Below are 121,896 nucleotides of genomic sequence, written 5' to 3'. Positions count from 1 at the left end.
CACTGCAGGGTAGGGGGAAAGGGTATTATGGGTAGAGAGTAATACAAGGAAATGACCTGAGCTTGCTCTGTCTATGATCGTAACAATAAAATAACGAGGCCAAGTGAGTTGTCAATATAAAAGTGGGTGACTGAATATGAGTAGGAGGGTTTATATAGAAGGCAAGGTTTAGGGAAGATAAGGAGGGCATTGAACTCAGAGGGGAGAGGAGAAGAATGGTTGAGGTGGAGATTGAAATCACCAAGGATTAGAAGTCACTCAATGCAGAGGCTAATGGAGCAAAACAAAGAAGCTATCTTAGTGAGAAAGTTGAACTGATATTTGGGTGGGTGGTTAGGAACAAGGATTTTAAACAAGAGGTATGAAGAGTGGAACAAAATGAGATGCTGAAAGGATATGAAGTTGCTAAATGACTAGGGAGACATACCAAGTGAAGTTTGGAGATAAGGATTACATCATCATCATGATGGTTTGAGTGGAGCAAATGGTGGAATGTTCCCCAGTTGTGGAAGTTGCATTAAGGGGAAAGGTATCATCTTCCTTTAGACATGTCTCTGCCAAGGTCATGATGTCAATGTGATCATTGATGGTTTTATTCATAATAAGTGAACGTACATTCTGGAGGGAGATGTGAAGAGTAGCAATGAACGTTGATCAAATGGCAGAGTTCACAGGGACAGAACTTGGAAAATGAGAGGAATGGGAAGGAGGTTAGCAACATTAGCCCCCAGCAGGTACACTGGATGGGCAGAGGAAGGAGACAACAGAGTGGAGCAAGTGGGGGTTTCTGCTCATAAGGAGGCAGCAACAAATTCCTTGGTGAGGCTTTTGGAGGAAATCAAGACAGGCAAAGAGGGAAGCTGTTGGGTTATTTAAGAGGGGGTCAAGCCTGTGACAGTGGCTTGAGAACAGGAAAGATGATGAGTACTGAAGAACTGGGATTTGTGAAGGCAAGTTATCTGAGACAGAGAAAAGAAACGAGACAAAAACAGAATTACCTGGAATTACCTGCTGCCAGACCTGCTGAGTTTTTCCAGGTAATTCTGTTTTTGTTTTTGATTTCCAGCATCCACAGTTTTTTTGTTTTTAAATGAAAGGAGACACAATGTCACGAGGAGTAAAGGGAAAAAGGGGAAATAGAAGTTTTAAACTTGGATGTGGAGTGACAACCAAAATGTGCATGTGAATGGACACAGGGAAAGTAAGCTACATGGGCAGTGTGGTTCAAAGCTAGGTTAGGATAGTTATGCTTTGAAGTGCCTAGGGAGTAGAGAATGACATGTGGGTAAAACTGGATTTGAAGTCTGTGACTGGTAAAGTTGATGTAGGGAATTATTAACCAGCTGCCAGGACAGGTGAATGAGATCAGGGGCTAAATGCAGAACATTGAATGGTTTTTTTTCCCAAAAAAGTAAATATTCTCTGTGGCCTTATTGAAACAATTGTTGCAGGGGTCAGGACTATTGCATTAAGTCAAGACAGGCACTGGTGCTTGTGTTTGGATCCCCTGGGAATCTCTGCTGATAAATGTAACAGTGGTAACAATGAGGTGCACCATTTCTCCAACTGTTAAAATGGGAGATCAAAAGCCATTGTTCAAACCACCAGCTGTGTCTTAATAGAGAATCTATTTCTTTAATGATAGTTGCTGCTGTTTGAATTTGACTGGAACTGTAGGGTGAATCCATGCCGATGTTCATATTGTTATTAAAACCAGCTCTGAGAAGGGTCGTACAGACTCGAAATGTTAAAAACAAAAAAGCTGCGGATGCTGGAAATCCAAAACAAAAACAGAATTACCTGGAAAAACTCAGCAGGTCTGGCAGCATCGGCGGAGAAGAAAAGAGTTGATGTTTCGAGTCCTCGTGACCCTTCGACAGAACTTGAGTTCGAGTCCAAGAAAGAGTTGAAATATAAGCTGGTTTAAGGTGTTTGGGGGGAGGGGGGGAGAGAGAGAGAGAGAGAAGTGGAGGGGGTTGGTGTGGTTGTAGGGACAAACAAGCAGTGATAGAAGCAGATCATCAAAAGATGTCACCAACAATAGAACAAAAGAACACATAGGTGTTAAAGTTGATGATATTATCTAAACGAATGTGCTAATTAAGAATGGATGGTAGGGCACTCAAGGTATAGCTTTAGTGGGGGTGGGGAGAGCATAAAAGATTTTAAAATATTTAAAAATAATGGAAATAGGTGGGAAAAGAAAAATCTATATAATTTATTGGAAAAAAACAAAAGGAAGGGGGAAGCAGAAAGGGGGTGGGGATGGGGGAGGGAGCTCAAGACCTAAAGTTGTTGAATTCAATATTCAGTCCGGAAGGCTGTAAAGTGCCTAGTCGGAAGATGAGGTGTTGTTCCTCCAGTTTGCATTGGGCTTCACTGGAACAATGCAGCAAGCCAAGGACAGACATGTGGGCAAGAGAGCAGGGTGGAGTGTTAAAATGGCAAGCGACAGGGAGGTTTGGGTCATTCTTGCGGACAGACCACTTGCTGCATTGTTCCAGTGAAGCCCAACGCAAACTGGAGGAACAACACCTCATCTTCCGACTAGGCACTTTACAGCCTTCCGGACTGAATATTGAATTCAACAACTTTAGGTCTTGAGCTCCCTCCCCCATCCCCACCCCCTTTCTGCTTCCCCCTTCCTTTTGTTTTTTTTCAATAAATTATATAGATTTTTCTTTTCCCACCTATTTCCATTATTTTTAAATATTTTAAAATCTTTTATGCTCTCCCCACCCCCACTAGAGCTATACTTTGAGTGCCCTACCATCCATTCTTAATTAGCACATTCGTTTAGATAATATCATCAACTTTAAGACCTATGTGTTCTTTTGTTCTATTGTTGGTGACATCTTTTGATGATCTGCTTCTATCACTGCTTGTTTGTCCCTACAACCACATCAACCCCCTCCACTTCTCTCTCTCTCTCCGCCCCACCCACACACCTTAAACCAGCTTATATTTCAACTCTTTCTTGGACTCGAACTCAAGTTCTGTCGAAGGGTCATGAGGACTCAAACGTCAACTCTTTTCTTCTCCACTGATGCTGCCAGACCTGCTGAGTTTTTCCTCGAAATGTTAACTCTGTTTCTCTCTCCACAGATGCTGTCAGACCTGCTGAGCTTTTCCAGCATTTTCTGTTTTTATTTCAGATTTCCAGCATCCGCAGTATTTTGCTTTTATCAATATTGTTAGTTTTAATTTCAGTCACTGTATCGGTTGAAGTGATTAATAAAAAGCAGCGTAACAGCCAGTGGACGGATCTGGTCCCACAAGTTCTTATTAGTGATGATCATCTTATTAGATACCCCAGGCCCCAGTGACATGAGATACCAGGTCCCTCTTTAAACAAACCTCAGTTCAGCAGAAGAGATCCAGGATCTCGCCTTGTGATGATAGCCGAGGAACACCTCTATAGGTTGTGACTACAGTGGTATTTTATATACCAATTTTAACACAATAAAACAAGAGGGTTATTAAATAAAATGTACATTAAACCATGTAAAGAGATTAGAACAGGTAAAAATGGCAATTTTGAGGAGAGAGAGACAGAGAAGCAAAGAAATTTAGGGAAGGAATTCCAAAACTTGGGGCATTGGCAGCAGAAGGGATCATGACCAGTGGTGGGGCAATGATCCTGGAGGATGGTAGGGCTGAAGAGGTTACAGAAAGAGACTATGAAGGACCCAAAAACACGATGTGAATTTAAAAATCAAGACGTAACAAACACATAAACTGAAGGTTCATATTACAGTAATAAATATAGGGAGTCATGGTCATCATGGTATAGGAGGTGGTTAATGGCCCATCGAGTCAATGCCAGCAATGTCAATTTAATTTTTAAATGAGTAAGTAAAACTCATCACTTAGTATTTTATTTCCAACCCTTGGTATTTCCAGAAATGTTCCAATATAGCCACTTAATGCACTGACACTGGACTGGGCAACATTCTTATTATTACACAAAACAGCTATAACTAATTTTCAAGAAAATATCTTAACATAAGATTCCAGCCAGACATTCGAGCCCCAAAAAATCCATTTGAGCAAAACTTTTTTAACTGCCGTTTAACAATAATGTAAGATTTCTGAAAGGGTAAACAGTAAATCTAATCTCAGAAACCATCAGCTCATCTTCAAATATTTCTGACTCTCACATTCATGCACAATCGTTGGCAGGAGAAAGTAACAAGTTATAGTGCTATAGTGCTGTCCCCAACTGACTGATTGCTCATATTGATAAACTCCAGTACTAGTGAAAACATAATTTAGGAAACACATAAGTTATTTTTGGCTGAAACTATGACTTTCAATTTTAAAAATTAATGGCTGACATACACGTATACATTTTGTTTGAGTGAGCATAATAACCACTATTTTTAAATAGGCTCCTGTTACATTTTAAACAATAATTGTTACAAATGAACCATTCTTTACATTTTAATCATTTTGTTTTTTTATAAGTTAGACATATTCTCCAAAAGGACCAACTGATTTCTGATCTTAAAATGCAATAACACCCAACCATGCATGATTTCAATGAGAAAGGGGTCAAATGACTGAACATGACAACAAAGTTGAAACGTGGGGCGGCCACAGTGCTGCCTCCTCGCACTCTGGACGTTTGAGTCCTTCTACTTCCGTCCCTAGAACCGATTGAAAGCAGACCCTCTCCAAAAGAACTACAACTCCCGAGAGGCTGTCCAAGCTGATGGCTCGACTGTACGTGATGTAGTCAATGACGTTGCCGACCCTCCCCCCGCTCCGAGCCACTCAGCGACTCTGTTGTTCAGCGAGGCGGATTCTGAATGGTTGTAGTAACCAAAAGACTAAGCACCACCCCCCACCTCCGGTTTCGGTTGCACGGCGAAACGCTGCCGCCATGTTGACGTACGGCCGTGCGATGGGACGCTGGCTTCAGAAATAATAATAATAATGGCGTTAATAACAAGGAAAGAATGAGGCCGTGCGATCCGCGGCGCAGTTTAGCCAGGGCTTTTTAAAAAATTTATATCTTTCTTTTTGAGAGTGACTCGAATTTGCCGTTATTTTGAATGTGTTGTCGGCCGGAGCGTTGTTCGCCATGAGCCGACCATCGTCAGCCGGCGGCGGGAAAACGGGCAAGCACACGGCGACGACGGCGGCCGTGGCGGCGGCAGCGAGTGGTGGTGGTGGAGGTGGAGGAGGAGGGAGCGGCAATCCAGCCATTGCAGCGGCGGCGGCAGCGGCGGCTGCAGCAGCGGCAGCGGCGGCCGCAGCGGCAGGAGGAGGAGGAGGATCCACCCCGCCTCAGCCCGAACTCACTTCTCTCTTCGAGTGCCCGGTCTGTTTTGATTATGTACTGCCGCCCATCCTGCAGTGCCAGGCCGGCCACCTGGTGTGTAACCAGTGCCGGCAGAAACTTTCCTGCTGTCCGACCTGCAGGGGCCCCCTCACCCCCAGCATCAGGAACCTGGCCATGGAGAAGGTGGCTTCCACTATCCCTTTCCCATGCAAGGTGAGTCCGAGAAAACGCTCAGGATCGTCCGGCAACTTTCAGTGTAGTTTTGTTAAAGTTGGGCAGTGTAAATTGCCCTGCATCAGGTGTGTTTTTCTAGCTTCCTGATGTTTGCAAATAGGTAATACCCCTAAATGTTTTAATGATGTAATTCTCTTTCTAGCCAGCTGTGAGTGCTTATTACAGGTTCATATATGATACCGGTTTTGTAGTTTAATGTATTAAGAGACTCGATTCCATGAAATCTTGTTACATATTTGTTACGGTGATAAATGTACAGTCTGCAGAAGATTTATTAAGATTTTGACTTTATCAAGTTGAAATTTCCCTTTTTCTGATTTTTTTTATGGGAAATTTATGTTAACACTTGTGAAAGTGCACTTCCTGGCGTTTATATGGCATCAGTTATTATGATTGTGGATGGAGCTAATGGTTGCCTGTTCTGAAATTGTTTAAAGCTAGATATACTTACAAAATGAATCTAGTGTTTTCCATTCCTTAAGATTTGATAGTTTTGATGCTGCAATAAATTCATTATTGTCAATTAGGAAACCTTTGTCACAGCTTGTGTAATTGAGCTCTTTCATGTCCTTTGTTCCGCACAGCCTGCTTCCACTGTTCCTTTCCTGGTTTTTGCTCTCCACTGATTTGCTGAACTAAGTTTCTACTAGATAAAAGCAAAGAACTGCGGATGCTGGAAATCCAGAACAAAAACAGAAATACCTGGAAAAACTCAGCAGGAGAAGAGCACATTTGACATTTCGAGTCCTCATGACCCTTCAACAGAACTAAGTAAAAATAAGAAAGTGGTGAAATATAAGCTGATTTAAGGGGGGGGGGGGGTGGGGTGTTGGGACAAGAAGCCAGTAATAGGTGGAGATAACCAAAAGATGTCACAGACAAAAGGATAGAGGTGTTGAAGGTGGTGATATTATCTAAAGGAATGTGCTAATTAAGGGTAGAAAACAGGACAAACAAGGTACAGATAGCGCTAGTGGGGGTGGGATGGGGTGAAGGAGTACTAAAAAGGCTAAAAAGTAGAGATAAAACAATGGGTGGAAATACATTTAAAAATAATGGAAATAGGTGGGAAAAGAAAAATCTAGATAAATTATTGGTAAAAACTGTTTCTTCCCCCCTCTTTGTTTTTTCCAATAATTATATATTTTTCTTTTCCCACCTATTTCCATTATTTTTAAAGTATTTCCACCTATTGTTTTATCTCTACCTTTTAGCTTTTTTAGTACTCCTTCACCCCACCCCATCCCCACTAGAGCTATCTGTACCTTGTTTGTCCTGCTTTCTGCCCTTAATTAGCACATTCCTTTAGATAATTTCACCACCTTCAACACCTCATTGTCCTTTTGTCTGTGACATCTTTTGGTTATCTCCACCTATTACTGGCTTCTTGTCCCAACAAACCCCCCCCCCCCCCCCACCCACTCTTAAACCAGCTTATATTTCACCCCTTTCCTATTTTTACTTAGTTCTGTTGAAGGGTTATGAGGACTCGAAACGTCAACTGTGCTCTCCTCCACCGATGCTGCCAGACCTTCTGAGTTTTTCCAGGTATTTCTGTTTCTGTTTTTGTTTAAGTTTCTACAAGTGTTGCTATCCCAGGCTCCTGTCTGTCCTGTTCATTCAGTTAACCTCCCCATTTACATTATTGGTGTCTTTGTTGCACCATGTGGTGCGAGTTGCTTCATTCTCTTCCTAACTTTAACCATCCTTTAACCTACCCTCCCGTTATCACTATGCAGAATATCTTGTAAGTATGCCACTCCCCATACACAATGTCATTGTCTGAATTGTTCCCACTCGTAAAAGAATCAAGAATGAAAGATCACAGATTTAAAGTGATCTGCAAAAGAAGCAGATGTGATGTGAGAAATTTTTTTTGAACTCAGTTCGGGTCTGGAGGTGTGGTGAAGGCAGGTTCAATCGAGGCATTCAAGAGGGCATTAGATGATAATTTGAATAGAAAAGATGTGCAAGGCATGGGGAAAAGACAGGAGAATGGCACTAAATCATAATGCTCTTTTGAAGAGCCTGTGCAGACACAATGGGCCAAATGGCCTCGTACACTAACAATTCTTGTGATTCTGAATATTGCTTGCTTTAACAATATTACAGTTAGGGAGGTGGAAATAGCAGTTGAAATTGCAGTGTTATTCTAGCACTGTTATATAGAATTCTTTAATGTAAAGAAAGTCTGAGGGTTGCGTATGGATAAAGTTAAGAAATAAGAGGGGAATGGTACAGTTCTTGATAGGCATTAGAGACCACCAAAGAACGAAGATGAGAGAGATCTGCAGACAGTTTCAGGAGATCTAAGAATAGCTTGACAATAATGGATGATTTGAACTCTCCCAAGAGAAACTGGAATAAAGATAATACAATTGGCGAATACATTCGTTTCAAGTTCAACATGTACAGGATACAGGTCCCTAGAAAACAAAGGGAAAGTAACAGATTGTTCATCTTTCAATTTTAAAAAAAGGTTCCTGAGTAAAAGCTAAAGACTCTGGACTGAAAAATAACAAAGTTAAGGGATCTGACCCAAATTAACTGGAAAAGAAAGTTGGGAACAAGATGACAAATCAACAGTGGTTGGTTCAAGTATAGAATTATATTTCCCTAAGGTGAAAATGGGAAATATTGAAGAGTTAAGTTTGTGGATTAAGAAGTAATTAAAAGCTATTAAAATTGGCTAATATGAAAATAGTGAGATGTGTACGACGTGTAGTGTGGTTGAGAAAAGGGGGATTAAAAATGTACTAAATATTAAAGACTTACAGATAATGTAAGTCTAATGAGGGCTTCAATAAGCATGTCAAAATAGAGAACAGAATGACTGAAAGATGGAAGAAAAGATTTACTTGAGGATGAAAGTGTAGTAAAATATTAAACATGGTGTGTCTGTTTTTACAATAACAGTAGAAGTGAGAAGTATTTGAGAGGTATATAGAACAATTGTTAGAGATAACTAAAAAAAATGCTGAAGAAATCTGCAGAACTAGAAGTGGATCAGTCACAACCATGTTGGCATGGACCTTGTTGAAAGGAGTTAATGGATATAGAAGAGGCATAGGCTGTAATTTTCCAGTTTTTTTATTAGCTATGCAAATTGTGCTGTGGGACTGGGAGTAGCTGATGCAACACCTTTATTAATTACAGATCAGTTAGTTTAATGTCTGTTGTGAGCCACATTTTAGAATCAGTTTTCAAGATAAAATTAGTGAGCATTTAGAAATGTGTGGCTTAACTAGACAGCTAACATGGATTTGCTAATGTCACGTTTGACATTTTTAAATTGAGAATGTAGCTTGGTGGAAAAAGGAGTTCAGGTGGATGTATGGATTTTCAGAAGGCATTCGTTAAGTGTCACAAGGCTTGTTTGAAGAATTCAGGCCTATTGTCTATGAGGAAATGTAGCAGCATGGATAGGAAGTTGGTTGACAGTAATTGGATGTTGCTTGGTTATAAGAAGTGTTCGGAGTGGTGTACTCTGCGAGTGTCCTGGATCCACAGTTGTACTTGGTTGATGTATTGATGATTTGGGTTTAGAGAGCACGTCTTCAAAGTTTGCTAATGTGTAAATAAGGGGTTTTGGCAAACGGTGAGGAAAGCTTTAACAAACTTCAGGGAGACAGATTGGGTCAGCAGGATGACATGGCAATTTAATTTGAATGTGAGGTAATGCATCTTATGAGGAAGAACAAGGAATGGGAGTATATACTCAACAGAGACTGAAGGATGTGGTTGATGCAGAGATCTGGGGGGTCGTATTCTTGAAAGTGTAAGTACAAATAGATAAAACCGTTAAAAAGGCCAACAGCATGTTGGATTTTACAAATTGGGGGCACCAATAGACACAAGTTATAAAATAAGTAATAAATTGGAAGAATACACTAGTACTCCAACACTAGTCCAACCAATGTACAGTTATGGACACCTTGTTATAGGGGGGTAGTGGGTTGTGATGATCAATCTAAAATCCTTACTGAGATGAAGAGAGCTTGTGAGGCACTTCTTTATGCAGAGGATTGTTGGAGCATAGGTTGTTTTGTCATAGAAAGTGGTTAAAATAGATCCATTACATAATTTAAGGGGACAACGAATACATTTTTTGGAACTGAAATATACAGGGCTGTAGGGAGAGAGCAGGGCAGTGGGATTAGTCTTCAAATGTTCCTGCAACGAACCACAGCATATGTGATGGGATGAAATGGCCTCTTCCTGCCTTGGCCACTAATGATGTCCTGGTGACTGCAGTTCAGTATCCCTTCTTCCCATGCACGATTTCTTCAATATTGTAGGCAAACTGTGCTGCCCTACTTCTACTATTCAACTTTGGCGTCAGTTTTTGGTAGTTCTACTCCTAGCTGTCCCATCATGACCCCACATCTTCCCAAATACTTTATGCTGTGACTGAGCAGTCATATGCAGTGCTCCCTTGAGATTCCCTTCTCCGTTATATGTTTATTTAGCTTTCCCTTAAATGCATCCATACTGTTTGTCTCAACCACCCCCTATGGTAACAAGTTCCACTTTTGCACCGCTCTCTGGGTAAAGAAGTATCTTCTGAATTCTGTATTTTTATCGGTGACTGAAAGAAAGCTGGTACAGCCCATGGCCTGGCCCCATTGCAACCCTGAGGAGAGTCTCAATCTTTGAGATGAAGAAAGATAGTGGAGCACAAGACTTAAGCTTTATCCTAGAACAAAATGTGATGGTGTAATTGTATGGGCAGATAAGGAGAAAGGAAATCAGGAAGTGATTAGAGAAAACCCAATCTTTGCCATGTCCCTATTTCTGACTTCTTCCACCTTGCCTCCCATCCTAACCGCCATCCAGCTGAATGACTTGCATTTCTCCTTGCTCCCTGACCAACTTGTTGCTATTTCCTTGCTATACCTCATTCTTCTGCTACCCCAGACTCTCATCTCTCCTCCGTTTTTGTTGAAGATCTTATTAAAGGGTGACTGGAGCAGAGGCTAGCTAGCTGTTGCCCCTTACCTCGACATCTCACTCACTTCTCCAGAGTCAGAAAGTTGTTGGCTCCAGCTGACAACTCAGTTGACTAGTGGGGAATTCTGCATTGTTGGAGGTGTTGCCTTTTGGATGAAATATTTAACCAAGGCCTCATATGTTTTCTCTGATGTTATATCCTATGAAATACCTGAAGAGGCATGGGGTATTTTCTATAGTTTGGTAACCAAATTTCTTTCCTCAACCAACACTACTAAAAATAGCTGTCTGGTCATTTATTTGCTGTGTCCAAATTGGTTTTCACATTTGTCAACTTAACAATATTGACTGCACTTATAAAGAGACCACTTTGTGATGGGTGTTAATGTAAATGAAGGCAATGTAAATTAATCTCCATTTATTTCCCCCTTCCCCCAAATAATCTGTTGTTGCCCATGGACTCATCTTGGAGGGATGCCTCAACATCCCGAGCTAAGAAGAAACCCAGGACCACTGATGGTGGGTGACTCCTTCTCAGTAGGACTGCTCTGCCTGACTTTATGCTAACCATATTCTGATCCCAACAATTCTCGGTGTAGCACTCCTCTCTAAATACCACATTTTTTTTTCCCTGCCCTCTTGCTGTACAGACGAAAATCTCATCTGCCATTCATCATGTTCACTTTTGTCTCCTTTGCCCCCTCTCACAGGCAGACATACACTGACACCAATGACCATGTTATGTATGATATTGCGATCCCTAATGTCCTCCTTTGATTGGGTTTTCCCTAAACACTACTTCATTTCCTTTCTGCTTAACTGCCTATAACCCTTCCACCATCACTTTTTGTGCTGAGACACAGCATATTTCTCCCTGACTTGTGCTCCACTATCATTTCAAAGATTGAAATTGTCCTCAGAGCTGTGATGGGGCCAATGCATGGATTGAACTCCTGTAATTTGATATCTTGAGCTGCACAGTGCGACTAGTGAAGGTGGAGCTGGGAGAAGCCTCATTGAGGTACTTACAGCACCACCACTGGTTGGAAGGTGTAATTACAAATTTGGTGAGTTTACATTGGATGTTTCCATTGCAAGGATGGACATAGGAATTTATTGTTCAAAAAGTTGATAGTGTCTAGAAAAATAACAGGAAGTAACGCTTAACAGGAATTGTGTTTGGACATTAAACTTTTAATGAGATACAGATCTATTTATGTTGAAATCATCAACCCTGCATACTTGCCCATTGCTAATTATCTAAAGCTGGCAAGCAAAGCAAGTATGATCTTCCATTTATAGAGTGCTTTTCATGCTTTCAGGATTTCCTACCGTACTTCAAAGTTGATGATTCTTATTTGGACAGACAAGTCTGACAGCCAATTTTGTGCATAGCACAGTCCCACACACTGCAGAGATAGATGATCAGCTAATCTAATGTTGGTATTATTTGATGGATTGGTTAGGTTGTGGGGAGAACTCCCATGGTTGTCTTCAAATAATGCCTTGGGCTCCTAATGTTCACCTGAACAAGCAGATGGGAGCTTGGTTTAACATCTCATCTGAAAAACTGAACAACGAGACACTCCCTCATTGTTGTATTGAAGTTTCGACATAGATTTTGTCTCTACCCCAGAATGGGGCTTGAATTCAACCGATTGACTTATAGGTGTGAATGTTACCACTGAGCCATGCTGAGACCCAGTCCATAGAAACCATGTTCCTACCCTCTCTGCTACTCATTGATAACATTTTGTTGCTCATCAGGAATCACAGAATGGTTACAGCACAAAAGGAGGCCATTCACCCTTTCGGATTTGTGCTGGCTCTGCAAGAATGATTCAGCTACTCCCAGTCCCGTACTATCCCTGTAACCCTGCAAAATGTTTCTTTTCAGGTGCATATTCAATTCCCTTTTGAAAGCCACAATTGAATCTCCCCTCACCCCCCACCGCCCTCTCAGGCACTGAATTCAACACCCTAACCACTTGCTGTGTAAAAGAGGTTTTCTTATGTCACCTTTGGTCCATTTACCAATGACCTCAAATCTTTATCCTCTGGTTCTCGACTCTTCTTCCAATGGGAACAGTATCTTTCTTTCTATTCTGTCTAGACCCCTCTATAGAACATCTCTATTAAATTTCTTCTCACCCTTCTTTGCTTGCTGGCTGCTGTTAAAGTGATGCTTGTGTAATTAGCAGCCTTTTTTGATCCCACACTTAGGCTGCCGTAAACCAACTCCACGCCCAACCCCTTGCTCTCAGCCTAACCCCAATCCTTTGGGGAAGTGTATAGTTTGACATAACAGCTCACTAAAATCAGGGAGGGGAATGACTTATTGATATGTAACATGGTCTTATCCTTTTGAAGTGTTTCCTTAGCAGCAGTCTTGGAATCAAAGCTTGTAGCCCAAGTCAGAAGAGAACTTGTCAAGATTCAAATTAAATCTTTTCTTAGTGCCACACTACTTGAAAGATGGATTGGAGACTTTCTGAAGAAAATCTCAATTGAAGGAGTTTGGATAATCCCCATTTTAATATATGGGGTCTCAGGAATTTGTATTAATAAAGCAGAAATTCTGCTTGTGGCACAAAAAAGATTGAACAGTGATGTTCACAAATCTTTCTTAAAAGAACCATTGGCGAATTATGTACCATGACAGCACGTAGAAATAAAATTCATGCTCTGTGTAATATGTAACATCTCGTATCTGTACTTAATCCTATTCATGCAAAGCATCGTGCTGTTGTGGCTTTGCTGTTTGACAACTTGTTGCCAAAGTGCACTGATGATTCTGACTCCCGATACTGAATGATGAAGCACTTCACTGTATAAATATTGGGATGCTTGTAACTTCAAAGTATTTTTGCGTTTTCAAAATGATTTTAAAGTGCTTCAGTAATTTGTAAACAAGCCTTAACAAGCGACTACTAAATTAATTTTTATTAAGGATCTTGTAATTACAATGTCAACTCCAATACCTTGAGCATAAACTGGATTGCGTGTTGTCGTCCCATGTACTATTCGCATGCTGTTTGTTGCATTGTTTCCAGTTTATACTCAAACTCGGGGTACTCCAATATATTCAGGATTTCATAGCATTGCACAAAGCATTTTAAAAGCAAAATTCTTCCAAGCCAATTAACAGACCTGGTTAAGTTGGGTGTACAAAAAGTACACTGAATTTAGTTTGAGTTTTTTTTAAAAAGCAAATTCAAAAATTTTTTAAATATAATTGAGGACAGGTTAATTTTTTTTGAAACAATGAAGTAAAGCTATGTGGGTTTAATGGAGTCAAAGTAAGTGCTGTTTTCCCCTGGGAATTTTCTATCATCGTTCGATTGCATCTGAGTGGAACTGAGTTTACAAATTCAATCTCAACAATTTGAGATTCAAATCTCAGGTTTTGTTAGCTACATGTCTGACATGTGCAGAAACTGTCACTATGTTTTTGTCTCTAAAACAAGTTGTAGAGTCATGCTTTTGTTCATTTGTTGTGGATTACCTGTGAGCTGCCTGTAGGGACACATCTCAAGTCCAGAGTGTTGAGGCACGGGATGGCACAGCCAAGTCTTTGGTCACGCCTGCGATTTTGCACCTGGCTGAAATAAATGTAGAGAATCGAAACAAGTCACAATTCAGCAGTAAGCTGCCTGCCAGTAAACAAACAGAGCAAAAGTAATTAATCTCAGTAGTTTGATTTTGTTTGCGTAGGGAATGGCCAGCTTGTGCATGTTAATAGCAGAGTAATACATTGTGTTACATGGTCTGATGCTCTTTTTGTTCCAGCATGCTATGAGTAATGCCATGAGTGTGCCACTAGCAAATTGCAATAATATTTATTTCTGCTTTTGTAGGAGTTGTTCATTATAATTATCAAGCCAATTTGGAAGCTGCTATTGTGAAACTGAGCCTTGCAAGCCAGGACAATTTCAGATTTGATGCCCAACTTTGAGTCAAGCTGGCTTTAGGAATGCCGTTGTAACTAACGTCAACATTCCTGAGCTTGAAAACAGAAACAGATTCTTCCTTCTGATTGCAGTGTTGTGACTTCTTCTTAAGATTGATGTAAAGAATGTTTCCTCTTTATGGGACCAGAGGTTGGATTATACAGAAACATACCCTAGAACATTACTTGTCAGATTATTAAAATGGAGGATCGAAATTACAATTGTGATGCTGCTGAAGGGTTATTGTGGGGCAGGGCTACATTTCCAAACAGAGTATATTAAAATCAAAGTACTCGAGTTTGAGAGTTGGTTAGCTAGAGTTTTTTTACTTTGATTAGAATTTGTGCCAGCTTTGAAATTTTTTGTGAAACAATTTTTAAACTTGTCATGTGAAAATTATTCTAAATACATTTGGAACAGTTCTCTTTTTTGCTTTAGCCAATAAAACATTGTTAAGGAAGAAGCAGGCAAGGAAGGCTTGAAAAGCAACCATCCAATAAAGAATGTCACCAAGCCAATGATCTTTTTGTAACCCTTTCCTCTTTTTGCTCTTCCCATTGATAATTCTTATTTTCTCAAAGACTTGCATTTATTAAACCCAACCAGACAGTTTTACAGAGATGGGCAGTTTGTGTTTGAAGCAATTGGATGTAGGGCTGCTTAAAAGTGTCTTCAAATAAATTAAAATAGTCCAGCTAAACCTGTTTTGATTTAAATAGTGTAAACAGTGCTGAGGCTCAGGATGTAAGTTTCATAGGATATTGTGCAAATTACTATAATTTTATACTGTTATAGTTCTGTTTTGATTCAAATTGTCTTGTTTGGCACTGCAGCAAATGTGCTTGTGCCTGTGGCATTTGGTACAAAAGAATGAGTGTGGTTTCTTGGCAGTATAAATGGCATATTACATAACCAAGTTTTTGTCATATTTATCATGCTTCTTTCAGTGAAATTCAGTGAGATGAATAACAGTTCCTTTACAAAATCCACATTTCTGACTTTACAGTTTAGAACTGTCACTTTCCTTGGAGGAAACATCTATGTAGAACAGCAATGCATTTATGCAAATGTTATGACTTGGATGGGAGGAGTGCATGAACTATCAAGCCCAACTACTCCACAGGCCACACCATTAATTTAAATGTTTAATTTTCTCACCGAAATGGTCAACTGTGTATGTATACTTCTAATACCCAGAAGAAAAGAGGCTCTGACCAGGCTTATTTCAAAAAACTCAATGATTAATTTATTTTTAAACAAAACCTCTTTTAACGATTTGCAAGTACTGGTTAACACACAGTTGTAATCAGGAAGTATAACTACCTATCTCTTCCTAAAGAATTGCCCCATTAAAAACACTGACACACGCATACACAGGCAAATGAAGGACAAACAGCTGGAGTTTCTCTGCAGATGTGGGCTTTGGAGGATGGGCATTATAAAATAAAGGATAAAGTCTGCAAAGTCTCAACACTGTCGACCCGGACTTCCCTCGTGTGAAGATGGGCCGCTGGTCCCCAATGGATACCTGGAAGTTCTCACCAACTGGTCTCAGCTTAGCAGGCCCAAATTCAAGCTAGTTACACTCGGATGAGGGTTCTCTGGCTGTAGATTGATGGCCACACACAATTGCAGACAAGACAGCGAGAGGGAGCCAATTAGGGTAGCCTTCCTTCCTCAGCTTTTTCCCCAACAAGACTGCCTTGAAAACAAGCAGATTCACAACTTAAGTTTCTTTCCATTCACCCATGTGATTTCCAGTAAGTACTGACTTTCCTTTGCAGATTTTTAAAATCAATTAAAGTGATTGCAGTTTAAAACAAACAAGCAGATCTTTCTCAACTACCATAAAGGTCAGGTGATTTCTTTTGAAGAGGCCTGCTTGCTGACAGTTCCTAGTCAGTTCCAGTTACCTAAAAAAAGCCTCAGATTAGCATTCAAATGTCCAGATCATGCTATGTCTTTCCACTTTGTAAAAGAAAAATTCAATTTGAGAGATATGATTCTAACACAGATAGGAAAACATGCATTTTGTACTACTGATGCCAACTATTTATACTTGAGGTATTGTGAATAGCTGATTCATGATTCATATGATTTAGAATATAGCTTTTAATTTTAAGATTTAAAGTTTTGACTGTAGATAAAATAGGGGCATCTGACTGAGAAACTGATGAGCAACCCTGAAGTAAATGCAATTTAAGCAAGGAGGGTGTAAAAAGTATAATTGAGTTTATAGCATAAGTCCTTATAAGCTATACTGTTAAGTTAGTGGTGCTTACTTTGTTTAATTCTTTCTGATCAACATGACATCTGTTTTTGTTAGAAAACCTGAAATCTTGTGTAGTTCTGTTAGTTAATTGCTGGCTGTTCGTGTATGATCTTTAAATGTTAACAGTCCCTAACAAGATCATAACAGGTTATTCACCCTATTTATAATTGTGATTGGAAACACTGGCGCAAACTCCTCTCGTCGTGAACCTGGTGTTTTCAATGTCACAAGTGTTGCCTGGATTGCCTCTAGTAGTCCTCTTGTCATCAGAGATGATCCTGTAAGTTAAGTCATTTTTGATGTATGAATGTAAAGTTCAGATTTCAGTGATAACAATGTTATTTTCAGATACCTTATCTGAATAGTATATCTCACAATGTATTATCTCTCTTACTGCCCATAATCAATATATTTTGTATGGGAAGGGGTGTGCCTTTTCTTATTTGGAGAGAGTATTCCAATTAAATAATTCAGCAAGTTTTCATGAGTTTAAAAATAAAGTTATTTATTCTCACACTTACCCTGATTTAATGCAATGTCACACACTCAGTCTCGTGCACACACACGCGAACATTGGATCTGGATAGAAAGTGCACTTCTACAGATTTCAGTTAATTCAGTCTCTGATTTATGATTTCCGGTTTCCCACGTGGCAGACCTGTGGTTTCTTGGAACAGTTTTGATGAGTTAAAGTTGTGAGGGTCTTGTAAAGTGAAAGGTTCACAGCAGGTTACAATTTTATTTGTGATTTGATATCTAGGAGATTGTTTCTCAGGTGAACTTTGAAACTGAAACAGGTTAAGTGCTTGGCTCCTTGTTGAATTGTAGTTAGTTCAGAATCTGGTTCTCAGATTGACTTGAGAACTGGTTCTGATGGACCTTTTGGGTCCTGAAGTATTAAGGGTAAAGTCCCTGAAACCAGCTTTGATTACATGACTACTAGGTTAACGCTTCTGAGGCCCACCCTGTCTAGTTTGGTTGGGGAGGCCATTATGAAACAATGGGAAGTTGATTGTGGCTGCTAAGTTTTGACTATCCCTTTTGTCCAGTGTGAAGTGCAGAGACAGGCAGTCTGGAAACTCCATAGTGTTTTAGGTGTTGACTCATCCTTAGACAATGAGGTGTGTGAGTTGCACAAATAGTTGTGAGGTACATTCACTTATTTCCATATTTAATTAGATATTCACTGGAGAATTGATACTGTCCTTGGTACATATGCCAGAAGTCACATGATTTGTGGCAGCTATCTTTAAAAGCTTGTTTGTGTCCAATTTTTAAAAGTATTGACTGAAAGTTCATGATATGACATGCCTGTCCTGGGCTGTCACTTGAATGTGCAGGAAAACTGCTTTAAACAGTGATATTGAGGAAATTACCTAAAATTTACAGCACAGAAATAGGCTACTTGAGGCTGATGATATGTTAATGGAGACCATAATCTTAAATATGAGGTTGTGAAACTACTTCACCATCTTTTTTGGTACATTATCTCTTCCCAGTGTCTTTCCCCCACCACATTATTGTTGTTTCAATTGCAGGGGAGGAGAAGCAGCAGTCAGGAAAACTTACTTTTGGCTCGTGTGCCTTATGACCAGCCTCTAAATACACATTTATGATTATGATTCGCTTGCTCACATGGTCAATTGCATGATCTGACCACTGTGTGGCACTGTCACCCACATCACTCAAAATGCTTTCTGAAAATGTCTGTTGAAAATATTTGACTTGCAATTTTCCAAAATAAAAATAGTTCAAGGCTTCATATTTCACAATAAATGCAGGTACATTTTCTGCCATTGACCACCTCATACCTGATGATGAGCGTACAATAACCTTTAAGACCGCCTTTAGAATATTGTATGCAATACTGTGCTACATACTGTCGGGAAATATAGAGGGGTTAGAGTTAGTATAAAGTAGATTCACTAGGATGCTACCTGGCAAATAAATATTAAAACCTGGTTCTTTTTTCATCAGACAAATTCAAATTATGAGGCTATATGATAGAAAATGTTTAAAATTTCAAAAGGATGGGTTGTGGCTGATAATCCAGGCTGTTTTCAGTCGTTGGGGGGGGGGGGGGGGGGGGGGGGGGGGGGGGGGGGGGGGGGGGGGGGGGGTGGTTAAGAATGAGACACCAAGGATATAAGATTAAGTTTAAGAAATTCAGAATAAACAGACTTCACAAAGGAGGTTGAGGAAGTGAATTAACTATCAGGGTTAATGGTTGAGTCAAGGTTAAAGGAGAAGGTCACAGTACTATATCAGAGCAATTATAGATGGACAAAAAGTTTGTCTTGCTGGAAACGTTTTTTTGAAAGGCCATATTCACACAACAATAGGCATCAACTAAAATCCAAGATCCCCACATTACCACCCCTTTGCCATCAACAGAATAAATCCATTTTATTCTCTTTCAAGCAGCCAGCAAATTCTCCTCTATTCTTTCGACAACGGGTGCCCTGACTAACCGAACTAAGTTTTTGCACGATTTAAACATCACTCCCTGTTTTTTTTATTCTGTCCTTCTAGATTCAAAACCAAGGATATTAAACTTTCTGCCATCTTTTATTGTCCTAATATATGTGGCACTAAGGCTCCACTTCCCTTCTATTTCATTTAAAATGTTACGATTTGAAATTTATTTATTTTCCCTGCTCCTATTCCCAGAATGTATTTCATAATTTTTAACTTTGAACTTCATCTGCCACCTGTCTGCCCATCCTGCTGTCTTATCTAGGGTACTGCAATTAGTCACAATTCTCATTGCGATCCCCAAAGTGGTGCCATTGGCAAACTTGGAGATTTTCTTTTATTATTCATTTACAGGATGTGGGCTTCGCTGGCTAGGCCAGCATTTATTGCCCATCCCTAATTGCCCTTGAGAAAGAGGTGGTGAGCTGCCTTCTTGAACTGCTGTAGTTGCTTTGGGGTAGGTACACCCACAGCACTGTTAGGAAGGGAGTTCCTGCAATTCTTAAACCTAGAACAATTATGAGCATATAAGCAATAGTTTGGCTCAGTGGGAGCACTCATGATTGAGCCAGAGGTTGTAGATTCAAGCACACTGCAGGATTGAGAACATAATCTAGATTGACATGTTTAGAAACGAGAGAGTGCTACCTTGTCAGTGGTGCCTTCTTTTACATACAGTGTTAAGCTGAGGCCCTGTTTGCAAACGAGGTGTGTCCATTGTGCTTATAGCTTGTTCAACATTCTTTCTTTGGTCAGCATCACCAAAAACAAATCATCTGGTCATTAATGTATTTGTTCTTTATGACATACTGCTCTTGGACAATGACTGCCATATTTGTCTACATAAAAGACTTGTATTTATGGAGCAGAAACATTTGTGACATTGAGTTATGTTGAATAAATGTTCTCTTTTTTTGCCTCCATGTTTTCAGTTTCACTTGTACATTCATGTATGTTCACTGATACTCATTTGAGACATCAAATATCAGTATAATCCTTATAATTATGTTTCCGCTGTCTGACCTTTGCTACAAGTTCTGGTCATTCTGATTTACTGAGAAGGTGTATTACTGTGCACTGATAAAACTGTCTAATTTTATTGTAATATATTTTGTTTTATTTTATGTTTTAGAAGACTGGTGTTTCCAGTGGAACAAAAGGCAGTAAGAGTATGGGCAGGTTTGCAAGTATATATTCATGGGTAGATTCTTATTCAAAGCAGCTGATTATAAAATTAACAAATGTATCATTGTGCACATAGTTGCACCTTTGACTGTTAGCTGGAAAGCTAGAACAATGTCAGTATTTCTTCTCTTTATGATTATGTAATGACGAATGGAATGTTAAAATTGAGAAGGATTGTTATTCAGGAAAACCTTGGTTTTCGCTGATGTTTGGTAGTTTTATTAGCGTGGCGTTTCAACTTTATTTCCTGAAAAGCTAAATATTTAACTGCATGCTGTTACCTAAATAGTTTGTAATGTAAGAATACATCATTAATCAGTTTATGGATAAAACTAGGTGCATGCAAGCTAAACATTTGTTCTTATTTCAGGATTTTTGATGTAAATAGGGGCATTGCTTAAAGTTTTTGTCTCATTTGAAACCATGGTTTTGTTTTGTCTGTTTTAAAAGTTTGTCCAATGATGCTGTAAAATATATTTGCTATTTCAAGATTTGATTAAGATTCATGTTTCATTCTCTTATAGCTTCTGAAACAAGCTGAGTGTACCAAGGTAGAGCAAACAGCACATAATCAAATTGTAAATTTGCTGTTGGACATTTGCCACATTTACATGGAATGACTGTTGAACATCTTCAGATCTATTAAAATTCACCAACCTATACAGTGCATTTATGTGCAGGTTGAGATTAAATTCTCTTAGTAGGAACAATATTGTTACGATATTAACAAAAATACCTGGAAAAACTCAGCAGGTCTGACAGTATCTGTGGAGAGGGATACAGTTGACGTTTTGAGTCCGTATAACCCTTCATCCAGAACTAAGACATATAGAAATGAGATGAAATATATGCTGGTAGAAGGGGATGGGACAGGAGAGCTCGATAGGGGGCCAATGATAGGTGGAGGCCAAGAAGAGACTGCCAAAGATGTCATAGACAAAAGGACAAAGGGGTGTTGACGGTGGTGATATTATCTAAAGGATGTGCTAATGGGGACATTAAGGGAAGCAAGCTAGTGGCAGAGGCCCTAGTGCGGGTGGGGTGCGGGGGAAGGGATCGAAATGGGCTAAAAGGTGGAGATGAAACAATAGATCAAAATAAGTTTAAAAATAGGAGGGGAAAGAAAAAATATACTTGTAAAAAAAATTATAAATTATTGGAAAAAGGGGGATCAGAAAGCGGGTGGGGATGGAGGAGAGAGTTCATGATCCGAAATTGTTGAACTCAGTATTAAGTCTGGAAGGCTGTAAAGTGCCTAGTCGGAAGATGAGGTGCTGTTCCTCCAGTTTGCGTTGAGCTTCACTGGAACATTGCAGCAGGCCAAGGACGGACATGTGGGCATGAGAGCAGGGTGGTGTGTTGAAATGACAAGTGACAGGAAGGTCTGGATCATGCTTGCGGACAGACCGAAGGTGTTCCGCAAAGCGGTCACCCAATCTGCGTTTGGTCTCTCCAATGTAGAGGAAACCGCATTGGGAGCAGCGAATGCAGTAGACTAAATTGAGGGAAGTGCAAGTGAAATGCTGCTTCACTTGAAAGTAGTGTTTGGGCCCTTGGACGGTGAGGAGGGGGAGGTACGATGTATTTGGTGGTGGCATCATGCTGGAGTTGGTGGAAATGGCGGAGGATGATCCTTTGAACGCAGAGGCTGGTGGGGTGATAAGTGAGGACAAGGGGGACCCTATCATGGTTCTGGCAGGGAGAGGAAGGTGTGAGGGTGGATGCGCGGGAGATGGGCTGGACACAGTTGAGCGCCCTGTCCACCGTGGGTGGAAAACCTCAGTTAAGGAAGAAGGAAGACATGTCAGAGGAACTGTTTTTGAAAGTGGTATCATCCGAACAGATGCGACGGAGGCAAAGGAACTGAGAGAATGGGATGGGGTCCTTGAAGGTATGTTAAGATATTGCTGGGGTTACAGAGTTGGTATTGTCTTGGAGCTAATTAACTGACTTTAGGAAATTAAAATGGGGTAGCATTTTACATTGTATGACGCAACCTCTTCAGTCTAGATTGTAGAACTGGCCCAGAATGGCATTTTTGTCTTGTTACTAATGTTTTTAATGTAGATTTATTGATTTAAAGCTGTAAAACTTTTAGTAACTTCTAGCCTAATCTTTTATATTTTCAAAGATAATGGTCTACATGAAAGACAGGTTTACATTAATGGAGCAGAAGTACAAACCAGTTTGTTGTTAAGCATTTTGGAACATTCCAGGAGGTGTGCGCTGTTTAAATGCATTTTCCTTATTTTTCTGTTGCTATCTGGTCATGCTTCTATGACTACTCACTGATACCAAATGACAACATAATCCATAAAATGGTGTTTCCACTAATCTGGTCAATTAATCCTCATAGCAGCCCATTTCTGCTGATCTCCCTTCACAAAATATTTTTATTTGGAAGTGAATTTTCCATCGGTTAGCAAATACTTGCAATTCAACAATTAAGTTAATTTGTCACTGAAGCTGGCGCATGTTTAGCTATCAACCTGAAACATACTGGAGCATTTGTTCTCACTTAGCTTGACAGTATGTGGTATTCACCAGTATTAATGATGCAGTGATTTGATTCCATTTTAATTTCTTAATTCTCAGCTCATGGTTGTGCACACACATTGTGATGTGAGCCAGGGCAAGAATCTATGGCTAATTGCTGATTTTAAGCGTTCTCCCAATATGCAAACTTTACTGGAGATGGCAACATAGTGGTTATGTTATGGAACGAGTGATCCTGGGTTAGCCTGGGCTAACAATCTAGAGGCAAGTTCAAATCCCATTAAGGTAGCTGGAGAATTTAGATTCAGTTAAGTAAATAATTCCGGAATTTTGGAAATATCAGCAATAGTGATCATGTGGCTACCAGATTGCAGTAAAACCTACATGGTTCATTAATACCTTTTTAGGGGAGGAAATCTGGTGTCCTTACCCAGCCTAGCGCATATGTGACTCCAGCCACACAGTAATGTGCTTGACTCTTAATTGCCCTCTTAAAATGGCATGGCATTTGGTTGTCAAGAAGGTGTTTTACCACCACTTTTTCAAAAGGGCAGTTAAGAATGGACAATAAATAATGCCTTCATTAGTGATGCCTGCTTTATGAATGCATAATTTTTAAAAGTGCTTATGCAAAAAGCAGGCCTATGAAGGCCTGTTGTGAATGGGATGCAGCATGTTTCTCTTTTAAAGCTGGGCTGTTACTGGAAGTAGTATGGGTTCTTCACCATACACTTGTCCTCTGTAATAGTCAGGGAAACATGCTAACAGACTGTGTAACATGGTTGTGGTTCGAATAGGACAGTACGATGTTGTACATGGCCTGAGGAAGTGGTGTGGGGGTAGCCTGGTCAGATGTGCACATGCTAGTCTTCCCGGCACAGGCTTTTGAAAAGCTGAAAAACAACCTTGAAACTGAGTTTAAGCAGAGGAGAAATGTAGGGTTTTCTTAAAATTTGCTTTAATCTTTCAAATGGATATGGGAGCTGAATGAGGTGAAAGCTGCGTAATTGCGTAAAATTCTATGAAAATTTAGTAAAGATAGCAATGGATTAATTGGATAAGGAAAATGTTTCAATGCAATAGGGTGGGTGGGGTAGAAGGAAGCAAAAGGGTGAGCGGATTTAAGTAATACAGAGTTAACATTTATGATTGTTTGTACTTGTGTATGCCAATGTGTTTAGTATTACACTTGTCAAAGTTGTTGTGGCATTTTTGTTTGTGGACCTCCAAAGTCTGCCATTTGAATCTTGGGCTCAAGCAAAGTTTAAAAAATATTTCTCATTAATTTGCATATATTTCAACTTTCTGATACTAACAGTTGGTCATTTGATTAGAATTTATCCACCAATAAACCAACTGTGCTACTTTTTCCCAAACCTCTCAGGCCACAGAATTCAAATGGGGCAAAATTAGAATAATGCTTTAAACTTTGGCTTTCATTAAAAATAATGGTTTACCACTGAGTTTGTTTTTATTGTACAAATGATAAAATTGAAAGGAACTTTATAAAATGAAATATATGCTACTATCAATGAAGAAACAGTGAAGGATTTAAGGTCCATTGTCTTGTCACGGAGAGAAAATAGAAACTCCTTAACTACCAGTGAGGTACTGGTGTACCAAAGCTCTAAGGACAGCAATTCATGATTTCTGTATTCAACCATGCATTTGCAGATTCTGAAAGTTGTTATCTAGTTTACTCTTTGATAACTTTATGAGCTGATAGCCTTACCTAATTTCGATTGCAAATCCAAACCATTGTTACATATGCTATGTAATTCATTAAAAAGATGCTCGTAAGCAAGGCAAGTGCTGTTGTCAGAGGTCAACTGCGATTTATTAAACTCCATTTCTGACCAAAGTTGCGATGTGATCTGTGAATTACATCACAGAAAACTGATATTTATATTAAATTTAATTACTTAGAATCCCTTTTTGCATGCAGAGCAGAGGTTAAATTTTCTGAATTCACTGCTTGATTGACAAGTGTCAGAAAGGTCACTTAATAGTAAGACCTCTTTCGCAAGTCTCCTGAGGAAATGTATGATTGCTACAGTTCTTTGTGTGCACCAGTATTTCATCAAGCTTACCTATCTGTTCTTGTATTTATCTTACAGATACATTTGGAAGGAGAAAATGTTACTTACAAACTTGTTTACAATTTGAGATGTCAAAGCTTCTTAGTTTTCGTGATGTTTATCAGATACAAGTTTATGGAATCATATTTCTGATTATTTAATTGAAGACTGGAGTCTGATTTTCTTGTGGCAGTGCTATTTGACCCTGTTTCAGTGCTGCATTTGCTGGCAATTTCATGATTTCTATTACCTTGCAGCAGACAGATTTAATTTATTTTATGCGGGCTTTAAATTTAGTTCTTTTGGCAGACTTTCAATATGGGATGTAGCTTAGTCTAACAATTTGTGAAAGGAAAGGAAAATACAATTGAACATCATAAAAGTGTCCAACAGCAAAATGGGTATGAAAATAGTTTCTGACTGACTTGCATTTTACTGTAATCCAAAAGTATTTCATTTTAATTTTTGTAAGAGATTGAAGAAAGATGGGGTGATATAGCATGACTGCGTTCTAACAATCTAAACTGCAAAGTAAGTTGTGAAGAGGACATAAGGAGCCTGCAAAAGGATAAAGATCGGTTAAGTGAATGGGCAAAAAAATTGGCAGATGGAGTATAATGTAGGAAAATGTGAACTTGGCCACAAGGAAGAATAAAAATGCATCAAATTATTCAAATAGGAAGGGATAGCAGAACTGAGGTACGGAGGGATCTGGGTGTCCTGGTACATGAATCACAAAAAGTAAGTTGCAGATACAGCAAGTGATTAGGAAGTCAGATGGAATGTTGTCGTTTATTGCAAGTGGAATGGAGTACAAAAGTAGAGAGGTTTTACTGCAGCTATACAGGGCTTTGATAAGACCATGTCTAGAATACTGTGTATAGTTTTGGTCTCCGTATTTAAGAAAGGATATAAATGCATTAAAAGCGGTTCAGAGCAGGTTCATGCAACTGATTCCTGGGAAGAGGGGGTTATCTTAAAAGGAAATGTTGGACACATGGGCCTGTGTCCATTGGCGTTTAGAAGAATGAGAAGCAATCTTATTGAAACATATGAGATCTTGAGGGGATTTGACATGGTGGATGCTGAAAGGATGTTTCTCCCTTGTGGGAGAGACTCAAAATAGGGAACAGAGTTTAAAAATGAGGGGTTACCTGTTTAAGACAGAGATGAGGAGAAACCTTTACTCTCAGAAGGTAGTGAGTCTGTGGAAATCTCTTCTCCAGAGAGCAGTGGAGTTAGGGCCATTGAATATTTTTAAGACTAAGTTAGATAGTGCTATGGGCATGAAGAGTTTAATTTAAACAGCCCTGATTTTTCCTCTCTCCACAGCTCTAAACAGAAAGGTCTTTTAATTTGCTTCCCCTTTTATAAGTGGTGGCATGCTTCCCAACCCCTCAATTTTGGTGAGATCCAATTTTCTATTCATAACCCCACAGCAAACTTGAGTTAGGATAAATTCAAAGGATTAGTATATTTTGCACACACTCAAATGTGGGAGGGGGTCGTAACATAGCCTCCTGTGCATTTGTACAATAAAAGAGGGATAGAGAAGGAAAGATTTACAGGGCAAAGACCACAGAGAAAAGAATTATTGTTTCACACAAGTCCAGAATCAAAGTCCAATGGTATAACCCTTCAGAAGTTGGCAGGCTGAACCGCTGCTGGATAGTTCACTTTTCCAGTGGAGTTGACTTCCGTGATGAGAGAGGCATGCAGAGATGAATCAGTCTTGTAGGCGATGGTGCAGAAGTTCCAGTTGAAACAGTGTAGATGGGGCCAGGCACTCAAATCTGGACAGAGCCCCTTTTCGTGCTGCTGCTAAGTAGATGGAAAGATGGCAAACTGAGCATTGCCCCTCTACAAGGCAATATTACTGATTCCACCAGCTAAGTGGGGTCATGTCACATGACTCCCACCTTTCCACTAGGGCTTTGACAAAGGGCCTGTTGTATCCCTTTGTCTGGGTTCCTGAGATTGTTAATGCTCCAACCATTAAGCCTTGAATGAGAGGTTGCAGGGTCCTTTGTCCTAGCAGATAAATCAGCTCCGGTTGGCCAGGCCTGGCTTATGAAATGTAGATGGTCTTTTTATAGTTCCCTTTGAATTTGGTCTCTGCAGCCCAGAGGGAGTCGTTAGGGTCATTTCAGAAATAATGAGGTGCAAATTTTGCTGATACTGCTAGGTTAACCCCTATTGTTTGAAGTTCACAGACACATATAGTTTGAGCCATTTTTTTGAAAAGGCCTTTATTCAGTTTTTAAAATTTTAGAAATTAGCCATGAGGATAAAAATATACAGTGTGATCTCTTAGCCCCCTGGCAATAGATTCTTGATTGACAAGGGAGTCAAAAGGTGTAAGGGGTAGAAAGGAAAGTGGAGTTGAGGCCACAATCAGATCAGCCATGATCTTATTAAATGGAGGAACAGGCTCAAGGGACCAAATGGTCATCTACTGTTCCTTATTTGTATTTTGCAACATCTGAAAGCAGTTGCAAAAGTGAAGAACGAAAAACACCTAACATTTCTCTTTATTTTCACCCCACCCCTTTTGGCTGCAGAGAGGAAGAGAACTGAATTTGCAGTGTTTTCTTTCTTGTACTTAAAATGTATTTCATTATACTGTGCTACAATAGGAACTTTTAAAAATGATGGCTTGGCTACATGGAAAAATATTTAAATATTTTTCCTTTTGCCAATTTTCTTATTTCCTCCCTCAGCTACTTGGGCTTCACCTGTACTGTATATAAGTGACCTGAAATTACAGCCTCAATTTCACTGTTGGGACCAAAGAAGGGGAGAATGAAACTTGGGATCAGGAGGCTGCCAAGGTCTGTAAGACCTCGACTGAGTTTAGGAAACATAGAAACAGGATTAGGCCACTTACCCTTGAGCCTGTTCTGCCATTCAATCAGATCATGGCTGATCAGTAGTGAACTAAATTTAATTTAGACAAATATATGCAGCATATATTGGATGGGATCATCAGGTGAGGTAAACTTGTAGAGGTTGAATTTTGAGAGATCCAGAACAAATAGTTAAATCCTAACTCATCATGTTGGCACAGCGTAATGCGACAATAAGTAAAGCAACTAGAATGCTGCATCTGGATAGGTGGGGCTGTATATTCAAGATGTGAAAGGAAAATCTAGGACAGATGTCAGGATGTATATATCAACTAGAGTGGGTTGTGAGGACACTAGACTTGCTTCAGAAACCATTAGATTCTGGCCATAAATGTACAACAACGGCAACATGTATTTATATCGCATTGTAACATAATGAAACGTCCCAAGGTGGTTCACAGGAGCAAGTCAAAACAAAGACTGACACCGAGCAACATAAGGAGATATTTGGTCAGTTAACCAAAAGCTTGGTCAAAGATGTTTTTATGAAGTGTCTTTGAGGAGGCAAGCTAGGTTTAGAGGTTGGAGAGGTGTAAGGGGGGGAATGCCAGAGCTTGGGGCCTAGGCAACTGAAGGCACAGCCACCAATAGTGGAATAGTTACAATTGAGAATGTGCAAGAGGCCAGAATTAGAGGAGCACAGATACCATGGAGGGATGTGGGGTTGGAGGAGATTAGAGATGGAGAGAGGGAAGGTTGTGGAACGATTTGAAAACAGGTATGAAAATGTTAAAATCAATATGTTGCCTGACTGGGAGCCAATCTAGGCCAGTGAGCACAGGGGTGATGGGGAAGACACGAGGTAGCAGAGACTGGGATGACCTCAAGCTTACGGAGGGTGGAATATGAGAGACCAGTCAGGTGTATGTTGGAATAGTCAAGTCCAGACTTAAAAAAAGCATGAACGAGGTACCAGCAACAGATGAGCTGAGAGGGGTGAAATCGAGTGATATTACAGAGATGGGCGATCTTAGAAATGACACGAATAAGAGGTCAGGAGCTCATCTCTGGATCAAATGTGACACCAAGGGTTGTGAACAGAGTGGCTAAATCTCAGATTGTTGCCAGGGAACGGGAAGGAGTTGGTCATTGGAGAACAGGGAGTGGAAACAATAGCTTCAGCTTTCCTAATGTTTAATTGGAAATTTCTGCTCATCCTGCACTGGATTTTGGATAAGCAGTCTGATAGTTTAGTAACAATGAAGGTGGCTTGTCGCAAGGTGTTCTGGGTGTCATCAGTGTACCTGTGAAGGTTAATGGATGATAGTTGCTGAGGGTCAGCATGTGGATGGGAAATGGTGGGGGGGATGGGGGCCAAGGATTGACCCTTGGAGACGCCAGAAGTAATGATAAAATAAACGTAAAACAATAATGTTGGTATTCTGGTAAGGGTGTAATCAAATGGGTTGGATGGATGCCTTTGTCTTATCATATCTTGGATTTTTCATAATGGCTTGTCTCATTCTGGATTACATTTGCCTTTCTCTGGCATGTCATCCAAGTTATACCCTGTATTCTGATGTCGGATTTTCAACTCCGCTACAGGAAAACCTGTATCCCAACAATGCAGTTGTTTCCTTCTGCTTCCCTGTTTGATGGTGTTGCTTTCCAATTTGAAAAGCTTTTTAAACAGGTACAGTGGGTGGTTTATTGCCAACCAGATGCAACACATCCAACAGACGGGTAAAACTTTTACCAATCTAGGCAAATGAGATGATTTGCTCCCTCATTGAAACTCTGGCTCATTCGCTGACCTGCTTTAAGGAATCAGTCATGTATGTGATTGGTTTGAATTTATATCAATAGATTTTATTGTATTGTGGAATCTAAGCACTCATTTTCTAAGTGGGGCTTACGTAATGAGCATTGCTTGAAATAAATGCTGTATGAAGATACTTGCCAATTGCAAAGCCCTATAATCTTTTTTTGCTAAAATGGAATGGACAATGAAGAGCAGCTGCTTTAAATAAATTTTGATGTGAATCATTCAAATGTCACAGTTCATTTTGAAGACTATCAGCCAAACCTTGATGGTGAGGGCTAAATATATTCTGACAATGAAGTGCCCAGTTTATTGCCTAATTTCTGTGGATGTCCTTGTGGGCAAGCCTAAGACAATCTTTGCACTGCTTCAATAACTTGGCCCCCTTGAAACAGGGTGCTTTGTCTCCTGGAGCAAAGATTGAAAGCATAGTTGAAGCTTAAAGATGGAAAACCAATACCTCTGTCATTTGTTGTAAAATGCTCAATAAATCCTGAGGCTTTGTATTATATGATATTGATCCTCAGCATCTCTCTGGGGTATTGCAATTTCCTCTTTAAATGTTCACTGGCAGACCTTGCGGGAGTGGAATTGTATTTTTAGATAAAGTTTAGAGGTATGTTGGATGGAGACCAAGGGTAAATATTACAATCGTGAGTTGATCAGTATTATGGAAGTTTAAGTTCTTTACTATATTGTGCATGGGACCAAGCATTCTGGATTTTGGATTTTTCTGGATTTTAGAATTACGTTAAAATGTTTAACCACAAGTGTGTGAACAGGAAAACTCTTAAGATATACATATTTATCTGAAGCATAAAGCAGTGATAAAACATTATAAAGCATAATAAAAAATGTTTTAAGTGAACCAAGTACTGTTTCTTCCATATTTCTGCCCTGCAAGCCAGAGAGAGAGAGAGACTAACAGACAGAGATATGGAGAAATAGACCAGCGAGCGAAGGGGAACCAGCAGGCGCAGGGAGGCAAACGGCATAGAGAGAGAAATTGATTGTTTTTGTAATCTCGCGCTGCATTTTCCTGTGCTACATAGTCACTGTTTCCCTCCATCACTTGCCATTTTATACCATCATTCCAAAGATCAGGTAAACCCATGCCGTCCCAATTTGTTGCAGTGCCCAAACAGTCATGTGTCGAGTCTGAGAGTTGCTTGAGTCGGTTGAAAACATTTCCAGACTGGAGAGGCTATAGCACAATAAAAGAAAACATATGCATGGATGGTGCATTATATCCAATATAGAACATTCAAGTAACTATTGCATCAAGGAGGTAGAATTTATTTAAAAAAATCAATTTAAAAAGCGGTTGTATTTTAGTTAATTTTGGCAAAAGGGAACCCTGATCTTAAGAGAGAAGCTTGTACCAAATGAGTGTGCCGCTAAAAGAGATTCCAGTGTCGTTCCTGGAGTTCTATAACTTTTGGTCATGAGGGAGAATGAGAGAAACTTGCTTTGACTACCCCATAGCTTTTGAACCACCATGTTCATTGGATTCAATTATATTTTGCTGGGAATCTTCATTTAAAGATGAACAATCAAACATGGTTATTTAAAAATTGGGGTCTGACATAGTTACTTCCTAATTCGGTGATATTAGTGATCTGAGCATCTTAATTTTAATCAAAGTTTACTACACTGCACTATGCTTAGTTGCATAGTAGTGTACTCCAAGATTGTAATGGTAGCATCCCTTTTGTGATATGGGTGGTATTTGTGTCTTTCATTCGAATGCTTCCTCAGTCTCTGGCTTGCACCTGTCCAACAAGTTTGAGGTTCTTGCAGCCGGCGTGGACAAGAGTAGGGATTGCAGGAAGGATGTACAGACTTACCTCAGCACCGTAGCACAACAGAGGGTCATTCAATTGGGGGAGAGTAAAATGAATGTGGTAGTACTATGGGACAACTATAGTTAGGGGGACAGATTTTGTTCTTTGCATCAGAGAGCATGGGCCCTGAAGGCTGTGTTGCCTGCTTGCCCAGTGCCAGGGTTGCAGACATCTCTTCATGACTGGAGAGGAACTTGAAGTGAGAGGAAGGATCCAGTTGTCATGGTCCACACGAGTATCAACGTCATAGGTTAGGACTAAGGAAGAGGTTCTGCTAAGAGAGTACGAGCAGCTAGGGCTACATTTAAAATCAGAACACAAAGGTTCTCTGGATTACTACCTGATCCAAGAGCAAATTGGCATAGGATAAGTAAGGTCAGACAGTTGAATGCATAGCTCAAAGATTGGAGTAGGAGAAATAGGTTTCAATTCATGGGGCACTGGCACCAGTACTAGGGAAGGAGGGAGCTGTACCATTGGGATGGGCTTGACTTGAATTGTGCTCTGTACTGGTGCATTGAATAGCTAGGACTGTAGAGTTCACATGAGGGGAGATTTAGAAAGTTAATGAGAAAGGAAAAGACAGGGTAGCAATACAGGTGTGACAGAGACAGCGCACAAACGTAAGAGTACACCAAAAAGGGTCAGAGGAGGCGAAAATGGTAAAAACACAGAATTAAAGGCTCTTCATCTGAATACTCATAGCATCTGTAACAAGATGGATGAATTGATAGACAAATAGAAATGAATGGGTATTATTTGATAGCCCTGACAGAGATATGGTTGCAAAGTAACCAAGTCTAGGAACTGAATATTCAAGGGTATTTCACAGTTGGAAGTATAGGAAGAAAGGAATAGGAGGTAGGGTAGATCTGTTAATAAAGGATGAGATCAGTACAGTAGTGAGATAAGATCTTGTCTCTGAAGACCAAAGTGTAGAATCAGTTTGGGTGGCAATATGAAATAGCAGGGGAAAGAAGTCACTAGTAGAAATAGTTTATAAGCACTAACAGTACCTATACCTTAGGACAGAATATAAACCTAGAAATGGCTTGTAAGGAAGGTACTGCTATAATCAAGGGTGATTTTAACCTTCATAATCGATTGGATGAATTAAATTGGCAAAGGTAGCCTGAAAGGAGTTCATAGAATGTATTCAGGACAGTTTCTGAGAACAATATGTTCTGGAGCCAACCAGGGAAGAGACTATTTTAGATCCAGTAACATGTAATGATGCAGGAATAATTAATGATATCCTAGTAAAGGATTGTCTAGACAAGAGTGATCAACATCATAGAATCTCACTTCAGTTTGATGTTGAGAAACTTGTGTCTGAAGCTAGTGCTTTAAACTTAAAGACTGTTACAAAGGTATTAAGACAGTTGGCTAGAGTGGACTGGCAAAGTAGGTTAAAAGGTAAGATTGTAGAGAAACAGTGGCAGACATTTAAGGAGATATTTCATAACTCTCAGCAAAGATATGTTTCATTGAAAAAGAGAGACCCTACAAGAAGGATGCACCATCTGTGCCTAATAAGAAAGTTAAGGATGATATCAAATTGAAAGAAAAGGTCTACAATAACTGTGAATATTAGTGTTAGGCCAGAAGATTTGGAAATTTTTTTAAAAAACTGCAAGGATGACTAAAAAATTAATAGAGAAAGTAATTACAATATGAGAGTAAACTAGCAAGAAAGAGCTTCGACAGGTATATAAAAAAGAAGAGATAGTAAACATTGGCCCCTTACAGGATACGACAGGGTAATTAATGGGTAACCAGGAAATGGCAGAGACTTTGAACAAGTATTTTTTCCCTGTCTTTTTTTTAATTCATTCACGGGATGTGGGCTTCGCTGGCTGGGCCAACATTTATTGCCCATCCCTCATTGCCCTTGAGAAGGTGGTGGTGAGCTGCCTCCTTGAACTGCTGCAGACCATGTGATGTTGGTACACCCACAGTGCTGTTACGAAGGGAGTTCCAGGATTTTGACCCAGCGAGAGGGAAGGAACGGCGATATGTTTCTAAGTCAGGATGGTGAGTGACTTGGAGGGGAACTTCCAGGTGGTGGTGTTCCCATGCATCTGCTGCCCTTGTCCTTCTAGATGGCAATGGCCGTGGATTTGGAAGGTGCTGTCAAAGGAGCCTGAGTGAATTCCTGCAGTGCACCTTGTAGCTGGTACACACTGCTGCTACTTGGTGGTGGAGGGAATGAATGTTTGTGGTTGTGGTGCCAGTTAAGCGGGCTGCTTTGTCCTTCCTGGATGGTGTCAAACTGCTTGAGTGTTGTGGGAGCTGCACTCACCTAGGCAAGTGGGGAGTATTCCATCACACTCCTGACTTGTGTCTTGTAGATGGTGGACAGCCTTTGGGGAGTCAGGAGGTGAGTCAACAGTTGCTTGATTCCTTGCCCCTGACCTGCTCTTGTTGCCACGGTATTTATATGGCTAGTCCAGTTCAGTTTCTCGTCAATGGTAACCTCCAGGGTGTTGATAGTGGGAGATTCAATGATGGTAATGCCATTGAATGTCAAAGAGCAATGGTTAGATTCTTGTTGGAGACACTGACACTTGTGTGGTGCGAATGTTACTTGTCATTTGTCAGCCCAAGCCTAGATTTTGTTCAGGTCTTGCTGCATTTGGACACGGACTGCTTCAGTATTTGAGGAGTCACGAATAGTGTTGAACGTTGTGCAACAGCGAACATCCCTACTCCCGACCTTATGATGGAAGGGAGGTCATTGATGCAGCTGAAGATGGTAGGGCCGAGGACACTAGCTTGAGGAACTCCTGCAGCAATGTCCTGGAGCTGAGATAACTGATCTTCAACAACCACAGCCATCTTCCTTTGTGCTAGGTATGTATCCAACCAGTGGAAAGTGCCCCCCCCGATTCCCATTGACTCCAGTTTTGGTAGGGCTCCTTGATGCCACACTTGGTCAAATGCGGCCTTGATGTCGTCTTAGTAGAAGACACAAAAAGCATCCCTAGAATAGTAGGAAATTGAGGGGAGAAAGGAACTTAAAATAGTCACTATCATGAGAGGAAAACGTACTAGGTAAACCACTGGTAATGGCGCTAGATGCTGATGTCCATTGACCTGATGGCTTGCATCCTAGGGTCTTAAAAGAAATAACTGCAGAGATAATGGATATGTTGGTTGTAATTTTCCAAAATTTCCTGGATTGTGAAAGGTCCCAGGGGATTGGGACATTGCAAATATATGGACCTGTGTTCAAGAAAGGAGGAAGACAGAAAGCAAGGAACTATGTTATGATCCTTGACCAGACCTCTTGAGTTTTTGGTATGATCTGGTTAGGGACCAATAACGTTTTGTTTAAAGTAGGTAAAGTTTGAGATTAAAGAAACTTTCTAAGAGAATAAAGCCCCAAGATTCCACGGGTTTTGAAAAAAAAATGTTACTATACAAATTCAGAAAAGTAAAACTTTACTTGTACTCTAATATTAAGAATTAACAGATCCCATGGATTTCTCAGCAACGCACCCAAATGTCAGTAAACGCTGAGTCAACCAATTTTGTTGAAGCTCTGTCTCCCTCATGAGGGACTCCAAACTTTTCACTTTCGAAGATTAAGCCCCTGAATTCCTTCAAAGTCGCTCCACTCAGACTGCTTCAATGACTGCACATCTGAGTTTCAATTTCATCTCCCGAAATTTTGTTCCCTTAGATTTCTCCAGCCTCTACTTACTCAAGTTCAGCTCTTTAATAGCTGGTTGGCTTCACTGGGCTGGCATTGCCCTGGATTTCACCAGGCTCTAATCTCTCCAACTACACCAAGCTCGGCACAATACTGAACTCTTCTTCCGCCACCTTTGTCTCTGTGCTCACTTCTTTGGGCAGGAGTCCTCTCCCCGTTCAGTGGATCCTTTTACCCACCTCCAATATTCCCACTCCACCTGGACCCCTCCTTCTGGATTCTTACCTTCTCTTGATCTTTTCATTGAGAACTGTCGGCGTGACATCAGTCATCTCAATTTCTCTGCTCCTCTCACCCACTCTAACCTGTCTCCCTCTGAACTTGCTGCACTCAGTTCTCTCAGGTCCAACCCTGACATTGTCATCAAATCTGCTGACAAGGTTGGTGCTGTTGTTGTCTGGTGCACTGACCTCTACCTCGCAGATGCTGAGCTTCAACTCGCAGGCCCTCCTATCTCCCCCTGGACCATGACCCCACCACTGAACATCAAGCCATTGTTTCCAGGACTGTTACTGACCTCACCTCCTCTGGAGATCTTCCTTCCACAGCTTCCAACCTCATAGTCTCCCAACCTCAGACGGCCCGTTTCTACCTCCTACCCAAAATCCACAAACAGAACTGTCCTGACAGAATGATCATGTCAGCCTGTTCATGCCCTACGGAACTCATTTCTTGCTATCTTGACTCCATTCTCTCTCCCCTTGTCCAGTCCCTTCCCACCTACATCCGTGTTTCCTCTGACACCCTACATCATATCAACAATTTCCAATTCCCTGGCCCCAACCGCTTCCTCTTCACCATTACTCGAACAGAGGCCCGAACAATCCCCATCCATCATTACTCCTCTGTCTGGCTGAACTTGTTTTCACACTGAACATTTTCTCCTTAAACTCCTCTTTCTTCCTTCAAATAAAAGGTGTGGCTATGGGTACCTGCATGGGTCCCAGCTACGCCTGTCTCTTTATGGGGTATGTGGAACATTCCTTGTTCCAGTCCTACTCCGGCCCCCTCCCACAACTCTTTCTCCGGTACATCGATGATTGCTTCGGTGCTGCTTCATGCTCTCATCTGGACCTGGAAAAATTTATTAATTTTGCTTTCAATTTCCACCCCTCCATTGTTTTCACACGGTCCATCTCTGACACTTCCCTTCCCTTCCTTGACCTCTCTACCTCAATTTCTGATGATAGACTGTCCACCAATATTCATTACAAGCCTACCGACTCCCACAGCTACCTTGATGTAGGAGCTGTAGGCTCCTCACACCCCGCTTCCTGTAATGACTCCATCCCATTCTCTCAGTTCCTTCACCTCCGTTGCATCTGTTCTGATGATGCCACTTTCAAAAACAGTTCCTCTGACATGTCTTCCTTCTTCCTTAACTGAGGTTTTCCACCCACGGTGGTTGACAGGGCGCTCAACTATGTCCAGCCCATCTCCCGCGTATCTGCCCTCACATCTTCCTCTCCCCGCCAGAACCATGATAGGGTCCCCCTTGTCCTCACTTATCACCCCACCAGCCTCTGCATTCAAAGGATCATCCTCCGCCATTTCCACCAACTCCAGTATGATGCCACCACCAAACACATCTTCCCTTCACCCCTGGCGGCATTCTGCAGGGATCGTTCCCTCCGGAACACCCTGGCCCACTCCTCCATCACCCCCTACAACTCAACCCCTTCCCACGGCACCTTCCCATGCAACCCCTTTACTCCCTCTCCACCCCCCCCCCCCCCCCCCCCCCCCCACCCCCTGTAAATATCCAAGGGCTCAAACACTCCTTTCAAGTGAAACAGCATTTCCTTGCACTTCCCTCAATTTAGTCTATTGCATTCGCTGCTCCCAATGCGGTTTCCTCTACTTTGGAGAGACCAAACGCAGACTGGGTGACCGCTTTGCAGAACACCTTCGGTCTGTCCGCAAGCATGACCCAGACCTCCCTGTCGCTTGCTATTTCAACACTCCACCCTGCTGTCGTGCCCACATGTTTGTTCCAGTGAAGCTCAACGCAAACTGGAGGAACAGCACCTCATCTTCCGACTAGGCACTTTACAGCCTTCCGGACTGAATATTGAGTTCAACAATTTTAGATCATGAGCTCTCTCCTCCATCCCCACTCCCTTTCCGATCCCCATTTTTTCTAATAATTTATATAGATTTTTTCCCCACCTATTTTCATTATTTTTAAATGTATTTCCATCCATTGTTTTATCTCTACCTTTTAGCCTATTTCGATCCCTTCCCCCCACCCCACCCTCACTAGAGCTATCTGTACCTTGCTCGTCCTGCTTTCTACCCTTAATGTCAGCTATTATCACATTCCTTAGATAATATCACCACCTTCAACACGTCTTTGTCCTTTTGTCTGTGACATCTTTTAGCTATCTCCACCTATCACTGGCCCTCTATCCAGCTCTACCCATCCCCACCCCTTAAACCAGCTTATATTTCACCTCTTTTCTATTTTTCCTTAGTTCTGTTGAAGAGTCATACGAACTCGAAACGTTAACTGTGTTCCTCTCCGCAGATATTGTCAGACCTGCTGAATTTTTCCAGGTATTTTTGTTTTTGTTTCGGATTTCCAGCATCTGTAGTTTTTTGCTTTTACACCAAGTTATAAATTCTTCGAGGGCTTCTGAACCTTAACCCTTTCCAGTACAGAGTCAGTGACCTTCTGCCACCTTCTCAGCTCCCCAGGACTTCCCCTGAGCCCTAACTGCACAGAGCCAGCTAACGGCAACACTTTTGCTGTCTGGAGTCCGCTAACAGCAGCACTTCTCGGTATAGCTTTTTCCCCTGCTGCAGAACACTCACCCGTTCCCCCAGCAAACACACACATAAATTGAAACCTTGGAACCTTCTTAAGCTCCACCCATCTCCATGGTGACGTAGCCCTTCATGGCTCACTGAATGCTTTGAAATTAACTGTAGCTTTAACTCCCTAACCAAGACAACTCTATAAGCTGCATTTCTTTGCAAGCAGTGTCGACACCATGTCGCCAGTTCTCCAGCTAAGTAAGCCCACCTACTGTTTTGTGATCTTAACCTTTCCAGCTGTTAACCCCTTAAGTCAACATGGTATCAAACTTTTAAGTGTGACAACCTTCAAGCTTTAGTTGCATTTATCCCATTTTCTACAGTTTAATCTCCCCAGAACTAAAAAATTGCCTCTCAAATATTACTATGAACTAGGTATTTATAACAACTATGTTAGTTAGTCTAACATCTGTCATTGTGAAAATGCTAGCATCCATTATTAAGAAAGTAGTAGGATGTTTAAGAAACCATAATACAGTCACGCAGAATGGGTATGGTTTAATGAAAGGGAAATTGTGTTTGATAAATTTATTCAAATTTTTTTGAAGTAACAGTAGGGTTAATGAAGAGGAATCAGTAGGCATAGTGTGTTTGGATTTCTAAAAGGCATTTGATAAGGTGCTACACAAGGTAATGACTCATGGTGTTGGGGGTGGTATATTAGCATGGGGAGATGGTGGCACGGTGGTGATACCACTGGATCAGTAATCTAGAGGCTGAGGCTGCTCTGGGGATTTGGATTCAAAACCCACCTCGGCAGCTGATGGAATTTAAATTTTATTAAAATAACCTGAAATTGAAAGCTAGACTCAGCAATGGTAACCTTGTAACAATCGTTGATTGTTGCTAAAAATCCATCTAGTTCACTAATGTAGTTTAGGGAAGGAAATCTGCCCTTACATGGCTTACGTGACCCCCAGACCCACACCCATATGGTTGACTCTTGAGTGCTCTCGAGGACAATTAGGAATGGATAACAAACACTGGCCTTCCCATCAATGCTCACGTTCCATGAACAAGTAGAAAAAAAATAGGAGATTGGTTAACTAAGAGGATTAAAATTGGTGATAAATGGGACAATTTCAGGATGAAAAACTGTAACTAGTGGAGTGCCACAGGAATCAGTGCTGGGGCCTCTGCTATTTACCATCTGTAGTAATGACTTGGATGGTTGACTGTCTTGTAGCCAAATTTGCTGATGATACAAAGATAGATGGGAAAGCAAGTTGTGCGGAGGAACACAATCTGCAAAGGAACATAGGTTGGTTAGGTGAGTCGGAAAAATTTTGATGAGTATAATGTGGGGAAATGAGAGAGTGCCCGTTTTGTCAAGAAGAATTAAAAAACAGAATATTAAATGGAGAGAGACTGCAGATGTAGTGGTATTGAGGAATCTTGGTACCCTCACACATGAATCACACAAGTTAGTGTGCAGGTACAGCTAGTAATTAGGAAGACAAATGGGCTTTATTGGCATTGGTCTTTATTTTATGGGGATTGGAGTACAAGAATAAAGAAGTCTTACCATAACTGTAGAGGGCTTTAGTGAGACCACGCCCTGGAATACTGTGCATAATTTTGATCTCCATATTTAAGGAAGAATATACTTGCATTGGGGCAGTACAGTGAAGGTCTTTGGGATAAGAGAAGAATTGAAAAGTGATCTCAGTGAAACGTAACAAGATTCTGAAGATCAAACAAGTTCAACACAGAGGTTGTTTCCTCTGGCAGGGGAATCTGGAACATGGAGGCATAGGATTGATGGCTCATTGATTTCTCACTGCTGGTCATTTAGGATTGAGATGAGAAATTTCTTCACTTTTCTTTCGAGAGATGTAAGGCCAGCATTCATTGCCCATCTCCAGTTGTTCTTGGACTGAATGCCTTGCCACATTATTTCAGAGTTAAGAGTTAACCACATTACTGTTGTTCTGGAGTCACATCGACAAGACCAGGTAAGGATGACAGGCATTTACAACAATCGAGAATGGTTTCATGGGCACCATTACTGAGACTGGCTTTTCAATTCCAGATTATTAATTGAATTTAAATTCCACCAGCTGTGATGGTGGGATTTGAACCCATGCCTCAGAACATTAGCCTGGGCCTCTGGATTACCAGTCCAGTGACATTACCACTATGCCACGATCTCCCCTTGGATATGATTAGATTTATTTAGTTCAACAATACAACTCAACTGTGCATGGTGATACAAAATGAAGACCACATATATCTCTTCTACATATGTGTGAAGACTCAAATGCTGGAGGAACAGTGAGGAATTATCCTGATTTGAATGGGTTGACTTCTAACTCTTCCTCCTGCATTTCTGACCTCTTATGTCATGGCATAGCTTTTCTTTTTGGCGGATAAAACCTGACTGTCTACACATCATCCTATTTGATAAAAACCTCTCTGTCAGCCTATATTCAAGCCTTGATCTTGTATTTCTATTCATAACTGTAAAAGAATCAAAGACTATCCAATACAATAACTGGTATGTTTTTTGATTGTCGGGACTGGGCAATGAATTGTTTGCAGTTCAAAGGAAGCTACATTAAAGCTATCTTATTTGCATCTTAACTATTGCCCCAGCCTTGTTTTTCCAACAACAAAAGTATTTATTTAAACACACTGCAATAATGCAAAAATGACAGTAACTTTTTCCCCAAATCCTTTATGTAGAAAAAAATATTGAAAAATTCCAAACCTTTCTAGCTGTTGAATCCTCTGAAACCATTGCCACTGTCAATTATGAAATCAACTGCCAGCTTGTGGGGAGTAGGCAAGAGGGAAGGTCATGGTTGCACAATCCAATTTTGGTAGACTGTTCTAACATTCATAATTAGAATCTTGGAACATAGGCTATTCAGCACCTCAATTTCATCATTTAGTTAGATCATGGCTGATACTCCATTTATCTGCTTAGAGGATTAGGGGAGGCAGTGGCATAGTGGTATTGTCACTGGGCTAGTATTCCAGAGACCTGGGGTAATGCCCTGGGGAACCAGGTTTGAATCAGATGGTGAAATTTGAATCCAATAAAAATCTGGAATTAAAAGTTTGGTGATGGCCACAGAACCATTGCCGATTGTTATAGAAATCTGTCTGGTTCACTAAGGTCCTTTAGGAAAGGAAATCTGCTGTCCTTACCTGATCTGGTCAACATGTAACTCTTAACTGCTCTCTGAACAAAGGTAATTAGGGATGGGCAATAAATGCTAGCCTAGCCAGTGATACCCACATCCCATGAACAAATTAAAAGAAGGATTACACAGTTTTTGAGGGATACACCCTGGCATTGCACTTTTTGTGTTCAGAAAGATGAACAAAAAACCATAACTAGATAAACAAAATTAGGTTCCTCTGAAATTTCCAAACATGTTGATCAGATATTATTGACCACCTGTGAGGAAAAAATGGGCCCTTTTTTTTGTGCATAGCTTGCTGGGTTGAACCAAATCTTTTGTACCTTTTGGATTCCGACAAAGTCCATGACCTTTTTTCCACAGATGCTGTCTGACCTGAGTATTTCCAGCATTTTCTGTTTACATTATGCTTATATTTTGTCTAGTTTCTTCAGTCCCACTCTGATGGATTTTGCAAGTTAAGTTGTCATAATGATTTTCCTAATATTTTGCCAGGTTTACAACACTCTGAATTTGCCCCTATGAGGAAACATTTGAATCAGTTTGAAAGCCCCAATACATGAATTACTTGAGTTTTGAGTCTCCTCAGCTCTAATGTGTTCTCACCTGATTTGTTATATGGCACTTACATATGTTTTACTTGTACATTAGAGTTGATTTAGTTTGTTCACTCTATGTAGAAATATGATATTACTACAATCCTCGAGGGTAGGAATAGAGAGGGGGAGGAGAACAGAAAACTTCCATTAAGGAACTTGCACTTATTCGATCAGGCAGTCTACCCTTAGTTCCCTATTTTAAGGAGTTCTTGTCTGTTTTCTTGATTTATTTTGCTTAGCACCAGCTCCATCCCATCATTGAGATGAATGGAGACTAAGGATTTCCTTTATTTTAGCCTGACAGTTCCCCTCTAGCCATTCACCCTTTTTCAAAAACAGAAGGAAATTGAATGCTGTATCTTTTTTCTCTTAAATGTACCATTTAAGTCAAAGCCTGTGTCTGGATTTTTCAATGAATATAGCCCAATTTTCTTTTTTTGTTGGGGGTGGGGTATTGAATCCTGCCATGCTGCATCGCTGTCCACAAGCAATCATTCAATTTTCTACTGGCAATTCTGGCAGATGCTCTAAGTGCTTGCCCTAAAATGGCTAGGTAAATTTACGAGGCAGTAATGACATAATGTTGTAGGTCCTGTTTTCTACGGTCACCACCTCAGCCACCTAATTCAGCAAATCTGGCTTTGACTTCTTTTGCTGCTGACAACAGCTTTACCTTTGTGTCTTTTGCTGACCTACACCCCACCTTCATCGCAGACACTAGCTCGGTTTCTTTAATATTTCTGTATAACTTGGATTCTTGTTATCCATGGATGTCACATGAGTTTTAATCGCCATACTAGTTTCATTCTAGAAAAACCTAGTCCCAGGTTATGCCTTTACCAGTAACCAGATATAAATCCTTAAAATAATTCTCAAATTTGCCTTCAGTCAATTTTTAGATCACAGTTACCATTTTTTTAAAATGTCAAATTTAGATTAGGGCTAATATTTTAAAAAAAGTCTATTTTTGAAGCATCAATTTAGAGATGGTACTGTGAACTGAGTACAGTCTGGATAAGTACCCCTAATTCCCACGTTGAATAAATTATGCAAGTGACAACACTGAGTAATAAATTTATTTAATAGTCTATACTCATATATATATATATATATATATATATATATATAAAAGCATAGTGGTAAGCTTCAGTAAAACATCTTAACAGTTGGTCCTTCTTTCTACTCATCAGCAGGGGAGTAATTAATTTGACCTGCTGTTGATAAATTAAAGCTAAAAGGCTTTTGGAAGATGGGCAATGCAAAATTCATAAGATAATGGAATTTATAATCTCTCACATTTGCCATAGGGAAAGGTGATATTAATGTTCAAAATCATTTCAGAACAGTCTGTCTTCTTTACTACGGTTTATTGTAAAATGAACTCTGAAGTGCCTCTAGTACAGATAGCAGTGGCGGTTATCTCTATGCATTGGTGTGCATTGCTAACTAAATGTTCTGCCATACAGGGAAGCCTACAACGCAGAGTAGCTGGCGGTATTCACAATTCTGCAAAGTAATCTAATCCACATCTTAAAATTTATTTAGTGGTGGCAGATCAGTGTTTGCGTAATTGAGGTAGTGGGTTGACCGTTGTCACTGATGCATAAAAATGTCATGAAATAAGACAGAGAAGGAAAAAACATCTGAGTGGCACTTTGAATAGTCTCTGGACCATATGTTACAATTAACAATGATGTACTGAGCATGCCTTAAAAGCTACTAGTCAGTGTAACTAAATAGAACAGTTTTTTAAAAAGTTTTTGTCCTGACAATACCTTGAGAGTTGAAGTTTAGTCTGCAATGGATGGAAGATGTGATTATGATAAAGCACCATGAGCAGAAAGGCTGTTATTTTGACGTAATCCTTCCCTTTTCAAACTTCACCCTGTCTAACTGCTTACTATTTCCTTAGATTCTTCCTTCTCCAGAAGTCCACCACTGACCTCTTTCCCCACGTAGGATTTTTCTTTTTTTAACCACATAATGTTTCCTAAATATTTCCCTTGCTAATCCTGACTTAAGTTTAACTTTTGTTTTGTTACAGTAAATAATTTAATATATAAAATCAGGTTAATATATTTTTAAAAAACTTCAGTTAAACCCCAGAAGCTCTTTTGCCAAATAAACTAAACAAAATAAATAAACTAAATAACCTTTCCTAATAACTTGGGTTCTTGCTGTCTAAGATGAAATTGTGAAATCTTTCAAAAGTGATATGCCTTGTGTGATTAAATGATCAGAAATGCACACACCAGTGCATTTGAGATTTGAATTGCTAAATTATTTACTTATAAATCAACCGTATAACCCCCTTTTGGTTTGTTCCTTACTAATACTGTCCATATTTTTTATTCACTTTTTTTACTACAACAGAACAGAAGATTAATTTCACAGATTTATTTGTAGTAATCCTTACACATCTTCCCTCATTGGGTCATAGTCTCATTTAAATCATATTTTCTCTTTTGATCCCATAATTACTTTACCTGTTGAAACATGTTGCACAGTTGGTTCAGTTACTTAATGCATTCAGACTCTTCTGACTGTGGTTGGATTATTTGCCATTTCTATTTCAAATCCGCTGCTTTTGTAGACTTGCTTATAGTATTCTTGCACTATTTGTACACCTTAAGTGAACAGAGTTCCAAGCAACTTCTTTCCAACTTGGAAAGTCTCATCCTACCCTCTATGCTGTGCTGAAACTAATCTGTTGAGCATCATATTTGACCCTGAACTACATACAGCTGGTAATTACTGATTAACCGAAGTCTTAAACAAATGCAACTGGACGGACCACCTGGCATCGACCTAGGCACCGGAAACGACAACAGCAAACCTAATCCTGTCGACCCTGCAAAGTCGTCCTTACTAACTGCTGGGGGAGAGCTATTTCACAGACTAGTTAAGCAACAGCTTGACAGTCATATTCATGGAAACATACCTTACAGACAATGTCCCAGAGGCCACCATCAACATCTCTGGGTATGCCCTGCCCCACCAGCAGAACAGATCTAGCAGAGGAAGTGGCACAAAGTTGGGAGGGAGTTGCCCTTGGAGTCCTCAACATCAACTCCGGACCCCATGAAGCCTCATGGCATTAGGGCAGATGTGGGCAAGGAAACCTCTGACTGATTACCACTTACTATTCTCCCTCAGCTGGTGAATCAGTACTCCCCCATGTTGAACACCACTTGGAGGGAGCACTGAGGGTGGCAAGGGTGCAGAATGTACTCTGGGTGGGGGACTTCAATGTCCATCAATAAGATTGGCTTGGTAGCACCAAGACTGACTGAGCTGGCCAATTCCTAAAGGATATAGCTGTTAGACTGGGCCTGTGGCAGGTGTTGAGGGAACCAACAAGAGGGAAAAACATTCTTGACCTCATCTTCACCAACCTGTCTGCTGCAGATGCATCTGTCCCTGACAGTATTGGGAGGAGTGACCACCGCATAGTCCTTGTGGAGACAAAGTTCTGTTTTCACGTTGAGGATGCCCTCCTTCATGTTGTGTGGCACTACCACCATGCTATATGGGATAGATTTTGAACAGATCTAGCAGCTCAAGACTGGGTAACCATGAGGCTTTGTGAGCAATCAGCAGCTGCAGAATTGTACTCAACCACAATCTGCAACCTCATGGCCCAGCATATCTCCCACTCTGCCATTACCACCAAGCCAGGGGATCAATCCTGGTTCAATGAACAGTGCAGGAGCACATGTCAGGAACAGCACCAGGCATACCTAAAAATTAGGTGTCAACCTGGTGAAGCTATAACACAGGACTATTTGCATGCCAAATTGCATAAACAGCAAATGATAGACAGAGCTAAGTGATTCCACAACCAGTGGATCAGAACAAAGCTCTGCAGTCCTGCCACAGTCGTGAATGGTGGTGGATGATTAAGCAACTTACTGAAGGAGGAGGCTCCACAAATATCCCTATCCTCAATGATGGGGGAGCCCAGCACATCAGTGCAAAAGATAAGGCTGAAGCATTTGCAACAATCTTCAGTCAGAAGTACCAAGTGAATGATCTATCTCAGCCTCCTCCAGAGGTCCCCAGCATCACAGATGCCAGTCTTCAGCCAATTTGATTCACTCCATGTGATATCAAGAAACTGCTAAAGACATTGGATAATGGAAAGACTATGGGCCCTGACAACGTTCTGGCAATAGTTCTGAAGACTTGTGGTCCAGAACTTGTCGCATCCCTAGCCAAACCATCCCAGTGTGTATACAACACTGGCATCTACCCAGCAATGTGAAAAATTGCACAGGTATGTCCAGTGTACACATAGCAGGAGAAATCCAACCTGGCCGATTACTGCCCCATCAGTCTATTCTTGATCACCAGTAAAATGATGGAAGTGGTCATCAGCAGTGCTATTAAGTGCCACTTACTTAGCAATGGCCTGCTCACTGACATTCAGTTTGGGTTCTGCCAGGGCCATTCAGCTTCTGACCTCATTACAACCTTGGTTCAAACATGGACAAAAGAGCTAAATTCGGTGAGGTGAGAATGACTGTCCTTGACATCAAGGCAGCATTTGACTGAGTGTGGCATCAAGGAGCCCTAACAGAACTGGACTAAATGGGAATCAGGGGAAGCTCTTTGCTGGTTGGAGCCATACCTAGCAGAAAGGAAGACGGCTGTAGTTGTTGGAGGATAATCATCTTAGTTCCAGGCCATCACTGCAGGAGTTCCTCAGTGTAGTGTCCTAGGCCCAACCATCCTAAGCTGCTTCAATAATCTTTCCTCCTTCATTAGACCAGAAGTGAAGATGAACACTGATAATTGCAGTGTTCAGTTCAATTTGTAGTTATTCGGATAATGAAGCTGACAGTGCCCACGCCTGGGCAACATTCAGGCTTAGGCTGATGAATGCTACTTGACACTTATGCCACACAAATACCAACCAATGACCATTTTCATCAGGAAAGAATCTTACCAGCTTTCTACACTCAATGCCATTGCTGTCGTCACAATCCTCTCTATCAACATCCTGGGTTAATCATGGCCCAGAAACCTACTAGGCCTAGCCACAAAAATATTATGCGGATGAGTAGGAGTCTGACGTAATTCTTTCCTGGATGAGTGCAGCTTCAACAACACAAAAAGCTCAACACGTCCAGGACATAATAGCCTGCTTGATTGGCTTCCCTTTCACCACCTTTAAACTTCCACTCCCTCCACTACCAGTGCACTGGCTACAGTTCGTACCATCTACAAGATGCATTACTATAACTCGCCAAGGCACCTTCAACACTCTTCTCCATCACCTAGAAGAATAATGGCAGCAGACACATGGGAACACCACCATCTGCAGTTTCCTTCCATGTTGCTCATAATCCTGACTTGGAACTATATCACTGTTCCTTTGTCGTCTTTGGGTCAAAATTCTTAATAACGCAGACTTCAACAGTTTAAGAAGGTGATTCACCACCACCTCGTCAAGGGTAATTAGAGATGAACCTCCTTTCATCCCTTTTGCTGCCTGATTCATGTTATGTTTACAGACTCCTATGAAAATAATTGGTTGCATTCAAGTTCTCTAACAGTTGTCTCCTGGGAGAACTTGATCCTCTTTAGACATTTCTCGTCCATGAGTGTTTGGCAACTGATTCTATAAACTTTGTTGCAGATTGGGCGACCTATGTATAATTTCCTCCCTTCCCCAATATTACCTGCTGCTGCTCCAGCATGCTTTCTTTGTCGTTCCACTTACTACTCCTCATTGCCTGCTTACAGTTAGATTGCTAGAATCGTTCTCGTTCCACCTTTCCTCATTCATTCTCCCTGAAGACAAAGAACTATTCTTCCATCAATTTTCAACACAATCTAATCAATACTGAAGTTGCAAATCTTAGCACTCAACTTAAGCTTCAGCAGTATTGGTCACTGCTTTTGTCTACAGGAGCTTGCCCCTTTTATGTTTTTGATACTGATTCTAGCCTTTACCATTACAGATTGCTGGATAGTCTTACCCTCCACCTCTCCCACCCTCACACCCCCATGTTAGTTCTGTTTTAGCCACCAAATATACTATTAGGGCCACCTTTTCACCACATTATGCCAATTTGCATAACTTTATTAGATTACCACTGTGTTCAAGTAGATGTCCAGGCCATTTTAAGGAGAGGAAGTTGGCAAAATGGCATTGGCGGCAATGGAAACAATTTTTTCCCTGAATTCTGGGGTGCTACTGGTCCATTTCTGATAGATGGGAGGCCTCAAAAATGTTTGTTACACCATCAGCAACAAATGTTCAAAATGTTATACAACCAACCTTATAGATACATTTTAATTGCATTCTGTTTTCTAAACTCTGCCAAGATGGCTTCATCCCGAGAAATTTACCCACCATTTCATCTGAACAAATTGCTTATCTGAATCTCCTTAGAAACACAAGAGCACTCTCATTTGAGACAGTAATAAAAAAGCATTGCTATTACAATTTGGGTATTCTTTATCTAAAATCCTCGGGGCCGATTGCGTTTCAGATTTCCAATAATTTAGGTTTTCAGATACCCAGATAGGCCTCGGCCTACTTGCATTACAATGGCTGAAACTGAGGCTAACTATAGTCTAAAGTAAATAAAATGGCTCAAAGTAAGATGTACCACGGAATAATAAGTAGAGGGTACTTGTAATAAATTCCCACCCATGGCACCATCTGCGATTCTGCTTGTCGGAGTGGGTTCACAGGGTAAACAGTGCAGACAAACAACTAGACTTCCCACACTACAGGTTGGATGCATTCGGCAACGTTTGTGTTGGCTCAGGTCACAGACTCCCTGTGCTAAAGGTCAATGAGGTTCAAAAAAAAAGTGTGGTTTTAGGATGTGTTTGGTTTTTGCATTTACAGATAAAGGTCACTTTACCTGTATATACATTGAAGTCAGAGCCACCTTTTTGTAACTTTAATAACTACCTTTGTGCTAGGCATTAATGTCCTTTGTATGATTTGCATTCCCTGATGGCACATAGCACAATGATAAATTGCTAACTTATTTCTGCCTCGTGATCTACTGAGTCCCTTGGGTGACAAAGGGAACAGTGGTGTTGCAAAAATTGAACGTTGGGCTGCATAACTTAGAATCAGGAGAGCAAGCAAGGTGATCATTTCTTAGCGTACTATCTGTATGCATTCTGTCACTGTTTGCTTAGATAAAAGCTACAATTGCCATATTCTGATGAATATAAATAGCACTGGAGAATGAAAACATCATTTTAAACTTTGGGAGCTCGGTCATTTTTTTTCATGCTTTGGATGTGGCAACTTGGACATTACTTTTCGGGTAAAAGAAGCGTTTTTTCCCCCTTTAAGGTGACACTAAAATCCAAAGCTGCTGTATGTTTGTTTAGCAGTAATGTTGTTTTTGGTTTTGATGCTCTTGTGTGTGTATATGTATGTGTGTGTGTGTGTGTGTATATATATATATATATATATATATATATATATATGGACATACTTTTGTTGCAGCAACTGGTAAATCAAAAAAATAATTGTTTTGTTGTGGTTTTCTCATCATCCTCCCCATCAAATGTACAAATGCTGGAGAACAGTATAAAAGTGTGTGCTCCCACATAACAATTTTGAAATGATTTGAAGGTAGTTGTGCGATATCTTCCTAACTTGTTGGACAAGTTGTATGTGTTGACTGTTTTATTTAATTTTGGTATGCTGAATGCATTGAATGTGCTTTCATTGAAGCATGCTTTAGAATATATTCAGCATTACTCATTTGGACCTTATATGCAATTGAAATGCTTGTTAAAATGCAGTGTGCATTATGCTGCAAGTGTTATACTGATTAGCACACATCTGTACTGCTAAGCTGTTTTAAAAATCCTTAAGGAGTTCAGATTCAGTAAAGCTTTTAATTGACTTTATTATAGTAGTAAATACATTTTGCCTTCAGGTTAACTCCCTAGTCAACAAAAAGACAGTGCTTTAAACCAAGGTAATAGTATATCTGCTTTATCTCTGTCCTTTTTTCTTCCACATGTGTCACACTATGTTAGAACATCTTGCACTTTCACCGATGGAAGGTAATTCAGCACTTCCACCCACTGAAAGTTATCCCTAGCATCAGTCCTTTTGTACCAGTGATATATCAGTAGAAATCCACCTGAATTGGAAGCAGTTCAGTGGTGTGTTTAGTCCCAGAGGTCAGGATTCAACAGCGAATTCTCCAGGGTACTCTGAGCATCACATTTAAGATGGGAGGTCTAATTAGATGGTTTTTCTCTTGAAGGGTTGATCACATGACTACATTATGTTGTACTCCCGATTGATTGCCTTGATGCTGCGGATATACTCCTACCTCTACTTTAAGTACAGAGAGAGAAAGCAAAAGTATGATAATGCTGTCAGAAAAGGAACTGAATCTTTTATTTAAGAAGTAGGGTATTGAATTTTTTTTTAGGTTTTAATACTTAGATGGTTGTGATGTTTTGCTTTGCTCAGTGTTTCAATCTTGTGCTGGATTTTATGCATTTGCAATGTCAGTTCAACAAAACAAGGCGATCACTATCGTCTTCGGCACGGCATGTATGTAGAGTGCATCCAGAGCACAGGCATATGGTAAGTCCTTGGGCAAACCTGCAATTGAACCTTTTTTTTTGATTGATTGTTCTGCTACAATATTGAGCTCTCTTGTGTTAAATTGTTGCCAGTAGTTTAGTCAATGAAATGCGTCCCTGCCTTTACCTCTGTTGTATGCTGCATTTGCTGATGAAGTTGCATTAACTGAAAAGTCATAACTAATGTACTTTGTCAAGCTAACCTTGTGTGCACATCTGAGCTGATTTGAGGGAGGCACCAGGTTAACCAATCTTATGTTGGCAAGTTTTATTAATAAAAGGGAATTTATTGTAATCACTAGCTTAATTTTTGTTATTACACATTAGTAATGTTTAAAGTTAAGAGTTCAGTTGAAGCAGTGGCTGAATAGAACTAATATATTCAGCTCATTGAAAAGAGCTATCAGATAAACTGGGAGTAAACATAATTTTAAAAGCATTTAAAAGCTTTTCCTCCTGAGACTTGTTCATCTTGCAGAATCACTTAGGACTATGTTTCCAGGGAATTTTTATGTAATCCAGTACACCAGATAGTAAGCAAACAAGAAAAATAGGCAATATCTCCCTGTATGGAAGTATGATAAGTATTAGAACTGTTCCGATTTTTAAAGAATGAGGTCCTTAAAAAGCATTGTGAAAAATTCCAGGTAACAAGATGTTATGTTTACAAATGCTTGGCATATTTTTGTAGAATTTGAGTAACATACATTTTTATAATGTCAATTTTTGAAACGTGAAGAAGTACGAGAAACAACTTGGCCTTGTTAGTATTTTTCCTTCCAAGCTTATTGCAGTCTGTGGGCATGACAGCTTTGGAGGAAACAATCTGGTTTTCTTCTTCTACAGTTGTTAGGGGCAGGATATTGCATGTCGAGTATATGTTGCATCAGTTCTCTTGCCAGCACCAAGAGTTGTAGCGCTGCTTTTGTGTAAAGCTGGTTTTACAAGCAAATAAGAATATTAAATCTTAATACCTTGGTAGGTAAGATAGTATTGGCTCACAATGCTATACCTTATTGGGGCATCATTGCTGCCTTGTTCAAAAGGTAAGAGTGATATGTGGAAATTAAATGGCTTGGGTGCATTATTATCTATGAAAGCACTTTTTGTTAGCACAATAATTGATGGAAATCATTTGTCCTTTTCTGCACAGTTTTCGTGTCTTCAATTTAGAAAGGTATTGAAGCAAGGGCAGCCTCCATTTTGACTGTATGTTGCGCGTTGGTGAAGCTGTATGTGATATCACACACCCGCATTGTATATTTAAAAAAAACAGGATTTGTAACAATGCCTGGGTTAATTTGTGAAAATTTCTTGCACCTCAGATTGAACTTTTTTTATATATCACCAAACATATTGTGACAAATTTCCAGTCTCTACAAGAACAGGATTAGATTACTCTGTAATCCATTTTGTCTGGGCTTTTGTGTTCTCTGTATTCCCAGGAGTCTAAGATGGTGAAGATGGCTCCTCCTAAAGATATTGTAATAGGTTGTGTTTTAAAGACTAGCATATACAATAGGAGTAAATTAATTGGAAACTGTGCCTACTGGTAGTTAGGCCCTTTTTGGGTCCATTTGGGTCCTTAATTCAATTCATGTAAGTAGTGTATCCATCAGTTGAATCTTGTCAGGCATGTGATGGAAGTTCTTATGTGAAAAATTGCACTGTTAGCTTCCAAATAGATTGCATAAAATGGCACATCAACATGAGGGACTGAACTAGTAGGCTGTTATTGCAAATAGCATATTCCTGAAGGATGGCCTTAAAACTGAGGTTTTAACTTAGTTGTTGCCTAGTTGGATCAAGAAATTGTTGCCATGATTTTAACTGCTTCCACATATATATCAGAATTAAAGCATAATTTCTAATGTGATGTATATAGAAACTTGAGTTAGTTTGTCTTGCATATAGTGTAATTTTGGGTTCAGTTTACAATTTTTCTATGGCTTAAAGATCCATGGTGGCATTGTTATTAAACTGTGAGTGGCCAAATAACTGGTTGAGTGCTTTATTGCCACCTTACAGGACTCGCGGTGTTTCTTGCCACCTTATAGGGCTGAAGGTGTTTTGCAATTAATTCTCAACAAAACACAAACATATTCCAATTGATGACATATGCAAGGCAGACACATGAAGCAGAGCTCACAGAGTTACTTTCTAAACTTAGCTGCAACACAGAGCAACAGCTTTTGGTAGCTTGACCATGACAGCTAACATTACGGCATCCAAACAGAGGCCTTCCATTCCCAAACTTACACAGTGGTATGTTTCTGTGGAGTGTGTAGGATGCAGAATGACTTCAATTGATCCACTCTGTAGGTGTATAATTTTGTGTATTAAATAGTTATGATGGAGGAATAGAATGATGTACAGAGATGAGATTTTCATGTGTGTGCTTAACAGTACTGTCAAGCTAGGCTTTACTGGTGAAGTGTGCAGAGGGTGCATACTACTGGAAGAAGAAACATTCTACCAAATACCAGTAGGTAATTATTTTTTATGAATATTAACTCATTATTAAAATGCCTTCCTGTGTGCCAAGAACTATCTTGTGCATCAGATTTCTGACCTGACCATAGGCAATGTTTGTTGATGTTTCTATTTGTAGTGTCCTTGTTGATAAAATAGTAAAAGAGAGTTTTTTAGAAGTCATTCATGGGATGTGGGCTTCACTAGCTGGACCAGCATTTATTACCCTTGAGAGGGCGGTGGTGAACCGCTGCAATTTATGTGGTGTAGGTACATCCACAGCGCTGTTAGGAAGGGAGTTCCAAGATTTTGACTCAGCGACAGTGAAGGAACGGTGATATATTTCCAAGTCAGGATGGCAAGTGACTTGGAGGGGAACTTCCAGGCTGCTGCCCTTGTCCTTCTAGATGGCAGTGTTCATGGGTTTGCAAGGTGCTGTCGAAAGAGCCTTGATAAATTTTTGCAGTGCATCTTATAGATGGTACACACTGCCACCACTGTGTGTCAGCAGTGGAGGGAGTAAATGTTTGTGGGTGTGGTGCCAGTCAAGTGGGCTACTTTGTGCTGGACAATGTCAAGCATCTTGAGTGTTGTGGGAGCTGCACTCATCCAGGCAAGTGGGAAGCATTCCATCACACTCCTGATTTGTGCCTTGTAGATGGTGAACAGGCTTTGGGGAGTCAGGAGGTAAGTTAATCATCGCAGGATTCCTAGCTTCTGACCTGCTCTTGTAGCCACAGTATTTATGTGGCTAGCCCAGTTCAGTTTCTGGTCAATGATCACCCCCAGGATGTTGATAGTGGAGGATTCAGTGATGGTAATGCCATTGAACATCAGGGGGGCGATGGTTGAATTCTCTCTTGTTGGAGATGGTCATTGCCTGACACTTGTGTGGCGTGACTGTTACTTGCCACTTGTCAACCCAAGCCTGGATATTGCCCAGGCCTTGCTGCATTCGGACATGGACTGCTTCTGTGCCTGAGGAATCGCGAATGGTGCTGAACGTTGTGCAATCATCAAGCATCCCCACTTCTGACCTTATGATGGAAGGGAGGTCATTGATGAAGCAGCTGATGATGGTTGGGCTGAGGGCACTAGCCTGAAGAACTCCTGTGGTGATGCCATGCAACTGAGTTGACTGACCTCCAAGAACCAAAACCATATTCCTTTGTGCTAGGTATGACTCCAGCCAGTGGAGAGTTTTCCCCCGATTCCCATTGACCCCAGTTTTGCTAGGGCTCCTTGATACCACACTCAGTCAAATGCTGCCTTGATGTCAAGGGCAGTCACTCTCACCTCAACTCAGGAGTTTAGCTCATTTGTCCATGTTTGATCCAAGGCTGTATTGCGGTCAGGAGCTGAGGGGTCCTGGCAGAACCCAAACTGGGCAGTGGTGAGTAGGATATTGCTAAGTAAGTGCTGCTTGATAGCACTGTTGATGACTCAATCCATTACTGATGATCAAGAGTGGATTGATGGGGTGGTAATTGGCAGGTTTGGCTTTCCCCTGCTTTTTGTGTATAGGATGTAGCTGGGCAATTTTCCACATAACTGGGTAAATGCCAGCATTGTGACTGTACATGAACAGCTTGGCTAGGGGCGCAGCAAGTTCTGGCGCACAAGCCTTCAGTACTATTGCCTGAACATTGTCAGGGCCCAGAGCCTTTGGAGTATCCAGCGGCTTCAGCTATTTCTTGATATCATGTGGAGTGAATCGAATTGTCTAAAGACTGGCATCTGTGTTGCTGGGAGCTTCTGGAGGAGGCCAAGATGGATCATCCTTTTGGCACTTCGGCTGAAGATTGTAGCAAATGCTTCAGCCTTATCTTTTATGCTGATGTGCTGGGGTCCTCCATCATTGAGGATGGGGTTATTTGTGTGGCCCCCTCCTCCAGTGAGTTGTATAATTGTCTGCCACCATTCACGACTGGATGTGGCAGTGCTGCAGAGCTTAGATTTGATCCGTTGGTTGTGAGATTGCTCAGTTCTGTCTATCACTTGCTGCTTATGCTGTTTGGCATGCAAGTATTCCAACAGTGGGCAGTAGTGAGAAGTGACTGAGAAGTATTCTGGGAGAAGTCAGCACAGTCACCACAACTCAGAAGGGGGTCGATGAGGACCCACTGTCAAAGAACGGAATAGCCCCAAACATTACATTGCTGTGATGGTTCCGTCCCTCTCTCCTCCTCAAACCAAAAAAAGAGAGGGAGAGGCAGTACTTTCAGGAGTGTACCAGAACTGCGAGGGACACTTACTAAAAGTGAATTTTTAAAAAAGCAGCTGATTGGTGAGTAAATCCTGGTGAGTTTTTTTTTCAATCTATTAAAGTAATTCAATGCTTAATACTGAGGTAGGAGCTAAAAAAAAGCATAGAGTAATACTGTACAAGTATAATTAGTCAAGAAACAAGGTTCCTAGCTAACATAAATAAGGCCGCAAACTAGCGTATTTTTAAGGGCGTAACTAGCTTAATCGAGAGTGATGTCATCGCAAGAGAACTCGGACCTGTGATATGCTCCTCCTGCAGAATGTGAGAAATGAGGGACACTTCCAGCGTCCCTGGTGACCATGTGTGCGGAAGGTGTGTCCAAATGCAGCTTCCAGCGAACCGGATTTCGGAGCTGGAGCTGCGGGTAGACTCATTGTGGAGCATCAGCGATGCTGAGCGAGTCGTGGATAGCACATTTAGCGAGGTGGTCACACTGCAGATGAAGATTACACAGGCAGAAAGGGAATAGGTGACCATCAGGAACAGTGAAAGACTCAGGAAGATAGTGCAGGAGCCCCCTGTTGTCATCCCCCTCTCTAACAGATATACCGCTTTGGATACTGTTGGGGGGCACGGGGGATGGCCTCTCAGGGGAAATTTGCAACAGCCAAGTTCACGGCACCGTGGGTGGTTCTGCTGCTCAGAGGGGCAGGAGGAAAACAAGTGGCAGGGCTATAGTGATAGGGGATTCAATAGTTAGGGGCACAGACAGAGGGTTCTGTGGCCGTAAACGTGAATCAAGGATGCTATGTTGCCTCCTGGTGCCAGGATGTCAGGGAAAGGCTGCAGGACATTCTGGGGAGGGAAGGTAAGCAGCTCGTGGTCGTGGTACCAACGACATAAGTAAACTAAGGGATGAGGACCTGAAAGCTCAGTACAGGAAGTTAGGAGATAAATTAAAATGCAGGACCTCAAATGTAGTAACCTCAGGATTACTCCCAGTTCCATGTGCTAGCGAGAACAGGAATAAGAGGATAGACCGAATGAACACGTGGCTGGAGAGATGGTGTAGCTAGGAGGGATTCAGATTCTTGAGGCACTGGGACCGGTTCTGGGGAAGGTGGGACCTATACAAACCGGACAGGCTGCACCCAGGCAGAGCTGGAACCAGTGTCTTTGCGGGGGCTTTTGCTAGTTCTGTTGGGGAGTATTTAAACTAGTGTGGCAGGGGGGTGGGATCCCAGGAGTAGGATCAGATAAGTCAGATTCAGATCAGAAAAATGGAGGTAGAACATTAGCTAGGGACATTGTGAAAGATGTGGCATTACAGGAGAAGCAAAGTTTACAAAGTGTCCAGCAAGGGAAATTGACGGGGTTAAGCTGTTTATACTTCAATGCAATGAGTATTACAAACAAGGTAGATGAGTTAAGCGCACAGGTAGACACATGGCAGCAGGATGGCATTGCTATAACGGAGACCTGACTAAAGGAGGGACAAAACTGGCAGCTTTATATCCATGATTATAGAGTCTTCAGACACGATAGAGTAGGAGATAAAAAAGGAGGGGGTGTAGCAATAATGGTTAAAGAATCAATTCCAGTTGTGAGAAGGGATGATTTACTAAGTGGGTCAACAAATGAGGCTTATGGATTGAGCTTAGAAATAAAAAAGGGGCAATCACACTGCTGGGAGTATACTACAGACCCCCAAATAATGAAAAGGAGATAGAAGAACAAATATGTAGGCAAATTTCTGCTTGTAAGAACAAGAGGGCAATAATAGTAGGAGACTTCAACTATCCTAATATCAACTGGGATTCAAACAATATAAGGGGCATTGAAGAAGAAAAGTTCATGCAGTATGTCCAGGAAAATGTTTTCAACCAATTAGTGACAAACCCAACAAGAGGAGATGGAATTCTGAACCTAGTCTTGGGGAACGAAGAAGGGCAAGTGGGGTGAAGTGACAGTTGGCGACCAGATCGGGGACAGTGATCACAATTCAGTTAGATTTAGCATTACCATGGAAAAGGACAGAGAAAAGGCAGGAGTAAAAGTCTTGAACTGGGGAAGGCAAATTTTGCAGAAATGAGAAGGGACTTGGCTGAGGTGGACTGGACAGCACTGCTGGAGGATAAAACAGTGGAAAACCAGTGGGAAGCACTAAAAAGCGAGATCCTAATTGTACAAAGTAGACATGTCCCCTACAAAAATAAGAGTGGTACTGCCAAATCTAGACCTCCCTGGTTGTCTCGAGGAATACAGGGGAAGATCAAACAGAAAAAGAAAATGTACGATAGGCACAAAGAACTAAGCACTGCAGATAGCCTAGACAAATATAGGAAGTGCAGGGACAAAATAAAAAAGGAAATAAGGAAATCAAAGAGAGGGCATGAAAAAAGATTAGCAAGTAAAGTTAAAGATAACCCAAAGATGTTTTACCAATATATTAATGCTAAAAGGTTAGTTAAGGAAAAAGTGGGACTTACCAGAGATGAAGATGGGAACTTGTGTGTAGATGCAGAGGTTGTGAGAAGGGTTTTGAATGAATATTTTGTCTCTGTGTTTACAAAGGAAAGGGTGGATGTAGATATAGTAGTCCAGGAGGAACACAGCGAGATATTGGACGGGATAGTCATAAAGAGAGAGGAAGCAATAGAAGGGTTGAAATCCGTGAAAGTTGATAAGTCACCGAGGCTGCTGAAGGAAGTCAGGGAGGAGATAGCAGATGCTCTGAGGATGATTTTCCAATCTTCACTAGATACAGGGGAGGTACCGGAGGACTGGTGAAATATAAATGTAGTTCCATTGTTTAAAAAGGGGTCAAAGGAAATGCCAAACAATTATAGACCAGTTGCCCTTATATTGGTGGTGAGCAAATTAGTAGAATCAATCCTGAGAGATAGGATTAACTGTCATGTGGAAAGGCATGGACTAGTCAGCGATGGTCAGCATGGATTTGTTAAAGGAAGGTCTTGCCTCAAATTTGATTGAATTCTTTGAGGAAGTGACAAGAAGGGTTGATGAAGGTAGTGCAGTGGATGTTGTGGCATGGATTTTAGCAATGCATTTGACAAGGTCCCACATGGCAGATTGATCAAGAAAGTAAAAGCCCATGGGATTCAGGGTAAGGTGGCAAACTGGACAAAAGGTTGGCTTTGTAACAGAAAACAAAGGGTAATAGTTGATGGATGCCTTTGCGAATGGAAAGTTGTCTCAAATGTTGTTCCACAGGGACCCTTGCTGTTTGCGTTATATATTAATGATTTGGAGGTGAATGTGGAGGGCACGATTGGGAAATTTGCAGATGACACAAAGATTGGCCGAGTAGTGGATAGTGTAGAGTATAGCCATAATCTCCAAAATGATATAGATGGGATGGTGGAGTGGGTGGTAAATTGGCAGATGGATTTTAACATAGAGAAGTGTGAGGTCAAACAGTTACAGGAATTACAAAATAAATGGGAATATACAAAGAGGGGTAGATGAAGTGAGAGATCTTGGCATACACGTACACAGGTCCCTGAAGACAGCAGTTCAGGTAGACAAGGTTGTAAACAAGGCATATGGAATGCTCTCCTTCATTGGCAGAGGTATAGAATATAAAAGTTAGGATATAATGTTGGAATTGTATAAAACACTAGTGAGGCTACAACTGGAGTATTGTGTGCAGTTCTGGTCACCACATTACAGAAAGGATGTAATAGCTCTGAAGAGAGTGCAGAGGAGGTTTACAGGAATGTTGCCAGGGTTAGAAAAGTGTAGCTATGAGGAGAGATTGGATAGTTTGGGGTTATTTTCCTTAGAACAAAGAGGGCTGAGAGATGACTTGACTGAGGTGTACAAAATTATGAGGGGAATAGATAGAGTGGACAGGATAAAATTGTTTGCCATGGCGGTGAATTCTAGAACCAGGGGACATAGATTCAAGATAAGTGGCAGAAGGTGTAGGGAAGACATGAGGAAGAACTTTTTTTACGCAGAGGGTAGTGGGTGTCTGGAATTCACTGCCCATGTTGGTGGTAGAGGCAGAAACTCTAAACTCTTTTAAAAAATACCTGGACCTGCACCTTAAGTGCTGTAAGCTGCAGGGCTATGGGCCGGGTGCAGGAAGGTGGGATTAGAAAGGGCACCTGGGTGTCCTCGGGCTGGCATGGACAAGATGAGCCTTCTTCTGTAACTTTTCTATGGTTTCTATGGTGTTGTAGCTTCACCAGGTTAACAACTCATTTTTAGGTATGCCTGGTGCTGCTCCTGGCATGCCTTCCACTCTTCATTGAATCATGGTTGATCTCCTGGCTTGATGGTAATGGCAGAGTGGGGGATATGCCAGGCCATGAGGTTACAGATTGTGCTCGAGTAGAATTCTGCTGTTGCTGATGTCCCACAGCATCTCATGAATACCTAGCCACCTAGCCTTGAGTTGCTAGATCTGTTTGAAATCTATCCCATCTGGCACGTTGATAGTGCCACATAACATGATGGGGGGCATTCTCAATGTGAGGGTGGGACTTCATTTCCACTGTGTGGTGGACATTTCTACTGATCCTGTCATGGGCAGATGCATCTGTGGCAGGCTGGTGAGGATGAGGTCGTATGTTTTTCCCTCTTATTGGTTCCCTCCCCACCTACCGCAGACCAAGCCTAGCAGCTGTGTCATTTAGGAATCAGCCAGCTCTGTCTGCAGTGGTGCTATCGAGCCACTCTCGGTGATGGACATTGAAGTTCCCCACCCTCCCTACTTCCTCCAAGTGGTGTTCAACATGGAGGAGCACTGATTCATCAGCTGAGGGAGGGTGGTATATGGTAATCAGCAGGAGGTTTCCTTGTCCATGTTTGACCTGATGCCATGAAAGTTCATGGAGTCCGGAGTCGATGTTGAAGACTCCCAGGGCAACTCCCTTCGACTGTATACCATTGTGCCACTACCTCTGCCAGATATGTCCTACCGGTGGTACAGGACATACCCAGTGATGGTGGTGTCTGGAACATTATCTGTAAGATATGATTCCTTGAGGATGACTACGTCAGGCTGTTGCTTGACTAGCCTTTGAGACAGATTTCGCAATTTTGACACTAGACCCCAGGTGTTAGTCAGGAGGACTTTGCAGGGTCGACAGGGTTGAGATTGCCATTGTTGTTTCCAGTGCCTAGATTAACGCTGGGTGGTCTGTCCGGTTTCGTTCCTCTTTTGAGACTTTGTAGCAGTTTGTGTTCCTTTTTCCCATTTTACTTTTGGTGGTTTGAAAAAAAATGAGAAGTGCTAGGCCATTTCAAAGGGCATTTAAGAGCCAACCGCATTGCTGTGGGTCTGGAGTCACATGTGGGCCAGACCAGGTAAGGACGACAGATTTCCTTCCCTATAAAGGGCATTTGTGTACCAGTTGGGATTTTACAACAATAAACAGTGGTTTCATGGCCATCATTAGGCTTTTAATTCCAGATTTTTATTGAATATAGGATTTGAACCCTGGGTCTCTGGATTACTTGTTGGGTGGCAATACCACTACGCCATCACCCCCCCTTGGTTGTCAAAGTCTTGTTTTGTTTATTTATTTGTTCATGGGATGCTGGTGTTGCTGGCTGGACCACCATTCATTGCCCATCTCTAATTGCCTCTGAGAAGGTGCTGGTTAGTTGCCTTGAGCCGTTGCAGTGCATGTGGTGTAGGGACATCCAGAATGCTATGAGGAAGGGAGTTCCAGGATTTTGACCCAGCAACAGTTGAGGAATAGCATTATAGTTCCAAGCCAGGGTGGCCTATGGCTTGGAGCGGAACTTGCAAGTGGTGGTGCTCCCCTGCATCTACTGCCCTTGTCCTTCTCGGTGGTAGAGATTGAGGGTTTAGAAAGTGTTGCTGAAGGAGCGTTGGTGAGTTCCTGCTGTGTACCTTGTAGATGCTACACACTACTACTGTGTGATGGTGGCGGAGGGAGTAGATGTTGCAGGTGGTGGATGGGGTGCCCGTCTAGTGGGTTGCTTTGTCCTGGCGGGTGTCAAACTTCCTGTGTTGTTGGAGCTGCACTCGTTGAGGTTGGGGACAAATGCTTCGAAGTTTCTGATGAATCCTGGCTTGGAAATTGGCTTGAGCTTCCCTATTGGTAGTAGCAATTATCTCTTTACTACTTAATTTCTTTTAATTTCCTGAAGTTAATTTACATATTTTACATTATTTTATTTGATTATTACTTTAATGATGTCGCAATTCTTTGCTTTTAGTACATAATTAATATCAATCCTTTTCCCATTATGCATAAATATTTTCAATTGTACTAAATCACTTTTTGAAGTATGACTTGAAATTTTTTTTTCAAAAAAATTAATATCACTTCTCTTTTTTAAACCACCAAAATTAAAATGAGAAAAAGGAACACGAGAAACAAGTTGTCTTTGCCTGCTGGTTACCTTTTCCTCCCCTTTCAGAGAATAATTATTGCATTTGTAAGATTTTTGGATTTGGGGCCACAGATACCCAAGATAGGTAATCGACTTCATAAGTAATTTTAAGATGGTTATTAAGAAGCAACAGTTTTGATATGATGCATTAAAAATATACGGCCCATGACAATTGAGAGAGGTTTACCAATCCTGAGAGGATGAACAGACAGTTGGCACTGTGTGTAGTGATCTCAGTAGCTTGTGATAGCAGCATTTTGCTCTCTAGTCAGTGTTTGTGAACTCTTCCCTTGGTCTTCCTCTTCCATCTGAAGAAATTGGCTGCTTGATGAGCACTGTCATCTCACCAGCACTGCCTCCATTCCTGAGCACTTGTTAATATACCCTTTTTCTGGGACTGGTAGCCTACCCAGTGTCAATCATCTATTCAAACCCTTCTGACCAATGGACACAGGACAGGTCCCCAAAATGTCAGGATGGTTATCTCCACACCTGTTCGTCACCCTGCTCGAGGTCAGCTTTTTAGTTTACATCATCCTGGCCCTTTCTAAACACTTGCATTGGTAAGGGGGTAAACAAAATGCCATCCTACCACCTTATGAATGTCAACATGGCAGCCTGAACCAAGTGACCTTGCCGTTTCCAGGGACTGTTTACGAGTCCAAGTGTTTAGAAATAGCTTTTCCAGAGAGAATCAATGTTGCTTAGCTAATCTCATAAGTTCTGGGTTATGTGGAAAATATCAGTTTAAAGGCCCTAATTGCTTACACATTTACTGAACCAAAAGTAATTTTTCTCTCTGCATTCTGGTCGTTGTCACTATACCACCAAAGTTCATGTGAAATACATGGAGAGGTTTTTTTGGCTTAATTCTGGGAGGTTGCATCAGTACATGTATTTGAGAATGATTTTTTTATTCTTCGAAATGCTGATTAAACAGCAAAAAGTCCAGGTCGCCCTTGAAGTAATTGGTGAACCAGCATCCATCACTTGAAAGGGTAGCCAGTTCTAGACGTCCAGTATTCTCTTGGAAAAGAACCTTCTCTTTCTCACATCAAACCTAGCTTATGCCTTGCACAACTTAAATTGTGGCCTTGCCAATCTATTTAATTGAAACAAATTGTCAACTGGAACAGAATTTATTCCCTTCATCATCTTATAAGTTTCAATCAGATGACTCCTAATTTGTTGCTTCTCGATGTAGATATCAACTTTTTTAGCCTATCTTGACAACTGAGGTGTTTTATCCTGGGAATTAAACTAGTGACTCTCGTTTGCATCCTTTCCAAAACCTTAGTATCATTGCCTTGTGAGGAGACCAAAACTTCATACAGTATCCCAGTGAGACCTGACCACAATCTTGTACAAGGACAAAATAGTATGTGTTGTCATAGACTCAGTTGACCTATCCTTGTTCTAGCTTTCATTTCACAGCATTGTTTATGTACCTGTAGAGATATGTGCACTAGAATACCCGGATCTATCTTTCTCCAGCTTCTTTAATGCTTTTCCTGAAGGATGTATGAATATTGAGCATTCACCCTGCACACGTGCATAGTTTCATACTTAAGTTAAACTTTGTTTGCCAGTCATGAGTCCAAATCTTCCAACATATCAGGATCCACCTGAAGCATATGAGCAGATGTGTTTTAAAAACCCATCAATATAACTAAAAATCTTGCACTAAATCTGTTTAAGAAAAACAAGTCGTGTCACACTCCTCTGACTCAACTATACTGAATTCACGCATCAGCAGAGATTCCGTAGTTGACCAATCACATTTTTGTCTCAGTTGCTCCTTTTATTTGTAGCCCACCTAAAAATCAGAAGTTTAACTTCAACTGTGAAGAGGAAATTCTTTCTACCTTGAAGATTTTTTTTGAAGAATATGACAACAGTAATTCATGATGTAAATGTTAAAAATGAATCTGAGTTGAATGAACCATTTGAGCACAGAATCGAGGCTAAAATTCAAGTGCAGTACATCAAGGGAGTGGTATTCTGTTAGAGGTTGGCCTTTTGAATGGCATGTTAAATCATGTTAGATGTTTGCCCTTATAGATGGATGTAAAGGCTTCCAAGGCACTATTTCAGAGCAGGGTGTGGCAGGTTCCTCCTGCCCCCATCCCCTACACTAACCAGTGTCCTGACCAATATTTATCCATCTCTGAATCAACATCAGTAACTGTTGACTAAGAACTGAACTGGACTAGCCATATAAATACTGTAGCTACAAGAGCAGGTCAGAGGCTAGGAATAGAGTGACGAGTAATTTACCTCCTGACTCCCCAAAGCCTGTCCACCCTCTACAAGGCACAAGTCAGCTCCCATAACACTCAAGAAGCTTGACCCCGTCCAGGACAAAGCAGCCCGCTTGATTGGCACCGCATCCACAAAAATTCACTCCCTCCACCACTGACGCACAGTGTGTACCATCTACAAGATGCATTGCAGGAATTCACCAAGGCTCTTTCCAAACCCATGACCACTACCATCTAGAAGGACAAGGGCAGGAGAAAGATGGGAACACCACCACCTGGAAGTTCCCCTCCAAGTCACTCACCATCCTGACTTGGAAATATATTGCTGTCCCTTCACTGTAGCTGGGTCAAAATCCTGGAACTCTCATCCTAACAGCACTGTGGGTGTACCTACATCACATGGACTGCAGTGGTTCAAGAAGGCAGCTGCTCACCATCTTCTCAAGGGCACTAGAGATGGATAATAAATGCTGGCCCAGCCACTGAAGCTCTTTTCCCATGAATGAATAAAAATAAAGTAAAACAGATTACCTGGCCATTAGTTTATTACTGTTTGTGGGACCTTGATCTACACAAACTGACTTCCATGTTTCCTGCATTTCAACAGTGACTACATTGCAACTATTACATTGCCTGTAATTAACTTTGAGATGTCATGAATTTGTCAAAGGTACCATATGAATGCAAATTCTTCCTTTAGAAAAGCCTTGTGTTGGATCCCTGGTTTGTCCTGAGTAACGTTGGAGAAAAGTTGACAACACCTGTCACAGTTCCTGCTCCTGTTCAATATTATTGACTTCTGCTGTAACTGCATATTTACGAGGGTTAGATTGTGCTTGGCACAAATGGGCTGCCATATTTGCTATATTGCAAAAGGGACTAGACTTCAAAAGCACTTCTTTTATTTGTCCTTTGGACGGGAGAGTGATTGGCAAGGCCAGTATTTTTGCCCATCCCTAATTCTCAAGGTAGTGGTGAGTGAGCTTCTTGTACTGCTTGCTGCAGCCTGTATTGTTACAATCCCAGCTGCTGTTAATACTGGACAAGTCAGATTCCAGAGGGAAACCTAGCTTGATTGATCCTAATGTTTTTAAACCGTGGAGGAAAGTTACTGAACAAATTCATAGCAGTTTGCCGATTAAACTTTTAATACAGAGAAAATATTTATTAAAACGAGAAAAGTGGACTATATTACACTAGACAAAAAAGATTTTGGAAAGATCTCAGTATAACACATGTTGATTCAAATTCCCGCTATTCCTTTACCCTAGCAATAGCTTTACAGACACACAAACCAATGAAGATTTACCACTATCTTGACACAAAAGGCTTCTTGCTTGAAACTGGCAGAGTTGCAAATAGTTTTCTGCCGGTGAATTCCTCAACATTGACTTGATGCTTCTCACCCAACTTGTATCTCTCCCTGAGACGCCCAAAAACTGCACTCTAAACCCAGTTTCGTAAACTGCAGAGCAAACAAATGAGTTCCTCAAACTCAGTCTTCCAGTAGCATCTTTCCTAAACTGATCAGTTTACTGAGTCCTATAAGTGATTATTCGTTTGATGACACTCAAACTAACCTTATAGTTTTTTTTCTTCTCAGAGAGCTTAAAATCTCTGTCTTCTCTCTCTGCCCCACACTGAACACACCTCTCTCAATTCCTGCCTTTTCTGTGTCTGTGTCACTGGCTCACTGTTGCTAGGCTATTTGTTTTTTTTTCAGAATCACTGAACTTTCACCCCCTTTTAACCCATCTCTTTAACTTCAGGGGTTGTAAGACCTCATTAAAAATGTATATATGCAAACAAACCCAAAAGACTTGAAACCTTTTAATCACAAGCCTATCCAGACTCCCAAAACCTAAACAAAACCTAAATGAAACAGAAACCATTTTACCTTTCTTAACACAAATATATAAATTCAACTTAAAGTTATGCATTGTTCATAAAAATATTCTCTAGGTACACCCACAGAAGGAGTTCCAGGTTTTTGACCCAGCAACAATCAAGGAGTGGTCATATAGCTCCAAGTCAGGATGGTATGTGGTTTGGAGGGAACTTACAGGTGGTGGTGTTCCCATGCATCTGCTGCCCTTGTCCTGCTAGGTGGTAAAGGTCACAGGCTTGGAAGGTACTGTTGTAGAAGCCTTGGTGAATTGCTGCAGTGCACATTGCTGCTGCTGTGCATTGGTGGTGGAGGGAATGAATGTTTAAAGGTGATGGATGGAATCAAGCCGAGCTTCTTGAGTGTTGTTGGAGCTGCACTCATCCAGGCAAGTTGAGATTATTCCATCACACTCCTGACTTGTGCCTTGTAATTGGTGGACAGACTCTGCGGAGTTGGGAGGTGAGTTACTCTGCGTAGAATTCCAGCCTCTAACCTGCTTTATAGTTGCATTTATATAATAGTCCAGTTAGGTTTCTGGTCAATGATAAGCCCTCAGGATGTTGCTGGCAGAGGATTCAACAATAATGATGCCATTGAATGTTGTGGGGAGATGGTTAGATTTGCTCTTTTTGGAGATGGTCATTACTTATCACTGTTTGGCTAGAAACTTAGGAAAATAGTAGCAAAAATAGATCATTTGACCCTTCGAGCCTGCTCCACCATTCAATATGATCATGGCTGATCCTCTATCTCAACCCCGTACCACTGCTCTCTCCCAATACCCCTTGCTGTTTCCTTCTTAAATATATTCAGTGACTTGACTATCAGAGCCCTCTGTGGTAGAGAACCCCACAGGTTCATCACCCTCTTGAGTGAAGAAGTTTCTCCTCATCTCAGTTCTAAATGGCCTACCCCATATCCTGAGATTGTGACCCCTTGTTCTAGACCCCCCCAGCCAGAGGAAACATCATTCCTGCATCCACTCTGTCCAGCCCTGTCAGAATTTTATACATTTCAATTACATCTTCACTCATTATTCTAAACTCTTGTGAATACAGACCAAGTCAGTTCAATTTCTCCTTATATGACAATCCTGCCATCCCAGGAATCAGTCTGGTGAGATTTTGCTGCTCTCCCTCTATGCCAAGTATATCCTTTCTTGGGAGACCAAAACTGCACACAATACTCCAGGTGTGGTCTCACCAAGGCCCTGGACAGCTGCAGTAAGACATCCTTGCTCCTATACTCCAGTCCTCTTGCAATGAAGGCCAACATGCCATTTGCTTTCTTAACTGCTTGCTGCACCTGCATGCTTGTTTTCAGGGATTAGTGTATAAGAACACCCAGGTCCTTTTTGTACATCAACATTTCCCAATCTAACACCATTTAAATAATACTTAACCATTCTGTTTTTTCTGCCAAAGTGGATAACTTCACATTATACAGCACCTGCCATATATTTGCCCACTAACTCAACTTGTCTAAATTGCCTTGAAGCTTCTTAACATCCTCCTCACCACTCACATTCCCACCTAGTTTTGTGTCGTCGGCAAACTTGGAAATGTTATATTTTGTTTCCTCATCCAAATCATTGATATGTATTGTGAATAGCTGGGGCCCAAGCACTGATCCCTGCGGTACCCCACTAGTCACTACCTGCCATTCCGAAAAAGACCCATTTATTCCTACTCCATTTCCTATCTGCTAACTAATTCTCAACCCATGCCAGTGTATTACCCCCAATCCTATGTGCTTTAATTTTCACACTGACCTCTCAAGTGGGACTTTATTGAAAGCTTTTTGAAAATCCAAATACTGCACATCAGCTGATTCTCCTTTATCAATTCTGCTAGTTACATCTGCAAAAAGCTCCAGTAGGTTGTCAAAAATGATTTCCCTTTCATAAATCCATGTTGACTTTGTCTAATCCTGTTGATATTTTCTTAAGTGCTCTGTTATCACGTCCTTTATAATAGACTCTAGCATTTTTCCCACCGCTGATGTTAGGCTAACCGGTCTGTAGTTCCCTGGTTTTTTTTCCCTCCTTTGTTAAATAGTAGGGTTACATTTGCCACCTTTCAATCTTCCAGGACTGTTCCAGAATCTACGGAATTTTGGAAGATGACAACCAACACATCCACTATTTCAAAGGCCACCTCCTGTAGTACCCTGGCATGTAGATTGTCAGGCCCTGCGGATTTATCGGCTTTCAGTCCCATTTATTTCTCCCTGCTTTTTTTTTTAAGTGATGCTATTTTTTTTCAATTTCTCCTTCTCACTAGACCTTTGGATCCCTAGTATTTCTGGAAAGTTATTTGTCTTCCTCTGTGAAGACAGAGCTAAAGTAGTTGTTCAATTGCTCTGTCATATCCTTGTATCTATTATAAATTCTCCTGTTTCAGACTGTAAGGGACTTACATTTGTCTTCACTGTCAGTTGCCACAATTTCATCTCTCATCACAAAAGATGAATGTGAAAAATAACACACAAGCTATTTGTTTTATGAATATTGATTATTTTAAAAATAAAAGCTAAACCATGTGATTTTTCTATGCATAACATATGTAATGAACATAGTTCAAGAAATTGTAACCTTTCTCACTGAAAATATATTTTTAATTAGAAATGCAGGTGTGCCATTTTACTCATGGACACAAGGTGGCCGTTTGACTCTTCATTCATTCATTCATAAAGACCCATATTTTAACCTCCCCACCTCCTCCATCTAATTGTTACTTAAACAACTTCAGAATTTTTTCCTCCACTGCCTTAATTTGAGCTCAATTTTATATATTGATCAATTTGTGCGATAAACTTCCTGTTATTTGTCCTAACTAAATTTATCTTGTACTGGTTTGAACACCTCCACCTGCAATTTATTTTAAAACACTATTCCTTATTTGCCATTTCCGTTTTTCTTTACTATCTTATGTACCTTTTTAAGGCCCTACAGTTATCCATACTGTTGTTCTACTTTTGATTTTCATTTGTATATGAACATTGAACAAATAAACTTGAAGGTTTAGCAGATGAAAATATTAGATTACCATCTGCAATTTTATTTCTCCTTGTCCTTTGAATGTAGTACAACCCCCTGGTTACAAGCCGCTCTTCCCTTCCCTTCAACCCTTCATGGTCTTTTTTGCCTGATTTAAAAAAAGAGTTGTTTTTGTTTTTGCTTCGTTTTTCTGCTATTCTGCTATCTCCATTGTCAATACTAATTACATCTGAGAGATGGTCTATAATGAAGACCCCGTGCACTTTGGGGTTCATGACAAGGATTGGAGACTTCAGGGTACAGCAAGCAGCTTTGGTGCCTTCCAGCTTTTTTTTAACCAAAGTGTTTGAATGTAGATTGAGACTGTACCCGTATCAATAGTTAGGCTACATGGTAGTGTGACTTTCCCTTAGTATTCAATCCCTCACTTAATTGACCATGTTAAAGATATGAGTATGTCATATACATTGAATATTGGACTTTACTAAAATGCATATCTTACTTCATTTCTACCATATAAGACTTGAAAGCATGGAGTTGAATACCGAAATTTGTACAAGGATTGTAGGTTTTATGGTTTTCTGTAGTGTATCATTTAAATGTATTTGTTATACTAATTGAGATTTTTTTCTCCCCTTCCTCATCTCTTTCTCCCCCACCACCCCCAAATGTAGTACGCTTCGGCTGGCTGCCTCTTGTCGTTGCACCACACGGAAAAGCCGGAACATGAAGAGGTGTGTGAATTTCGCCCATACATGTGCCCTTGCCCAGGAGCATCCTGCAAGTGGCAAGGATCGTTGGAGGCAGTCATGCCTCACCTCATGCATACGCACAAAAGCATTACAACTCTGCAAGGGGAGGACATAGTATTTCTGGCAACTGACATCAACCTTCCTGGTGCCGTGGATTGGGTTATGATGCAGTCCTGCTTTGGTCACCACTTCATGCTAGTGCTTGAGAAACAAGAGAAGTACGAAGGCCACCAGCAATTCTTTGCTATTGTTCTTCTTATAGGCACACGTAAGCAAGCTGAAAATTTTGCCTACAGATTAGAACTGAATGGAAACCGCAGACGCCTCACATGGGAGGCCACTCCAAGGTCTATCCATGATGGTGTTGCAGCAGCAATTATGAATAGCGATTGCTTAGTCTTTGATACCTCCATAGCTCATCTTTTTGCAGATCATGGGAACCTGGGTATTAATGTTACGATCTCAATGTGCTGAATTGCATTGTTATAATACAGCAGTATACTCGTAACAATGGAATGTTTTTCGATTCAGAGGATACAATAGGCAGAAGAATGCAGTTCTATATACTTTTCAGCGCCTTGCAAGTGTAATTGGTGCTAGCCCATTTGACTGCTCCATGCGTGCATGTGATGGAATGTAATGAAGGCATGCTCAGCACGTGGTTCCAAGCCTGACTAAAAGAAGATGGAAACAAAAACACCAAAACAAACGTGTTGTTGCAACTGTTTTACAAATGAGAAGTGATTCAACCCTTTTTTTTAAATCTTTTTCTGCTTTGTGAAATGTGAGTTCAAATTATTTGAGGCAAATTATTCAAGATGTATTTGTATACGGGTCCAATGTTTGGAACTACATTATGCGCAACATCAGTACTTAAAAATGCAAAGCCAGTAGATGCTTGTGCCTATTTTAAATATGCTTCAGGAGAACAGTATCTGAATATTATTTACCAAGATCAAAAATGGTGAAGAGCTATGGCATGAGGTTATTCTTTTTGTTGCCATGACGGATGGGTTTTGTTGCAATTTTCTTTTAGGTAAGGTGGGAACAAAGCTGCAAAGAGTAGCAATGAGGGTTCCCTTTATACTTAAAGCAGTCATGGATAAATCTAGCATCAGCATCATCCACTGTAGTTTTTTTTAAACTTTATAATCCCTATTATATCTGTATGCAGTTACCTGTATTGGATTAAGTTCTATTCAAATTATTTGTTATTAAATTGCCTAATCAAATGTGTAAATGTTGACTGCAGGCTCACATTTTGAGTAATCTGTTCATTATTTGTATCCTGAACGAGAGAAGTTGCTGCGCTCCATGAAGTGTATGTGGCTACATTGGCTAGCTTTGTGGCTGAACTGCACAGCCAGGTTCACTGATTCAATTGTAACTCTTAATTTAAAAAAAAATTGAAATGCTAGAATAATTGTGTAGAGCCTGTCAGTATTTATTAATGAATTACAGCTGTTAGCTATAAGGAGCTTGCTGACTTCAAAATGATATTGAGCAAAGCAATGTTTAAATTTTTTTTAAGTTAGATATGAATTTAACCAACATGCTAGCAGAACACTAAAGAACCAAGGACATGATAAAATTCTCAAACGTGTGATTTATCTACTTTAGTCAATTATGCTGAGTAGTTGACCATTTTCAATTATTTTTGTAAATGTATAAAGGGGATGGGGTAGTGGTAAAGGAAATTATCATTCTGTTCTCTCTCCCTCTACCCCATTTCTCCAAAGGAGATAAAAACAACTTTTCATAATATACTACATCCAATGGGATGATATATAATTTTGAGACTTTCAATCTGGAACACACATGACCTCAGCTTGTTTTATTAGCTCTCATCTTCCTCCTTGCTCTCTTCCTCTGTATTCCTTTCTACCACACATAGTTGTGCTTTCCTAACTCTTGCAAATTATTAAAAGGCTTATGGACCAACCTCTTTGAATCACTATGGGTGCAGTTTTCATTGATAGTGGACCCAGTTACTTTGCTTTCCATATATACCTGTTGCTATCCATAGACCATCACAGGTTTCAGAAAATTCTTGAATCCGATTTAAAAGGAAGTGCAGATTTGTTTGTTTTTATACATTTCAAGATATAGGGATGCCTACTCTTCTAGAACAGCATTTAGATTTTTAAAATAGTAGTTTCCTTGCTCTATAATGACCAAGTGGATCTGATGATGAACCTAGCATCTCCCGTCCAAGGAATTTCGATGAGTCTAGTGTCTGTCTTCATTTGGAGAAAATTTCTGTAGCACTGCCTATCACAATTGGCTTTGAACAGTTGAGCCTTTTTTCTAATACTTTGGATTTATTCCAGGTTGGAACTCAAACTAGCAAATCCCTCACACAGCATATGAACTAAAGAGAAAATATTATTAAAATGTGAAATGTAAGGCATTTTGGTCCAAATAAGTCTCGTGGTATTTTGTATCATTGAAGTAAACCACTGAGGCTTTGCTATCCCTTGCACTGTGATAGCTTGGAATATTGAAAACACTCCTGTTGAAAACTAAACAGCATACCTACCTTGTGTGGAGACCAAGCAAAGGATTGGTAACTTAAATGTCTGTTTTCGGTTAGCTATTAGGAAATGATGTATGGCTTTTTAACTAAATGACAAGTGCTTAAATTTGGACTGTTGCGAGATTTTTCTCCAAATGAACGATGCGTAAGCATGCCCAGAAGCACCTGTATTTAACTCATTTTAATGACCAGATTGATCTTAACCTAAGAAATAGGAGTAGGCAACACAGCCCTGCAAATATGCTCCACCATTTAGTAAGATCACGGTTCATCTTCAATCTCAACTTTCCTGCTGATTGCCATATACATATATCGTTTGCATAGATTCCACACATCCGGCAGGAACAAATTTCCATCGCCTTATTAATAATGATGGACCTGCTTCCCCAGGCACAGTTCTGATGTCTGCATTGAGACTCGTGCAGCTGCCCAAGTATTGACAGACTATAAGGTCCAAAAAGGGCAATTTATTGTTAGTAAGTTTTAACTCCATGTACTCTTAAAAGTACTCTGTTACTTTGTGTTATGTCTATTTATTCTACCATTCCTCCTTCAGGGTTTGGGAATTCACTTTCAGGGAAGACCTAAGCATGTTGTTTTGGCAGCAGTCTACAAACAGAAACCAGCAAAATTCAAAGCAGTGTAGCCTTTTCAACAATTGTGGCAGTCTCCTCTTTGAATAATGCTTTAGCGATTTACCAGTTTGAAGCGGGAGTTTGCAAAGGGCAAGATTAGATCCATAGTTGAAGACTGGATAGATAGGATAATGTGGTGGTGAAGAAGGTATAATCATCAAAGAACAGTCTGTGCAGTACTTTCTGCCTGGGCTTGTTTAAGGCAGTTGTTGCTGTGAGATATCTCCAGGCAACTAGCAACAATTCATATACCTTCAGGTTCTGTTTCTTAAATATATTGGCAAAACTGCATTATCTTAGAGATATTCTGCATCATACCTGGTCTATTCTCTACCCTTTCTGAGATATGATCTGAGAGACTTTTTAAAATGATACTGTAAGATTTTTTTTGATTGAAAATACACTATTTATGATCCTTCCCTTGGCACCGCATAATGTGAATTTCTCTCTTCACTTTCAGGATATGTTTTTCTCTATGTAGTTTTGAAAAGTGGCAACCTGTACAGGTTATAATTTTTTAATGGATATTTTCCAGCAGTTTCAATAAACTGCTTTTAATACATTTTTAAAAAATCCACTCCTCTTGTGAATTTTCAAATTTTTAGGACTAATTGAAATTTAATTAAAATGTTACTGCAGTTTGTTACCTGACCTGTAGATTCCTTTTCAGTGTAATCAAAGGGATGTTTATCCTATTCCTTCATCTGTCCATTTGTCATGTTTCCAAATAGCACATTATGGTTTAATCTAGTGATATGTCATCTTTAGTGGCGACCTAATCAAGAAGACCGATTTCTAAGAACAATATGAGAAGGGCAAGTGTGTTCAGGCTAAAAAGTCTTTCAGACAGAATTCCCTCTGATTACGCCCCCTCCCCCCCATCACCCCCAACACCAGTTGTATGGTTTAACTTGACTCGATACTTGAAATGCACCTTCATTTAAAGAATGGTGTCCTTGTAAAGTTAAGTAAATCTACCCTTCCAGGCACTGATCAAGAAGAATCCAGCCAAGATATGAGTGGATCTATTATATCTTTTAATTAATCTTCCTCACTAAAGCAGAATATAAATGGTGCCCGCTAGTAAATGCAGCCTATTTCTTGATCCATGAGAACAGTTGGTTAATCAGTGCTAAGTTTTGATGTACTAACATTTTGAGACTTATGGGTGACCTACAGAGTTCAGCCATTTTAAAAAATTAAAGCTGGGCTTAACCAGAGTTAAAGCATAGAAATAAGAATGTGCTTAGTACAGTCATGTTTTATACTCTGTTGCAGCAGTACATTGAATAAATTTAATTAAATAAAAACCCAACAGGGTAACTGTTGCTTTGAATTTTGTCAAACATGGTAGTTTATACTGTATGAGTTTTTTTTAAAAATTACTTTTGGTAATTATGCTAATGTGCATTTTTGAATTCAAATTTGGATACTGTGGATTTCCTGTTGAGCAGGTGTTAACATTTGTATTGTACAAGATTTTTCTGTTTTGTTTTATATATTTGTGTTTCTGTGCTGTTTTCTTTTTATGTATGTTTTGTTGTACTGAAAGAACAAATAGTTCTCTGTTTAAAAAGTTGCTTAATTCTTATCATGAATGGCTGTTAAAACACAGTAAAACTTTAGTTTTGAAGTGACCACTCTTTTTAATCAGGAAAACTGTTCTGTACTAGTATAAAATAACATTTCTTTATTTGCTCTGTATCCAAATTGCAATAAATTAATTAAAACAATTTACAATGATATTACATGTGTTTATATTTATTCATTGTTACCAATAAGTAATTTTTAAAAAAGTCTGTTTCTAGCTGAGAATATTCACTTTTCCTCTATGTTGACATTTTGAGATATTGAAATTGGTGTGGGACAGCTCACTGATGGCTCAGCACATTTATCCACATAGTATCTGAGCCATATAAGTCAGATTGGCCCCAGCTTGCATCCTTTAATTTTTTTTAAGTTCCGGTAGGAGAGCTACAGTTTGCATTGATGCATCTGGAAAGAAAAAGTGAATAATTTGCCTCCTCTTGGTTGCTGTTCAGAGACCCCTGCATAGCAAGTGCAGTTATTGATGAGACAGGATATAGGGCATGTTATGATTGTAAAATATCTGACTATTTGCAGTCAAGATTCATAGATATATATTTCAAAAACATTTTCATATTTGACATTTTCATGGTCAGCTACATTAGTTACTGTGGTTATGCTGGGGCGAGTGGATCCATTGCAGATTACCTGGCACAGGAAACCCAAAAACCAAGGCTAACAGTATGGCTATTAAATAAATAAAAATAAGACTCTGGAAATCTTGAAACAAAATAAAAAAGGTGGAAACACTTAAGGTGGGCAGCATCTATAAAGAAAAGAAAAATGTTGACCTTTGATGGAATCTGCATGAAACATCATAAATACTGGAGTAATGTCAGGATTTTAAATCACTGATATTGCAAAAAGGTTCAGGAATAAAAGTATTATCCTCTACTGTACTGTATTCATTCCTCAACATTAAATGCTGGAAACAGTCAGCACATCTGACAGCTATTATGGAGAAACAGATCTGAAACTCTAAGTCTGCTCCTACCTCCACAGATGTTGCCAAACTGGCTTTGTTTTTATTTCAGATGTCCAGAATCTGAAGTATTTTGCTCTTCATTAAAAGCATTATCTGGTCAGTATTACAGTGCTGTTTGTGGGAGCTTGCTGTGCACAAATAGCTGTTGCATTTCCTATGTTGCTGCAGTGACTATAATTTAGAAGCACTTCATTGGGTGTAAAACACATTGGGACATCCCAAGATTGTGAAAGGCACCATTTGCAAGTGTTTTTTCCCTTCCAAACACTTTTGATAGAGTGAATTCCTCCACACTGAGCAAACTGGGTAGTGCGTACCTCCATTGCAAAGGAAAAGTGCCCAAAATAACATTGTTTTGTCATTGTGTTCACACTGGGGATATTCATAGTTGTGAATGAAGAGAAGCATTTCTGGAGGAGAAAATGTGGGTGCTGTGATAATGTATAAACAATTCCTGAGAGGTCAGAGCCTCGATCTTTACTCTAGTTAAGCTCAAGAAAATGACAATCAATGAGCAGTACAGAGTCCATGTTCTGCCATGGTTGCCAACTGCCTTGGGTTGACAGTGATTCTCCCAGAATAGAAGCTTGATCTCGCACAGCTACTAGCAACCTGGGAGAAACATCTGCTTACTACGTACAAGAGCTACTGGTGCTGAAGTTGAAACCCTTCCTGTTTCCTGATCCTTCCTACTTGGACATCCAATATCCCTTCGCAGCCAGTGAAGCAGTTTGAAGAATGCTACACTTATGAACATAGGAAAAGGAGTAGGGCATTTGGCTCATTGAGCCTGCTCCACCATTCAGTTTGATCATGGCTGATCATCTACCTAAATGTCACTTTCCTATGCTATCCCCATATTCCTTGATGCCAAAAGCATCCAGAAATCTATTGATTTCTGTCGTAAACATGTGGAGTTATTGAACTTCCACAGTTCTTTTTGGTAGAGAATTCCAAAGATTCGCCATCCCCTGAGTGAAGAAATTCCTCCTCGTTTCGGTCTTACATTATCTGCCCCTTATTGTGAGACTCTGTCCCCTGGTTTTAGACTCACCAGCCAGGGGAAACATCCTATCCAAATATACCCTGTCGCGCCCTGTAAAAATTTTGTAAGTTTCATTTGAGATCACCTCTCATTCTTCAAAACTCTACAGAATACAGGCCAAGTGACCTCAATTTCTCCTCATATGACAATCCTACCATCCCAGGGATTAGTCTGGTGAACTTCCGTTGCACTCTCTCTAAGGCAAGTAAATCCTTCAATAAGGAGACCCAAAACTCTACACAATTCTCCAGGGTGCACCTTCACCAAGGCTCCATACAATTGCCGCAAGACATTTTTACTCCTGTACTCAAATCCCCTTGTGATGAAGGCCAACATACAATTTGCTTTCCTAACTGCTTGCTGCACCTGCCTGCTAGTTTAGTGACTCATGAACAAGGACACTCAGGTCCCTTTGGATATCAACACTTCCCAAACTCCCACTGTTTATGAAATACTCTGCCTTTGTGCTTTTTCTACCAAAGTGGATAACTTCACACTTTATTCACATTATATTCCATCTGCCGTGTGCTTGCCCACACACTTAGCCTGTCTAAGTCCCCCTGAAGCCTCCTTACATCATCCTCAATGTACATTCCCACCTAGTTTTGTGTCATCTGCAAATTTGGAAATATTATATTTGGTCTCCACATCCAAGTCATTTAAATAGATTATAAACAGCTGTGGTCCCCGGACTGATCCTTGCGGTACCCCACTAGTAACGGCCTGCCATCCTGAAAATGACCCATTTATTCTTACCCTCCATTTTCCACCTGTTAACCAATTCTCAATTCAAACCAGTATATTACCTCCATTCCATGTAATGTAATTTTGTTTACTAACTCCATGTGGGACCTTATCAAAAGCCTTCTGAAAATTTAAATTCGCCACATCCACCGGTTCACCTTTATGCTAACATCCTCAAAAAAAACTCTTAATGGGTATGTCAAACATGATTTCCTTTTTATATATTCATGTTCACTCTGCACAAACATAATTTTCTAAATGTCTAGATATCAAATAGATTCTAACATTTTCCCTGCTACTGATGTCAAACTAACAGGTCTGTAGCTCTCATTTTCTCCCCCTCCCTTCTTAAATAGTGGGGTTACATTTGCTACATTCCAGTCTGCAGGAGCCTTTCCAAAATCTATAGAATTTTGAAAAATGCATCCACTATTCCTGTAGCCACCTCCTTCAAAAACCTGTGATATATCTCATTTTGTCCAGGGGAATTATCAACCTTCAATCCAATTAATTTTTTGAGTGCTACCTCTTTATTACTACTAATTTCATTCAGTTCCTCATTTTCACAAGCCCCTGTTGCTTCCCAAGAGTTTCTATGTGATTTTCTGTACCTTCCTCAGTGAAGAGAGACACACAGTAATTGTTTAGTTTTTTCTGCCATTTCCTTATTCTCCCTAATAAATTCTTCTGCCTCTGCCTATAATTTTTAAAACTTCATTCATGGGCTGTGGGCATTGCTGGCTGGGCCAGCATTCATTAACCATCTCTAATTGCCCTTGAAAAGGTGGTGGTGATCTGCCTTTTTGAACTGCTGCAGTCCATGTCGTATAGGTACACCCACAGTGCTGTTAGGGAGGGAGTTCTAGGATTTTGATTCAGTGACAATGAAGGAATGGCGATATATTTCCAAATCAGCATGGTGAGTGTCTTGGAGGGGAGATTCCAGGTGGTGGTGTTCCCATGTATCTGCTGCCCTTGTCCTTCTAGATGGTAGAGCTCATGGTTTGGAAAGTGCTAAATAAGGAGCCTTAGTGAGTTCCTGCAGTGCATCTTGTAGATGGTACACACTGCTGCTACTGTGTGTCGGTGGTGGAGGGAGTGAATGTTTGTGGATGTGGTGCCAATCAAGCGGGCTGCTTTGTCTTGGATGGTGTCAAGCTTCTTGAGTGTTTTTGGAGCTGCACTCATCCAGGCAAGCGGAGAATATTCCATCACAGTCCTGACTTGTGGCTTGTAGATGGTGGACAGGCATTGCAGAGTCAGGAGGTGAGTTACTCTCTGCAGGATTCCTAGCCTCTGACTTGCTCTTGTAGCCACAGTATTTATATGACCAGTCCAGTTCAGTTTCTGGTGTATGGTAGCCCCCAGGATGTTGATAGTGGAGGATTCAGCGATGGTAATGCCATTGAATGTCAAGTGGTGACAGATTCTCTCTTGTCAGAGATGGTTGTTGCCTGGCTCTTGTTACTTGCCACTTTTCAGCCCTGGATATTGTCCAGGTTTTGCTGCATTTGGACATGGACTGCTTCAGTATCTGAGGAGTCACGAATGGCACTGAATGTTGTGCGATCATCAGTGAACATCCCCACTTCTAACCTTATGATGGAAGGAAAGTCATTGATGAAGCAGCTGAAGATGGTTGGGCCGAGGATATTACCTGAGGAGCTCCTGCAGTGATGCCCTGGAACTGAAATTATTGAGCTCCAACAACCTCAACCATCTTCCTTTGTACTAGGTATGACTCCAACCAGCGGAAGGTTTTCCTGATTCCCATTAACTCCAGTTTTGTGAGGGCTCCTTGATGGTACACTTGGTCAAATGCTGCCTTGATGTCAAAGGCAGTCACTCTCACCTCGGGAGTTCAGCTCCTTTGTCCATGTTTGAACTAAGGCTCTAATGAGGGCAGGAGCTGAGTGTCTCACATATGTCCTTGCTAATTGTTTCCTTTTTACATATCTGAAAAAAGCTTTTACAGTCCACCTTTATGTTTCATGCTAGCTTGCATTCATTTTCTCTTTTCCTTTTATCAGTTTCTTGGTCCTCCTTTGCTGGATTCTAAATTGCTCCCAGCCCTCAGACCTACCACTTTTTCCGGCAAACTTATAAGCCACCTCCTTTGATCTATGCAATCTTTAACTTCTTTTGTTAGTCACGGTTAATTCACCTTTCCTGTTGGGTTTTCATGTCTTAGAGGAATGTATAGTTTTTGTGGACCATGTAATCCTTCTTTAAATACTAGCCATTGACTGCCTATAGTCAAATCTTTTAGCGTATTTTCCCAATCCATCATAGCCAACTTGCCCCTCATATCTTCATAGTTTTCTTTGTTTAGATTTATGACCCTAGTTTAGAATGAACTATTATCACTTTCAAACTTAATGTAAAACTATCATATAGTCACTGTTTCCCAAATGCTCCTTTTCAGCAAGGCTATTAATTAGCCCTTTCTCATTACATAATACTAAATCTAAAATAGTCTGATACCTAGTTGGTTCTTCAATGTACTGCTCCAGAAACCCTTCTTGTAAACACTCCAGGAATGCATCCTCCACAGCATTAGTGCTATTTAGGTTTATCCAGTCTATATATAAATTGAAGTCGCCCATTATTACTGTATTACCCAGTTATATGCAGCTCTAATTTCCTGATTTATACTGTGCCCAACATTACCATTACAGTTTGGTGGTTTATAAGCAAGTCCGACCAATGTTTGCTGCCGCTTGTTTCTTAGCTCCATCCAAATTGATTTTACATCTTAATTCTTTGGACTAAGACCTTTTCTCACTAATATAGCATAGGGAAGCATGTGTTATGACCGTTGCAATTGGTAAAGCAGAATTATTTTTAAAATCCCAGAGGGAAACTTTAAACAACTGTCATAACCTTTGATTTTAAGTGTTATGTTTGAGATGCAATGTAAATTCAGGGATGAGGCCACCAGTTCTCAAGGTTTTACATTAAACTAAATGAAACATTTTTAAAATTTACGCAGGTTAAAATAAATGTACACATGGCTACAAATTACTACTATCATAACCTTTAACAAATTCCCAAACTAATCTCCATTAAGGCAACAGCAACCCATAGACTTAACCAGACACCAGACAAAGCATTTTCACCTTACAAATTCAAAATGAGGTTATTTTCACTGTGGAGCCAGTTGGACCAGTTGGAGGCTTACAGCTGCCTTTTGATCTCACATTGCCTCTGCTCTGCATACCCGAAAACTGCTGAAGTTATACTTATCACCACTGATTGAATTCAAATTCTCATTGTCTCACCAGCCTCTCTGAACTTCACTTTTTAACAATGAAACCCCTTTCACAGTACCAATTTTATTAGTAATATAAACATATTGCTTGGTAGCTGCTAGAAAGGCGTCAGTTTTCACCCCACTTCTTGAATGCTCTATTCAAAAAATGCAAATGCACACTCTTACATATCAAAACTAATACACAACAAAGCACCCAGACTAAAACAAAAACAGAATTACCTGGAAAAACTCAGCAGGTCTGGCAGCATCGGCGGAGAAGAAAAGAGTTGACGTTTCGAGTCCTCATGACCCTTCGACAAAACTTTTTTGTTTTTATTAAAGCACCCAGACTAACTGGTTTTAATTCAATTAAGACACACTCTCGACTAAACCTCTATTTTAAAAGAAAAATATTTTCCAAAATATTATATACGTTAATAGCTTCATGACAGCATGACAGTCAATTTGCACACACCAAGGTCCCACAAGCAGTAATGTGATAAACAACCAAATGCTTTGTTTTTAGTAATGTCGACCAGGGCTATTGAACACCTCTGCTCTTCCTGGGGTTATTTGCATCCACCTGAGAGGGTAAACAGAGCCTTGGTTTAATGTCTTATGAATAAGACAAAAGCTCTAACAGTGGAAAATCACTGACAAAAGATCTATGAGCAAATGAGAATATTTTTTTCACTCTGTTGTTGGGATCTGGAATGCTCTACCTGAAAAGATAGTGGAAGCTAATTTGGTAAATTTAAAAGGGAGTTGGACAGGTACTTGAGGATGAGGAATTTTAGAGTTAAGGACAAAAAGCAAGGCTGTGAGACTACAAGAACACAAGAATTAGGAAGAGGAGTAGGCCATTCAGCCCCTTGAGCTTGCACCACTATTCAATAAGATCATGGCTGATTTGATTGTGGCCTCAACTCCTAAGCAATAAGGATGACTGCTCTTTCAAAGAGGCAGTATAGACACAATGGGCCAAATGGCCTTATGATGTGCTGTAAATTTCCACGATTCTGAGTGCAGCACTTGCTCAATGTTCCGCTGATTCAATATTGTGCTGAAGACTAGAGTGAGGCTTGAACCCACAATCTTCTGCCTCGGTCATGAGTTTCACCGCTGAGTCAAGGCTAACACTTGGTGAGGTTAAATTTGGCAGCGCTACTTTTGAGCAAACCCCTGGTTAAATAGTCCAAGCATCCCCAGACTTTGGGCCTCTGACCTCATCATAATGAAAGTGGTGATTATATGTCATTCTGTACCATAAAGCAGCTTGAAGGATAATAATGAAATGAATAATTAACTGCTTCGCAAAGGGAGTGTTAACAGATTGCCACATCTAAGTCCTTGTTTTAAAGCCAAGTGAGCAAAACAAAAGGTCAAATTGATATATACCGATCTTAATAAAAACAGCTGCAGAATTATGATTTCTGCCTTTACCCTCGATTGCCGTTTATTTTTTAAATTCTACATTACTTACTTCAAAGAAAATATTTAATTAAAACCTAGGTATTCAAATACTGTTTTTAAAAGTTTGAGTCATGTCGGATTAATTCCCTTGAATGGATGAGTTTGCATGATATTGGCCTTGTGAATTTACATTACTAAAATGCCATGCTAAAATTCTGAGCTTGGTATAATACTTGATAAACTAATAATGTTGTTACGCCTCTCACTGCTCCAGATTTTCAGCAGGTAACAAGCATTCAGTAACAGATGCACTTTATCTGCATACTAGACATCTACAATATCTGATTCAGGAGTGATTATTTGCCATCTTTAGTGAACAGAAAATTAATTTGCATTTTGTCATTATCACTTTTCCCCTCTGAATTCATATTTCGAGGAAAATGAAAGTTGATATAATTTTACTTGCTTTATTTTTTCCTTGCTCATTAAATGAATCTCAAACCCTTAAGATAAAAAACGTTCCTGTAGTATTCTGAGTAATATTGCACTTTTCTATCTTTAACTGTTGACAAATTTGTAATACTATGCCACTACAGAAGATTCTATATTACATAGAAATTACACCACAGAAACAAGTCATTCGGCACATCACTTCCATGACAGTATTTATGCTCCCTACAAGCCTTCTTCCACCTTCTTTATCTAATCCTATTAGTATAACTATTCTTTGCTCCCTTAAATGCATCTGTACTATTTGCCTCGACTACTATATGTAATAGTAAATTCCACATTATAACCACTCTCTGGGTAAACAAGTTCTTTCTGAATTCCCCATTGGAATTATTGGTGTCTCTCTCCTAATTTTGGACTTCCTGACAAGTGGGAATATTTTCTCTACATCTACCCTACCAAATCCTTTCACAATCTTAAAATACCTCCACCAAGTCATCCCCTGACCCTCTCTTTTCTGAAAGGAGCCCCAGCCTATTCAATCTATCATAATAGGATGATACCACAACTAAGGTCAAGCTTATCAACACACTACATTCAAGCTTGGCTCAGGCTCTCATTTAACAAACTAACATTTTGTACAAAAATTAAACAGGTCAATCAGAAACAGTGTAACAAAGGTTTTTTTGGCATAGATCGTCTTAAAACTAACTTCCAAATAGCAATAAATGCAGTATTCTTGAATATCAGTCCACAGCTCTCCATCACAAACATATGGTCAGATTACACTCAGAACCACCTTAGGGTTCCCATACATGTTCAGTCCTCTTAAATCCTACCTGGCAGAGGCTTAAACTACCAACTGACTTTTGATTTTCTTGACTTTCACAGTGAATTTGGAATAAACTTAAATTAATGAATTTTGATGCCTTGATATTAAAAAAAGTTTTAATTCAAGTACTTCGAGAAAAGCAGTCACCCCAAAGAGTGTAAGGGAATGATGATTAAAATGCATAAGTAACTGCTGGTATTGAATTTAACAATCATCCTATCATGACTTCCAGTAAAATGCTGTATTGTTTAATTGACGTACTTAATATAAAATCAATCTCATAAAGTCTAGTGAATCAAATTGGATAGCATAAAAACAGAGAGAGGATGTTTTACATTAAAGTGTAAATTTTAGCCAGTTGTAAATTCTAAGGCTAAAGCTGTGATGGCCTGAAATATTTTCTTGTGTTCTAATACCCATGAAGTTTTTGCTTCTCTGTTCCTATTTTTATCTCATTTTTTGATTTGTTCTTTCCCTTAAGGGAATATATTCACAGTTTCTTTGTCACATGTTTATTTTGAACTTGTTTTCTTTGCAGAATATTAGGTTGAGAAGTAATAACTCCCAAGTCTTTAAATTAGAAAACACAGATGAAGTAGATGAATGTGAAATGTTTCATTTAGACGGTAAATGAAGATCTAACAGGTTTTAAATTATCCAGTTTCAAGCAATTCTAAAAATTATAAAAATCCTGACAAAGGAGCAGCTGTACTGGAAAATATCCTCAGCAGAAACAACATGCTGTGTCCACTGATGACTTCTAAGGGGAACTGGATTAATATTGAAGTGAAAGCAAGATATGTTGGAAACACGCAAATGGTGAAGAAGAGCTCTGAAGAAGAGCCATATGGATTGGAAATGTTAACTCTGTTTCTCTCTCCACAGGCATGGCAGGGTAGCTGGTGTGTCATTAACTGCAACATGTGAGTTTGTGGAGAGCATTGCAATCCCAGACAACCATATCTACAGTAAGTGACTGCTGCTCGAGCAACTTTGACTCAAAGCTGTTGAACTGGAATCCGAGCTGCAGACATTGCAGGGCATCAGTGAGGGATGTGGGTTACCTGGACATTGTGTTCCATGAGGCAGTCATACCCCTTATCTTAAGTAGAACTTTGGAATTGGTCTATGGTCAGAGATAGGAGGGTGTAACTGAGTTAGGCAGGTATGGGTAGTGATAGCAGAGCCTTGGCCCTTGACTTTGAGTCAAGAATGAGGTATTACTTGTGTGGATGAGAACAAGGACTACAGGGTTGATGGGCAAACTGACCTCTCACCATGGTGAAGGAAGCCATTTAAGTTAATGCAGATAAAAGGAATGAGGTATTGATAGGGGAACAGTTTAGTCAGTGGGATAGATACTGTTCTCTGCAGCCCTGATCAGGAGTTCCAAAGGTTGTGTTGCCTCCCCAATACCTGGGTTAAAGACATCTCCCTGTAGCTGGAGAGTCGGAGGGGCAAAAATCCACTTGTTGTCCATGCAGGAACCAATGACATAGGTAGAACTGGGAATGTTGTTCTGCTGAGAGAGTTTGAGGAGTTAGGGTTCAAATTTAAATGTAGAACCTCAAAGCTAATAATCTGTGGATTGTTGCCTGAGCCAATTAGCATAATGCAGGGTCAAGTAGATTAGAAAATTGAACACATGACTCAGAGCGGTGTAGGAAGAAAGGGTTATGATTCTTGGGGAAAGAGGGAACTGTTCCATTGTGATGGGCTCCACTTAAACCAGGCTGGATCAGCACCCTGCTGAATTGTATAACTAAGGCTGTAGACAAGACTTTAAACTAAAAGAGTTGGGGGTGCGATGGGGTGGAGGGCTGGGTAAGGTGAAACAAAATTTAGAGACCTAAAGAGAAAGATCAAGGTAATAAAGTAATGTAGATATTTGGTTAAAGACAAAGTGGAACAGGAAAGAATAGAAAATTTAATGGAAATAGTGCATCAGCAAAATCAGTCCACACAAAGAATAGTGCTAAACACTTGAAGTTAAAGGCTATTTATTTGAATGCACAAAGCATCAGGAACAAGATAGATGAACCAGCAGCACAAATAGAGATAAAAGGTTTTCATATAATTGCCATTACAGGGACATGGGGCAGAATTTTCACCATGATATGGCGGCAAGAACAGAGGTGGGCGGAAACATAATATTGTGCTGCCAGCCAGTGAGCCAATTTGCTGACACATTCTGCCCACAAGCCATTTTCTCAGAGAGGGGATAAGGGACGGAAGGGCTACCCACCCTTAAATAGCAGGTAGCCAAATAAGGTAAGTAAAAGGCCAATTATCAGAGGCCGACTGGAATTTCCAGTTAGCCTATGGGTCCCTCAGTGTTAGGAACAAGCCAGCTGCCTGGAGATGGCAGACCGGGGGGGCTAGTAATGTAGACAGGTTTTGAGGCCCTTCATGCCTATCTGGCTACAACTTCATCAGCAATGATGCTTTGGCAAGTGTGGCCATTTTTAAATTCAAAAGTTTTGAATGTTGCTGAGAGGTCACCTGAAGATGTAGGCACCCTTTCCCTTACCTACAATGATGAGCTTCATCTCCTCCAGCTTTGAGGACAAGACCACTGTATTTAATCGAATGGCAAATGTGCAGTCTGGACACTACTTGGTCAGTTCAGGCAAAAGTAATGCTAGGTGACTGCTCAGAATACAGTGCAGTATTGGGACCCTGATCCAAAGCCAAGAATCCTGAAAATAGTTACAAGGTGACCAAAGTTGGGAAATAAATAGTTCGGTTACCATTTCAAAAGACAGAGAGCATGGAAAAGGAGAGGGGTAGTCCTGATAATGAAGGGTGACATAAGGACAGCAGTGAGAAAGGATCTTGGCTCAAAAGATCAGGAAGTAGAGTAAGTATGGGTGGAGATTAAGAATAACAAGAGTCAGAAAACACTGGTGGAAGTAGTTTATAGGTCCTCTAACAGTATCTTCATCAGTGACCTGTCCTCCACCGTAAGGTTAGAGTGGAGATGTTGGCTGATGATTGAAAGTGTTCAGCACCATTCGCAACTCCTCAGATACTGAAGTAGTTTGTGTTCACACGCAACAAGACCTGGACAAAATCCAGACTTGGACTGTTTCGTGTCAAGTAATATTCATGCTCCACAACTGCCAGGTAATGATTGTCTCTAACAAGAAAGAATCTAGCTATCTTCATGTTCTATGGTGAGAGTGGCATAGTGGTAATTTCGCTGGACTTGCCCTCAGTCCTCAGACTAGATTAGTCCTCAGACTGATGTTCTGGGGACCTAGGTTCAAATCCAACCAGGGTAGCTGGTGGAATTTAAATTCATTTAATCAATGTGGACCATAAATTGTGACCATAACAACTATCATCAGTTGTTGTAAAAGCCCTTCTGGTTCATTATGCCCTTTAGGGAAAGAAACCTGCTTTCGTTAATTGGCTATATGTGACTCCAGACCCACTTAACTGCCTGCTGAAGTGGCCCACCAAGCCACTCAGTTCAAGGACAATTAGGGATGGGCAACAATTGTTGGACTTGTCAGTGATTCTCACATCCCATGAAAAAAAGTTGTTATCGCTGAATCCACCACAATCAACACTTGGGGGTTACCATTGACCACAAGCTCAGCTGAAGCAGCCATGTATACACTGAGGCTATGTTAAGACACAGCAGTTGCTAAAGGCTGAGTTATTTAAAATCTCAGAGGGGAAACTTTAAACAACTGTCATAACCTATATTTTCAATTCGTATGTTTGAAATGCAGCTCAGAATTCAGGAGTAAGACCACAAGGCCTCAATAAGTTTTTTATGAAAATAAATTAAACATTTATTAATTTAACAAATTTAAACACATACACATGTCTACAAATTACTACCACGACTTAAACAAATCCCCAAATTAATCACTCCCAGGTAATCTTCCCAAGGCAATAATAATCCATAGGTTTAAACAGACATCAGGCAATCACATTTTATCTTGCAAATTCAAAATAAGGTTCCTTTCAACTTGGTTCCTTTGCACAGTTGTACGCTTACAGGCGGCGTGCCCCTGACCCACACACAAGACTCTTTTCTGTATATACCTAGCCTTCCCTTTGAATGTAAGTTCTCATTGTATCACCAGGCCCTTTGAACTCCACCTCTTCTAACAATAAACCCCTTTCATAGTACCAATTTTATTAGTAATATAAACATATTGCTTGGTGTCTCCTAGCTAGGCATAAGATTTCACCCCCTGTCTTTGAATGGTTTATTCAACAAAATGCAAATGTACACTACCTTACTGTTTCACATCTCAAAGCTACTATACATCAAAGCAAAAGCAGAAAATACTGGAAAAACTCAAGCAGGTCTGACAGCATCTGTGGAGAGAAAAACAGAGTTAATGTTTCAAGTCCGTATGACTCTTCTTCATCAAAGCACACAAACTAGCTGTCTTTAATCCAATTAAGACACACACACTCACACCCACAGACACATCCTACTACAAGTCCAATTTAAAATAATTTCCAATAACATTATATACATTAATATCTTCATGACAGGCTACAAGAGCAGTTCAGAGGCTGGGAATTCTGTGGTGAGCAACTCACATCCTGACTCCTTGAGACCTGTCCACCATCTACAAGGCACAAGTCAAGACTGTGATGGAATACTTACCAGTGTGAGTGCAGCTCAATACCATCAAGAACAAAGCAGCCCGCTTGAATGGCAACCCCATCCATCACCTTGTTCAAAATCATCAGACAATGGCTGCAGTGTATCGTTTACAAAATGCACTGCAGCAACTCACCAATGCTCCTTTGATAACATTTTTCAAACCCATGACCTCTACAGCCTAGAAGAACAAAGGCAGCAGATTTTAAATTTTTAAAAATTCATTTATAAGATGTGGGCTTCGCTAGCTTGGCCAGCATTTATTGCCCATCTGTATTTGCCCTTGAGAAGGTGGTGTTGAGCTGCCTTCTTGAACCGCTGCAGTCCATGTGGTGCAGGTACACCCACACTGCTGTTAGGGAGGGAGTTCCAGGATTTTGCCCCAGCAACAGTGAAGGAATGGCGATATATTTCCAAGTCAGGATGGTGGGTGACTTGGAGGGGAATTCCAGGTGGTGGTGTTCCCATCTAACTGCTGCCCTTATCCTTCTAGATGGTAGTGGTCGTGGGTTTGGAAGGTGCTGTCTAAGAAGCCTTGGTGGATTCCTGCAGTGCAACTTGTAGATGGTACACACAGCTGCTACTGTGCGTTGCTGGTGGAGGGAGTGAATGTTTGTGGATATGGTGCCAATCAAGTGGGCTGCTTTATCCTGGATGGTGTCCAGCTTATTAAGAGTTGCTGGAGCTGCACTCATCCAGGAAAGTGGGGAGTATTCCATCACACTCCTGACTTGTGCGTTGGAGATGATGGGCCGGCTTTGGGGAGTCAGGAGGGGAGTTACTCGTCACAGGATTCCTAGCTTCAGATCTGCTCTTGTAGCCACAGTATTTATGTGGCTATTCAAGTTCAGTTTCTGGTCAATACTAACTCCCTTGAGGTGTTTATAGTGGGGGATTCAGTGATGGTAATGCCATTCAATGTCAAGGGGCGATGGTTAGATTCCCTTTTGTTGAGATGGTCATTACCTGGCACTTGTGTGGCGTGAATGTTATTCGCCACTTGTCAGTCCAAGCCTGGACATTGTCCAGGTCTTGCTGCATTTGGACATGGACTGCTTCATTATCTGAGGAGTCATGAATGGTGCTGAACATTGTGCGATCATCAGTGAACATCCCACTTCTGACCTTATGTTAGAAGGGAGGTCATTGATGAAGCAGTTGAAGATGGTTGGGCCAAGGACACTACCCTGAGGAACTCCTGCAGTGATGTCCTGGAGCTGTCATGACTGACCACCAACAGCCAGAACCATCTTCCTTTGTGTTAGGTATGACTCCAACCAATGGAGAGTTTTCCCCTTGATTCTCATTGAATCCAGTTTTGCTAGGGCTCCTTGATACCACGCTTGGTCAAATGCGGCTTTGATGTCAAGGGTAGTCACTCTCACCTCACCTTGGGAGTTCAGCTCTTTTGTCCATGTTTGAACCAAGGCTGTAATGAGGTCAGGAGCTGAGTGGCCCTGGCGGACCCCAAACTGGGCATCAGTGAGCAGGTTATTGCTAAGCAAATGCTGCTTGATAGCACTGTTGATGAACCCTTCCATTACTCTACTGATGATCGAGAGTAGACTGATGGGGCGGAAATTGGCCAAGTTGGATTTATCCTGCATTTTGTGTACAGGACATACCTGGGCAATTTTCCACTTAGCCGGGTAGATTCCAGTGTTGTAGCTATACTGGAACAGCTTGGCTATGGGCGCAGCAAGTTCTGGAGCACAAGACTTCAATACTATTCCAGAATATTGTCAAGGCCCATAGCCTTTGCACTATCCAGTGTCTTCAGTCATTTCTTGATATCACGCAGAGTGAATCGAATTGGCTGAAGACTGGTACCTGTGAAGCTGGGGACCTCCCGAGGAGGCCGAGATGGATCATCCACTTGACACTTCTGGCTGAAGATTGTAGCAAATGCTTCTGCCTTACCTTTTGCACTGATGGACTGGGCTCCCCCACCATTGAGAATGGGAATATTTGTGGAGCCTTCTCCTCCAGTGAGATGTTTAATTGTCCACCATCATTCATGACTGGATGTGGCAGGACTGCAGAGCTTAGATCTGATCCGTTGGTTGTGGGATCGCTTAGCTCTGTCTATCATTTGCTGCTTATGCTGTTTGGCATGCAAGTAGTCCTGTGTTATAGCTTCAGCAGGTTGACACCTCATTTTTAGATTTGCCTGGTGATGCTCCTGGCATGCCCTCCTGCAATCTTCATTGAACCATGGTTGATCCCCTGGCTTGATAGTAATGGTAGAGTGGGGGATATGCCAAGCCATGAGATTACAGATTGTGTTCAAGTACAATTCTGCTGATGCCCCACAGAGTGTCATGGATGCCCAGTCTTGAGATGCTAGATCTGTTTGAAATCTATTTAGCATGGTGATAGTGCCACAAAACACGATGGAGGGAATCCTTAATGTGAAGGTGGGACTTTGTCTCTACAAGAACTGCGAGGTGGTCACTCCAACCGACACTGTCATGGACAGATGCATCTGCAGTGAGAATGAGGCCAAGTATGTTTTTTCCCTCTTGTTGGTTCCCTCACCACCTGCTGCAGACCCAGTCTAGCAACAATGCCCAACAGGGCTTGGCCAACACCGAGCCACTCTTGGTGATGGACATTGAAGTCCCCCACTCAGAGTACATTCTGCACCCTTGTCACCTGCAGTGCTTCCTCAATGTGAGTACTAATTCATCAGCTGAGAGAGGGTGGTACGTGGTAATCAACAGGAGGTTTCCTTGCCTATGTTTGACCTGATGCCATGAGACTTCATGGGGTCCAGAGGACTCCCATGGCAACTCCTTCCTGACTGTATCCAGCTGCGCCGCCACATCTGCTGGATCTGTTCTGCCAGTGGGACAGGACATACCCAAGGATAGTGATGCTGATGTCTGGGACATTATCTGTAAGATACAATTCTGTGAGTATGACTATGTCAGGCTGTTGATTGACTAGTCTGTGAGACAGCTCTCCCAATTTTGGCACTAGCCCCCAGATATTAGTAAGGAGGAGTTTGCAGGGTCAGCAGGGCTGAGTTTGCCATTGTCATTTCTGGTGCCTAGGCTGATGTCAGATGGTCCATTCGGTTTCATTCCTTTTTGAGGCTTTGTAGCGGTTTGATACAACTGAGTGGTTTCCTAAGCCATTTCAGAGGGCAATTAAGAGTCATCCACATTGCTGTGGGTCTGAAGACACATGTAGGGCAGATTCTGCCGTGGTGGGATTCAAACCCGGGTCCCCACAGCATTACCCTGGGTTTCTGGATTACTAGTCCAGCGACAATACCACCACACCATCACCTGCATATATAGATTGAAACACCACCACCTGTAAGTTCCCCTCCAAGTCACATGCCATCCTGACCTGGAAATAAATTGCCATTCCTTAATTGTCATTGGGTCAAAATCCTGGAACTCCCCCCCCGCTAATGGCACTGCAGGTGTACTCACTGCATGGCTCACCACCACCTTCTCAAGAGCAATTATGTTTGTTCAGTAAATGTTGGCCTTCCCAGAAATCCCATGAATGAATTAAATTGCATACAACAAGAAGCAAAAAATAATTGGAGCTTGTAAAAATATAATAATTATGGGGAACTTTAATCTTCATATAGACTGGATAACTGAAATGGGCAAAGGTATCCTGGAGGATGAGTTTGTAGAGTGCTTTTGTGAGAGCATTCTAGAATAATACATTGTGGAATGAATTAGGGACAAAGCGATTTTAGATATTTTGTAATGATGTGTTATTGTGTAATAAGGCAGAGTTAACTAGTAATCTCACTGTAAAAGATCCTCTAGGCAAAAGTGATCATAATACAATTGAATTTCATATGAAATACTTGAGTCCAAAACAGAACTCTTAAACAAAGCCAATTGCAGAGGAATGTAAAAGCAAAATACTGCTAATGCTGGAAATCTGAAACAAAAACAGAAAATGCTGGAAAAGCTCAGCAGGTCAAATAGCATCTGTGGAGAGAAAGACAGAGTTAACATTTTGAGTCTGATATGGACTCAAAATGTTAACTCTGTCTTTCTCTCCACAGATGCTGTTAGGCCTGCTGAGTTTTTCCAGCATTTTCTGTTTTTGTTACATAGGCATGTAATTGTTATGGAGGCGGTACAGTGAAGGTTCCTGGGATGAGAGGCTTGTCCTATGGTGAGAAGCTGAGTAAATTGACTCTATACTCCCTGGAGTTTGTCGTTTCCCCTGGATGGAGAATCTAGAACATAAGGGCAAAGTGTCAGCATAAGAAGCCAATTAGTTAGGATGGAGATAGGGAGAAATTCCTCCACAGAATCTTTACAGTGCAGAAGGAGGCCATTTGGCCCATTGAGTCTGCACTGGCTCTCTGAAAGAGCATTCCACCTAGTCCCACTCCCCTGCCATATCCCCGTAATCTTGTACATTATTTCTTTTCAGGTAGCAATCCAATTCCCCTGTGAATACCTCGATCAAACCTGCCTTCACCACCCTCTCAGGAAGTTCATTCCAGATTCCAACCACATTCTGGGTGAAAAAATCTTTCCTCACATCACTTTTACAAATTTTGCAAATTATTTTGAATCTCTGCCCTTGCTTCTTGAAGCTCTTTTGAGTGGGAACAGTTTTTCACTATTTAACATGTCCATACCCCTCAGGCTCTTGAATACCTCTAGCAAGATTCCTTTCAACCTTCATTTCTCCAAGGAAAAGCATCCCAAGCTCTCCAGTCTATCCTCACTGCTACAGTTCTTTATCCCTGGAATTATTCTTGTGAACCTCCTCTGTACTCTCCCCAATGCCTTCACATCCTTCCTCAAGTATGGTGCCCAGAACTGGACGCAGTACTCCAGATGAGGCATAACTAGTGTCTTATACAAGTTCAACGTGACCTCCTTACTCTCGTACAAAATGCCCCTATTAATAAAACCTAAGATACTATATGCTTTATTAACTGCTCTCTCAAAAGGCCCTGCCACCTTCAATGACCTATGTACATGTACACCAATGTCCCTCTGTTCCTGCACCTCCTTTAGAGTTTCTCCCTTTAATTTATACTGTATCATCATTAACTTGCTGCCAAAATGGATCACCTCACACTTCATCTGCCACTTGTATGCCCAATCACCAACATGTCTATGTCCTTTTGAAGTTCAAGACTATCCTCATCACAGTTGACAACATTTCCAATCTTCTTATCATCTGCAAATTTTGAAACCATGCCCTGCACGCCACAGTCTAGGTCATTAATATATATCAGGAAGAACAAGGGTCCCACCATTGACCCCTGAGGAACTACACTACAAACCTTCCTCCAATGTTAAAACAACCATTTATCACTACTTTCTGCTTCCTGTCACTCAGCCAATTTCTTATCCAAGCACATACTTTCCCTTTTATTCCATGACCTGGAAATTTTGCTCACAGGTCTGTTGTGTGGCACTGTACAATGTCTTTTGAAAATCCATATACACCACATCAACAATCCATATCACCATATCAACCTTCTCTGTTACCTCCTCAGAAAACTCCAGCAATTTGTTAAACATGAATTTCCCTTAGTGAATCCATGCTGGTTTTCCTTAATTATCCTGCATTTGTTTAAATGGCCATTGATTTTATCCCGAACTGTAGCTGCCAGAAGTTTCCCTGCCACTGAGGTCAAACTGACTCGTCTGTAGTTGCCAGCTGAAAGGGCATTGAATCTTTGGAATTCTCTACTCCGAGGGCCGTGGATGCTCCATCATTTAATATATTCTAGGCTGAGTAGACAGATTTTTGATTCCTCAGGGAATCAAGGCATATGGTGAGGAGTGGGATAATGGAGATGAGGAAGAAGATCAGCTATGATTGTATTGAATTGCAGAGCAGGCTTGAGGGACCATATGTTCTAGTCCTGCCTCTATTTCTTATGCTCTTATATTCTTATGTTATTTTTCTTTGAAGGGTGAGGTGCCTGTGAAGGCATGAATGACATTGGTTACTTGCCCAATTAATAACATTGAGGCCCAAGGACCAATCTGCGGCCTGCCTCAGGCTTCCCAGCTCAGGCACGTGTTCTGTCTGCCTTCACACAGAAATCTGTCCAAAATGACAAATGTCCACTCCCATGTGACTTAAAGAATTTGCAGTGGAACAAAGACCTCCATTAGTAATAGGATCATGCCTCATTTCCTAACCATTTACAGGTCTTCATTTTGAAAGCAAACCTTAGTTCTTATTTCCCCAGTTAATTTTATAATCTGAACAACAGGGAAGAAAAATTATCATTACTACTCCATTAATTTTTTTGTAGGTTAATTCTTGTCTTACACTGTTCACATCGGGGAAAATTGCTTCATTGTGCTTTCACTTCGCAAGAACATTGTAATCTATTTTCTCATTTTCACATTTAAATTGTTGATCAAAGCTAGTTTTGATAGTTGCCATCAATACCATTCAATCAACAGAGAATTTGTAGGATGGAATGGCTTTGTTCAGTGTTCAATATAGAGACTTGGACATCTAGTACTTGGAAATAGTACTCCAAGTCATGTATGGCACTCCCGGTACACTTCAGCCTGCATCCTTGTTTAGCACAAATTGATAGCACAGGTTGTGTTAAATGAAGGAAAGTCAGCTCCCTGCATACATACTAAAATGGCTTGGTGACATTTTTAAAAAACTGAAAACTGACTGAAAAGGTCACTTCAGTGAAAAGGCTATGCAGTGTCACCTGGAAGTCTTTTTCTAGATATAAATTTTAAAGTTCACTGCTGTCCTGCAGTAGGGCATCATTGGGTGTTATTCTCGAGGAATATCCTAAACATCACTGTGACCCAGTTTTGCAACTTCAGTACAGGACGTAACTTGGATACTGTTACCAACATAGTGCTGTGTATTCCTTCAACTCTGATCGAAAGATGTCCTCTGCTGACTTCAAGAATATTTTTATCATCTGGGATTTAGTTCCACAAATGCCTGGATTCAGTTGTTTAACAATTTCCAAGGAAATATTTATAGGATAGAAAACCACACTTCAACAGTTTAGTGATCCTTGGATGTAGGTGAATACTTTCTAATATGACCTCATTTGCAAATTTTCTTAAATGGACTCATTGCCATTTAAATGATGCCACCTTGTGGCAACACAATAAATGAATAATTACAGGATAAAGCTATCTGAGCATTCTATTTTCAATTTAGAGATTAACATTTATTGACAACAATGTTCAGAATAATAATACAAGTGTTAGTGGAGCAAATTGTTTGGCTAACTTTCTGATTTCCTTCAAGCTATGTTTAAATACCATTGCCCAGGATGGAGTTTCTCCAATCAGTTTTGCTTGTTTTTTATGTCACTTGTTCAAATTCTGCTGCATTTTATGTAGCAGAATCATTCTACCACAAACGTTTATAGCACAGAAGGATGCCATTTGGACCTTTAAGTCTGTGTTAAGTCTTTGCTGGAGCAATCCAAAACTAATGCCATTGCACTGCTCTCTCCCTGAACCCTTGCATCTTTCATGACTTCAAATATTTATTGAAGCTTTGTTTAAAAGATGCAATGGTCTTTTCTTCAACTACCACTTGTTGCAAAGCATCCCCTGCTCTAACACCCTCTTTGCACAGAAATTTCTTCTAACGTCTCTCGTAAGGACATAAGCGCAAAAGAAATAGGAGCGAGGGAAGCCCATTCCGCCCTTCAAGCCTGTTCTGAATACAATCATAGGCTGGGATTTTCTGGCCCCATTGTGGTGGGACCCACCGCAGGAGATTTGGCAACCCACCCAAAAGTTCATTGCCTTTCAGTGGGACCGGATGATCCTGGTGGCGGGCGGGACTGGAAAAACCATATTTGATCCTCCAGCTTCCTTAACTCCAGCTTCCCATGCTATCCCATATCCCTTAATTCTTTGAGTGTAAGACATTTCTTCTCTCCTCAGTTCCAAATAACCAATCCCTTATTCTAAGACTGTGACGCCATGTTTTAGATTCCCCAGCCAGGGTAAGCATCCCCCAGCATCTATCTTTCAAGCCCCTTAAGAATTTTATATGCTTCAATGAGTTCACTTTTTATTCTTCTAAATTCTAGGGAATATAGGCACAGTCTACTCATTCCCTGCTCATGTGACAATCCCTTCTTCTCAGGAATCAGTGTATTGAAGCTTTGTTACACTCCCTCAGAGGCTGGTACATCCATCCTTAGGTAAGGAGATGAAAACGGCACACAATACTCCAGGAATGGCCTCAACCACTAAGGATCTATACAATTCCAGTTAAACATCTTCACTCATGTATTCCAACCCCTTTGTAATAGCAACTAACACACCCTTTGCTTTCAAATTGCTTGCTGTACATGAATGCTAACCTTCTGTGATTCATGTACAAGGACATGCAGATTCCTCTGAATACCAACAAATCCCAGTTTCCTTACCATTTAAAAAGTATTCTGCTTTTCTATTTTCTCTTCCAAAGTGGGTAACTTCATGCATCCCCACATTATATTCCATCTACGTGTTCTTACTCTATCTGTGTCCTCCTCAACATGTACCGGCATTTAGCAAGGTCAGGAATAGTCATGGTAATACTACATTTACTTTGGCATTGACACCAATCCTCAAGCCCACTTTCACAACAACACTTGCTGCTACAAAGTGGAAATTTCTCCATTTTCACCATCATCTGTCTTCATAACCACTCCAGATAAAACTACTAATTTAGTGCCAACTTGCATCAAATGATGGATGCTTTCAAGGTGTGGACATCTGGTCCTACAGTGGATAAAAAGGTTCTTGACATACAATTGTCTATTTCACAATTTGGCTGATAAACTTTTAAAAATAGGATGCAGGGTTTTCATGCACTGACAAAATATACTGAGAAGCCACCCTGATCTTAAATGCACACCTATCCCTTCACATTTAAATGGCCTGGTTATTCAAGGATAATTTCCATTGAAGTAGAAAAGGCTAAGATGAGATTTAATAGACATTTATAAAATTATAACGGGTTGATTAATATAAAAATGAAAATATTACTTCCTCTTGTTGGGGAGTCATCAATGAGGGGTTATCAATTTAAAATTGACATTAAGAAAGCAAGGAAAATGCTAGAATCCATTAACAGAGAGTGATAACAGAGCACTTAGAGAATTATAATATGATTAGGCAGAGTCATCACAATTTATGAAAGGAAAATCATGTCTGGCAAATCAGTTATTTGAGATTGTAACTGTCAAGGTAGATAAGGGAAAGCCAGTGGATGTAGTGTATTTGGATATTCACAAAGCATACATGTCACTGGGTCAAAATCCTGGAACTCCCTTCCTAACAGCACTCTGGGTGTACCCACACCATGTGGACTGCAGCGGTTCAAGAAGGCAGCTCACTAATTCCTTCTCAAGGGCAATTAAGGATGGGCAATAAATGCTGGCCTAGCCAAAAATGCCCACACCCCATGAGTGAATTTTTAAAAATCCGCTATATTTTTGTAGAAGTACAGGTTTTGTTGTACATTTGCTTTAAATAACACATGATGCCATCGAGGAAAGGGAGCTGGGCTCTGCCTGTTCAGTTACCAACCACTAGATCCAATTTTCAAATCTATTCAGCCTGCTGCAGATGAGGTAAGGGGCATATGCCACTCATAGAATTGCTTGGCTTTCACTGCTAGCAACAACAGAGAACATAGTGGCTGTACCTCCAACAGATATACAAGTAAAGAATCTGTAGGATTTGTGCCAATCAGAGCAAGTCATGTACAGGCAAAATAAGGAGCTAAAATGTATCTGGAAATATTGGCTTCCACCACTCACTCACAGCAAGTGACCACATCCAAAATGATTTAGCAACATACCATTTTTAAACAGATGTATGTTTAGCTTTGTTTCCAACGAATCAATTATTTTTGATGGAGTCTCTTCCTCTTACTGTTTGTGATAAAATTTCTTTTTACTCCTTCCAGATTCATTATTTATTTTCACTTTATAGCTTCTAGAATCAAAATCTGAATTAAATTATCTACAGAGCCATTTTCCTCTTCTCTGAACTTTCTTCAAATCTTCGATCTTTTTGAGTGTGCGTAGATAAAATTGCACTGAGTACTCTAAATGTGTTCTTTTCAATGGAAGTTTAAATTACCCATTTGAACATACAATCAAATGTCCTTGAGATTGGTCACAAGACTTGATTAGAAAAGAGATACTGGATGCCTGTCTTTTTTGTAGATGATTTTTTTAATGTGGTTTTTGCCAGGAACCATTACTGATATTACTTTCCAAATCTATAGGTCTCAGATGAATGTTAAAAACAAGTACCATACCTTTAATATTCAAGCTCAAAAATAAAATGTATCAGATGATTTGATGTCGGAATTTTTCCACATTAATAATTGATTGAAAGTTTTATTAGCCCTTCCTCTCATCCCTGGTAGTAATATAAAATTACAGATTTGCAAATACTTATAAAACTATTTCTAGTTGAGGTACGTTCACCTTAAGAGTTACTGGAAAGTTTCCAAAATTCCATTATAGAAAACCTCATGAAATCAATGGAGACCCAGTTGATACCAATTATTGAATCCTTCTGTGTGTAATATGATTACTTTATCGGGTTCAGATTGGTCAAAAAGAAACCAATAATGTAAATATTAAAAAAAATTCAATTTTTAAATTTTGTGTACTTATTTACGAATTAATAAATCTATTAATATAATAATGTATATTAGGGTAACCAAATAGTAAGAAAGAGATAGAGGAGCAAATTTGAAAGCAATTTACAGAAAAATATAAGAACTGCAGAGTAGTTGTAATGGGGGAATTAAGTTATTCTAATATAGACTGGGATAGTACAGACTATAGAGGCAGAGGAATTTCTGAAACGTATACAAAAGAACTTTCTGTTTCCAGTCCAAAGAAGAATGAAGCAGTGCTGGGTCTAGTTCAGTGGAAGAAGTGGAGTATGTTTCAGTGGTAGAGTATTTAGGGAACAGTGATCACAATATCATCAGGTTTAAAATAGTTATGCTAAAGGACATGATACAATGAATCTTAAAAACACTTAACTGGAGGAGAGCTAACTTCAGTGTGTTAGAAAGGGAACTGGTCCAGGTGGACTGAAATTAATGATTGGTAGATGAAAGTGTAATTGAACAATGGGAGGCTTTGAAAGAGAGATGGCTCAGCTACAGAATAGACACATTCCCATGAGGCTTATATGAGTGACATCCAAAGTAGAGCTTCCTGGATAACTAAAGAGACAGAGGTTAAAGTAAAATATACAAAGGAGGCTTACAACAAATTTAAGATTCACGATACAGTAGAGAACAGTGCGGAAAACCGGAAATAAGAGGGACAAAGAGAGATTATGAGATTAGATTAACAGCTAACATAAAAGAAAATCAAAAACACATAAATAGTAAAAGGGTAGGTAAATGAAGTGTGAGCTGATTAGAGACCAAAAGGGAGAAATCCCATGGAGACCGAGGGCGTGGCTGAAATGCTAAATGAAAACGTATCTGCCTTCACTAGAGAACAGGATGCTACCAGTGGAGCAGTGAAGGAGGAGACAGTAGCATCATTAGAAAGGATAAAAATAGATAAAAAGAATTTATTTAAAAGGTTGACAGCCTTCAAAGTAGATAAGTCATTCATTCTTGGTAAGATGCATCCCTGGTTACTAAAGGAAGTAGGGGTTGCATTTGCAAAGGCTCGGGCCACAATATTCCAATCCCACTTATTTAGGCAGGTGATGCCAGAGTACTGAAAGATTGAAAATGTTATAGTTAGCTAGATGGCTAGAATGTGATGCAGAATGATGCCAACTGTGTGGGTTCAATCTCCATACCGGCTGGCTAGTTCATGGAGGTCCGCCTCCTTGCCTTGCCCCACACTTGCGGAATGTTGCCCCTCAAGCTATATATAAACAATTGCCTCTCTCTCTCTAATGGAGAGAGATGTTTATGATTTTTGTGGATGAGGGCTAATTACTTACTTATTGCTATTTAATAAATGGAGGAAGATATACCCAGCATCTACAGATTGTTAAGCCTAACGCCAGTGAAACCTTTTTAGACAATAATCAGGGACAAAATGAATTAGTTTTTATAAAAATAAGGCCTTAGAAATGAAAGTTAGTATGGACTTGTTAAAGGGAAATACTTTTTGACTCAAAAACAAAAATACTTGGAAAAACTCAGCAGGTCTGACAGCATCTGTGGAGAGGAATACAGTTGACGTTTTGAGTCTGTATGACTCTTCATCAGAACTAAGGAAATAGAGAAATGAGGTGAAATATAAGCTGGTAGAGGGGGGTGGGACAGGTAGAGCTGGATAGGGGGCCAGTGATAGGTGAAGGCAAAGAAGAGATTGCCAAAGATGTCATAGACAGAAGGACAAAGGGGTGTTGATGGTGGTGATATTATCTAAGAAATGTGCTAATGGGGATATTAAGGGTAGCAAGCAGGAAAAGCTAGTGGCAGATGGCCCAAGAAGGGGTAGGTTGGGGGAAGGGATCAAAATTGGCTCAAAAGTGAAGATAAAACAATAGATTGAAATAAATTTAAAAATAGGTGGGAAAAGAAAAATATATATTTTTTTAAATTATAAATTATTGGAGAAAGGGGGATCGGAAAGGGGGTGGGGATGGAGGAGAGAGTTCATGATCTGAAATTGTTGAACTCAATATTCAGTCCGGAAGGCTGTAAAGTGCCCAGTCAGAAGATGAGTTGGTGTTCCTCCAGTTTGCGTTGAGCTTCACTGGAACATTGCAGCAGGCCAAGGATGGACATGTGGGCATGAGAGCAGGGTGGTATGTTGAAATGGCAAGCGACAAGGAGGTCTGGGTCATGCTTGCGGACAGACCGAAGGTGTTCCGCAAAGTGGTCACCCAGTCTGCGTTTGGCCTCTCTAATGTAAAGGAGACCACATTAGGAGCAGCGAATGCAGTAGACTAAATTGAGGGAAGTGCAAGTGAAGCGCTGCTTCACTTGAAAGGAGTGTTTGGGCCCTTGGACGGTGAGGAGGGGGCAAGTAAATGGGCAGGTGTTGCACCTTCTGCTTTTGCATGAGAAGGTGCCGTCGGAGGGGGTTGAGGTGTAGGGGGTAATGGAGGAGATGACCAGGGTGTCCAGGAAGGAACAACCCCTGCGGAAAGCCGCCAGGGGGGTGAAGGGAAGATGTGTTTGGTGGTGGCATCATGCTGGAGTTGGCGGAAATGGCAGAGGATGATCCTTTGAACGCAGAGGCTGGTGGAGTGATAAGTAAGGATACCCTCTTGTCATGGTTCTGGGAGGGAGAGGAAGGTGAGAGGGCGGATGCGTGGGAGATGGGCCGGACATGGTTGAGGGCCCTGTCAACCACCGTGGGTGATAAACCTCAGTTAAGGAAGAAGGAAGATATGTCAGAGGAACTGTTTTGGAAAGTGGCATCATCAGAACAGATGTGACAGAGATGAAGGAACTGAGAGAATGGGATGCAGTCCTTACAGGAAGCGGGGTGTGAGGAGCTGTAGTTGAGGTAGTGGGAGTCAGTAGGCTTGTAATGAATATTGGTGGACAGTCTATCACCAGAAATTGAGACAGGGAGGTTAAGGAAGGGAAGGGAAGTATCAGAGATGGACCATGTGAAAATGATGGAGGGGTGGAAATTGGAAGCAAGATTAATACATTTTTCCAGGTCCAGATGAGAGCATGAAGTGGCACCGAAGCAGTCATCGATATATCGGAGAAAGAGTTGTGGGAGGGGGCCTGAGTAGGACTGGAACAAGGAATGTTCCACAAACCCCATAAAGAGACAGGAATAACTGGCGCCCATGCGGGTACCCATTGCCACACCTTTTATTTGGAGGAAGTGAGACGAGTTTAAGGAGAAATTGTTCAGTGAGAGAACAAGTTGAGCCAGACGGAGAAGAGTAGTGTGGATGGGGATTGTTCGGGCCTCTGTTCGAGGAAGAAGCGGAGAGCCCTCAGACCATCCTGCTGGGGAATGGAGATGTAGAGGGATTGGACATCCATGGTGAAGAGGAGGTGGTTGGGGCCAGGGAACTGGAAATTGTTGATATGATGTAAGACGTGAGAGGAATCGCGGATGTAGGTGGGAAGAGACTGGACAACGGGAGAGAGAATGGAGTCGAGATAGCAAGAAATGAGTTCCGTTGGGCAGGAGCAGGCTGACACGATCGGTCTGCCAGGACAGTCCTGTTTGTGGATTTTGGGTAGGTGGTAGAAGCGGGCCATCCGAGGTTGGGAGACTATGAGGTTGGAAGCTGTGGAGGTAATGAGGTCAGTGACTTGATTGATTTTTTTGGTAATGTAGTGGAAAGGGTTGATGAGGATAGTATTGTTGATGATGAGTATACGGACTTTCAAGAAGTGTTTGATAAAGTACCACAATAGACTTGTCAGCAAAAATGAAAACCTATGGAATTAAAAGGACAATGGCAGCATGGATTCAAAATTGACTAAGAGATGCAAAGCAGAGATTAGTGTGAATGGTTGTTTTTCGAACTGGAGGAAAGTATTCAGTGGTGTTTCCTGGAGGTTGGTATTAGGATCACTGCTCATTTTCTCATACATGTTATTTACCATATATTTTTGTTATATATCCTGGACCTGGGTATAGAAGACATGGGCTGGGATTTTCCGGACCCCCCATGGGCGAGGTGGCATCACAGCCAGAATTTCATTGACTCGTGGTGGGACCGGAAGATCCCGGTGGCGGGCGGGGCTGGAAGATCCCGGTGGCGGGCGGGACCGGAAGATTCCGGTGGCGGGCAGGTACGGAAAATCTCACCCATAATTTCAGTGTTTGCAGACAATGCAAAACTTGGAAATGCTGTGACCAATGAGAAGGCTTGTAACAGATTTCAGGAGGACATACTCTGGTGAAGCGAGCAGACACATGGCAAATGAAATTTAATATAGACAAGTATGAAGTGATATATTTTTGGTAGGAATGATAAGGAGAACTAATTTAGTTTTAAATTCATTCTAAAAGAGGTTCAGGAACATAGAGACCTGGAGATATATGTACATCAATCTTTGAATGTAGCAGGACAAATTGAGAAGGGTGTTAAAAAATTATGGGATCCTTAAGTTTGTTAATAGCTGCTTGGAGTACAAAAGCAAGGATGTTATGCTAAACTTTTATAAAACACTGGTTAAGTCTCAGCTGGAGCACTGTAATTAATTCTGCACACCACACTTTAAAAAGGATTTCAAAGCCTTGGAGAGGGAACAGAAGAGATTTACTAGAATAGTACCACAAATGAGGGACTCCAGTTATCTGGAAAAACTGGAATTGTTCTCCTTAGAACAGAGAGGCTTGACAGGAAATTTGATAAAGATGTTCAAAATCATGAATTATTTTGATACAATAAATAAGGAGAAACTGTGCACAATGGCAGAAGAGTCAGTAATGAGAGGACACAGGTTTAAGGTAATTGGTAAAAGAACCAGTGGCAACATGAAGAATTTACACGGCAAGATGTTGTGATCTGGATGCACTACCAGAAAGGGCAGTGGAAGTATATTCAATAGTAACATTCAAAAGAATAACTACTTGAAGGATTTTGTTTTACAGGGCTATAGGGAAAGAACAGGGGAGTGGGATTAATTAGAATGCTCTGCCAAAGAGTTGCCACAGACACGCTAGGCCGAATGATCTCATTCTGTGCTGTATCTTTCTGTGAATCTGTGAATACAGACATTCACATGTACCACCGTATTGAAATCCAGTACTTCTCTGCAATTCCTGTAGGAACCAGGAGAGAATATTAGAAAGTAATACCAGGGTGCAAAAAATGCCGGGAGAATAGTAAGTTAATAGATGGGGTCGGAGTAAGGGAGCAAGTAATGAAGTCTAATGCAGGGTTACACTGCTTGTATGTGAATGCACGGAGTATAGTTAATAAAATTGGGGAATTACAGGCACAGATTGCCTTGTGGGATTATGATGTTGTGACGATAACGGAAACTTGGCTTAAGGAGGGGCAAATCTGGGTGTTAAATATTCCTGGTTACAAGGTGTTGAGTAAAGATAAGAAAGGGAAAAAAGGACAAGGGGGTGGCGTTTTTGGTTAAGAAGAGTATTGCAGTACTGGAGAAAGGATGTGTCAGAGGATTCAAGGACAGAATCAATTTGGCTGGAGCTAAGGAATAAGAAGGGTGCAATTACATTGCTCAGTGTAATATATAGACCACCAGCTAGTGGGAAGGGTATAAACAAATCTGCAATGAAATTACAGAGAGGCATAAACATCATCGAGTAGTTGTAATGGGGGCCTTTAATTACCTGTATATAGACTGGGAAAGTGGTAGTGTAAGGGATAGTGAGGGATAAGCGTTGCTAAATCATGTTCAGGAGAATTTCCTACAGCAGTATGTGTTTAGTCCAACAAGAAAGGAGGCACTTCTAGAACTGATTCTTTTGAATGAGGTGGGCCAAGTAGATCAAGTGACAGTGGGGGAACATTTAGGGGATAGTGATCATTTTATCATAAGGTTTAGGATGACGGTGGAAAATGACATTGGTCAATCCAGAGTAAGAATAATCAAATGGCAGAGAGCGGACTTCAATGGGGCAAGAGTGGAGCTGGGCCGGATAGACTGGAACCAAAGGTTGGCAGGAAAACAGTAGCTGAACAATGAGCTACCTTCAAAGAGAAGATGATTTGGACACAGTAAAGATATGTTCCCTCAAAAGGGAAGAGTAGGACAAACAAATCCAGAGCTCCCTGGATGACAAAGGAGATGGAAATTAAGTTAAAGATGAAAAGTATGCTTATGACAGGTGTCAGGTAGCAAATACAATTGAGAACCAAGTGGAATACAGAATGTTCAGAAGGGGTGTGAAAAAGCAAATATGAGAAACAAATAGGGATTATGATAAAAGACTGGCAGCTAACATAAAAGGAAATCCCAAAGTATTCTATAAGCACATCAATAGTAAAAAGGTGGCAAAATTAGGTGTAGGACCAATTAGGGACCAAAAAGGGGATTTACACATAGAGGCAAGAGACAATGTGTTGTAGGGTGGCTGAGTTGTGCTATTAACGATATAGTTGATCTGCAGACACTTCTTGGGTGGAAACATTAAGTTTACTTACAATGTACTCAGCAGCAACATGTGTGTTTTCAATTCTAATTCTATCTCTCCACTGACTACTGAGGTAAGCCGCGCTACTCTCCTATTAGTTACTACAGATCATATGATCTTCCTTAACAAGTATTATTCTTAAAGGTACATTACACACTAAATAAAACCATAATTACTACACTCCTCCCCCTTTAACTAGGCTATACATATTATATTTACAAGTACATATTTTTCAGGTCAACGTAATATTTACACTGGGTAAGGAATTTACAAGTTCAGTCTTTCAGGTGGTTTCCTGGTACGTGTGGAATGTTGCAGCTCCACAACTTCAGATTCTTTGTCAGGAACCTCCTTTTCCGGAGTTGCCTGAACATCAGGTGCTTCGGTGGGAACTTGCAGTTCTGTATCCTCAAACTCTTACAGGAGCATCAGGCACGTCAATCCTGGGTTGAGTATCCTCAACAGGAAACACAGACCCGGTCACGATCACTGGTGGAACCATATCTTGGTGATTTGTCTCTTTCTTCCTTAAATGGTCCACATGTTCCAGATGACCTGGCCTTCCACCTCCACGTGGTAAGATAGAGGTCCAGTCACTGCACTTATTTCACCGGTTACCACTTTGGTCCTTCTCTGAAGTTTTTCAAGTACACCGGCTCTCCCACGGTAAATTTCCTCTCGTGACTATGCCAGACATGTCTAGTTTTCTGGCTTCCCTGGCTACTTTCCACCTTTCCCTCTAAATTCAGCATTATTAAGCTCAATTTCATTCTGTTCAACAATAACTCTGCAGGTGTGACACCTGTTGTTGTGTGAGGGGCAGTCCTGTAATGAAAAAGAAAGTGTGCTAGCTTGGTTGCCAAGGAAATGCCAGTTAGCTTTTCCATGCCTGACTTGTATGTTTGAATCACCCTTTCAGTCAACCCATTTGAGGAGGGGTGGTATGGTGCTGTTTTCACATGAGTGGTACTGTTGAGGCTGATAAACTGTTGAAACTCAGCACTCCTAAATGTCATGCCATTATCAGAAATGATTACTTCTGGTAGTCCGTGATTGGAAAAACTCTATTGTAGTCTCTCAATTGTAGCGGCCGACATTGGTGGCTTCGCCTCATGTACAGCCAACCATTTTGAATCGGCATTGACAATGAGCAGAAACATTGTTCCCAGGAAAGGTCCAACATATTCAATGTGTAACTGCACCTAGGGTCTAAGTGCCCATTCCCATGGATGTAATGGAACTGTCACTGGCAACTTTTGCAGTTGCTGACATTGCACACAGTGCTTTACTAAACTCCCTATTTCACCATCCATCCCTGGCCACCATAGATAGCTGCATGCTATGGTCTTCATTCGGGAAATTCCTGGATGGGCTCTGTGTAGTTCAATTAAAAGAGGCTCCCTTCCCTTTGGAGGAACTATCACTCGTGGTCCCCAGAATAAGATGCCATCCTGATTGGTTATTTCATGCCTTCTGTTGAAGTACAGTTTAATTTAATCAGATATGAGCTCCTGAGACCAAACATCTTTCTACGTGCCTCCCTCTTTCCAGTGCAGACTTTAATCGTGGCCTTCTTTTTGACTTCACTGTTAGCCAGACTTCTCTCAGATGCAAGTTTAACTTGAGTGAGCTCAATGGCTGAGTCTCCCAAAATTTCATTATCTGTCTGCTTCTTGGAAAATTCTGTGACTTTGCTTTCAAAGCCTCTTTGGCTTCATTTAGCTGATTCTTCAGCTTTGCCTTCTCTTTTTTATATTTGTTTGCTGCCTTCTGGAAAAGTGAGCATTGTTGTGTCTTCCCTATCAATTCATTCTTCAGTTCATTCAGAAAAATGCTGAATTCTTTCTATTTCACTTCATACTTTTCCAGTGGTACAAACTTTGACCTGAGGGAATCTTGTAGTCTGTCTTTCAACAGATCTCCTTTGTCCCTGCGAAGGTTGCTCAGTGCCTCTCAAACTCTGTCATCAAGCAGGATTTCTTTGAATTCCTTCTGCTGTTCTTCCAGGTTTCGGCTTAAGACAACCTACATTTCTTCAGGTTTTTGAGTCCTTACACACTCCTTTTTCAAAACAGGAATGCTTCCAGCTTCCTTCTGGAATCCCAGCGGCCAATCAAGGTTGATTTCCATTAGCCAATTTCGCCCTAGAAGGCTTGGTCCTCCACCTCTCAATACTAACATTGGTAGATTTGCTGATTGGCTTCCATAATGGACAGTTACTCTGCTTATACCGTATATGTTTATAGCTTGGAGTCTGTTTCTTCTGAACTTAACTGATGTTCATTATTATTAAAGTATCTGAAGGCATGTTCGCCAATTACTGAAGTGGAAGCTCCTGTGCCTACTTCCATTTTAACAGGTTTACCATTTACTTTCACTGTGACAAATATTGGTTCTGTCTTTCCAACTTTCAGATGAAACGAGTAAATGTCTGAATTTGTTGTTTCAGGCTCTTCTACATTGTAGATTTAATTGGGCCTCTTCATTTGTTTAAAAGCCCGCTTGAATCTTTCCTTGCACTGCCTCATCATATGTCCATTTCTGTGACAATAGTAGCATTCAATTTTTTTAAACTGCCAATCATTAAAAGACTGATTGTTTTCACCTCTATCAAAGTTATTCTTCAATTTTGGTGCTAAGTTATTTTTCTTTATTCTTCAGCTAGCAGGTCTGTTTCCTGCTTTTTGGCAGAGTCTTGCTTTTTTGTGCCTCTTTCGGCTGAGGTTTCCCACGTGATGTGGAAGACGGCGGCAATTTGTACATCCTGTATTGCTTTTGATTCTCTTACTATGCTTTCCATGGCCAGTACTCTCTCTAGCGCCTTCATGAAATTTAGATTCACTTCAGACTAAAAGATTATTATCTTTTCTGAATCTTTTCTTTCACACCACAAACTAAATGATCTCTGAGCATGTCATTCAGAATAGTATCAAACTCACATTGTTCTGATAGCTGCTTCAAATTTGCCACGTAGCATGCAATTGTCTCACCCAGGGCTCTATTTCATGAATTAAACCTGAACTTCTTCATTGTGACTAAGGGCTTTGCTTGAAAATGAACCTTCACGAGGTTCACCAATTCATCAAAATACGTTGAATCTGGGGCACTGGGTGCCATCAAACTTTGAATCAGACTGTAGGCTTTGCTCCCACAAGTACTCAAGAGGATTGCTCGCCTCTTCTCTTCCCCTGTAATCTAGTTCACTTGAAAAAAGAATGTGAGGCGTTCTATGTATTAAGACCAATCGTCTGTGGCTGGTTCAAAAGGATCAATTGTCCCAAATTGTGGCATTTTGAGGTGGGATAACTTCTTCAATTCTAACAGAGCTTGCTACTTACAAACACTGGGTGAGGTACAGTGCCGATTTCTTTCTAACTTAATTTCTCCTGTTCAATCCTGTTTTATCCTTGTCATTAGTTTGTTGTAGGGTGGCTGAGTTGTGCTATTAATGATAGAGTTGATCAGCAGACAATTCTTGGGTGGAAATGTTAAGTTTATTTACAATATACTCAGCAGCAACTACACGTGTGCTTTCAACTCTACTTCTATCTCTCCACTGACTGCTGAGATAGCCCATGCTACTCCCCTATTGGTTATTATAGATCATGTGATCTTTCTTAACATGTATTATTCTTAACGGTACATTATACGCTAAATAAAACCATAATTACTACACATGGCTGAGGTGTTGAATGAATACTTTGCATCTGTCTTTACATATGAGGCAGATGCTGCCCAGGCCATGGTGACAGAGGAGAAAACTCAATCACTAGAAGGACTTAAAATTAATAAGGAGGAGGTATTGGATAAGCTGTCGGTACTTAAATTTGATAAGGCATCTGGGCCAGATGAGATGCATCCAAGAATATTGAAGGAAGTGAGAGTGGAAATTGCAGAGGCACTGGCAATAACCTTTCAATGTTCCTGGATTTGGGGGGAGTGCCAGAGGACTGGAAAATTGCAAACATCATGCCTTCGTTCAATAAAGATTGTAAAGATCTGCCCTGCATTTACAGACCAGTCAGTTTAACTTTGGTGGTTGGGAAACTTCTAGAAACAATTATTTGGGATAGAGTTGATAGTCACATGGGGAAAAATGTGAATTGATTCGGAACAGTCAGCATGGATTTGTTAAAGGAAAATTGTGTCTAACTAACCTCATGGAGTTTTTTGAAGAAGTAGCAGAGATGGTTGATGAGGGCAAGGCCATTGATGTGGTGTAGATGGGCTTCCAAGAGGCATTTGATACAGTGCCACACAACAGACTTGTGAGGAAATTTATAGGTCAGAGTATAAAAAGGACAGTAGCAACGTGGATACAAATTGGTTGAGGCCTAGGAAACAGAGAGGCTTCATTAAAGGGTATTTTTTGGTCTGGAAGAAGGTTTGTTGTAGAGTTCCCCAGGGGTCGGTATTGGGACCCTTGCTTTTCCTGATATGTATAAATGATCTAGATCTTGGTGTGATGGGAGCAATTTCAAAGTTTGCGGATGACACAAAACTTGGGAGAATTGTAAACTGTGAGCAGGACAGTGTAGAACTTTAAAAGGACATTGACACATTGGTGGAATGGGCAGATAGGTGGCAGATGAAGTTCAATGTGGGGAAGTGTGAGGTGATGCACTTTGGTACAAATAACATGGAGGGACAATATAAAATAAAGGATACTATTCTAAAGGGTGTGCAGGAGCAGGGAGACTTGGGTGTATATGTACATACGTCATTAAAGATGGCAGGACAGATAGAGAGAGCTGTTTCTAAAGCATACAGTATTCTAGGCTTCATTAATAGGGGCCTAGAGTACAAGAGCAGGGAAGTTATGATGAACTTATATAGGACACTGGTTAGACCTCAGCTGGAGTATTATGTACAGTTCTGGGCGCCACACTATAGGAAGGATGTGAACACCTTGGAGAGAGGGCAGAAGAGGTTTATGAGCATGGTTCCAGGGATGAGACACTTCAGTTATCTGGAAAGATTGGAGAAGTTGGCACTGTTTTTCTTGGAGAAGAGAAGGCTAAAAGGAGACTTGATAGAAGTTTTCAAAATCATGAGGGTTTTGGACAGAGTCGATAGGGAGAAACTGTTCCCACTCGTAAGTGGATTGAGAACAAGAGTGCACAGTTTTAAAGTGTTTCGCAAAAGAAGCAATTTCGAGGTGAGAAAAAACTTCTTCACAGAGCGAGCAGTTAGGGTTTGGAATGCACTGCCTGGAAGTGTGGTAGAGGCAGGTTCAATTGAGGCATTCAAGAGGGCATTGGATGATGATTTAAATAGAATCAATGTGCAGGATTACGGGGAAAAGACAGGAGATTGGCACTATGTTAAAATGCTCAGCGAGCCACTGCAGACATGATGGGCCAAGTGGCCTCCTTCTCCACCATAACAATTCTGTGATTCTGTGAATTCCCCAGTCTGCCTAACTGAGCCATTCAGCGGTTATGATGCATGACCCAAAAAGAGGAAAAAAAAGTGACTGGCGAGTTAATAATCACCATTTTATATATCATTGTTAGCAGTCCAAGTGGTGGAGGCCACGGGAAACTGATCACCTCCCTCAAAAAATAGGGTGTAGTGCACATTTGGTAGAACCTCAGTCAAATGAAAATGATTGACAAGTACGATAAGAAATAAAACACCATGGAAGTTGTTTGACTCTGGTTTTCATTCATCATCACCAGTCTGTCCTGTCCTGGGTTGGGTGGTTGGTAAAAATATTGTGAACAGTTCAGACCGAGGTTGAATCCTCCATGGAAATGAAAATGGCAAAAATCTCTGGGGGGCACCATATCTTGCAAAACGGCTGCATTCAGAAATAAAGTAAAATTGTGGGATGGGTTGGGCTTACTTTTCAGATTGCTTTCAGTTAGGTACATGGTTCTCTTTGTCATCCGCAAGTAAAAATGGAGAAAGTCTTTGGCTAGCATAGGAAACATGATGGGTCTCAGGCCAGCAATTTCTATGGTAACGGTAGCCACACAGATATAACAAGGATTACCTCAAACTCTGCAATAACTCTCCAGACCAGGAAATCTTATCCTCGGGATTGAATGAGGCGGCTGGACACAACTGAATGAAAATAAAGGGAGAAAAATAAGTTGACTTTCAACATAACCCAGGGTATAAGCAGTGTTGCAGATCAGTTCAAAATATCAGGTTGAAAGCAATCTCAACAACATACACAATTATACATGTTTTGGCAGGTTGACTGTATGCATAATTAATCATGGTAATTTGAAATATTTCTGTTTCATCCAAGTACATCTGAAATTACTGGCAGACATATGCAGAAGGCATGTAACACAAATTCTGGTAACGTTTCATACAGTCCTGGCTTGAAGCTGTCTCACACCTCAATCTATCATATTTCATTAGTGCCCAACAACTGCCAGAAAGAAAAGTAGCCTGCTCAGCCCAGTATCTAAAAGGAAAAGAGATAGCACTTAGCAAATTTAAATAGAGTATTACATAATCTTTTCCATGAAGGCTGACTTGAATGTTGTCAATTAAAGTCCATCAACGAAGCTCACTTAATGATTTCTTACCAGACGTATTTTTCTAAATTCTATCAGTCTGTTAATGGTGGAGTTGCAGATGCAGAAGTTCCTATAGGTTTTAAAATAGAAACTCACAGCAGAGTGCACTTGGCAACTAGGTAACCAAACTAGTGCCCTAGAACTAAAATAAAACTTTAGTGAATGAAAATGAATGGGATTTTAGGGATATTTTGCAGATGGATATAAGGATACAACTAACAGAAGAAGAAAATCTTTTTGGAGATGCTAAGTGCTTCAGTATAGTGTGTAATTCATTTTGGCTAGTTATTCTGTAGATTTGTTAAAACAGTGCAATAATACAGTCTGGGAGACTAGGTATTGTAATTACTTATGGATCTGTGCACCTTCATAGTAAACACCTTCAAGTGCAGTATCAAAAGACATATGTCTGACCCCTGTCAAAGTTACTATAATCATTTTAAGAGATTTTATGTTGCGCAGTGCAGAAAACCAGCTTTCTCCTAGATATGCTGCATAGCACAGTCTTTCCTCAGAGAACAATCAGATCAAAGTACTAATCAGGTCAAAGGCCATTTACCAATATCATAAAAGCATAGCTGTGCACAATGCTTGAAATAACTTCTTTCTGTTTTGCTATCTGTGGCAAAAAGGTTGTGGTTCTTTCTCATTCTGGATGTGAACTCATGGTGAGTGGATGTTTATAATTTTCTATTTTACCCATTCCCAACAAAAAAATAATATTTAATAAAAACAAACACCTATTTCATTTGGGTATACAGCACAGTAACAGGTCACTCGGCCTAACCAGTCCAGGCCGGTAAATTTCAAATGTAATTTGCTCCTTTTTCAGTCTTGACCCCTCCCCATTAATGTTGCCAACTGTGGTTGGACATATTCCTGGAGATGTTATCACATAATCTCTTGCCTCCAATTCCCCTGCCCACTCTCCACCTCAAAGAATCCCTTTTTAAATAAAACATAATTTTTTATTGCCCCTAATGTTTTTCTCCTGGGTGGCTGGCAGTTGGGTCCTGGAGATTAATCTTTAACCCTGGAGGCTCTGGTTGTATGTAAAAAAAATACTGGAGGGCTGGCAATCATATTTCCCAAGTAGGCTGCATACCAATTCTGACTTTGAGTGTGGGGAGGTGGTGTGAGGTAGGGTAGTGAGTGTGGCCAGTAGCTGATGTGGAAGAGCAGACCAGGTGACTTGCCTGCTGAATGATCCATCCCTTGAAGTGAAGTGACAGGCCTCTTTGAACCTAAATAGAATTTGAAATTTTCCAAGCCTACATCCCACCATGAGTATCATGATTGTGATAGCTGCTGCACTGAAATCAATGATTAACACTGTGGTGGTCACTCCCCTAATTCTTACGTGCTCCAGACGGGTGCTGTGATCTCTCTCGCAACTTGCACAAGCTGGAGGACATCCTGTTTCCTCCGACTAATCATGAACAATGCCATGGGGAATTCGTTACAAATGAACTCAAAATAAGGCTGACCTTCTGATTCTGAGGAAGTAATTTGAGTCTCAGTAGATTTAATTTCTGGGTTGTTGTGATGGTTGGCTGGGATTGTTATGGAAAACACCTTTGTTCTCAAGCCCTGGCATTTTGTATGTTAATAGCAATTTTTAAAATTTGTCCTTGAGATGTGAGCATTGCTGGAAAGACCATTATTTATTGCCCATCCCTAATTGCCCATGAACAAGTGATGTTGAGCCACATTTTTGAACATCTGCAGTCCATCTGGTGTAGGTACATTCTCAATGCTGTTGGAAAGGGAATTCCAGGATTTTGATCCCGCGACAATGAAGGAGCGTGTAAGTTTTAAAGTTCAGAAGTCAAAAGATTACCCAAAATAAGTGGTCAAGAATTTATAAGTGATTTTAATGTAGTTTATTAATTAAGAAGCAACAGTTTAGATATGATGAATAAGCTAAATTTGCAGGAAAAGCATACGACCTGTGACCAGTTGAAGCGGTTTGCTGATCTCATAGGATGAACAGATAGATGGCACAGACTGTGTTGATTTCTGTAGTTTGTAGTGGCAGCCTTCTGCATAGTAGCTGAAGTGTTAAGAAGCTCTTCCTCTGGTCTTCATCCATCTTCTCCGATCTTCCTCCATCTGAAGAAAGCAGCTGCCTGACGAGGACCACCCCCGGTCTCCGAGCACCCATTAATATACTTTATTTCTAGGGGCTGGTAGTTCATCTTACATAATCACTAGGTTGAACCTTTCTAATCAATAAATACAGGACAGGTACCCAAGATGTCAGGGTGGTCACCTCTTTCTTCCCTTGTCCATCACTTTAGCTTGAAGTCACCTTTTAGTTTACCTCATGTTGAGGGTCATTTGTTAGCTCTTAACAGACACTTTTATAGATAAGAGGGTACAAGATGCAGTCCTATCAACTTAGAAATGTCAAAATGGAAGCCTGAATCAAGAAATCTTGACATTTCTAGAAACACTTTACAGGGTGAATTTTACGCCAGCGGGATTTTACGGTCTCGCTGTAGCCAATGGAGTTTAGAACAGTTTGCCGCATTTTATGGTCCCATACCTGCCCCAATGAGGCCGTAAAATCTCGGCCTATGGGCTTTTTCAGAGAGAAAGAAAATAGTTTCTTTGCCAATGTGGCCTTATGCTAGACCTACCAATTCCATAAGAATCATATACTTATTCTGTTAAGTATCATTTATTAAATGTCACGTTTCCTACAAACAGTAATATAGCCAAATTAGGATGGTGTATGACTTGGACAGAGGCACTTGTAGTTGGTGGCGTTCCCATGTCTCTGCTGCCTTTTTTCTTCAAGATGGTAGAAGTCAAGAGTTTGGAAAGTGCTGTCAAAAGACTCACGGCAGTGCACCTTGTAGGTGGGACACACTGCTGCCACAGTGTGCCAGGGTGGAGGGAGTGAATGCTTATGGTGGTGAATGGGGTACCAATCAAACGGGCTGCTTTGTCCTGGATGGCGTTGAGTGTCTTGAGTCTTGTTAGAGTTGCACTCATCCAGGCAAGTGGAGAGTATTTCATCACACCCTTGGTTTGTGCTTTGTAGATGGAGGAAAGGTTGTAGAGTCAGGAGATGAGTTGCTCATTGCAGAATTCCCAGCCTCTGACCTGCTCATGTAGCTGCATTATTTATATGGCTGGCCCAGTTTAGTTACGGGTCAATGGTAACCTGCAGGATATAGATTGTGGGGGCTTCAGCAGTGGTAATGCTGTTGATCATCAAGGGGAGTTTGTTAGATTCTCTCATGTTAGAGATGGTCATTAACTGGCACACATGTGACACCAAAGTTACTTGTCACTTATTAGCCCAAGCCTGAATAATTTCTAGGTCTTGCTCCATGCAGGCATTGTTGACTGTTTTGTGCATTTAGCAGAAGTATATAATTGTACAAAATAAACTGTCATACAGTGAAATATTCAAAGAAAAACCGAAGATCTCTTTGTAGTTTTGTGCTCACGATATGAATGTTGTTTACACTTTGCTTGATAACCTGCTTTTTGACTTTTGAAGAAAAAATAACATTTTTTTCCTGTCAGTGTGCTCCCCACCTCCTGAAAGCAATGATTCTAAAGTTTTCACCTTCACTGCTCTGCTCTGCTATTCATTCAAAGCATTGGCCACTTTCAGCATAAAGATTTAGGATGAATTTAACCTCCAAAAGTGGGTGAGTTCAGTGAGGTAAAATAATAAAATTTAAAAATATCTCAAATCAAACCTAACCCCAACCCACCTCCAAGCTGCCCACTCTGGGTTTAATAGAGGCAGGACAGCAAACCCTCTCCCAGGGGACAGGTTGGCAATTTAAATAAATTAAAGAGGCTCGAAGCCTTAGATTTAACCTGCTTTGTGGGTATAATCCTGGCTGGCTGTGTTTCCCTGAGTCAGATCTCCAGGACTGGGAATCAGACCCATGACCCCCTCAAACTATGCTCCCAGTAGCAACTGCTACTTGGGGCTATGGCCCACTCCAAAGTGCTTTCTGCCTGACTGGAAGCCAAATTGGTCAGTTAGGCTGATTTCTGGGTGGGAAACCTGCTGTAAGGACTCCACAAACCTGAATTGTTAACCATGTCAAGATTGGGGCCTTGATATCAGGGTTAAAATTATCCTTTACTAGTTTGAACCTGTGTTCCCTTATCCTACATCTACAGTTTAATGTAAGGTGGTATTCCAGATTTACCTTTCTGTACAATTTACTTTTGTATATACTCCTATATGATCACTTCTCAGTCACCTCTTTACCAAATTAAAAAGTTCAACGTGGAAAAATTTGTTTCTGTAGTGCTGCAGCTATGTTAGTTTCCCCCATGACAGACAGTGTCACAGGTTACCAACAGCGCAGGCTGCATGGCTTTCAGCACTGATATTATTGAATAAACATTTGTAGGTTGCACAGGTAGCAACCCAAGGTGCAGTCTTCCCCCAAGTCCCTGCAAGACTTGTGGAAAAATTTAAGTTAATAAATACTTTAATGGCCTTAATGGTCCTTCTAATTGCTGGTGGGTGAGCTGCCGATTCCTGCGCGTGCCTGCTGACCGAATTATCGCGCGACTCCGTGTTGACATCGGGATGCTCGCCCAATGTCATCGCGCTTCAATTCGGGCTTGAGTGGGGCGGGCGGGCTTGGCGGGCAGGGGTGGTCGGGAAGCTGACCGCCACCCATGACTGGGGCCATGCTGCGATTTCACGCTGGAGGGCTAATTAAGACCCGCCCAGCATGAAACGTGTGCTGCAGCGCTCAGCACTGCCTGTGCATCGGGAGGGGAGGAGGACAAGTGGGGAACTTTGCGCATGCATGCGGTGTGTATTGGAAAAGCTCCCTGAGGCACAGAGCTGCCTAAGGGAGATGAAGGCTTCTGAAAAACAAAAATAAAGAATTTTTAAATGTTAAAAAAATGTCCCTTCATGTGACCCTGTCACATGAGCAGGGCCATGTTATGAATGAGATCTAAATTTTTTTATTTTCTTCTTATTTGCTTTGGAAACCCCATTCCACACATGGATGAGGTTTCCTAAAAAGTGCAAAGGCCGCTTGGCCTTTTCACCTGCCCGCTAACCGTAAGGTTGGACAGGCAGTGAAAAATGTAAGTTAATTAATACTTTACTGGCCTTAATAGGCCTTCTAATTGTCAGTGGGCGTGCTGCCGATTCCCGCGTGCACTAGCCTACTGAACTATCGCATGACTCTGCGTTGATGTCGGGATGCTCGCCCGCCTGCCAAGGTGAAAATTCTGCCCCTGGACTTGAGTATATGATTGACACTTAAGTATTGAGGGAGCATTGCCTTGTCAGCAGCGCTGTCTTTGGGATGGCATATTAAACCCTCGTTCTGTTTGCCCTCTCAGATGGACATAAGAGATAAAATGGCATTATTTGAAGGAGAGCAGAGGAGTTTCCCTGGTATCCTGGCTAATACATATACCTCAATCCATCCTGCTAGAAACAGTGAAACTGATCATTCACCTCATTGCCATTTTTGGATTCTTGCTGTGCCTCAATTGGCTGCTGCATTTGTCTATAAAGCAACAGTAACTACACTTCAAGAAACAATTCATTGACTGTAAAGTGCTTTTGGACATCCTGAGACCATGAAAAGTGTTGTATAAATGACAGTTCTTTCTTTATGGTAAGCTTCTTAATGGGTAGAAAGCCTCCCTGAAAGCTTAAGATATTCATGGTAACCAAGAGGTTTACCGGAATAGATTAATACATTTTATGCTTTTCTGTTGTTCCCACTCTTCATGGCTCTTCTGCTCCAGTCAGGCCTCCTGCTTCTGATTTTGCAGTGGGAGACAAAATTCACAGTGAATTACATGGCCACGGTGGTGGAGCATTTGGAGCCTGCTTATAGTGTGTGTGCAGCACTATGTCTCCTAGGTATAACATGTGCATAGCAGTAAGGGTCCTGCATGTAATGTGTGCTTTTCATTTGGGTCCCTGCTTATAATGTATGTGGAGCAATAGGGATCCTGTTTATAACATGTGTGGAAGACGAAGAGCCCTGCTTATAACAAGCATGGAACACTAAGGGTCCCATCTATAATGTGCAGTTTATGTGTGTGGAGAAGACTGTGGTTCAACTTGTAAAATGGCTGATTGGATGAATTAGCAGAGATGCCCTTATTCAACATATGCAAGTTAATTTCAATTATGTTTAATTCAAAACAAAAACAGAATTACCTGGAAAAACTCAGCAGGTCTGGCAGCATCAGAACTAGGGTTCTGCTGAAGGATCATGAGGACTCAAAACATCCACTCTTTTCTTCTCCGCTGATGCTGCCAGACCTGCTGAGTTTTTCCAGGTAATTCTGTTTTTGTTTTGGATTTCCAGCATCCGCAGTTTTTTGTTTTTATATGTTTAATTCAACGTGAAAGAAGTAAAGTTATGATAATGGCACAAAAATACCATTACACAAATAATAACTATAATTATCATGCAGATAGGACAATTCTGAACGCTTCTGATCTAGAGCAGAAATGCTCCTACAGTACTCACTGAGTGGGGTGAGAGATGGCTTTATGACCCAACCCAACCTGATGATTTTTTTATTTTTAATTAACAAAATCTAATGCAGATGCATGAACTCATCAAGATATATTTTCATTGAGACAATTCATTTTCTTGGGGGTGCTTACCAAATGTAATTAAGCAGTTGAATGCACAGGATTTAATCTGATCTATCCAAGGGCATCCATGATTAAATATACAAAATGATTTATCACCACTGCATGGACATCTTTTCTACAGGACACTGTACTACCATTTCTAAAGCAATACTAAATCTATGATTTAAATACCAGTTTTAAAAAAGAAGGTATCACTGATTGTAGAAGATGGGGCTGAGTCACCATTACTGAGATGTATAAGAAATGAACAAAAATGGAAATTGATAGCTTATGAGATTCTATTCCATCCATCTGGGATTCATTGCTTTGTGTAATATTGATTATTCATCATTTACATCCCTTATGTGCAGCTGAGATCAATGATACAGCCTTTCAGTTGAACCCATTTTCAGCCGACTCACTTCGCCCCGGTCAAACACTCATCTAAACCTTCCCCTTCATCAGTTAAAAGCAAGCTGTCTTAGTGTATAACACAGAATTACACTGTATGTTCCACAACACACTGCTACTTTCAATCGTGGCATGCCAAAGCTTTGTCTGTGAAGATAAGAAAAAATAATGATCATTTAGAGCTTTTAAAAGTGGAAATACATTGAGCAACCTGACAGTAAATAACTCCAATGTTAAAACAGAAAATGTTGGAAATACTCAGCAGGTATTTCAATTTCCTTTCTCTTCCAGTAAATAATTATATTCTCGAGTAAGCTCATCGTGGCTTCCCTAATGCAACATAACCGCAGCAACACTCATACACTAAAAATAATGTTCATGAATCCTCAGATGCTGCATATGTTTGTGGCAAAATGAACTGACCTGTGGTCTGCTCATTGATATATCTTGGTGGCACTTCTAGCTTGTAACCTATAACAGTCGCGTGGATTGCATTATCAGGCGCCAGAATCCAGTGAATGTCACCCTTACAATGTCACACCTTGTAAAAATGTGCTGGGCACTGATTCGCCTTGTGGTACTCAACCGTTGGAAGCCAAAAATAACAGAGGAGGGGAAAGAGAAGGAGGAAACGAAAAGGGCTACCCATCCTAAAAGGGCTCCATCCAGAAACTAGATGTTTTTCTTTTCCAGAGGATTGTCCCTTCAGCGTCTGATGTCAACAACACTATTGTTATTATGCAGACGGGATGATTCCACAATTTTCCTGTTCAGTGCAGAAATACTCCTGTACGACCCAGCCCAGCCCGATAGAAATTGTTCTCTGCCCTTTTAATTAACAAAGTGTAAGGCTATTGCACAGATCAAGATTTATATTCATTGAGATGGTTCATTATCATGGGGGATGGGGGAGCTGGGGTGGGCCATGTGTATGTAAGAAGTTGGATTTAATCTGATCTCTCTGAGGCCACACATGATTAAATAATGTAATCAAATAATTTATTATCTCTTCATGGACCCTTTCCTGCAGGATTGTCATTTCTAAATCAATGTTAAATCTCGAATTTGAATACCAATTTAAAAAATATTGCCAATGCCTGGTGATACAGGGCCTCAGTGTACAAAGTATTGTGGTATTATGGGTGCTTGTCCCTATATTATCAGCTTTAATGTTCTAGATCTAATGTGGAAGTATGTATGGTTTACCATAAAATCTGGAGAAAGAAGTGCTGCACTAATCTACTTACTGATCACTAGCTTGTTCAGAGCCTTGTGAGCCACCCTAAAACATAACTCACTGGAATCACATAAAGGGCATTAAAATGTGCACATGATATGAAGTATACATTAGATTTCAGAGTCCAATCATCAGCAATAGTATCCCGAACCTTGATGAGTCCAATTTTTCAGTAGAACACAGACAAAAATCTCTATGGACAGGAGCGGGGGAGAGATTCTCTCAGGTCTTTGACCAGTCTGCGATTAAAATGTTTAAACTCATTGAATATCAGATATTCTGTTTGTCAGAGTTCCTTCTGGTTTTCCCTTCATTAATTTACATGGATGGAAAATCAGACAGGTTCCTTATTATGTGTCCTGATATTCACTGTGCTGAGGCAATTTTGTACGGGATAAAAATAACTCAATAATTGTGGACCTAAGAGGATGAAACTTGAATTAGGAAAGAGAAAGAAAACTTTTCAAAGCAACCTTGAGTGTTAATTTGGACCAGGAATTCTATTCAGTTTGGTTGTCTTTAGTTTATATCCGAGCAATAAGCACATCAGCTAGATAGATTATATATATGTAGGGAGGAGTTTCATTCAATGATATTTTTGATCTCCTGATATCCAGCCAGCCATTATACAATGACCTCTTTTACATTACTGTTTGCACTTTCCTTCAAACATGAGAACTCTGTTCACGTACTTCTATTTTGGGCATGTAGTGCTCATCCATTATTCATTAGTACCAACAATTACATTATAATTTCCTGCATTCGGATTAGCCTCTGGCTTTGTTACATAATGGTATGCAAGCAGTTGAAGCTGAAAGTACGATGAGGAATTATTTCCAAAACTTATATCTTCTCCTTCAGAAATGCTCACGTGGAAATTGGAAGCCACTGAATAGCATGTTTGATGTAAACTATTGCTGCAAATGGAAGGGGAAGATCTGTTCACAACTGAATGACATCCTTATCTCTGTAATTCCCTCCAACCCTGCAATTCTCTGAGATTTCTGTGCTCCTCCAATACTGGCTTCTCGTCCATCCCATGTTTTAATCACTCCCCCTTTGGTGGTTGTGCTTTCAGCTGCTTGGGTCCTATGCTCTGGAATATCCTCCTTTAAGATGTTCCTTAAAACCTACCTCTTTGGTTAAGCTTTGTGGTCATCTGTTCTAATATCTTTTAATAGAAACTGCTTATGTAAACTTGTCTTGCCATAATTACACTTTCCTACCAGAGGATTAGGGGAAGAGTATGGGGGAAGGAGAGAAGCGGGAGAAAGGGCAAGATGAAGAAAAGGCAAGCAGTAGGGAATGGTGAGAGGCTACAGAGATAGCTTGGAAAAGGAGTGAATGAAAAGTGGGCAGGGGAAGTGAAAGGAAATGTAGAGAGAGGGTGGGAAAAGGGGGAAAGGGGAAGAGAAGGCTAGTGGAGTAAAGAGGGGTGAGGAAGGGCAGAAGAAAGAAAATTGAGGAAGAGAGGAGGAGAGAGAGAAGGACGAGGTGGGGGCAGAAAAGGTTGAAAAAAGGACAGAAACGATTGAAAGAAAGGAAGCAAGGGGAGAGGAGGAGCAAAGGGAACAGGGTGACATTATGGGAATTTAATCGAAATGACACATTTAGGTATTTCTGACATTTTTCCATTTATAAAGGATGGTGGATATACAGCAAATAAATAGATTTCAGGTAGGGTGTTTTATATGGTGCCCCTTTGTTGATGGCTGAAGAGGCCCATCCTTGAGTCACAGGTTCTGCCACAAATGCCGCACATGAAACCACCAAGTGTTATTGTGGGTTGTTGTTTTTGATGCTGGTGACTCTTTCCAAGCCGCTGTAGCCACAAGTCATTGTGCTGGTGCACACCAGACCACAGGAGGAGTCACCATTTTCTCCTATCCTCAGCTTGTGACTCCCAGGTGTCATAAGAAATGTTTAGGGCCTTCAGGTCACGCATCCTTGAAGCAGAGCTTTGGGCATCCTACATGGTTGTCTGGCTCCGGCTACCACAAGGTGGTAGCTGCTTTCTATGTGTGTATCAAGTTCCTCATCAAGGGACAGGCTGCCTGTCACGTGGACCGGAAGTAGCAGAATCTGCTAACCACACCCAGCAGGGTGTTATTTAATGTGATCAGGTGGAGATGCAACATCTTGTCCTATGACTATGATTTCCTTGATGCTTATAGCGATGGTGAACAAGTTACAGACATGGGAGAGACAGTTCAAGAGTTTTTGTAGCTGAGTTTCAATGTGGGTGACTAGTGCAGCATCATCAGCATAGAGGAGACCCTGATCAGGATGCAATGTTTTTGTCTTCACTTTCAGTTTAGATTTGCTTAGTGTGTAAGTAAACTCCTTACACATCTGCAAAGGAGGCAAAGGTGAGGAGAATGGAGAAGAAGATGTCAAACAGAGTGGACACAGGCCCTTTTCACTCTGTTCTTCATTCTGAAACTGTCAGAAGTGGAGCTATCAAACAATAGAGTGTTGTCATGGAAGGAAGCAGATAAAACTGAGGAGCTTCATTGGACAGCCAATGTTCCCCAAAATCTTTTAAAGTCCTGCTTTGCTGATGGTGTCATGGTGACCAGGCCTTGGGGCCTAGTCTGTCTCACTAGCTCCGCTTCTTAAGCAAAAAGGATTTATTAGTTAGCTCTGCTACTTGGCACT

The 121,896-nt window shown here is 40.8% G+C and overlaps 1 protein-coding gene across 1 annotated transcript; it reads left to right on the top strand.

The window, feature by feature from the left end:
- Window positions 1–4,873: 4,873 nt before the first annotated feature.
- siah2l (seven in absentia homolog 2 (Drosophila)-like) lies at window positions 4,874–74,195 on the top strand. Its single transcript, XM_041195863.1, has 2 exons — window positions 4,874–5,500; window positions 69,204–74,195. Exons 1-2 carry the CDS (start codon window positions 5,087–5,089, stop codon window positions 69,753–69,755), a joined length of 966 nt encoding a protein of 321 aa, XP_041051797.1. The 5' UTR covers window positions 4,874–5,086; the 3' UTR covers window positions 69,756–74,195.
- Window positions 74,196–121,896: the final 47,701 nt, after the last annotated feature.

This window comes from Carcharodon carcharias, chromosome 9, assembly GCF_017639515.1.
Source record: "Carcharodon carcharias isolate sCarCar2 chromosome 9, sCarCar2.pri, whole genome shotgun sequence".
Lineage (NCBI taxonomy): Eukaryota > Metazoa > Chordata > Chondrichthyes > Lamniformes > Lamnidae > Carcharodon > Carcharodon carcharias.
The sequence above is the reverse complement of the archived record's forward strand: the minus strand, read 5'-3'. Positions and strand labels throughout refer to the sequence as shown.

Bases quoted from the DNA above. Each gene is read 5' to 3' on its own strand.
- siah2l (XM_041195863.1), top strand. From the start codon at position 5,087: ATGAGCCGACCATCGTCAGCCGGCGGCGGGAAAACGGGCAAGCACACG. The intron at 5,501-69,203 runs GTGAGTCCGAGA...CCCCAAATGTAG, and splicing joins CTATCCCTTTCCCATGCAAG to TACGCTTCGGCTGGCTGCCT.